Source organism: Cervus canadensis, chromosome 13 (genome assembly GCF_019320065.1).
Source record: "Cervus canadensis isolate Bull #8, Minnesota chromosome 13, ASM1932006v1, whole genome shotgun sequence".
Taxonomy (NCBI): domain Eukaryota; kingdom Metazoa; phylum Chordata; class Mammalia; order Artiodactyla; family Cervidae; genus Cervus; species Cervus canadensis.
The window spans coordinates 12,551,860-12,696,038 of NC_057398.1; the positions used below are offsets into that span (position 1 = coordinate 12,551,860).

Sequence of the window (144,179 nt, forward strand, 5' to 3'; positions counted from 1 at the left end):
CAGTAAACAAGCAAGCAAATAAATGAGCTACTGTGATGGAGACAAGTCTGAAAAAGAACTCCAGAGATGATAAGGCGGAAATGGTGCAGGGAGAGGCTACTTTATGTTGAGCGATTTAGATTCTGATAAGATCACAGCCTGTATCGTTTGTGCTGGTGTTTTGGTTTTCAGATGTCAGTCTTTTCTACTTCACTATGCTGTGGCACAAGTTCTAGAAAAGAGGGGAGAGAAGTAGAAAAAAGCAATGCAAGCAGGATGGATCTGAAAACGACTTCTGTTACAAGGTTGTTCAAATGAAATGATCAGATTATGTTCTCAAACCAGGACACCACTACCTGGATATTTAAAGAAGTCTACATAACCATATACAGGTAAAAGGATTTTTAACACTAGTACCAATGCATCCAAATGATTATTTTCTGGTACTTTGATCCCCTCAGCATATAAAACATTTACTGAAATTATGCTGTACTACTCAAAATTCCCAAAGAGGACAGAAAAATGTGAACAAGCGTTGGATAAATCAATTCAGAGCTCAGTGCTATAACCACCAAATTTACTTCTTTGAAGGGACTGATATGCATTCAGATGAATGATTTCTGATAATCTGATATTTAAAAATGAGTCATCTTACTTTGTAGTCACTCTTCATATTCTTCTATAACCACTGCTAGGAAATTTGGGGTAATTCCCTGGCTGCCCAGTGGTTAGGATTTGATGTTTTCACTGCTGAGACCAGTATTCAATCCCTGGTCAGGGAACTAAGATCCTGAGGCAAGAAAAAATTGGAGACCTTTGCTTTTATATTTTATTTGTGTCATACTAAATGGTTTTGTTCAATCTAGAAAGAGTTCTTATGGCTTTAATTTATATATATAAATTTGTTTTATATAGATACAAATTTTTATATATATTAAATTTGCCATTTCTACTCCAAGGAGAATTATATAGGTTAAGTCTTGTCAAATACATAGGACATATATATAGATAGATATATAATCTGAGAGATATTGGCGTAATTACACAAAGGTCTGTTTTTGCCTATAGAAATAAATTTAACTTAACCAATTTTCCATAAATCCTATAAACAAGACATGTAGGGTTAGAATCATTTTCATTATTACTATATACCACTTATTCTCTTAAAATTGAAGTGACCCACTATAATGACCATTTAATCTTGTAATTATGAATCTTATTACTTTGTAATTGGGTTTCCCAAGTGGTGCAGCAGTAAAGAATCTACCTGCTAATGCAGGAGACACAAGAGATGTGGATTTGATCCCTGGGTCAGGAAGACTGCCTGGATTAGGAAGGAAATGGCAACATGCCCCAGTATTCTTGCCTAGAAAATTCCATGGACAGAGGAGCCTGGTGGGCTGCAGTCAGTGGGGTCACAGAGTCGGACACAACTGAGTAACTAAGTGCACATGTGCATGTGCGTGCGTGCACACACACACACACACACACACTATGTTATTGTTAATTTAATTAATGTTACTGTAGTCCTACAGCTTATTTTTAGAAATATTACCACCCTAAAAGGAAATATGAGAAAAAATTGTACACATTTTTAAAAAGGGTAAGGAAACCGATTCATACTTCCTGATTCCAAAAACCAAAAAAACATTTGGTTTCAGTGAAGCCTTGGCCAACTTTTCAGTTAGTAGATGTGTAGAATTGAACTGTACACATCTCATTGCCTTAGTTAACTTCTTCATGAAAACTATAGGAGAATTACAAGCTATCCATTGATAACGTATTGTTGAAGTGGGCATGGCTGACTAATGACAGCTACTCACTAATTTGCTTAGCTGGCTTTGGGCTGTTCTTCTGCCTTCAGGTAACCGACACACCTAAATATTCTACTAGAAGCTCATTTTGTATTGTCCTAACAAGCCTCTCTGAATCGGAAGTAAACTAAATGAGGATCTTTGTCATCCGGGGAATGTGTCACTCATGCTTGCTATATCTGGCTACTCCCTATTATATCCTCCCTTTTTTCTTTTCCCCTCACCTGGCCTTCTGGCAATTCAATTAAATTTCACTGGGCAGGGCTTCCCTGGTGGTCCGGGATTCCCAGGTGGTACAGTGGTAAAGAATACATCTGCCAATGCAGGAGACATCGGTTCAATCACCAGGCCGGGAAGATTCCACGTGCCGCAGGGCAGCTAAGCCCGCGCTCCAACTACTGAAGCAGGAGTACCCTAGAGCCCTGCTCCCCAATAAGAGAAGCCACCAAAATGAGCAGCCCAAGTACTGCAACCAACTGTAGCCCCCACTTGTCCCAACTAGAGGAAGCCCACACACAGCAACGAAGTCCCAGTGCAGCCAAAAATAAGTAAATAAGCATTTTTTTTTACTTTCATTTGGCAAGTGTTGTCCCTACTCCTTGCCAGTTATTGTGCAAGGCACAGCAGTGATCACAAGTTTTTGCCTTTGGGGCACACGTGGTTTAGAGACAAAGATCAATAAATAAAAGAGCAACTTCAAAACTTTAAGTGTAAAATTATAGGTGTGATATAGCATACATTAGGGTTCCTTAATCCAGTTTTGCAGGGTCATGGAAGACTTCCCCAGATAAAGTCTAAACTGAAACCTGAAAGTAAGTAGAATTTAGTCAGGATTGCTATTGTCCTGAAGCTCCGATACTTTGCTGAAGCTGAAACTCCAATCCTTTGGCCACCTGATGCAAAGAACTGACTCATTGGAAAAGACCCTGATGCTGGGAAAGGTTGAAGGTGGGAGGAGAAGGGGACGACAGAGGATGAGATGGTTGGATGGCATCACCGACTCAATAGACATGAGTTTGAGCAAGCTCCAAGAGTTGGTGATGGACAGGGAAGTCTGGCGTGCTGCAGTCCACGGGGTCACAAAGAGTCGGACACAACTGAGAGACTGAACTGACTGCCATTGTCCTCCATGGTGCTAAACCTGAAGGTAACTAGTTTTCATTCTTAATCTTACTTGGCCTATCAGTAACCTTGCTTCCCTATCTTTGTAAAGCTTTCTTCACTTCACTTTTACATCCTGTTCTCCTGGCTTTCCTGCTATCTTATCTTACTGAGTCATCTTTGTTCCTTAGAAGCTCTGAGGAACATTGGTGCTCCAAGGCTCAGTCCTCAGACTTTTCTCTCTTCACTAAATTTCTTGATTATATATCCAGTTTCATCTGAATCCAGACTTGTACCTCAAACAGTATATTTAAATGCTACACGAAGACTCCTGAGAGTCCCTTGGACAGCAAGGAAATCAAAGCAGGCAATCCTAAAGGAAATCAACCCTGAATACTTCTTTGGAAGGACTGATGCTGAAGCTCCAATATTTTGGCCACCTGATGCGAAGGGACGACTCATTGAAAAAGACCCTGTTGTTGGGAAGAATTGAAGGCAAAAGGAGAAAGGGGCGGTGGAAGATGAGATGGTTAGACAGCATCACTGACTCAGTGGAGATGAATTTGAGCAAACTCTGGGAGATAGTGGAGGAACTGGGGAGCCTGGCGTGCTGCAGTCCTTGGGGTAGCAAAGAGTCAGGCAGGACTTAGCAACTAAACAACAACAGGACATCCTGAACTTACCATATTAAAAACAGACATCTCACTAGCACTCCCCAAATCTGTTCTTTATGTAATCTTCCCCTGTGTCACTTAATGGTAACACTACACTTGTGTGTGTGTGTGTGTGTGCGCTACCCCATTGACTGTAGCCTGGCAGGCTCCTCTATCTATGGAATTTTCCAGGCAAGAATACTGGAGTGGGTTGTCATTTCCTTCTCCAGGGGATCTTTCTGATCCAGGGGTCAAAAGTTAAGTAACTTAAGTAATCTGGGACCATAACCTTGATGCAATCTTTAATCCCTTTCTCTTTCAACCTCACTTAAATCTGTTAACAAATCAAATGGATTTTTCCTTAAACATACATCCACAATGGAGTCATTTATTACCAACATCATTACAGCAATCCTAGGCAAAGCTACCTTCATTGCTCATCTGCATTATTTTAATAACTTCTTAATTTGCCTGCTTTTGTCCTGGGCCCCCTTCAGCCTATTATTTTAAAAGAAAGCAGATCACATTTTATGCCTTCATTTAAGACCTGCTGCCTTTCCTGTGGTTTCCCATTTAATCAAGGGGCCTTTGCCATATGGTCCTTATCTCTTTATTTATTTCCACCTCAGCTCTCTCTTTTGCTCTCTCTCACTCTGCTCCAGCTATGGAATTTCTTGATAAGACCTAATGGTTGATTTGGATGTTGGATGGTTGAAGGAGAGAAGGAATTAAGGATAAGACTTTAATTTGTGGGTTGGGTCTCTAAGGATATAGTGTTGCATTCAGTAAGGAAGGGAAGGGACATGGATGGAAGGCTGGCTTTTGAGTTGATGGGAAGAGAGAGAATGAGCCCTTTTGGAAAATGCTGAATATTAGTTGTCCTGAGACACCTATCAGTTCAGTTCAGTTCAGTTGCTTAGTAGTGTTCTACTCTTTGCAACACAATGAACTGCAGCACACCAGGCCTCCCTGTCCATCACCGACTCCCAGAGCTTACCCAAACTCATGTCCATTGAGTCAGTGATGCCATCCAACCATCTCATCCTCTGTCATCCCCTTCTCCTCCGGCCCTCAATCTTTCCCAGCATCAGGGGCTTTTCCAATGAGTCAGCTCTTCACATCAGGTGGCCAAAATATTGGAGTTTCAGCTTCAGCATCAGTCCTTCCAATGAATATTCAGGACTGATCTCCTTTAGGATGGACTGGTTGGATCTCCTTGCAGTCCAAGGGACTCTCAAGAGTCTTCTCCAACACCACAGTTCAAAAGCATCATTCTTCGGCACTCAGCTTTCTTTATAGTCCAACTCTCACATCCATACATGACTACTAGAAAAAACCATAGCTTTGACTAGACAGACTTTTGTTGGCAAAGTAATGTCACTGCTTTTTAATATGCTGCTTAGGTTGGTCATAACTTTCCTTCCAAGGAGCAAGAGTCTTTTAATTTCATGGCTGCAGTCACCACCTGCAGTGATTTTGGAGACACCTGTGGATTTTGGAGATACCTATGGAGATACAATAATAATTTTACGTAAGAGTTGAGCTCAGAAGAGAGATCTGTGTCATACATTTCTATTTTGAGGTCATTACTATGTAGTAATTGGGGCCATGAAACCTGCTGAGATGACTGGGGAGCAGGCCTAGCAATGGAATGGTTATGAATCCACTATAAGCCGAGGGATAGGCAATGCTTGAGGCACTTTCAAATACAACAAAGGGGAGAAACTAAATATACAATAAAAGAAAACTAGGAGAGTGAGAGGCGTCATTTAGGATACAGAATATCCTACCAAACATAGCTTTAAAGGTAGGGATTTATTTACCAAGACAACTTATTATCTGGAAGTAGGCAGTTCAGTGGCTCATGAAGCCTCCAGAATCCATACTCACTCTGCCTACTCTCCACTCTATTGGCTTTTGTCCTCAGGTATTTTTTATTTTTCTTTAAACAAATACTCTATACTGAAACTGGAGGGAAGGAGGCAGGACACAACCTTCAAAAGAATGACATAGCCATTGGACACGACATAAACAGGTTAGGCCCAACTAGATCCAAGATGGCAGAAGATTCCACTTCTAGTAGACCTCGAGCATCAGTATATGCTCATTGTAATGCATTAGCTAAATGACACACCCACAGGTGCCATAACTGGTCCAAGACTGACCATAAATGGTCCAAAAGTGGGTAATGGTTCAGTTCCTGGAAATCTCCACCCCTTCCCCAAAACAGCTGGAATACTCCTCTCACTCACTAGCCTATGAAATTATCCACCCCTATAAAAATTGACAACCCCTCATACCCTGAGGCCTCTTGCCTTCTGAGATGGCCCACATTCCGTGGAGTGTGTTTCTCCGTGGAGTGTGTTTCTCTCTAAATAAATTCACTTCTTACCTATCACTTTGTCTCTCATTGAATTCTTTCTGTGATGAGACATCAAGAACCTGAGCTTAATTAAGTCCTGAGATCAGATGTCTGATCTCAGTTAAAAGACTGTCAAGTCCCAATCTGTTTTTAGGCTGAGTTCAGGTCCCAATCTGAGTTACACAATTTCAGTACCAGTCCCGTTGTTTCATAAAAAATAACTTACTTAAGCCTCAGTTTATTTCTCTTAGGCAGTTCCATTCCCAATTTACAGATGGGAAAAGATCAGCACAGAGAGATTAAGTATCTTACCCAGTTTATAAAATAGCATCTTGGGGAGCTGTAATTTGACTGGCAGACTCCAGAGTTCATGCTCTCAATCACTGTTACACTGCCTCTCCTTTTTACCTAAGATGGCTATCACAGCTTTAGACATCACTTCAACTCCTTCAAGGGCTGAGAGGGCTTACCAATAGCCCTCTACCAGAGTTCTTATACCTTGTGAGCTATAATTAAGTCATCTGTACTCCTCTAAATCAATCACTGGTAGTAGAAAATGGGATAACTGCTTGAATACAGTATCAGCAGATATTTGAGAAAAAGTTCAGGTCCTGTCGAAAAAGAAGAGGTAGGTGTTGAGGGGACACTATCATTATGGAAAACTAGGGAAGACTGTGCTTTAAAAAGAAGGGAATATTCAAACATGTTTGATTTTATGTTTTTGGTTGCCCTGAGTCTGCGTTGCTGTGGACTTTCTCCAGTTGCCACAGTCAGGGACAATGCTTTGTTGTGCGTGGGCTGCTCACTGTCTCATCTCTCGTTTCAGAGCACAGGCTCTAGAGCCCAGGTTTAGCTTAGTTGCTCCAAGGCACGTAGAATCTTCTGGGACCAGGGATCAAAGCTGTGTCCCCTGCATTGGCAGGCAGAGTCTTATCCACCACACCATCAGGGAAGTCCAGAATATTCAAAAATTATGTTATGATGAAATGTTATGATGAGGTTAGGTAAGGCTTTAAAAGTGTTAATTGGATTAAGTGAGAAGGACCTTTCATTGGTGATCTTTGCAAAAGAATTAGGTGTAGACCAGATTGGAGTTTATGAATGATGAGACTATAAAGAAGATAAAACTATTCTTTGAAGTGGAGCCTAAAAGGGAAAGGGGCAGTAGATATTTTGGCTAAGAAGTTCAGAGGAATTTTTTTATTTTGATGAGGTGAGAAATTGACTTGAGTATACCTAAAAGGTGATAGGAAGGAACAGAGAAGGAAGCAGGAGAAATGAGCTTCTTGCAAAGGAGACTGGGATCTAAAGTATAGGTGGCAGAAGTTAAATGTCAAGTAGTTACTCTGCCATTGACATGAAGGAAAAAAGGAATAAATATGTAGGCTTAAGAAAATTTGTAGGGACCACCACTCCCTGGTGGTCCAGTGGCTAAGACTGAGCTCCTAATGCAGGGGCCCAGGCTCAATCCTGAGTCAGGGAACTAGATTTCACATGCCACAACTAAAGGTCCCAAATGCTGCAATGAAGATCGAAGATCCTGAAACTAAGATCCAGCTCAGCCAAATGAATAAATACTTTTTTAAAAACAAAGAAAATTTGTAAATATAACATTAGGACTTTGGAGTGGCTCCTATTTAATGACTATGCTTGCATCCAAGTGGTAGTTTTTAAGGTTGCAGGAGTTTTCCTAGACTTAGTGCAGAAGTAAGTAAATAAATACTGTGGAAGCCTATTAAGACTGCTCATGGAAAACACCCACAGGCAAATTCCATGGCAGGCCAGTATTTAGAACTCTGTTCCTGGAGGGTCCAGGTTGCATCTCTAATCAAGGAACTAAGAGCTGGAAAGCCACTCAGCCAGAAAACAAACCAAAACAAAAAAATGCCCACAGCACTGATAAAAGACTGATTCCAGTAGAATGTAACATCTCAGATTTCACTTGCCTTATCAAAGATAAGTCTTTCAATTCAATTCAATTCAGTCACTCAGTTGTGTCAGACTCTTTCGACCCCATGAATCACAGCACGCCAGGCCTCCCTGTCCATCACCAACTCCCGGAGTTTACTCAAACTCATGCCCATTGAGTCGGTGATGCCATCCAACCATCTCATCTTCCGTCGTCCCCTTCTCCTCCTGCCCCCAGTCCCTCCCAGCATCAGGGTCTTCTCCAATGAGTCAACTCTTTGCATGAGGTGACCAAAGTATTGGAGTTTCAGCTTCAGCATCAGTCCGTCCAGTGAACACCCAGGACTGATCTCCTTTAGGATGAACTGGTTGGATCTCCTTGCAGTCCAAGGGACTCTCAAGAGTCTTCTCCAACACCACAGTTCAAAAACATCAATTTTTCAGCGCTCAGCTTTCTTCACAGTCCAACTCTCACATCCATACATGACCACTGGAAAAACCATAGCCTTGACTAGATGGACCTTTGTTGGCAAAGTAATGTCTCTGCTTTTTAATATGCTTTCTAGGTTGGTCATAAACTTTCCTTCCAAGGAGTAAGCGTCTTTTAATTTCATGGCTGCAGTCACCATCCGTAGTGATTTTGGAGCCCCCAAAAATAAAGTCTGACACTGTTTCCACTGTCTCCCCATCTATTTCCCATGAGAGATAAGTCTTTAGACATGTTCATTTAGAACTTAATATTAAAGATAAGTGCTTTGTCATTTTCAGTTTTTTGTATTGTGTTGTGTGTTCCTGATTAGATTTTAATCCCCTCAAATGTAGTATTTCTTTTTTTCAGTTCCTAATACTAGACTATGTAACTAGTGAATGGCCAATAAGGATCACTGATGAGTGATGGTAATAATGATGGTTTTAGAGTAAAAATATGGCAAATTTTATAACCCTTCTTTATAATGCAGGAACGAATGCATTATTCATATATGTGCATTTATTCATATATATATAGTACATATATACATATATATATATGTGTGTGTATGTGTGTATATATATATATATAGGCCTTACTGCATAGCTTGTGAGATCTTAGTTCCCTGACCAGGGATCGAACCCGTGCCCTCTGCAGTGGAAGTGCCAAGTCCTAACCATGGGACTGACAGGGAATATCCTGACCTTCATATTTTTTAACAACCCTTCTGGATTTCCCTGGTGGCTTAGCTGGTAAAGCATCAGCCTGAAATGCGGGAGACCTGGGTTCGATCCCTGAGTTGGGAAGATCCCCTGGAGAAGGGAATGGCTACCCACTCCAGTATCCTGGCCTGGAGAATTCCATGGACTGTATGGTCCAAGGGGTCGAAAAGAGTCGGACACTCACTGAGTGACTTTTACTTTCACGGGATTGCCCACATAAAGGGTTAGTATTTTACAAATCAATTTTACATGTGCAGTAAATAACTGCCTGCTGGCCAGTAGCCGTAACTCCTGTGACTGAATGAGATTTGCATTCTAGATAAAATCGTGCAGTGTCAGAACTGGAAAAGGTATTCCAAAAGTGATAGGTCACCTGGGTGCAGCACATCTCTGAATCACTTAAGGATGCCCATCTGAATCATCAATGACCAAAAGTCAAATTATGACCAAAGATAAACAAAAATCTTTAAACAAGTCGGGTAAGTGGGAGTGAAGGATGGATGAAACACACAAGTAAAATTCCTCCCTGTGTAAAACTAATACTTCATTAAATGTCATTGGGCAGTTCACTGATGTCAGCCCTTTCGTTTTTGAATTTAATTTTAGTCTAACAATTGGAGAAGACACTTATTGGTCTGTTCTGCTGCCAAGTATGCCACTTTCAACTCTAAAACTGTAGGAAGCACAGCATTCATTCATTCACTTATTCATTCATGTTTTGATTCAACACCAATTTGAATTGGTGTTCAAATTTGAACACCAATTTTTCATCAGGAACCAGGAATTCAGACAAATGTGGCCATAAAACTTTGTCTTCAAGCAATTCACAAGTCAGTCCAGCACCTCACAGTCTAGTTATGAATGATTTTAACTGGACAGTAGCCATTTAATTAATAATTTCTTTTTAAATGATCCATTGCTCTGAACTTGTTTAATTAGCAAAATTCTCAGAAACTTCTGTTCTTTTCATTACTGAAATGAAGATAAAAGAAGAAAAAGCGAAAGTGGAATGTGGATCTTAAAAAAGGGTGTGTTGCTCTTTCAATGTCTTTCAGTTTGCATTCCATTTCTGAAAAAGAATACACTGGGGATGATACACATGAATTATTTTAGACACAAGGCAAATCTCTTACACATAAGATGCCTAATGAACAGTTTAAATATGCAAGCAAAGAAAATATTAGATGACTGGTCTTGGCAGACCTCAAGATAAAAAGCAACTGCACATGGTCTTAACACTCTAGTCTATTAATGGAAATGTTTTCTAAAGTACGTTAAATATAAAGGAGTATTTCAATGAATTTGTTCATCTAAACAAAATACATTTAGTTTTATGTCTTATATTCTAAGTGAACTCATTAATGAGTGGTTTTGTTTTTTTGTGCTTCCAAAATTCAAATAGCCATTCACATTTTCTGTGCTTACTGGTAGCCAAAGCTAATTAGCTATGCATTAACAATTAGTTAGGTGAGGTGATAATGTTCCTCCTATTCCTGTTAATTATTTACCTAAAAGTACAACTGCCTTACAACTTTTTTAGCTTATAATCCTCATTCATTTGTTTTAAAAATATTACTAAGCATAAAATATATGCAAGACAGTATGCTAACATTGGAAATAAGATATGCTTTATATTCAACAAGCTTGTATTTTAACGGAGGCCACAAGTCATGCAACCACATTGCCACAAAATCAAATAGAAAATGCTAGAAGTCATGACAGAGATTTAGTGTATGATATGAATTGAGAGGAGATGAGATCTGTACTGAAATGGAGCAAGAAAGAGAGAAGGCTTTGAAGAAGATGTCTGTGAATTTGATGTTGAATGGAGGCGGATGAAAGGATATTCCAACCTGATAAAAGAGCATGGTGGGAAAAGATGAAATGTTCCAGGATGACAAGAGCATAATATATGATAGAAGGTTTGGAAGACAGGCATGAGACAAAGAATTGATTATCTGAATACTAAGTAATAGAATTTTGAGTCTAGACAATAGAAAATAAATTACAAGGGAAGAAGAACAAAAATCCCTCGAAATTCAATCAAAGAAAACAAGTAGGGTTTAATGCCAAAAACGCTTCATTTTTCCACTTTGCAAATAGACTTTAAAGATACACAGTTTCTCTTATCACCCACTCTCCCCTTGCCTTTTTATCCTACAAAGCAGTAGACAACTACATGGTGGCCATCACTAATCACCCAAAGGATGCTGCTGAAGGTGTGGTTGGGAGGGGTTATCATAAATCTCCTTTTTCTTGCACGGAATACATTCATACTAAAATTATTCTAAATCATTGCAATAACTACATGACAGAACACATCTCTATGATTCAGTATATGAGTCACAGCAACTCATTTCATGATCAGTGTGTTTTTCATTGAAAATAATAGAAAATTTTCATCAGTTGAGGGTATTCCACAAAATGGTACATCTATACAATGGTCTATTATGTAGCCATGGAAAATAATGATTGAGAACTATACAAATTGGTTTGAGGGATTTCCTCAAGGTAAGTAGCAAATACTAATAATAACTAACTGCTGAGTGCTTAGTATACAGCAGCATTTTCTGTATATTATCTTATTTAAAATCTTTAACCAAATCCTGTTATTATCTCATTTTAAGTTTGGAATCACAGTGAGTTTAAGAAATTTGCCCAAGATCACACCCAGAGTAAATGGCAGAACTGGGATTAGAACACAGGCAGTCTGCCCTTATAGATTCAAACCTTTTAACTACTATCCACTTAATGACATTATTTGTAACTAGATCTAGATCTTCCTGATAGATTGTCCAAATTTATTTTTCATCTTATCCTCTGAGCCACCTCTTCTTGGTAGACCTAAGTAAAGCCTCAAATGCTGGAATCATTTTTCTGTGATTTCTTGTCCCAAATGTTTGCCCTACATATTTTTAATGTTTTGTTAGCTTTCTCATGCCATTTGTCATTTAAAAGTGTTTTGGCCATGATTTTTTGTTGTTCTTGATGAATGAGTTGGTTCAATTTCCTACTCCATTATTCCTAAAAGTGCAAATTCCTCCCAAAATGTTTGTTGTTCCTTTTTTATTCAGTAGACTGCCTCTGATTCCTCCAAAGTTGAAGAAAGGATGGATGTAAAGCAGAAGGAAGAGATAGGAAAAATCTTACTCAACTGACACCAATATAATCTACTATTAGTTTCTTCTGTCTGATGCCAGAGTTACAATGGTCTTTTTTCCTCTTGAGCACTCTAGTAGACTTATAATGTTGCACCTGCCTTTGATTCAGATTTCACTCTTCAGCTAATAATGCACGGCTGTTCTTCACCCAAAGAATCACTTTAGAAATATTTTTCAAATATTCCTCAAGGAGGAATTAGGGATTAATTGGTCCCTATTGCTTGAAATCTTAGTCCAAATGGAGGCATACAAGTCCCAATTTAATAATGCCTTTGAAAGGCACAAAGCAGGGCCTGGTGGTTAAGAATCTGCCTGCCAATGCAGAAGACACGTGTTTGATCCCTGAGCAAAGAAGATTTCATATGCCATGGGGCAATAAACCCATGCACCACAACTACTGAAGCCTGTACCCTTCAGCATGGAGAAGTCCATGCACCACAATTGGAGAGAAAGTCCTCGCACAGTGATGAAGAGCAGGGCAGTCCAAAATCAATTCATTTTAAAAAAGATTTTCATAGGGGCTTCCCTGGTGGTACAGTGGTTAAGAATCCATCTACCAATGCAGGGCACACAGGTTCGATCCCTGCTCTTGGAAGATCCCACATGCCTGGAGTACCAAAGACTGGGCGCTACAACTACTGAGCCAGCACTCTAGAGCCTGAGGACTACAACTACTGAGCCCTCACACCCAGAGTCCATGCTCTGCTATAGGAGAAGCCAGCAATGAGAAGCCCCTGCCCTGCAACAAAGCATAGCCCAGCTCACCACACCTAGAGAAAGCCCACGCGCAGCCACAAAGATCCAGCACAGCCAAAAAATAAAAATAAATAGATAGACCTTTAAAAAAAATTTATATATAAAAAAGGTTGTGACCCTTTAAAAAAAAAAGGCACGAAGCATAAAGTGAAATAACATTTGTCAATTACAAAGCTACACTAATGGCTGATTGAAAATTCTTATGAAATTGACATGCATTTTTACTTTAAAATTTAGTAAGAGAATTAAGAAATAAAGAACTAAATTTTAGAAGAACTAAAATTAAGAAACAGAGTAAACTAAGAAAATGTGTGTTGTGCCGTTGATTTAGAAATAGCATATGTTTTGAAATTCCTTCAGACTTTTTCTTAAGCTGAAAGTGAATTTTTTGCCTGGAATCTAGTTTGTTGCACAACTAGTAAATTACATCAAGTAATCTTCGTCTTCCGTGTGTTCTCACAATCACAGTGCCCTCTCTAATTTTTCTCATCTTTATTCCCATGAACTCACTAGTTTGATTCCTCATGAGCACATTCTGCATGAACAGAACAACTTCTTGGTTGATTTTCCAGTTCTAGTATTATCCTCTTTCAATTGTCCATGAACTGAACACTGCTTCCAAGACTAATCGTAGAGCATACTGTTTTAATCACATCATTCTTTAATCCAAAACAAATACCAAGGCCTCCTGTTTTGTTTTTTGGAGGCATCACACAGCTTGTGGGATTTTGTTTCCTGACCAGGGACTGAACCAGACTCTTGGCAGTGAGGACGCACAGTCCTAACCGCTGGCCCACCAGGGAATTCCTAAGGCCCCCTATTATTAGTTTTCTCTTCTGGGAGAGGTAATTAAGAATAAAGCCACTAATTCTGGACTAGGCATTTGCTAAATACCTGAGAAATACATGATACAGACCAACAAAATGTATTCCACTCTGTTTATTTATTTTTGGTTGTACTGGGGCTTCAATGCTGTGGAGGGCTTTCTCTCTAGTTGCACTTCAGGGGCTTCTGATTGTGGTGGCTTCTCTTGTTGCAGAGCACACGCTCTAGGGCATGCGGGCTTCAGTAGTTGCAGCACGTGGGCTCAGCAGTTGTGGCACATGGACTTAGTTGCCCAGCAGCATGTGGAATCTTCCCAGAGGAAGGATCAAACCCATGTCCTCTGCACCGGCAGGTGGATTCTCAACCACTGGACCATCAGCGAAGTTCTCTACTGTGTTTTTAGCTCTAATCTTGGATCCAAGCCCCAGTTTCAAGCTACCCTAATGTAGTCTAGTCCCATTTAACCTAGACTATCTCACGTCTACACAGTATTTCTCTTGGCCTCTACTCTCTTCCTTCCTAGTTTTTCAAAAACAAACAAGAATCATGACTCTTTTAATAGGAACCTACTCCCTGACTGCCTGCAATTCCGTGAGAATTTCATGAGACAGAAGTGCAAAAGAAAGACTTGGACAAAAGACCCTCAACTCACTTCTCTTTCTAATTCCCTTACTACCTACTCTTCAAAACTCCAGACTTAGAGGTTCATGTTTCCCTGAGCTCTCCCTTAAGTTCAGAGCATTTAAACTACAAATTCATAACTCTCATTGTACTTAAAGCAGACCATATTAATCTCAGCATCATTTGCTTGTATATGTAATTGAATAGAAGAAATACAAGTGGAGTACAGAAGAAATTTAAAAGTCTTCCTCTAAATATCTAGGGAAAGATTTGATTGATTGTTTCATCATTCTCTCATTCATTCATTCAATAAATGCCTGGGCTGGAGCATAAATATTACCTTTCAGTTTAGCAGAATTGTCTTCCCAGTAGGTATAGAGACTAGTAGGAATAAAGGGAACATTGGGTAAGTATCTCAAAAGGGGGGCAGGGGTACCAAAGAAAAGCATCTTCAAACAATAAAGATTAAAGTTGACTGTTTAATTCATTAATTTATTCATACAGTCAATATTTTTATTGCTTTTATTGAATGTCATTTGATATGAGGATTGAATAGTGAACAAGTTAACGCATCTGCCCACGTGAGATTAACAACCCAGCCAAGGCTGACACTCAGATGACAAGAAAGACCATGTGGAAGAACAGCAGAGTAGAAACAAGAAAGCAAAAGGAGACAGTATTTTAGAATAATGTGACATTTAGTTGAATTTTAAAGAATGAATAGATTTGGAATAGTTGGGAGTAGGGGGAAAGTTTACTGGGTAGTGTCAGGTAAACGTATCATTGAAGTATCGTAGTCCAATAAATAAACTGGAAATTTACACTGTAACTCTAGTAAGAATTTTTTAAAAAATATTTTTGGCCACATTGCATGTGGGATCCTAAGTCCCTGGCCAGGGATCTAACCCACGCCTCCTGTCTGCACAGTCTTTCTTACCCACTGGAGAGCCAGGGAAGTCCCTAGGAAGATTTTTATTACAGATTTTTTTTTTTTTTTAACCTCCAATAAGAGTTAGGAAAGAAAAATCTCTCAAATGCCTCTCCAGTGGCCCCAAATGATCTGAAACAAAATAGAAACTCAGAGAAGCAATTAAGAGAAGGAGTGGGATATACTAACAATAAAATTAATGATAAAATTAACAAAAATTTTTCCTATTTAAATTATGATTTGGGACATCTTTGATTATTGTGGTGGTATCTTAAAGATCTCAAAAAGAAAAATCCCAATCCAATTCAGTTAATATAATAAACAAGTTTTCTTCCACCCACACAACCTTGTAGATAAACTAATCCTTGCATTTGCAGAGATTTGAAAGGTTACAAAAACAAACAAACAAAAAAACCAAAAAACAAAGACCCAGAGAAGTTAAGTAAACAGTTACACAGGAGTTGGTGGCAGGGGCAAAAGAGATATGATTCAGTGATATGATCTACCATGCCAGACTGAAAAAATCAAAATATTGCGAGAAGGAAAGATTATGTAGAGCTTCATTGATATCATTTTCTTTCCACAATCACTATGTTATGCTGAGCTTTAAATTTTCCTTCATTACTTATAATGTAAGAACTACTAGAGCATGTCAGTAGCAATAAATCTTTGAGACTGTTAAAAGCACACAATTTTATTAAGTAAGTAGTTTTTTAAAATGCTGTCTCTGAAGATTTGGAATTTTCCACTTTTTAAGTTCTTACCATGTTCAAAGAAGAATGGAAAAACACAAATTCATTAAAAATGCCTTCACAGAAATGATACATTCTCACTCAAAATGTATGAAGTTGGGCCTCCTTCATGTGAAGTTAATTTTTGTTCATTATAATTCAACAAAGATTTATTGAGCACTCACTGTGGGTAGAGATTGTACCAAATGCTAAGGAAAAAATAGTAAGAACAAACATAAAATAAACCTACGTCTTGTTCTTGTGGCAAAAACAGTCTTGTGATTAATGTGTCTCAGAAACAGTATGATTACAAAGCTATTTATTTCAAGTATCAGTCAGTCAGTTCAGTCTCTCAGTCATGTCCAGCTCTTTGTGACCCCATGAATCACAGCACGCCAGGCCTCCCTGTCCATCACCAACTCCCAGAGTTCATCCAAACCCATGTCCATTGAGTCGGTGATGCCATCCAACCATCTCATCCTCTGTCGTCCCCTTCTCCTCCTGCCCTCAATCCCTCCCAGCATCAGGGTCTTTTCCAATGTGTCAGCTTTCACATCAGGTGGCCAAAGTATTGGAGTTTCAGCTTCAGCATCAGTCCTTCCAATGAACACCCAGGACTGATCTCCTTTAGGATGGACTGGTTGGATGTCTTTGCAGTCCAAGGGACTCTCAAGAGTCTTCTCCAACACCACAGTTCAAAAGCACCAATTCTTTGGTGCTCAGCTTTCTTTATAGCCCAACTCTCACATCCATACATGACCACTGGAAAAAACCATAGTCTTGACGAGACGGACCTTTGTTGGCAAAATAATGTCTCTGCTTTTTAATATGCTGTCAAGGTTAGTCATAACTTTCCTTCCAAGGAGTAAGCGTCTTTTAATTTCAAGTATAAGTCTATGTAAGGATTCCTTGGTAGCTCAGATGGTAAAGAGTCTGCCTGCAGTGTGGGAGATCTGGGTTCAATCCCTGGGCTGGGAAGATCCCCTGGAGAAGGAAATGGCAACCCACTTCAGTATTACTGCCTGGGAAATCCCATGGACAGAGGAACCTGGCAGGCTACAGTCCATGGAGTCACAAAGAGTCTATGTAAGTCTATGTAACCTTTCAATGTTTCAGTAGTTTCTATTGAAATTAAGGAAATAAGTTTACTAATCACTGTCGACTAAAAAAAGATGTACAACTTGAGAGTTGTGAGTTAAGTTTTATTTGGGGCAAAATGAGGACTGCAGCCCAGGAGGCAGCATCTCAGCTAGCTCTGAGAGACTGCTCCAAAGTGGCAGTGGGGGAAAGTCAATATATAAGGTTTTGGTGAAGGGGGAGTTCAATACCATAAAGCACTCATTTGATAAAGCACAAATTTTACTCATCAGCCATGAGGATCTGATGTCACCGTGAAGGGATTTAGTGCTTCTCTAGAGGAGATGCAAGGATTGAGATCATAAAATCTGTTCTTAAAAACACCCAACTACCTAAAGACCTGTCCCATCAGATTCCCTGGAGCACCCAGTGCCTACTGCACCCTGAACTCCTTCAGGGGTTGCTGAAAGTCAGCCGCTGTAGCAGCTTGGGCTTCAATCTCCCTAGAGGCAGATGGCAAATGCCTTTTTTGTTGGCAATGTTCTTGGTAAGTGCCAATTTGTAGTTGACATCACAAACAAATTTGTTCTATATCCTTACCCTCAAGATACTGACTTTAATTTTGGACAATCTGATGGCTCTAAATAATATAGCTTTGGGTTTGTAATTTGCATATATTAGTTAACTAAAGAGCTGCATGTATTTATTGGTCATTTGTATTTCTTCTGTGAAATGTATTTGTCTCTATGTTTATTGAATTGCTGGTCTTTTTTCTTTCTTGAGCTTTAAGAACTCTATATATATTAAGGACATCAACCTTTTGTTATCATTTATATTCTTGTGTATGACACAAAAGCCTGGAAGGCTTGATATTGACTGTTGCTTAGTGAGTCCACTCTTGCCTATATGCTAGTCTAAGCTGCTCTCACCTTTGTACGTGCAAATCAGATTCATGTTCTCCCCTAAAGTTCTTGTCCTGAATTTGCCACCTGCCATTAAGGAGCATTCATCATATTCTAGAAGTCCGAGTAATATTTCAAAGTGATTATGACATTATTGAATCCACAGCACGTAGTGTCTGACACCCTGTGGTTATTCAATGCCTTAGATTAATGAATGAAAGAATGGCACCACTGTTCAGGGTCTGCCTGGAGCTACTTTACCATTTTTTCATATAACAGACGTATGCTTAATATTCACTTATAACACGCAATTCAGAAACTAGAAAGAAATTTAAAAATGGATTCAAGGCCTTAAATAACACATTAAAAATTATTCTTAGAGTCATAAGAATAAGAGTCGGATAGAATCATATGTTTGCTTATCTCCTACTTCCTCCTGCAAAGAGTCCAAGTGGGGTTCTCAGGGGGGGAGAGAAGCTAACATAATGTGTACAATGTAAATATGAATTTAAAAAATCAGAATCCTAAATATGAATCAAACTAGTGTGTCAAAATCAGGAACTCAACTATGTAGGTCATAAGTTCATACACATTTGCTGCTTCAGATGTGATTTTAAAGGTACTGGCAAACAAAGACGAAAGGAATATAGCATAAATTTCAGATCTTTCAATGTAACAGTGCTTTAGACAATCTTTTCCTAGAACTGAATTCTAAATAAATTTCCCAAGTGTCATTACTGGAAGCAATAAACAGTGTCCTAGAAAATGTCCTCCACACAACCTTTCCCCAATGAAGCCGAGAGTTGTGTGGAGGACCTTCTTGCATAGGTAGCAGGTTCAAGTCAGGAGATTTGGGAGAATCTGGGAGAAGCTGATCCTCTCCGTCAACTTCTGTCCAGGGGATGGGGAGGGGTAAGAGGAATTCCAAAAAGAGGAATGGGTAGGTTCAAGTTGAAGAAGATCAAATTCCAAAACCAATTCTACAGATGGAAGATAGAGGACACACAAGCCCATGTCTGACAGTAGAAAAACAAAACAAAGCTAAGTGCAAGTGAGGACAGGATCAGTGCTGTGTGGAAATCTGAGGTCAAGGAGATGATACATGAGTTCCTGTTAACAGGTCACCAGGGCGGCAACTTTGTTGCCTCGGGGTTTCTTTTGAAGTCTCTATTTCATGCATTGGTCTACCCAGGGCTTTAGCATGATTCATCCCATTCTCCACTCTTCAGGACTAAGCTGATGAGGTCAATCAGTATTTGAGAAAAGAAGACAAATATTGTTAATGACTGACTTCCTATTATGCACCAGGCATTTTGGATACATTATGACATTTAACACTCAAGGGAGATTCCCTGGTGGTCCAAAGGTTAAGACTCTGTGCTTCCAGGCAGGGGTTGAAGGATCTGTCCCTAGTTGGGGAAATAAGATCCCCCGTGTTGGGTGACGTGGTCAAAACAAAACAAAACTACTGTCAAAACATTCCCATAAAGTATAATCTTCATTTTGCAAAAAGGCAAAGAATAATAAATTTATAGCTGTTTAGTTAAGATTACTGTGAAGAATTCAAATGAACAATAAGGAAGGGATAAGTTACTTTTCTGAAGTGACCGGCTTGTGTAAAACCAAGTTTTATCATGTTGAACAAGTACAACAAGGTTGATTTTGCATCAATCCATTCTTAATGGCAATCTACCCCTGATCATGTGCTCAGGGTTTTATAACTGAACTTCTCTTTCGGACCAGAATCTGCCTTGTACTAAGAAATATTACCCCCGTACCTCCTCACCTTAAGCCTGAAGCTCTCCCTTACCTTCTGAATCACCAGGTCCCCTTCTCAGAGTGTTTTCTTTCTGAGCACTTTACTTTTGTGTTTTTTTTTCTGGCCACAGCATGGCTTGTGGGATCTTAGTTCTCTGCGGAAGGATTGAACCCAGGCCCCCTGCAGTGGAAGCCAGAGGTTTAACCACTAAACCGCCAGGGAATTCCCAAAGCTTTACTTCTTGCTTTTTTATTTTCTTGCACTAATGAATTGCCTGGCAACCAAGATTTTCAAGCACAGAATCCCTTAGAGTTTCTGCTCATTATTCATTCCCCATCCCTTAGGACCTGGGGTTTGAAACTGTACTGTTGTTTTTGTGAAAAGCTATGCCTGATACCCTACACTTTAGGCATCAAGTCTTGCCTTAAAATTGAAGTTTTTATTAATGTGTCTAGGAGAAGCCCAGTGTCTCCCTGCTCCATAGCTAACATATGCCACAATAAAACTCACTCCAAAGTTCACACACAATGAAAAATGCTATTTTTAAAATTAGCTTTCTTACTACCATCTAAGAAATTTAAGGAAGATGAAAGTATTTTCTTAGATGCTGAAAACTTTAAGAAGTTAGATTAATGAGCATTTGATAAATATTATGCGGTAAAGCTGAAAAACTATATTATTTTATAATCTGTCGTAATTCTTTTTAATGCAAAATTAAGCCCAATTGGAAAAATATCCATACTCAGCTTAACTATTCATTATCATGATATATTCTTCAGTAATGACCTACTAAGTATTTCAGTATACACTGCGCGGGCGCAGGAGGGCCGAGAGGGGCTACTCCACGTCCAAGGTCAGGAGGGGCGGCAGTGAGGAGATACCCCTCGTCCAAAGTAAGAGAAACTCAAGTAAGACGGTAGGTGTTGGGAAGGGGCATCAGAGGGCAGACACACTGAAACCATAATCACAGAAAATTAGCCAGTCTGCTCACAGGACCACAGTTGTGTCTAACTCAATGAAACTAAGCCATGCCGTGTGGGGCCACCCAAGACGGACGGGTCATGGTGGAGAGGTCTGACAGAATGTGGTCCACTGGAGAAGGGAATGCAAACCACTTCAGTACTCTTGCCTTGAGAACCCCACAAACAGTATGAAAAGGCAAAATGATAGGATACTGAAAGAAGAACTCCCCAGGTTGGTAGGTGCCCAATATGCGACTGGAGACCAGTGGAGAAATAACTCCAGAAAGAATGAAGGGATGGAGCCAAAGCAAAAACAATACCCAGTTGTGGATGTGACTGGTGATAGAAGCAAGGTCTGATGCTGTAAAGAGCAATATTGCATAGGAACCTGGAGTGTTAGGTCCATGAATCAAGGCAAATTGGAAGTGGTCAAACAGGAGATGGCAAGAGTGAACGTCAACATTCTAGGAATCAGTAAACTAAAATGGACTGGAGTGGGTGAATTTAACTCAGATGACCATTATATCTACTACTGCGGGCAGGAATCCCTTAGAAGAAATGGAGTAGCCATCATGGTCAACAAAAGAGTCTGAAAGGCAGATTGCTTGGATGCAATCTCAAAAATGACAGAATGATCTCTGTTCGTTTCCAAGGCAAACCATTCAATATCACGGTAATCCAAGCCTATGCCCCAACCAGTAATGCTGAAGAAGCTGAAGTCGAAGGGTTCTATGTAGACCTACAAGACCTTTTAGAACTAACACCCAAAAAAGGTGTCCTTTTCATTATAGGGGACTGGAATGCAAATGTAGAAAGTCAAGAAACACCTGGAGTAACAGGCAAGTTTGGCCTTGGAGTATGGAATAAAGCAGGGCAAAGGCTAATAGAGTTTTGCCAAGAGAACACACTGGTCATAGCAAACACGCTCTTCCAACAACACAAGAGAAGACTCTACACATGGACATCACCAGATGGTCAACACCAAAATCAGATTGATTATATTCTTTGCAGCCAAAGATGGAGAAGCTCTATACAGTCAGCAAACACAAGACCGGGAGCTGACTGTGGCTCAGATCATGAACTCCTTATTGCCAAATTCAGACTTAAATTGAAGAAAGTAGGGAAAACCACTAGACCATTCAGGTATGACCTAAATCAAATCCCTTATGACTTACAGTGGAAGTTAGAAATAGATTTAAGGGACTAGATCTGATAGACAGAGAGCCTGATGAACTATGGACGGAGGTTTGTGACATTGTACAGGAGACAGGGATCAAGATCATCCCCGCGGAAAAGAAATACAAAAACGCAAAATGGTTGTCTGAGGAGGCCTTACAAATAGCTGTGAAAGAAGAGAAGTGAAAAGCAAAGGAGAAAAGGAAAGATATTCCCATTTGAATGCAGAGTTCCAAAGAATAGCAAGGAGAGATAAGAAAGCCTTCCTCGGCAATCAATGCAAAGAAATAGAGGAAAACAACAGAATGGGAAAGATTAGAGATCTCTTCAAGAAAATTAGAGATATCTAAGGAACATTTCACACAAAGATGGGTTCGATAAAGGACAGAAATGGTATGGACCTAACAGAAGCAGAAGATACTAAGAAGAGGTGGCAAGGTTACACAGAAGAACTGTACATAAATATCTTCACGACCCAGATAATCACAATGGTGTGATCACTCACCTAGAGCCAGACATCCTGGAATGTGAAGTCAAGTGGGCCTTAGGAAGCATCACTATGAACAAAGCTAGTGGAGGTGATGGAATTCCAGTTGAGCTATTTCAAATCCTGAAAGATGATGCTGTGAAAGTGCTGCACTCAATATGCCAGCAAATTTGGAAAACTCAGCAGTGGCCACAGGACTGGAAAAGGTCAGTTTTCATTCCAATCCCTAAGAACGGCAATCCCAAAGAATGCTGAAACTACCGCACAATTGCACTCGTCTCACATGCTAGTAAAGTAATACTCAAAATTCTCCAAGCCAGGCTTCAGCAATACGTGAACTGTGAACTTCCAGATGTTCAAGCTGGTTTTAGAAAAGGCAGATGAACCAGACATCAAATTGCCAACATCCACTGGATGATCAAAAAAGCAAGAGATCCAGAAAAACATTTATTTCTGCTTTATTGACTATGCCAAAGCCTTCGACTGTGTGGATCACAGTAAACTGTGAAAAATTCTGAAAGAGATGGGAATACCAGACCACCTGACCTGCCTCTTGAGAAACCTGTATGCAGGTTAGGAAGCAACAGTTAGAACTGGACATGGAACAACAGACTGGTTCCAAATAGGAAAAGGAATACGTCAAGGCTGTATATTGTCACCCTGCTTATTTAACTTATGTGCAGAGTACATCATGAGAAATGCTGGGCTGGAAGAAGCACAAGCTGGAGTTAAGATTGCCAGGAAAAATATCTATAACCTCAGATATGCAGATGACACCACCCTTATGGCAGAAAGTGAAGATGAACTAAAAAGCCTCTTGATGAAAGTGAAAGAGGAGCATGAAAAAGTTGGCTCAAAGCTTAACATTCAGAAAACTAAGATCATGGCATCTGGTCCCATCACTTCATGGCAAATAGATGGGGAGACAGTGGAGACAGTTGCTGACTTTATTTTCCTGGGCTCCAAAATCACTGCAGATGGTGACTGCAACCATGAAATTAAAAGACACTTACTCCTTGGAAGGAAAGTTATGACCAACCTAGACAGCATATTAAAAAGCAGAGACATTATTTTGCCAACAAAGGTCCATCTGTTCAAGGCTATGGTTTTTCCAGTGGTCGTGTATGGATGTGAGAGTTGGACTGTGAAGAAAGCTGAGCACCAAAACATTGATGCTTTTGAACTGTGGTGTTGGAGAAGACTCTTGAGAGTCCCTTGGACTGCAAGGAGATCCAACCAGTCCATCCTAAAGGAGATCAGTCCTGGGTGTTCACTGGACGGACTGATGCTGAAGCTGAAACTCCAATACTTTGGTCACCTCATGCAAAGAGCTGACTCATTGGAGAAGACCCTGATGCTGGGAGGGATTGAGGGCAGGAGGAGAAGGGGATGGCAGAGGATGAGATGGTTGGATGGCATCACCGACTCAATGGACATGGTTTTGAGTAAACTCCGGGAGTTTGTGATGGACAGGAGGCCTGGCGTGCTGTGATTCATGGGGTCGCAAAGAGTCGGACACAACTGAGCAACTGAACTGAACTGAACTAGCACCTAAAGAAACAAATATGTAAGATATTTTCTTTGATTCCTTCTATCAGTTTTTTCCTTTCTGTTTTATCATTTCTGTTGAATTATATTTTTGTATAAATTTTATCTTGAGAACAACTACAATTGAAGGAAAATTCCACTGGTTTACTGCGTTGCGTCCTCTTTAAGGAAAGACTAAATCACAGGAAACTTGGTGCTTATCAGTTGAGTCAGCTAAATCTTAAAGATCACCTTTCCAAATAATTCTATAATTGTGCCTATTTAAATGGTTCTGTCCTCTAGACTTTGTTTGAAAATAAAGAGAGAACTTAGAGAAAGCTTGCCATAAGTTTCAATTCATTCAAAATGTTCATAAAAAGCTGTTAGATTCTTGAAGATGGCAGTAACTGATCTGAAAAACAGCTCTTCTTCATAAAGGGCTCAAAACTTTGAGTCTCTGTTACTCATAATCATCGATTTTTAAATAAAAAAATTACAATATTGATTTGCCATAGAGACCAAAACATACACTTTAAGTAGTAATATAACGTTCGAGGTTATCAGGTGAGTGACATCTCTCCTCAAATCTTCAAGAAGCTTCTGTCATATTCCTTATCAATTTTGTATTAAATTATGTTATTGGCTAATGTGAAATGCCTAATACCCACCCCATGTTCCTTCCTCATTCTTTGTCTAGGGAGGATTAACTTCTATTTATCTCAGGGCAACTAATGTTCCCAGAAAATAAGCATCCATGTTTCATTTGTTTTAGTGCATAACAACAATTTTGTTATCATTTTCAAATTTAAGGAAGACCCTGGACTTACATACCTTAGTTGACATTTAGCCCTCTGAAAAGGAATGACATGATGATTTGTAAAAGTGCTCCTAAACGCTCATTTAACCAGCCTATTTCTAAAGTCCTACAAAATGCTTACTGGTGAGAAAATTTTAAACTGTAAAACCACCTAACAGCTAATTAACACACACACTCACTCGCTTTTTTTGTGTGTGCTAGAATAATGCCTGAATAAGTGAAGTGCAGAGTCATTCATTTGCATTTATCTTAATAATAATGCTTGAGTCCTCAATCCTCAAACTAAAGAGGTGATGTGTATATATATGTGTATATATATACATCTCAAGATTTACAAACCCATATAATAACACCACCTTATTATATTCATGTGGCATTTCACATTATTCTGTCATTATCACAATAAGCCTCGTGAGAAAAGTCTTGTAATCTCATGTATTATCTGCATCTTACAATTGAGGAAGCTAAGACTCATACAGCTTTATAAATTTGCCTAACGCCACAGAGCTAGTGTCAGAAGTAGGACTCACTCCTGGTCTTCCATCCAGAGGTTGGTACTAGTCAATTCATAAAGACTGCTTCATGTTCCCTACCTCTGACAAGTTCTCAGATACCATCCTAGAATCCACCTGTGATACAGAACTTGAGCAGATTACCAAGAATATGTTTTTAAATGAGTGAGATAGAAGTTGCATTGAAGAGTAAAGAAAACAAGCTTTAGAGTCTCTAACACTTGATTTGCACTCTGTCTCCTAAACTTACTAGCTCTGGGACCTTGGACAAATCCTTCATCTTTTCTGTATCATAGAAATTTTACAGGATTATTGTGAATAATATAAAACAAAGTACCTGGCTCATCACAAGCACTTACTAAATGACAATTATAAAAAGAATGAAACGCCCCAGTAGAGGTCCAAATTTTGGCTCACCATCAAGAATCACCTGTAGAGCTTTGGGAAAACATGCATCTTTGGGCCCCAACGCAAACGTGTAGAATCTGAATCTTCATAGATAGAGCCTGAGAATTTGTCTCTTTTTTTCTTCTATTTTTTGGCACACAGGTTTAGTTGCTCTGCAGAATGTGGAATCATCCCTGACCAGCGGTCTAACCCACGTTTCCTGCAGTGGCAAGCAGATTCTTCACCACGGAGCCACCGAGGAAGCCCTGAGAATTTGGAAAACTTTGATTAGTTCATAAAATATAAACATTTATTTTTATTTAGCATTCATTAAATGATATTGGAATTTAAGGAAAATGTGTCCAATGCCCTCTATAAGACAGAAATCAGGCCAACCATTTGATAGCAATTTATCACAGCAACAAAAGAGAAAAAAATTTTTTTTCGAGTTAAAGAAAACTGACACTTGAAGAGTTTATGAATAATGGAGCCAGAATTAGAACTTAAGTCTGTCTAAATGTTTTCACTCTACGTATTATGTTTCTACATATTTGTGTTTGCTACAACTATGACATATGTTGTCACTGAAGTTGCTCTCAAAGTTAATGTGATTATGGTGATGACGTGCTTCTGGACCATAAAATTGTTGATGCTGATTAATGCCACATGAGGGGAGTAGAGTGGAAATACACAGCATTGTGTAAATTGTTAGATTTTCTTTTTAAGACCAATGGTTGTTTACTTATTTCTCAAGACTGACCTTCTGAATATAGATCATTTAACTGAAGTGAATCATTTCTTCTGATGATATTTAGTATAGATGTACTTCTCAAGTAGAAAATTCTACAATTTCAACTTTTTCAATAATTTCCTATCTTCTCTGTAGAAAAAAACTCATTTGCACAATCACAAAAATATGTAGTTGTACATTTACATACAATTCACATTGCAGAGTATTCACTATTTTTGTCGAAAGTTTAATGAGACATTTGTGATGTTAAGCTTCAGTATAATAGTTTAATGTCTACATGGATAGAACTCAGTCATTTATCATCCATTCAATTATTCACTCAATCATTAGACAGATGATACAAATTGTGTTAAGAATACAAAGGTGAATAAAACCACTGAGGTCCTTCTTATGAAGCTTACAGTCCAATTGGAGAGATGGTTCTCACTCAATAAAACAAACAAGTGTAAAAATGTAACTGTCATGGTACCATGAAGGAAAGGTGTACAGGGCCATGAGGAGTGTGATAGTTAATTTTATGCAGCAGCTTAACTGGGTCACAGAATGCCCAGATGTCCTATTAAACATAATTATTGGCATGTCTATGCAGGTGTTTCTGGAAGACAGTAACACTTGAGTTGGTTGCTGGAATAAGCAGATGTGCCTCTCCAAAGTGGGTGGGCATCATTCAGTCCACTGAGGGCCTGAACAGAACCAAAGGGGGAGGACACTTGGGTTCAGTGCCCCTTTGCCTAAGTGAGCTGGAATTGATCTTCTGTTCACACTACTGCAGGTTCTCAACTCACCACCAGCTTTCTTGGGTCTCCAGCAGATCACAGGATTTCTAGTCTCCATAATCAAGCAAGATAATACCTTAAAATAAAACTCTCTATATATCCTATTGGTTCTGTTTCTCTGGAGAACCCTGACTAACATAAGGAGTTATAATTGGAAGACTTGTAAAGTAACATTGTCTGAGGGATGAGTAAAATTTACTAGGTAAAGAGAAGTAGAAATAAAATGTAAAGCAAAGGGAAGGGTGTGTATAATGCTCAGTTCTAAGAACTAAAAAAGGTGAGCATGAGTAAGAGAGAGGACAATGGAGTGGGAGGTAGGTGATACCAGGTTACGCAGAGCCTCGTCGGGTGTGTGAATTTTTTTCCTGTAGCCTAAGATCTACAAACATCGAAGGATTTACATAAGGGGATAGTTTGTCGAGTTTTTGTCTGAAAAAGATCTTTCTGGCCTCAGGGAAAACATACAAGAAGAAAACAGAAAGAAGATGTAAGGGACACGGGATGACGGCTTGAGCCAGGATAGTAGGGGTGGATACGAAAAAAAAAAATTACACAAATACAAAAGATATTTAGGAAGTAAAATCATGAAAGTAGGCTTTTATAACTAGATGGATCATGCTGTGATTCACTAAAAATGGGAAACTGACAGATTTAGCGAGGTAGGTAAAAAGAGTGTAGAGAAGACTACATGAGTACCATTTTGGACATGCCAAGTTTGAGGTATCATTGTAATATTCAAGTGAGAAAAGTAGGCCTTTAGGTATTCAGAGGAGAAGTCTGAGCCAGAGATATAAATATTTGAGGTATCTTCATATAATGGAGCATAGGGGATGGGGAAAGAAGGGAGAAAAGGGGCCTACGATCTAGTTTGGAGGAAGAACAAAATAGGACAGGTGAGGACAAACCTATAAAGATGAGTGATGAAAAATCATCAAAGATGAAGGAGAAAAACAATGAAAGTGTTTCCAAAAGTTAGGAATAGGACAGTTTAAAAGAGAAAAAATCAATAGCGACTTGTGCTGAGGGATTTAGTATCATGAGATCTGAAAAATGTCCAAACGTGTTATATTATTTTACTCCATCTTCCATAATATGTGCCTCTCCCCTTTTATTATTTGAACTATGTACATACATACATTTAATTTCCAAAATATTCTATGGCTAACCAGACATGTGAAACTTTTGTAAACAAGGGAACTTTTTGGATCCTGAGAATTAATAACTGAAATAGAAAGCTGTGCTTCCAGATTACACTTCTCAAATTAGATAATGAATTGGTGTCACCAAGTGCTAATAACACACACACATAATCTTAAAATCACTGAACTGTAAAATGTGGAGTGGAATGAAAAGTATCTTGGAAAGAAATTTCAAAGTTTCTCAGAGCCAGGTATATTTATTGTCTAGAAGTTAAACAAGAGATGTATACTCCTAGTTAGATCATAAAACAAAACCTATCTATACAATATGCAAAATGCATATCTTAAAAAGCTAACAAAGACTTAGAACAGGAAATAACATGGCAAGCAAATGCAAAGAAAAAGAGTACTGATCAAAATATTAATACCAAGCAAAACTGAATTAGGACAAAATGCATTAAATGAAGGGGAAAAAAGAAAAAAACTTTATTATAGTAGAGGTCAAGTAAAAATGAAGATCCATTTGTCTTGAATCTTTTGTTGTTGTTCAGTTGCTAAGTCATGTCTGATTCTTTGTGACCTCATGGACTGCAGCATGCCAGGCTTCCCTGTCCTTCACTCTCTCCCAGAGCTTGCTCAAACTCATATTCATTGAGTCGATTATGCCATCTAGCCATCTCATCCTCTGTCGTCCCCTTCTCCTCCTGCGCTCTATCTTTCCCAGCATCAGGGTCTTTTCCAATGAGTCGGCTCTTCACATTAGGGAACCAAAGTATTGGAGCTTCACTTCAGCATCAGCCCTTCCAGTGAATATTCAGGATTAATTTCCTTTAGGATTGACTGGTTGGATCTCCTTGCAGTCCAAGGGGCTCTCAAGAGTCTTTTCCAGACCACAATTTGAAAGCATCAATTATTTGGTACTAAGCCTTTTTGATGGTCCAGCTCTCACATCCATACATGACTACTGAAGAAACCAACAGTTATCCAATCTGCAATCAATAGGTTAAGAATATATATGGTGTATCTATATATATGTGTATATATATAAGATATATATATCTTATATATGTATAAGAATATATATGTACTATCCAACATAATTAAATAGCAAAAATATATATAAAATATGACTTTTTCAAGTGGTAATGGAGTTTTTATAAAAATGGACAAACATCCAAGAGAAATGAAAACATATGCCCATAACTAGATTCACATAAGAATGTTTTATAGCAAACTTAATAATAATCTCTCTAAACTGGAAATATCCATGTGTGTATCAACAGAACATATAAAGAAATTGGCATATTCCTACAATGGAAAACAATAATAATAATAAAAAGGAAGGAATTATTGATACATGAAGCAACATGAGTTAATCTCAAAAAAAGCTCAGAGAAAAAAAGTCATATACAGAAGAGCACATATTGTTTAATTCCATTCAGATAACAGACAAACAAAACTATGGTGGGAAAATATCAGAACCATGGATGCTTCTAAGGGTGGAAGTTTGGAGATTGATTAGAAAAGGATATGAAGGAATGTTCTAAGGTGATGGTAATATTCTCTATCTTAATGTGGCCTACATTATACCAGTGTACCAATTTGTTAAATTTTGACTAATATACACTTATTATTTTTGTACTTCATTATTTGTAAATTTTAACTGAAAAGGAAAAAAGCTCTAAGCAAGTAATAAATTCTAGTTAATGATATGCATGCTGAAGTATTTAAAGAAAATGTAATCAATTTATAATTTACATTGAAACATGAAAAAATAAAATGGATGGATGTGTGGATAGATTTAGAGATGGATAAATATGGAAAAGTAAGTATAATAAAATGGTAGAATCTAGATGGTAGTTTCTTGGTAAAAAAATAATCAACATGATAAAGTCAGGAAATAATAACCAGATAAGAGTAGGGGAAAACCCATTAAATATTAGATAAGCCCATTATCTACTTTTATAAATAAACAAAAACTAATTAACTACTAGCTAGCATAGCTAATCAAAGGAAAAATCCACCAAACAACAAAAATGTTAATGGGAAGAAGAAAACAACACTTATATACTAGAAACTGCAATGTTAAAAATTAAAATATTTTTCTCCTTTCTATTCAAAAACATTTGAATATCTGAATTTTAAAAATTGTATTCAGGGAGACTTCCCTGGTGGTCCGGTGACTAAGACTCCACTTTCCCAATACAGGGGGCCATTCCCAATGGGTTTGATCCCTGGTCAGGGTACTAGATCACACATGCCACAACTAAGATCTAGTGCAGCCAAGTAACTAAATATTTTTTAAATTGTTTTCAAGAAATAGAAATGCCATATTTGAAATTAAAAAAAACAGAAATCCACACTGACTTAAATAGAAAAAAAATGAAGAGGTCAAATGCCAACGTCTTAAAATGATACCAAAACTACATGACTTCACAGATAAATTATATCAGTTACTCAAATAAATCATTTCAATAATGTCTTTCCAGACCCTACAGAGAAAAGGTTGGCTTCCTGTTTCTCAGGGACTAGGGCCTTTGGTTTTGTCAGTCCACACTGGAGTCCATGTCAGTGACGGAGAATCCCCTATTCATCAAACAAGCCACTTCTACAATAGAAACCATCGGAGGCAGACACTTTCCCAGACCTCTTTGCAGCTAGAGCTGGGCACAAAACTTGGGGTGTGCCAGGCAGGGCCTGTGAGTCAGCCAGCTGCTCGAGGACTAGAGCTTCTGTCAAATAAATTCTAACAACAGGCAGCAGAATTGGTTTCAGCCACCTCTGCTTTCCAGAAACAACAGTGACAGTAGATTCAGCAACACCACCAGGAGGCCTATGTTCATCATATGGGACCATTCAAGACAGAAAAAGTCTAACAAAATTCACCAAGAAACGAAGTTGGAAGAGCTATAGTTTAGTTAAAATAACAGGAGGTTGGCAGTCAGCCCAATTTTATTTGGTGTATATGTTTTCCCTTGTGGCTTCCTTTGTGGCTCAGCTGGTAAAGAACCCACCTGCAACGCAGAGGAACTGGGTTTCATCCCTCGGCTGGGAAGATCCCCTGGAGAAGGGAAAGGCTGCCCACTCCAGTATTCTGGCCTAGAGAATTCCATGGACTGTACAGTCCATGGGGTCGCAAAGAATCGGACACGACTAAATGGCTTTCACTTCACTCAAGTCACAGTGTCTGGTGCCCAAGAGTAGCAGAAGTGCTGTCTTCTCTGTATCAGCCCGGGGACTGCCTGTGAGGTGTTGATCTGGCAATGTAACTTCCTAGTCTAATTCTCAATATTTTAGAGATTTTATGAGCCTCCCAATCTCTTTCATGATTTATTTTACTACTACTAGTTAATACGTTTCCCTTCATTTCAGTTGAGAACCCCAACTATACACAATAGACACAATGAAACTTTGGCAAGAGCAGCTGACAGAGATACTCTTTTAAATGTATAGATCCATCTCACGTGTAAGCATTGATGCTAATGCAAAAATAATTTAATAGAATCCGGCAGCTTATTAAAAGAATAATTCACCATGACTCAGAGGGGTTTTCCCAAAGGAGATTTTTTTTATTATTAGGAAATCTACTGTGATAATTAATGCAATTAAAAGGTCAAAGGAAATAAGCCATTTAATCATCACTGATGATGCCAAAAAGACATGTGATAAAATTAAGCATCCATTACTGATTCAAAATAAAATTTCATAAAACTGGAAGAATAGATTTTTTTTAACATAACAAAATATAAGTTTTTTCAAACTCAAATTACATCATACCTAGTAGGGAAAGTATATTCATACTCTCACTAAGATCAGGAACAAAATAACCATACCCACTACCTTAATTCTTGGCATAATTTTTGAAGAACTAGATAAAGTAATTAGAAAATGTCAGAGTCCTTAAAAACAGAAGAACAAAAGAGAAAATGTCACTTATTTCAGATGGTGTATGACTGTATATGTGTGAATCCTATCAATTGTAAATTAAAATATAATTAAGCTGGCTAGACACAAATTAACATACAAATATCAATTTCAGCAGCTTTCCTAAAATGACTTTCCTTACGGTTACTTAGGAAAATAAAGAAAGAAAAGATGCAAGTTATAATAGCAACAACAACAACAACAAAAACAGGAATAAGCTTAAACGTGTAAGAATTATGTGATGAAAACTTCAGCTAAAGATACATTTAATAAAGTTGAATAGAGACGCAACCATTATTAAGAAGGTTTGCTGTTATAGTTGCATTTATTTCCCTTTAAGCTATTTTATGAATGCCATGTAATCTCAATAGAAATACAAATGTTTTTTGAGGGAACAAGAAAAATCTACAACAAAATTCATATAGAAAAATAAAAATAGAAAAGCAGGTAAAGAAATAATGAAGGCCTAGTTCTTTCATACATTTAAATCTGTAATTACAGTGATTAAAGTAGTATGACATTAGCAAATAAAATGTTCAGTACAATAGAGGCATTCATAAAGAAACCCAAACAGATAGAAGAATTTGTATATAATAGGACAGCATTTTGCAATAGTGGAAAAGGGCAAGCTGTTCACCATATGAACAATTTGGCTGTTTTGGCAAATGTTTAGCTATTTGAAAAAAAAACAAAACCATCAGTATTCCTACCCAGTTCTGTAGATCATGATAAACTCCAAATATATCAAATATGTGATGTCAATACTATGATAAAGTAAAAATTTCATATAAAAACATGAGAGAGTCTTAGTGGGGAGGCCTTTCTTCATATTCAAACCATAGAAGCCATAAAAGAGTTTGACAAATGTGAATGCGTTAAAGTGAAACATTTCTAAACAATGACAACAATATATACACAATTATAAATATATGTATATTATATATGGGTGTACATGTATGTATGTGTAAATGCCAGTAACTATGCCAGATAAAAATAAAGTTTGAGAGTGAGTCTGGCAGAATCTGCGAAAGCTTGAGCTACTCAAGTGTCTACCCACTGGGTAGGCAGAAAGGAATAATCATTCTGCATCATTCCCAGTATCTTCCCACAGGGGAACATGAACCATCACACTACCCATAAGAAAATCACCAAAAGCTTGGCCTTTCTGTACACGGGGTGCTGAATCAAATCCTGGAGACAGTTTTGGGTGAAGTAGAAAAGCCTTATTGATTTGCCAGGCAAAGGGAGACACACCAGGCTTTTTCCAGAAAAACTATGTGTCTCTCCACCCAGAAACCCTAAGGAAGGTTTTTATAACAGTGGGTCAAAGTGGGGTCTATAACAAGATTAGGGTGTTTGCACTTTCTCAAGTTCTTCTCAGGTGTCTCCTGATCTTGATGAGCTTCCCTGTTTCTTTTAGTCTTGCTTGCATCAGGTCATTTCTCAGCTGTTCCTCCCTTGATTAGCAACTGTTCAAATCTGCCCTTTGGACCTCAGGGAAGGTCATAATGGCTAGAGTCTTGCCTATAAGAAATGGGGTACAGAAGGCCTCTGTGATTTGGAGCCCCTCAGGGCTCACTCGATTTCATTAGTAAGAGCACAAAGAGAGCAGAGACCCATTTAAAAACCTCAACCTCCAGTCCTGACTGACCTGCAGCTCCAGGTTCAGTTCAGTTGCTCAGTCCTGCCTCTTTGCAACCCCATGGACTGCAGCACGCCAGGCTTCCCTGTCCATCACCAACTCCCAGAGCTTGCTCAAACTAATGTCCATCCAGTTTGTGATACCATCCAACCATGTCATCCTCTATTGTCCCCTTCTCCTCCTGTCTTCAATCTTTCCCAGCATCAGGGACTTTTCCAATGACTCAATTCTTCATATCAGGTGGCCAAAGTATTGGAGTTTCAGCTTCAGCATCAGTCATTCTAATGAATATTCAGGACTGATTTCCTTTAGGATTGCTTTCCTTTAAGATTGACTGGTTTGATCTCCTTGCAGTCCAAGGGACCCTCAAGAGTCTTCTCCAACACCACAGTTCAAAAGCATCAATTCATTGGCTCTCAACTTTCTTTATGGTCCAACTCTCACATCCATACATGACCACTGGAAAAACCATAACTTTGACTAGACAGAACTCGGTTGGTAAAGTGATGTCTCTGCTTTTGAATATGCTGTCTAGGTTGGTCATAGCTTTTCTTCCAAGGAGCAAGCATCTTTTAATTTCATGACTGCAGTCACCATCTGCAGTGATTTTGGAACCCAAGAAAATAAAGTCTGTCACTGTTTCCACTGTTTCCACATCTATTTGCCATGAAGTAATAGGACTGGATGCCATGATCTTTGTTTTTTGAATGTTGAGTTTTAACCCAGCTTTTTCATTCTCCTCTTCCACTTTCATCAAGAGACTCTTCAGTTCCTCATCACTTTCTGCCATAAGGGTGATTTCATCTGCATGTTTGTGGTTATTGATATTTCTCCCAGCAATCTTGAGTCCAGCTTGTGCTTCATCCAGCCTGACATTTTGCATGATGTAATCTGCACTTAAATAAGCAGGGTGACAATATACAGACTTAATGTACTCCTTTCCCAATTTGGAACCAGTCCGTTGTTCTGTGTCCAGTTCTAACTGTTGCTTCCTGACCTGCATACAGATTCCTCAGGAGGTAGGTAAAGTGGTCTGGTATTCCCATCTCTTTAAGAATTTTCCAATTTGTTGTGATCCACACAGTCAAAGGCTTTGGCACAGTCAATGAAGCAGAAGTAGATGTTTTTTCTGGAACTTTCTTGCTTTTTCTATGATCCAACATATGTTGGCAATTTGATCTCTGGTTCCTCTGCCTTTCTAAATTCTGCTTGAACATTTGGAAGTTCTTGGTTCAGATACTGTTGAAGCCTTGCTTGGAGAATTTTGAGCATTACTTTGCTAGCATGTGAGATGAGTGCAATTGTGCAGTAGTTTGAATGTTCTTTGGCATTGCCTTTCTTTGGGATTGGAATGAAAACTGCCCTTTTCCAGTCCTGTGGCCACTGCTGAGTTTTCCAAATTTGCTGGCATATTGAATGCAGCACTTTCACAGCATTATCTTTCAGGATTTGAAATAGCTCAAATGGAATTCCCTCTCCTCCACTTTTTGTTCGTAGTGATGCTTCCTAAGGCCCACTTGACTTCACATTCCAGGATGTCTAGCTCTAAATGAGTGATCACACCACTGTGGTTATCTGGGACATGAAGATCATTTTTGTAGAGTTCTACTGTGTATTCTTGCCACTTCTTCTTAGTAGCTTCTGCTTCTGCTAGGTCCATACTGTGTACAAATGAAGAGTCATAGCTCAGGGTCCTCAGGAAACTGCCTCTGAGTGAGAGACTTTCAAAGGAAGCTTACCAAAATATGTTCTGGGGACAACATCCTTAGAGTGGTTCCAAGGAAGTAGTATTGGGCAGAAGAGAGTCACTGAACTTCACGGATCTCAGTAGTGTGGTTCACCACCACACCTCCCAGAAGCTGAGGAAATGAGTCCCTCAGCCCTGCAGAGGGATCCAGGCAGTGCCCACGTCACCCACCACAGAGAGCAGGAGTGTTTCCAAACAGCGTTGGCTCAGGGCAGAGATGAACAAATGCTGAAGTTATTTTCCAAATATGTAAATTTTGTTATTCCAGTCTTTTGAATGGTCTCAGGTTTGCATTTTATGCACTGCTATATCCCCCATACATACCTAGATATACACCTAAAAGAATTCCTTAGTTCAACAGATGGCCAGATAATAGTATTGGATCAATGAAGGAATAAATAAGGCAATTAAATTTTGATTTCCTTAAAATATAAATAATTCTTTCAATCAATTGACTAATATCTATCAATATTTTTAGTGTATACATCCTTTGGCTTTATGATTGCATATCTAGAATTTTTTCTGCAGTTATAGTCACATAGCTGAATAACATGTATGTGATAGAAAATTATATCTTGCACTGTTATTTAAAATATTAAGACTGCCATGGCTGTGTGCTTAGTTTTTTCCAACTCTTTTCGACCCTTTGGACTGTAGCCCGCCAGGCTCCTCTGTCCTTGGGGTTTTCCAGGTAAGAATACTGGAGCAGGTTGCCTTTTCCTTCTTCAGGGGAACTTCCCAACCCAGGAATTGAACCCACGTCTCCTGTATCTCCTGCATTGCAGGTGGATTCTTAACCTGCTGAGCCATTGGGGAAGCCCATTTAAAGACTGGAAACAATATAAAGTCTATAAATATGGAACTGACTAAGAGTGAATGACAGATCGATACAACTGAACACCATGCTGTTTAAAAGGAGGTGATAGAATGCACTGAAAAGAAATTATCTCCAAGGCATGTTTAGAGGTGAGAAAAGTGTGATGCTAAACTGAGTATAGGGAACTCCCTTGTGGTCCAGAGGTGAAGAATCCACCTTGCAAAGCCAGGGGTGTGAATTTGATCCTTGGTCAGGGAACTAAGTCTCACGTCCCATGGGACAGCTAAGTCTGTGCTCTGCAACTGCTGAGCCCACAGTCCAGAGCCCAAGTGTCACAACTAGAGAGCCTGCCTGCAATTCCTTACAAAGCCAAAAAAATAAATAGTAAAGAGTGGCTATAAAGTTCTTATGTTTGATAAAAATGAAAAATATCTATACATAAAAATAAAAGTCAAGGCTCTGCTGAATATTAAAAAAAAAAATGTCTTTTAAAAAAATTTGTTTATTTTTGACCGTGCTGGGTCTTCGCTGCTGCACCTGGGCTTTCTCTAGTTGCGGCAAGCGGGGACTCCTCTGTTGCAGTGCGCAGGCTTCTCATTGCACTGACGTGTCCTGTTGCAGAGTATCAGCTCTAGGGTGCACCAGCTCCAGTAGGAGCAGCTGGTGGGCTAGTAGGCGTGGCTCATGGAATTCTCCTGGACTAGGGATCAAACCAGCATCTCCTGCATTGCAAAGCATATTCATAACCACTGGGCCAGCAGAAAAGCCCTATTTGTCATGTTTTTAACATCATCTATTAAAAGGGTTTGAGTTTGAGTAAACTCCAGGAGTTGATGATGGACAGGGAGGCCTGGCGTGCTGCAGTCCATGGGGTCGCAAGGAGTCGGACACGACTGAGCACTGAACTGAACTGAACTGATTAAAAGGGTTTCTGACGTTCCTACTTCGAAATCCTATTTGTTTTTTAAATATATATATATATTTTTTGTCATACATTGATATGAATCAGCCATAGATTTACACGTATTCCCCATCCCGATCATGGTATGAAAGTGAAAGTCGCTCAGTCGTGTTTGACTCTGCGAGCCCATGGAATTCTCCAGGCCAGAATACTGGAGTGGGTAGCCTATCCCTTCTCCACCGGATCTTCCTGACCCAGGAATCGAACCAGGGTCTCCTGCATTGCAGGCGGATTCTTTACCAACTGAGCCACCATTCTTTTTTAAAAAATTTTTGGCCATGCCCAGGGGCATGTGGGATCTTAGTTCCTCAACCAAGGATCCAAGCCACACCCCATATATAGGACGATGAAATCTTAACCACCAACCCACCAAGAAGTCCCTCTTCCTTTTTTCTTTTCTTTCTTTCTTTCTTTCTTTTTTTTTTTTTTTTTTTTTTTTTGAGGAGTAAAAAGGAGTAGCTTTATTCGTTTGCCAGTAGGATTTGATGAGGAATTTTATAACACTATTTCCCAAGGGTGGGGTTGCTGACAAGATGCGGGTGTGTGCAGGGTGTCAGGTGGTCAGGTCTCCTAATCTTTATGACTTTCTCTGAGCTCTTTAATTTTGCCTCAGGTGGATTCTCGACTGCCCCTCCATTGATTAGCAATTGTTCAAAGCTGCCCTTAAGAACTCAGGAAAGGTCATTGAGGCTGGAGTCTTGCCTACAAGAAATAAGAGGGAAAAAAGTCTTCTGTGCCCCAACTTGGTTTCACTTCCCCCTTTCTTGGATCCTCCTTACTATCAGAGTAGTTATATCATACTTACTTAAAGTCTACATGTGTAATAGTCATCACTGGTTTTAGGCATTCTTTAAATTTATCTCTCTTCTAAATTTCAACTTTCTCGGTCTAGCTCTTTTGGAACTCCACAGACTGTAGCCCACCAGGCTCCTCTGTCCATGGGATTTCCCAGGCAAGAATACTGGAGTGGGTTGCCATTTCCTTCTCCAGGGAATTTTCCCAGCCCAGGGATGGAACCTGAGTCTCCTGCTTGGCAGGCAGATTCTTTACCTCTGAGCCACCAGTGAAACCCAATTTCAACTTTACAAATCAATAATTAGACATCTCGGTATTTCACATTATAGAAAAGCTGCAGAGTTTTTCTTAATTTACATACATTTTCAAATGCTATTTGAAAACTTTGTAATTTGATTATTTACTTCTACAGAGACAGCATCATAGGCATTTTTAAAGCTGAAATAAACTTTGGAAAGCACCTTAGATTTGAAGAAACTTGGGTCCATGGAGATTAAAAGCATTACGGAAGATTCAGCACTACTTAATAGCAGAGACTGCAGAATACCACACATCTGATGGCAGCCAGGTATTCTCTCTTAGTAAAAACAATCTTTTATTATTAGATTTTGTCTGTCATGATTTTCAGATCATGTGAGACAGCTAAAAATAAATTGTGACTTGTTGAGAAGACAAATATAAACCATCTAGTATAAGTTTATTTTCAAAGATAGTACAACCAAAGTAATCATTTATCATGTAGTTTATACATAGGCTAACTAGGGTGATTTTTCCAGTGTGGACCTGTGTAATATAAACCTCCTGAAACCAAGAAAACTTTTCTAGTAGGACTTTATTAAATAAATCCTTAGTTAAATTTCCTCAACTTCCTTTCTTAAAAGAATTTATATTTCTGTTTAAATAGGATGTCTGAAAAATATATCTTTAAAGACTTCTCTAAAAAAGATCTGCCAGGACTCAAGGTCTATTTTATAGTCAACAACAAGAATCACAGTTTGACCACACTGGAGAAGAGCGCACACACTGTTATCAGGTTGCCCTGGTTCCAATCCCTGTTCTGCCCCTTAATATTATGTGTGACCTTGTACTGTCCCTGCACCTCAGAGCCCTCATCTGTAAAAGATGCATGATAACAACACCAATCTCTATGAATTGTTTTGCATCTTGGAACTTAAATGAATTTTACTCTAAAGAAGCTTGGGCTTCCCAGGTGGCTCAGTGGTAGAGAATCTGCCTGCCAGTGCAGGAGGCATGGGTTTGATCCCTGGGTTGGGAAAATCCCCTGGAGAAGGAAATGGCAACCCACTCCAATATTCTTGCCTGGAAAATCCCATGGACAGAGGAGCCTGGTGGGCCATAATCCATGAGGCTGAAGAAGAGTTGGACATGACTTAGCGACTAAACAACCACAACATAAAGAAGCTTATAATAGGACCAGATCATGTGTGTGTGCTCAGTCACTCAGTTGTGTCCAACTCTTGGTGACACTATGGACTGTAGCCTTCAAGGCTCCTCTGTCCACGGGATTTCCCAGGCAAGGCTGGAGTGGGCTTCCATTTCCTTCTCCAGGAGACCTTCCCAATCCAGTGAGTTTCCTGAGTCTCCTGCATGAGCAGGTGGATTACCCCTGGGCCAGCTGGGAAGCCCAATAAGTTAAACTGAAAACCTATGTAAAAGTTAACTGTTATTACGCAGAGATGCAGCCGTGCTCTTGAAATTCTGCAGTAATAGGAGACATCTCTAGTGGTCGATATTTTTCCCCCTTCCGTTTTCCTTCTTTCTTAAATAAAGATGTACTGAACACCTACTTGGTTCAATAAACTTACCACACTTGGAACAACTGTGTCTCTGTGTGAGGATAAATAAATTTTGTAGTCTTTGTCATCTCAACATATTTGGGTTTTTTTTTTAATTGGAGGATAATTGCTTTACAATACTGTGTTAGTTTCTGCTGTCCAACATGAATCAGCTATATGTATGCATATACCCCCTCCCTCTTGGACCTCTCCCCCACCGCTGCCCCATCTGGTCCCTCTAGGTCATCACAGGGCACTGGACTGAGCTCCCTGTGTTATATAGTAGCTTCCCACTAGCTCTCTACTTTACACATAGAGCAACTCACACACACACACACACACACACACACACACACACACTTGTATATATGTCAATGCTACTCTCTCAATTTTCCAACATATGTGTATTTTTTACTTCTACTGAATGCCCTTAGTAGGTCACGGACTGAATTGATTTTTCTAGTACCCATGATAAAATTGCTCAGCACCATCTTGATTTCTTTTCTCAGCCACCTTTGTAGTTTTATGAAATGGCATGCTTGGATTGGATGCTTAGTTCCTGAATAAGGAATAAAAAAAAAAAGTGACCACTACATTTCTCACTCCTCAGTCTTAAATCATTTTTGAACTTATTATTCAAACTAATTTCTACAGCACAGAAATTAAAATATTAACATTGTTAAAGAAATCAGAAAAATTCATATGCATTGTGTTTTGTTTTGTTTTCAAGTAGTCTTACCCCAAAGTTGATTTACTGTGAAGATAACATTTTTAAGCTCCTGGCACCAGCTTTTTCTGAGGTCTTAGATGCCCCAGTCTTGTAGAACTTGCTTGTTGTGTACTCAAAAACCAATTAAGATTAGTGTCTGCATGAGAAATCAACATTCTTACCACTAGTTAAGAAAAGAAACTTGATATTTACCCATATTTTATATTACCAATAGGGAGCATTATACACACTTGGGTGTTTAATACAGAGAGAGATTTCCTTTGGGAAGCTTGATGTGATCTTCAAATCAATATGATATGAATTTTCTCAAATCCCTGGGAGACCCTAAATAAAAAAAGCAGTTGAACCCACCACATAGTCCCATGAAGGCAGAAAGATACTGAACATTTAAGAATGTTAGAACACAGGTGGGATCCTAATTCCCTGACCAGGGATTGAACCCATGCCCCTTGCAGTGGAAACACAGTCTTAAACCACTGTACCACCAGGGAATTCCTGAAAATATTTAGTATCAGATGTCTGTGTTTCAACAATTTAAAACAAGTTGAAAAAAAAAAAGTCAAGATTTCAGTGCTTTCACAATGCTTGGTTATTTATTCTTTCCATTATAGCATCTATTGAATATTTGAGGTGAGGCATAATATAGAGTGTAATTTAATCTTCACCAACAGCTGTTACCTATATATATATAGGATCCCACATGTCAGGCAGCACAGCCAGAAAACAAACAAACAAAATTATTGGCCTAGAGAAGAGTGATGACTCCATGGTAGCAATGTTTAAAGTATTATATTTTTCTATTAAACAGTACTAAAGAATGAGTGACCCATCTTAGCTTTTTTCATCTTCTTGCTACATATCTTATTGTAAAGCTCAAAAATGTTGTATTAAAACCACCACATATGGTGTGTTTCAATGGTTCACTTATTCATAACACAGTTTCACCAAAGAAAAAAGATATGTTATATTCTGCATTAACAGACCCTCTTTGACCAACATATACTTTTCAATCACTGAACCTGTTTAATGCTTTCATATAACTTAATTCAATTTGTAAACACATTCATTTCTTCCTTACTAGCTTATCTTCTGCTTTCCTCTCAATAATAAAGGCAAGGCCCTTATTTTTGGTAATCAGTGATTACAGTTAAAACCTGTACTGCCGATAGATGACTGAGTGAACATTGTTCCAAGGAAACAGAAGAATGAAAGTCATGGACAGTATGTCATTTGCCAAATACATATTTGAATAATTACCTTGAGCCAGAGACTTACAATTACCCTCATTGGCATGTTTACTCATAAAAGCAGGCCATTGATTTGCTTGCTTCAAAATCAAGCTCTGAATTTGATTCAATTATGAAGCTTTGCATCTCCTACCCACAGAAGGCACCTAGTATTTTGTGAAAATACATTCAGCAGTAAAAAAAAAAAAAAAAAAAGAACAAATATTTCATTCAGTGACTATAAAATAGATGATTTATCTTAATGTATTTAGGATTGCGTGTTACGTGCTAAGTCACTTCAGTGGTGTCTGACTCTTTGTGACCCTATGGACTGTAGCCTGCCAAGCTCTCCTGTCCATGGAATTCTCAAGCAAGAATACTGGAGTGGGTTGCCATGCCCTCCTCCAGGTCAAAGATAACATTTGGAAACAAACAACAAATAGCCTAGTGAATAACACATCCATTAAATCACTTCAAATTTTTGTTTTGTTTTTCCAATTTTTTTTTAATAAAAAATTAGTAAGGAAGTTAGGAGTGGGTACCTTCTTTAAATAGATTTTTTTTTCCATTTGCTTCTAAAATAAATTACATGTACCACTTATAAGTAAAAACAGCTGATTTACTTAAATGCCAAGTGAGTAAGGTTTTACTTAAATGCCAAGTGAAGAATGTAAATTTAAAAACAGTATTTGCAACTATTCAAATAATACCAAAATGGAATCAGTTTAAACCACAAAAAGGAGATGTGTTTTGGAGTTGAATGTCATATCAGCACTGTGATCATCTTTGTGGCAGATGAACATCTTAACAACAGCCAGCAATCTGAAAATAGTTCAAATAAAATTAGATGAAAATGAACATGCATCACCCTTATGGCAGAAAGCAAAGAACTAAAGAGCCTCTTGATGAAAGTGAAAGAGGAGAGCGAAAAAGTTGGCTTAAAACTCAACATTCAGAAAACTAAGATCATGGCATCTGGTCCCATCACTTCATGGCAAATAGATGGGGAAACAGTGGAAACAGTGGCTGACTTTATTTTTCAGGGCTCCAAAATCACTGCAGATGTTTGATTGCAGCCATGAAATTAAAAGACGCTTACTCCTTAAAGGAAAGTTATGAACAATCTAGATAGCATATTAAAAAGCAGAGACATTACTTTGCCAAAGGTCCGTCTAGTCAAGGCTATGGTTTTTCCAGTAGTCACGTATGAATGTGAGAGTTGGACTATAAAAGAAAGGTGAGTGCCGAAGAATTGATGCTTTTGAACTGTGGTGTTGGAGAAGACTCTTGAGTCTTGGACTCCGGGAGATCCTGGACTACAAGGAGATCCAACCAGTCCATCCTAAAGGAGATCAATCCGGGGTGTTCATTGGAAGGACTGATGTTGAAGCTGAAACTCCAATACCTTGGCCACCTGATGAGAAGAGCTGACACATTGGAAAAGACCCTGATGCTGGGAAAGATTGAAGGCAGGAGGAGAAGGGAATGACAGAGGATGAAATGGTTGGATGGCATCACCAACTCAATGGACATGAGTTTGGGTGAACTCCGGGAGTTGGTGATGGAAAGGGAGGCCTGGTGTGCTGCAGTTCATAGGGTAGCAAAGAGTCAGACACGACTGAGTGACTGAACTGAACTGAAGTTTATTAAAAAAAAACAGGAATATAAAAATGGACATATGTTGAGTCCAACTGTTGCCAGTGATTTTGAGGTTCCTTCTTTGTCATGAAAGAATTCAGAGATGAAGCAGAGAGGTTTAAGAAATTAAACTATGAAAAGTTAGTTATTCAGTCATGTCTGACTCTTTCTTTGCTACTCAAACCCTTATCACTCAAAATGTGTGCTTTCATCTTGAAGGTTCTTGTTTTCCATTGTTTGCCTATGGACTTCTGCAGTTTATAAGATAGGTGATTTTAGCCCGCTAGGCTCCTCTGTCCATGGGGATTCTCCAGGCAAGAATACTGGAGGGGGTTGCCATGTCCTTCCCCAGGGGGTCTTCCTGATCCAGGGATTGAAGCTGCATCATTAATTTGTAGACCTGTACAAAGGGTCAGAGCAGTTCCTGGCAGGAGAGGCCTCCAGCAGTGTCAGCCATAACTATTGCATTAAAAAAAAAGAAGAAAAAGCTTTAAAAATGTTGATACCATTGATTTGGAAATTCAAACTTTAGGAAAGGACTATAAGATGAAATGAAGATCATCTAATTATTAAAGCTTATTTTGAAACCCAGCAAGACCCTGTGGGACTCCTGGGCATAGAAGTCTTTCTGTGTCCCCCATTTCTTGCGTAAAGTAAAGGCCAGCCTCCATGACCTTCTTCTCTGAGTTTCAACAGATGCTAGTCAGGGAAGGGAGGGGATACACAGATAAGGGAAGAACAGCCTAGAAGCAATAGTGCAGCCTTGGGGCAGGGTCAGCCTCATGGTATATACATGACAATATCTTTGAGCTATTTACAGAACTAAAACAAATAGAAGATGTTACCATTCTTCATTCCAGAGAAGACCACCAGAGGTCAGGTTAAAGGAACTAGAGAAGCTCATCAGCAGATCACCTGAGGCCAGGTTAAGGAGTACAGGCCCTACACATACCTGATCCTTATCAGCAATCTCCCCCTTGAACCCTTGCTATAGAACATCTCACCAAATCTTCCTGGCTTAGTGAAGTGAGTGAAGTGAAATCCGTGTCCAACTCTTTGCGACCCCATGGACTGTAGCCTACCAGGCTCCTCTGTCCATGGGGTTCTCCAGGCAAGAATACTGCAGTTCGTTGCCATTTCCTTCTCCAGGGGATCTTCCCAACCCAGGGATCAAACCCAGGTCTCCCACATTGCAGGCAGACGCTTTACCCTCTGAACCACCAGGAAGCCCATCCTGGCTTAGGTCACACAATTTTGTGACACAGGAATCTGCTGTGTCCTCCCTTGTTAAGCAAAGCAATACAGCTGTTCTTTTCTACTTCACCCCAACTTCTGTCTCTAAGATTTGACGCGGTATCAAGTGCATAGAGGCTGAGTTGTCAGCATGAACTTCACAGAAGATGTCATTGTTGTTTAGTCACTAAGTCATGTCTGACTCTTTGTGACCCCATGGACTATAGCCCACCAGCCTCTTCTGGCCATGGAATTCTCCAGGCAAGAATACTGGCGTGGGTTGCCATTTCCTTCTCCAGGGGATCTACCCAACCCAGTGATCGAACCCTCATCTCATGCATTGGCAGGCATGTTCTTTACCACTGTGCCACCATGGAAGCCACAGAAGACAGTTCCACTCATTTATTCAATAAATATTTATTGAATTATGTAGCACTTGAGATACTGACAAATGCTAATAAAGGATAAATCTGGTTGGATTGTGAGCCTGTTAACTCCGATGGTGAATATTAAAGGAAAATAGCTTTATGCTGATGCTGAAGTTCCGATACTTTGGCCACCTGATGCAAAGAGCCAACTCATTGGAAAACACCCTGATGCTGGGAAAGATTGAAGGCAAAAGGAGAAGGGGGTAGCAGAAGATGAGATGTTAGCATCACTAACCAAATGGACATGAATTTGAGCAAACTCTGGGAGATAGTGGAGGACAGAGGAAACTGGTATGCTGCAGTTCATGGGGTCATAAAGAGTTGGACTGTTAACCAAGCCCAGGCTCGCTCTGCTTACCACATGACAGGCCAATGAACCTGAGAGACTAGGTGTTGGGGCAAGGAAAACAACTTTATTCAGAAAGCCAGATGATTAGTCCACCATCTTGGCTTACTAGGATCATTCTGATGTGAAACTCTTGTAACTGCTTCCATAACCTTCCAGTGAATCTCCTTGATAGTGAAGCCCTTTTTATAACAGCATCACAGTACAAAAGTATCTATAAATGACAAAAGACTTAAAAGTCATGGTTAGACATCTGATTAATTGATAAAGACACTTTGACAATACTTATTCCTTAAAGTAACCAGAGATCTCAAAAGCAAATATAAGTCACTTCAAGACAAAGGAACTCATGTAGTCTGTTATCAGAAATGCATTCCAATAAAACTTTTCTCTGAACAACAACAACAAAAAAACCAAATCCAAGTCTTAGGAAATCCTGATTGTTGGAAATGCTCTCAAACGGTATGGCAGGAATAAAACAGTCAGAAATGATTCATCAAGGCAGTCTTAACTTCTGCCAAAGGGGTTGCTATAGACAAAGGGTGTCTATAGCAAGGATGTCTTGGAGTAAGCACATCCAGTGGGAAATCCACTTGGTTTTTATCTTTAAGACTCAGGTTCCCTCCCTTGGCTCTTAATAGGTTAAGGACCATATAGTTACAATCTTACCCAGATGTCGCCTAAGTTTTTACTGGATGATTGGTAACTATTTTCCCTACCCTTTTAGTTCTTTGGTCTTCCCCTGTGGTTCAGCTGGTAAAGAATCTGCCTGTAATGCAGGAGACCTGGGTTCGATCACTGGATTAGGAAGATCCTCTGCAGAAGGGAAAGGCCCTCCCAGGTATAAAAACCTCTCTGTGGTGACCCAAGGACGAACGAGCAGATAAAACTAAGGAGGGTCTTGGAGTGCAGGAACAGAAGAACCAAATCCTTATTATCTTTCCCTCCCCCACATTATAACTATTAACTGATTTCAAGTTCTCCTGAACAGTATAACCTGTTTCCCCTCCTACCCAATAGGGAGGAGATATTTGCATTCCTCTTCCCCTCCTGCAACATATGACCCTCATTCAGTCAGCAAATGACCCACAAGACCCCTATCCCACTCCTGTACCCTGGGTATAAAAGTGGACTGAGGACCCCTGTTCAACATCGGATCTCCCTTGCGCTGGCCCGCTGTTCTAACAGTGTCTCCCACTCTAATAAACTTTATTTCCCTTTCATTCTGTCTCATGTCTTTTCCAGCCCGCGCCCAGACCACGACACTCTCCATGCTCCCTATTTCTTGTTTACGGGAAAAAAGGCTTCAGCCTACTTGATCTTTCCTAAGTTCTAAAGGGGGCTTCCCTGGTGGCTCAGATGGTAAAGAATCTGCCTGCAATGCAGCAGTTCTGTGTGTGTGCTAAGTCACTTAAGTCATGTGCGACTCTTTGCGACCCTTTAGACTATAGCCCACCAGGCTCCTCTGTCCATGGGATTCTCCAGGCAAGATTACTGAAGTGGGTTGCCATGCCCTCCTGAAGGTGATCTTTCTGACCCAGGAATCGAACGCATCTCTTATGTCTCCTGCATTGGCAGGCAGGTTCTTTATCACTAGGGCCACCTGGAAAGACTGCAATGCAGGAGACCCGGGTTCAGTTTCTGGCTCGGGAAGATCCCCTGGAGAAGGAAATGGCAACCCACTCAAGTATTCTTGCCTGGAGAATCCCACGGACAGAGGAGCCTGGCAGGCTACAGTCCATGGGGTCACAAAGGGTCAGACATGACTGAGCGACTAACAAAAAGCAGATTCAATTAGTTCCTAACTAGGGAAGAAAGGTCAAAGCTATGGGAACGGAGGTCAAAGCTATAGTCAAAGCTATGGTTTTTTTCAGTAGTTGTGTATAGATGTGAGAGTTGGACCATTAAGCAGGCTGAGCGTCAAAGAATTGATATTTTTGAACTGTGGTGTTGGAGAAGACTCTTGAGGGTCCCTTGGACTGCAAGGAGATCCAACCAGTCAATCCTAAAGGAAATCAGTCCTGAGTATTCATTGGAAGTACTGATGCTGAAGCTGAAACTCTAATACTTTGGCCACCTGATGCGAAGAACTGACTCACTTGAAAAGACCCTGATGCTAGGAAAGATTGAAGGCAGGAGGAGAAGGGGATGACAGAGGATGAAATGGTTGGATGACACCACTGACTTGAAGGACAAGAGTTTGAGTAAACTTCGGGAGTTGGTGATGGACAGGCAAGCCTGGTGTGCTGCACTCCATGGGGTAGCAAAGAGCTGGGGTAGCAAAGAGTTGGACACAACTGAGTGACTGAACTGAACTGAAGAGAAGGGAGGAAATGCAGAAACAAAAGAGGAGCAGGCAAGAAACAATAGTGCAGTGGTAAAGGAGGTCTTGGTTTCTCCTCAAGGGATATGCATGTTTTTGAGATCTTTGTCAGGAACAAAGGTCCCACCCCCAATAAAGAATGGCAACTTCAGGCTGAGTACAAGATTCCTGGGGCACCACCAAGCTGTTGCCTCACCACCAACCAATCAGAAGAAAGTCACATGCCCTGCGGATATCACCCCAAATTTTGCCTTTAAAAGCTTTTACCCCAAATGATTAGAGAGTTGAAGGTTTTTGAGCATGAGCTGCCTGTTCTCCTTGCTTGGTCCCTGCAGTAAACCTTTCTCTGCTCCCAACTCCAATGTTGCCATTTGTTTAGTCTCCCTTTGCATTGAGCATAAGCACTTGGGTATGGCATCACTTCAAAAAAACGGAAAAGAGGACTTATATGAATACAGTGTCTGGATATGAGAGGAATGAGAGAAGGAATAAATTCTTCAGATTTTATTAATAACAAGGGAATAACAAGCTATTAATAACAAGGCAATTATTGTCCTTAGGGTACAAAGAATTTTTAGTTAGGAAATGAGCATCTGTCATTTTTCAGATACTGCAGCATTCAGCCTTGAAGATTTTTGCCAATGATTATGAATAGTCATCAAAAAAAATGCATTGCCTTTAGCAAAATAGCCTTGTGGCTCATATGGTGGAGGTTGTTTTCATCCACCACTAAAATTAACGTGAAGCATGTGTGAGAAGAGTATAATTAATATGTGAACAAGTGAAAAAGAAACAGCTAAAAGCAAAAGCCCTTTTATGGACTGAGGTTCTTTTAAATTTTTTTTAATTAATAAACTTGATTTTTTAGAGCAGTGTAAGGTCATGGAAAAATTAAGCAGCAAGTACAGAGTTCCCATACACTCATGTCCCCACACATGGACAATCTGCCCCATTCAAAAAGTGGGAAAGGGACCTGAAGAGACAGTTCTCCAAAGAAGGCATACAGATGGTTAACAAGCACAGGAAAAGATGCTCAACATCACTCATTATTAGAGAAATGCAAATCAACACTACAATGAGATACCATCTCACACCAATCAGAATGGCCATCATCAAAAAGTCTACAAACAACAAATGCTGGAGAGTGTGTGTAGAAAGGGGAACACTCTTGCATTGCTGGTGGGAATGTAAAGTGATAGAGCCACTATGAAAGACGGTACGGAGATTCCCTAAAAAGCCAGGAATAAAACCACCATATGACCCAGCAATCCCAGTCCTAGTCATATACCCTGAGGAAACCAAAGTTGAAAAAGACACATGTATCCCAATGTTCATTGCAGCACTATTTACAATAGCTAGAACACGGAAGCAACCTAGATGTCCACGGATAGATGAATTGATAAAGAAGCTGTGGTACATATACACAATGGAATATTACTCAGCCATAAAAAGGAACACATCCATTCTAATGAGGTGGATGAACCTAGGGCCTATTATACAGAGTGAAGTAAGTCAGAAAGGGAAATATAAATATCATATACTGACACATATATATATGGAATCTAAAAAGACGATACTGATGAATTTATTTTCAGGGCAGCAATGGAGAAACAGACATAGAGAACAGACCTATGGACATGGGGGGAGGGGGGAAGGAGAAGAGGAGATGTATAGAGAGAGTAACATAGAAATTTGTGCGTGTGTTAGTCGTCCAGTCGTGTCTGACTCTTTGTGACCCCATGGACTGTAGCCCACCAGGCTCCTCTGTCCATGGAATTCTCTAAGCAAGAATACTGGAGTGGGTTGCCATTTCCTTCTCCAACATAGAAATTTACAATCCTGCGGCATATAGCTACAGTCACTAAGACAGTGCAGTATGCCATACTGCAGTAAAATAGCCAATGGGAATTTGCTGCATGAATCAGGGAACTCAAACAGGGGCTCTGTGGCAGGTTGAAGGGTGGGCTGGGGAGGGAGACGGGAGGGATATCTGGGGGGGAGGGGACATGGGTGTACCTATGGCTGATTCTTGTTGGTGTGTGACAGAAAACCACAAAATTCCATAAAGCAATTATCCTTCAATCAGAAATTTTTAAAAAATAAACTTTATTTTTTAGAGCAGTTTAAGGTTATGGCAAAATTAAGCAGGAAGTATGGAGTTCCCATATACCCACGTCCCCTCACATGGACAATCTGCCTCATTGCCAGCATCCTCCACCAGAGTGGCCTGTTTGTTGCAGATGATGAACATAAACTGACGCATCACTATCACCCAAAGTGGCTTTTCTTCTCATCCTCTTTACAGGGTCTTTCAGAAAGCAGAAGTTTTTAATGTTAGGGACATCTACATCATCAATCACTTCAGATTTCAAGGATCATGAAAGGCTACTGTATCTAAAAAGTCATTGTGATAACATAGGCCACATAGATTTTCTCCTACATCATCTTTTATATCTTTTTTAGTTTTGCATTTCACATTTAACTCTATTTTGAGACAATTTTTGTGAAGAAAACTGTCTAGGTTTTTTTTTTTTCTTGCATATGGATGTTCACTTGCCCCAGTATCATTTGTCGAACAGACTGTATTTCTCTATGATATTGCTTTTGCTCCTTTGCCAAAGATCAATCGACTCTGTGGGGTCTATTCTGGGCTCTGTTCTATTGACCTACTTGTTCTTTTGCCGTTCTGCACTGTCTTAGTGACTGCAGCTATATGCTAAGTCTTGAAGTCATTAGTATCAGTCTTACAATCTTCTTCTTCTTCTTCAATATTTAACTAAATAACCTTGGTCTTTTCCATTTCAAAGTCTTTAGAATCAGCTTTCCTATATCCACAAGATAAATTTCTGAGATTTTGATTGAAAGTGCATTGAATCTATCAAGTTGGGAAGAACTGACAGCTTGACAATAATGCATCTTTCTATCTATGAACATGGAATTTCTCCGATTATTTAGTTCTTTGATTTTTTTTGTCATCAGAGTTTTGTACTTTTCTTTACAAAGATTTTGTACATATCTTGTTACTTTGCATACTTAAATAAATTCCACTTCATTATGGTGTATAATTTTTATACATTGTTGGATTTCTTGTTGCTGTTGTTTAGTCACTAAGTCATGTCTGACTCCTTGCAATCCCATGGACTGAAGCACACAAAGTCTCCCTGTCCTTCACTGTCCCTCAGAGTTTTCTCAAACTCATGTCCATTGAGTTGATTTTGCCATCCAATCATCTCATCCTCTGTCACCCCCTTTTCCTCCTATCTTCAATCTTTCCCAGCATCAGGGTCTTTTCAAATGAGTTGGCTCTTCGCATCAGGTGGCCAAAGTATTGGAGCTTCATCTTCAGCATAAATCCTTCTAATGACTATTCAGAACTTATTTCCTTTAGAATTGACTAATCTCATCTCCTTGCAGTCCAAGGGACTCTCAAGAGTCTTCTTGAATACCACAGTTCAAAAGCATCAGTTCTTCAGCACTCAGCTTTCTTTATGTTCCAACTCTCACATTCACATATGACTACTGGAAAAATCATAGCTTTGACTATTTGGACCTTTGTTAGAGAAGTGATGTCTCTGCTTTTTAATATGCTGTCAAGTTTTGTCATAGCTTTCCTTCCAAAGAACAAGCGTCTTTTAATTTCACGCTGCAGTCACTGTCCACAGTGATTTTGGAGCCCAAGAAAATAAAATCTGCCATTGCTTCCACTTTTTCCCTGTCTATTTGCCATGAAATGATGGGAGTGGATGCCATGATCTTCATTTTTTTGAATGTTGAGTTTTAAACCAGCTTTTTCATTCTCCTTTTTCATTCTCATCAAGAAGCTCTTTAGTTTCTCTACACTTTCTGCCACTAAAGTGGTGTCGTCTGCATATCTGAGGCTGTTGATATTTCTCCTGGCAATCTTGATTACAGCCTGTGATTCATCCAGTTTGGCACTTCCCATGATATACTCTGCATATAAGTTAAACAGGGTGACAATATACAGCCTTGTCTTATTCCTTTCCCAATTTTGAACCAGTCATTCCCTGTAAGGTTATAACTATTGTTTCTTGACCTGCATATAGATTTCTCGGGAGACTGATAAGATGGTCTGGTATTCCCATCTCTTAAAGGATTTTCCACAGTTTATTTTGACCCAAACAATCAAAGGCTTTCACATAGTCAATGAAGCATAAGTAGATGTTTTCCTGGAATTCCTTTGATTTCTCTATGACTGAATGAATGTTGGCAATTTGGTCTCTGGTTCCTCTGCCTTTTCTAAACCCAGTTTGTACATTTGGAAGTTTTCCGTTTAAGTACTGCTGAAGTCTAGCTTGAAGGATGTTGGACTTTTTTGCTAATAATTTGTTGCAAAATTTTGCACCAATACTTATGAGAGACATTAGTTTGTAGTTATCTTTTCTTGTAATGTCTTTGTGTGGTTTTGGTAATAGGTTAACGCTAACTTCATGGTTAAGTTACGAATTATGCTCTCATCTTCTGTTTTGTGGAAGAGACTGTCTAGGTTTAGAATAATTTCTTCTTTAAATGTTTAGTTGAAATTAGTAATGAATCCATCTGGGCCTGGTGCTTTTTATTTTAGAAGGTTATTAATTATTAATTCAACCTCTTTAGTAGAATTCATATTGTCTAATTCTACTTGCTTGAATTTTAGTCAAAGTGTCTTTCAAAAATTGGTCCATTTCATCTAGGTTGTCAAATTTGTTGTCACAGAGTTGTTATTTAGCCTATAATTAGCCTTTTTATTTCCATTATAATGTGCCCACTCTCATTTCTGTTATTAGTAATTTGTTTCATTCTACCCTCACCACTCCCACCCCCTGCATTTTTCAGTTTTGTTTCCTCAGGTGGAAACTAAGATTACTGATTTTAGATCCTTCTTCTTTTTGAATATATACATTTAATGCTATCAACTTCCCTTCAAGCAATACTTTGGCTGAATCCTATGAAGTTTAAGTTGTATTTTTATTTTCACTTAGTTTAAAATTAAGTTTAAAAATTAAACTTAGTTTAAAATTTTTGCCTTTGACTGTTTGTATCACAACAAACTGTGGAAAATTCTTAAAGAGATGGGAATACCAGACCACCTGACCTGCCTCTTGAGAAACCTGTATGCAGGTCAAAAAGCAACAATCAGAACTGGACATGGAACAACAGACTGGTTCCAAACAGGAAAAGAGTACATCAAGGCTGCATTTTGTCACCCTGCTTATTTAACTTATATGCAGAGTACATCATGCGAAATACCAGGCTGGATGAAGCACAAGCTGGAATCAAGATTGCTGGGAGAAATATCAGTAACCTCAAACACGCAGATTACACCACCCTTATGGCAGAAAGCAAAGAAGAACTAAAGAGCCTCTTGATGAAAGTGAAAAAGGAGAGTGAAAAAGTTGGCTTAAAACTCAACATTCAGAAAATAAAGATCATGGCATCTGGTCCCATCACTTCATGGCAAATAGATGGGGAAACAATGGAAACAGTGACAGACTTTATTTTCTTGGGCTCCAAAAAAGCAGCCATGAAATTAAAAGACACTTGCTCCTTGGAAGAAAACCTATGACCAACCTAGACAGTATATTAAAAAGCAGAGACTTTACTTGCCAACAAAAGTCCGTCTAGTCCATCTAGTCAAAGCTGTGGTTTTTCCAGTAGTCATGTGTGGATGTGAGTTGGACTATAAAGAAAGCTGAGTGCCAAAGAATTGATGCTTTTGAACTGTGGTGTTGGAGAAGACTCTTGAGAGTCCCTTGGACTGCAAGGAGATCCAACCAGTCCATCCTAAAGGAAATCAGTCCTGAACATTCATTGGAAAGACTGATGCTGAAACTGAAACTCCCACCTGATGTGAAGAACTGACTGATTTGAAAAGACTCTGATGCTGGGAAAGATTGAAGGCAGGAGGAGAAGGGGACAACAGAGGATGAGGTGGTTGGATGGCATCACTGACTCAATGGACATGAGTTTGAGTAATCTCCGGGAGTTGGTGATGGACAGGGAAGCCTGGCGTGCTGTGGTCCTTGGGGTTGCAGAGTCAGACATGACTGAGTGACTAAACTGGACTAAAAATTTTAAATGTCTCTTGTTATTTCTAATTTGACCCATGTGTTATTTAGAAGCATGTTTGGTAATCTCCAAATATTTTGTAATTTTCTGGTTATCTTTCTGGTTATTGATTTTTAGTTTAATTCCACTGTGGTCTGATACATTGTATGATTTTTATCATTCTCAATTTGTTAAGGTGTTCTTTTTTATGGCCCAGAATGTGGTTTATTTTTGTGTATTTTCTGTGTGACCTTGAGAAGAATCTGTTTTCTTATGTTTTTTAAATAGTCTATAGATGTCAGTTATATCCAGTTGATTGATGGTACTATTGAATTCAACTATGTTCTTACTGATTTTATGCCTGCTGGATCTGTTTTTGATAGAGAAATTAGAGTGACTTCATCTATTTCTCCTTGCAGTTCTATTTCTATCAGTTTTTGCCTCATGTATTTTGAGGTTGTGTTGTTAGACACATACACTTTAAAGACTGCTATGTCCTCTTGGAGAATTGACCCCTTTGTATTATTTAATGTACCTCTTTGTACATGGGATTCTCTTGTGGCTCAGAGGGTAAAGAGTCAGCCCACAATGCAGGAGATGTGAGTTAGATCCCTGTGTCAGGAAGATCCCCTGGACAAGAAAATGGCAACCCACTCCAGTATTCTTGCCTGGAAAATCCCATGGGTGGAGGAGTCTGGCAGGCTACAGTCCATAGGGCCACAAAGAGTTGGACACAACTGAGCGACTTCATATATATATATATTTGTCCATGATAAGTTTCCTTGCTCTGAAGCCTGTTCTATCTGAAATTCATATGGCTACTACTGCCTTCTTTTCTTTGGAGCTAGCATGGTATATCTTTCTCCATCCTTTTACTTTATTCTGTGTGTGTCTTTATATTTAAGGCAGTTTCTTGTAGAAACCATATAGGTGGTCTTCTTCTTTGGTTTGTTCTGATAATCTCTGTTTTTTAGTTGATATATTTGTACCATTGTTGCTTAAAGTGACTACTGATAGAGTTGGATTAATATCTACCATATTAACTTTTTTCTACTTTTTTCCCTTGTATTCTGTTCCTATTTTTGTCTTCCATTCTTTTTCTTTCTGATAATTGTGCTTTTAATTGGGGATTTTATATGACTCTATTTCCTCTTCTTTCTTAACGTATCAATTATGCTTAAAAATATCATAGTGGTCATCATATACATTTACAATTAAACCAACTCTATTTTCAAATAACATTATACCACTTCATGCTTCATAACAAAATATTCCTAATTCCTCCCTCTTCCTTTGGTGTAATTTACCTACTATACATAAGCTGTAATTGACCTCCTATACATAAGCTATAATCCTTAAATACACATTTACCTTTATTATGTTGAACAAACTGCTACTTGTTAGATCAATTAAAAATAAGAAAAATAAAAGTTTTTATTTTACCCTTACTAAGTCTTCACTAATGCTCTTTGTTTTTCTGTAGATCTGAGATTCTAACTTTCATCATTTCCCTTCTCTCTGAAGAATTTCTTGTGTAAGGCAGATCTACTGGCCACAAATTCCCTCAAATTTTGTCTGAGAAAATTTGTACTTTCACTTTTGAGGGTTAGTTTCCTAGTATACAGAACTTTATGTCAGTGATTTTTGTTGTTGCTGTTTTTTCAACATTTTATTTCATTTTCTTCCTGCTTATATGGCTTCTGAGGGAAAGTAGGATATAATTCTTGTCTTTGTTCTGTATATATGGTAAGGTGTTTTTTTTTTTCTCTAGGTTCTTTCAAGATTTTTTCCTTTATATTTTCTTTTCTGCAGTTCTAATATAATAGTATGGTTGCATTGGCACATCCTTACTTGATGTTCTCTGAGCTTCCTGGATCTGTGATTAATTTAGGGAATTTCTCAGTTAATATTGCTTCAAATATTCCTTCTATTCCTTTCTCTCTTTTCCTACTCTATTCCCATTACATCTATGTGACACCTTTTGCAGTTCTCCAACAATTCTTGGCTATTCTTTATGTTTGTTTTTTTTTAACACTATTTTTTCTCTTTGCATATTTTTCTTTTTCAATTTTGGAAGTGTCTGCTTCCTTACCCTCAAGATCAAAGATTCTTTCCTCAGACGTGTCCAGCCTACTAAGAAGTTCATCAAAGTCATTCTTCATTCCTATTACAATGTTATTGACCTCTAGCATTTTTTTTTTAAATTCTTTCTTGGAATTTCCATCACTCTGCTTATATTACCCATCTGTTCTTGTACATTAACTATTATTCCATCATCACCCATGATCTTATATATTTCCACCATCCATGCTGTATCTCTGAGTCTGGTTTCAATGTTTGCTCTGCCTCTTCCAACTGTTTTTTGTCTCTCATCATGACTTGTCATTTTTTTTTTTTTTTTGAAAGCTGGGCAAGGTGTACTGGGTGAAAAGAGCTCTGATAAATAGGCCTTTAGCAATGTGGTGGGAGGGGTGGAGTGGGGGAGTCTTCTGGAGTCCTATGATCAGGCCTCTGTGTTTCACTCAGCCTATGCCTCTGAGCTGTGTCACAAGCACTCCTCCATTCCCCACTGCCACAGATTAAGTGGGACATGGCTAGAGGGTGCTAGAGTTTGAGTACATCCCTTTCCCCAGGTCATTTAGGCTCTGATAAAATTCCCAGAGTTTAGGCTCTGGTAATAAAATTTCTTTTGAGCCTAATTTAAAAGAATGACACTCTGGCATATTTCAAAATGGTTATTTTTCCCCTGCTTCTCTGCCAGTCCGCCAAGGGGATTTTTTTCTTTTCCGGATAATTCACTGCAGGAACTTGGCAGAGTTCCAGGAAGTAAAACTCATGAAAGTAAATAGACCCCCCAGCCCACCCCCCAGAACCTGTAACCCTTAAGATTTATTCAAGATATGTGTGTGTGCGCTTTACTCTTCAGGCTTCCCTGGTGGCTCAGATGGTGAAGTATCTGCCTGCAGTGTCGGAGACCTAGGTTCGATCCCTGGGTCGGGACAATCGCCTTGAGAAGGGCATGGCAACCCACTCCAGTATCATTGTCTCCATGGAGAATCCCCATGGACAGAGGAGCCTGGCAGTTTACAGTCCACGGGGTTGCAGAGCCGGACACAGTGAGCGACTAAGCACAATCCATTACTCTTGGGTTTCCCTACACAGGCACTGGTTTTCAAGGAGGTGTTTGCCTGTGGGTTTCTGTTCTGGTAAACTGCGCTTCTCTGTATGGCCAATCTCTCCAATTTTGTTGCTGTTGCTGTTTAGTTGCTAAGTCTTATAGATGCATTTGCAACCTCATGGACTGTAGCCCTCCAGGCTCCTCTGTCCATGGGATTTCCCAGAAAAGACTACTGGAGTGGGCTTCCATTTCCTTCTCCAGGGGATCTTCCTGACCCAGGGATTGCACCCGTGTTTCCTGCATTGCTGGCGAATTCCTTACCGCTGAGCCACATGGACGCCCCCTCCAATTTTGAGGGCAGCTTTTTATCCTGTCACCTCACTTCTTTGGAGGATCTAATAGCATTTTGAGTTGTCACTTTGTTCAGATTTTTGTTAGGATAGAGTGACAACTTCCAAGTTCATTTCAACTCGGTTTAATCCGTCACTGTTAGTGTGGTCTCATTACACTGGCCCCAGCACACACTGCTCCTTATCCCCTTTTAGGATTCCTAGCTCTAACACAAAGACCATGTTCAATCTACCTTGACTCACCTTAGTAGTTATGATATACAACCATAAAAATGAAGAAAAAGAAAAATCTATCCGGGAACTAAGCTGAGAAAAAGGAGATACTTTTTTAAAATAAAACTTAGCACTAAATATTGTTTGGTATTTCTTCATCAGTTTATTTGAGAAGGATTTTTTTTTTAATTAAAAAAATTGTTTGTCCTTGTCAACTGAAAAAAAAAAAAACCCCAAAAAACCTTGTACAACCTAAAAGTTGAGAATTATGTTTTCTTTGGTGTTAAGCCCAGGATACCATCTCTCAGATAACTCTGAAGGACTTTTCTGAAGAGGTAAAGGAGTCAGGATATACAAGTGTTTTTGCAAAACAAAAACTCCAAAACCCAGGAAGTGGAAGATCAAGATTCCTGCTAATCAAAAGAAACCAGATATCTCAAGCTAGTGAATTTAGTGCTGTCCACACATGGGAAAATGCAAGACCCTGGGATTATTGACATTATTTCTTTGGTAGGGCCACTATCCCATTGTTCTGCACGCTGTGTCCCCTCAGGGCGCAGAGTCACTGCAGTGGAAGCCTGTCTACCTCCCCTCGGGAGCCACTGTTCTGTACCATCAGGCTGGGGTGGGGGCAGGGAGCCATGTCTGAGGGTTTTACATCCCTTGTTTACTGAAATGAGAGGTGACATTCTTTGTCCACATGTTCTTGTTTTTCTAGTTGAAACTCCTATCTTGTGTAATCAGGAATATGTAAATAACCAGGATTTACTAAAAGTATGGGTTTCCCAGGTGGCACTAGTGGTAAACAACCCACCTGCCAATGCAGGAGACATAAGAGATGTGGGTTCGATCCCTGGGTCGGGGAGATCTCCTGGAGGAGGGCACAGCAACCCACTCCAGTCTTCTTGCCTGGAGAATCCCATGGACAGAGGAGCCTGGAGGGCTACAGTCCATAGGGTTGTAAAGAGTCAGATATGACTGAAGCAACTTAGCATGCATGCACACACCAAAAGACTAATGTAGAGGTCTTTTATGGGTAGTTTTATGAGTACATCTGTTTCTGCCCTTCAAAAAACAGATGTACACTGTGGCAAAAACTTGTTAAAAATGTATCTTCAGGCAAGATGCAAGATAGTAAAGCTCTCTTTCTAGTCAGCCTGTCATGAATAAAAAAGACAAGGGCAATCTGCACTATCTTTGAGTGAATTAGAATAGGCTAAAGGTGAAGACAGGGAGATAGAAAAAAGTTCCATGTCTAAGATAGTAGATATGACCATCCTTCCATGTCTGAATAGTGCATGTGTGTGTGTGTGTGTGTGTGTGCAAAGTCACTTCAGTTGTATCCTAGTCTTTGCGATCCTATGGAATGTAGCCCGCCAGGCTCCTCTGACCATGGGATTCTCCAGGCAAGAAGACTGGAGTGGGCTGCCGTGCCCTCCTCCAGGGGATTTTCCCAACCCAGTGATCGAACCCACATCTCTTATGTCTCCTGCACTGGCAGGCGCGTTCTTTACCACTAGTGCCACCTGGGAAGCCCCTGAATGGTAGAACCCTGCTCAAAGCAGTTAGAAATATCTTCTTTGAAAATGTTAGTGCCTTTGGAATTTGGGGTATTAATAGTCTTCAATGTTCATTTTCTTTTAGCTCATATGAATGGCTTATTACTTCAACTAACACATATTTCATTCCTTTTTTAGTATATTCATGAAGGTTAAATCTCAAATGAACACTGCATATGGAGACTTTTAAGAATGTTGTAACATCAGACACAAAATCTACCAAGTGATCTTTAAAACAATCAGGAGAGAAAAAGAAGTTGATAAAAACTGAAGCAGCAGAAGGGGGCAGTAAAACGCAGCAGAATGCTCTGGAAGATTTTTTTTAATATGCTTTCTTATTTTCAGTTAACAGAGAATTCTCCAACAAATTTCAGAGACTAATGCATTTTATATAACAGATACATGTATTTGTCTAAAATGAACACAGAAACACTAAACACAGACACAGGTGAGAAACATAAGTCTCACATGATTATAATCTTATTTTTTATGCTGTGACATATCATGGCATAATAATCATAGTACTTTTCCACATAGGACAGGATTTAGCCATTTTGATTTGGTTTGGGACATTTAATATTCCCCCATGACCAGCATTCCTAAATGCACTACCCATTCTATTTTACTGTCCCAGACTTACCAAAGTTAATAAATCATAAACAGTTTTTCCTCAAGTCCATAACTGGACTTCCTTTCTAAACTGCACCCATCCTTAAAGTGTCATTTTCTCCTTGAACTATTTTCTGACCGCACAGGTACATGCAATTCTCTCTACTCTATTGTGCTATAGAAGTTACAGATTAAACCAAGTAGTTTAACCGAATAGGTATTTTTTAATTGAATTTCCACTATGAAATGGAGTTCAATTTCTTTAAGTTCTAAGTAGTCTAAATCTGATTATTCTCAACACCCTGTTTTGTTCTCACTTTGAATTTAGTCTCCCTGCAAACAATAGAACACACTTTTACACGCAGCAGGTATACAATTAAGATCAGATGAGGACAATGATGATGATGACTTCAAAATGAATTCAGGATTACAATATAAAGCCAACAGAGTCAGAGTATGAATTCTTCCTTGGCATCTAACCAAACTCAAATTGGTAATCCTAAATATCCACTTAAAATTTGAGTAGACACATCCTACCACTTAAAATGAAACAGAAAACTGGAATTATTAAAAGATTGTGTATATCTATGCTCTTAGTTGAAATTTCACGTAAGACTCAGTACAATAAATGGGAGTGTCACAAATGGAATGATTAAATATGACTAGAGGAGAAAGGCTTCCTGGGTGAGATAGAATTTTAGTCATTTGTCTCACGTAGAATCACATTAAGCAAAATGTTGAAAAAAAAGTTGATTGTCTTCTTTTAAAGGCTTCTAGGATGCTGCGACTTTTTTCTTTTCTCTTTTTTTGTTGGGGGGGGGGGAGGGTGGCATTTCACCTTCACACACCCCTCCAGACCACAAGACAGAATCAAACAAAAGCAAAAGATGATGAAATTGAAAATTGTCAATATCACCCTTCCTTTACATCCATTCCATCCAAATTCCTCATCAAATTACCTTCCAAAATGAGACTAGAAAACTGGCCCTAATAAACCCAGACAACCGAAAAGTAAATGTAATGTTGTACTTTAATCTTTGTCACAATTCATCATCCTAGAGAAGTAGGCAGAAAACACACACACAAAGCAAGCTTTAAAAATCTACTTCCTTCAACTGGCATCTCCTGTGAAGTGGTGACCAAAACAGTGAAAATCATGCTGCAGAGAAAGAAATGCATTAGAGCAGATCTTTTGGACGGTGAGCATCCTTAAACATCCCGGTCATCTCCGCTTCTGCTGTTCACGGGAGGAGAGGGAAGCTTACAGCGGTGACCCCTCAATCTCAGATTGACCATTTACAGGAAGAGTGCTCAGGGTCAGTTTTGAGGGGAGGAATTTACCTTTATTTCCTCTCCCCAGGAAGCAACGTCCGGGTGGTGGCTTGAACAGTATTTTTTATGTTGAAAACAACTTCGCTACAAAAAGAACCCTACAGGTACGTACACTGACGACAGCTATTACAGTTCATTCGGTCGGTTAAAAAAATTTTTTTTTAAAATTAAAGCTTTGTATGTGCGTACATCTACACGAGGTTAAGAGTAGTCACCGAAATCCGTACACATCTGAAATACACGACATGAGTAGAACATGTCAGCGTTTCTTGGCCCGATTCTCCCCAGTCTCTCCAGACTGGGACTTCCTCGGCCCCCAAAAGCCGAGGGACCAGACGTGGGGGGTGGGGCCGGGGGCGCGCGAGGGGATTCCCTGCTCTCCGGAACCTCCCAGGCCCCTGATCGATTCCCGGAGAGGAAGCCCGGAGGCCGCCCTCCCCACCCCCGCCCCCACCCAGAAGATCTACCTCGGACCCCCTCTCGGAAGCCTCGGTCCAAACCGCGACAGAAGGAAAGGAGTCTGGCGCGAAGCCCGGCGCCAGCGGCGGAGAAACCGGCCGAGAGGCGCTGGAAGGTCGGAACTGGGAGGGGGCGATCCGCTTTGCACCCACCTTAGGGAAGCCAAGCGCGACTCCCCAAGTTTCCGATTTTCTAGTTTGCGTAGCTAAAAAAAAGAAAAGAAATCCTACCCCCACCCGGGTCTTACGCAATTGTTTAAGTAGAAAGAGGGGGAAAATTTTTGGAAGGGGGGAAGGAAAGGCGGAAAGAAACAGTCATGCCATCACGTGGGCTATTTCACGCATAAAAGGAAGGTCCTCTCCGTTAGCTTCCAGTTGTCAAAGGACTCGCAGCGAGCGTCAGAGGACGCCCCGGAACTCCGCACAGCGCCTCCTCCGGCCCCGCAGCCGCGATCCGCGCACCTCTACGCCTCCGCCGGCCCCGCGCCCCGCCCGCAGCCGAGATGCTCGCCCGAGCCCTGCTGCTCTGCGCCGCCGCGGCGCTCTGCGGTGCAGGTGAGTAGTACCTGGCGCCCGCGCCCGGGACCCGCGGCTCCGTCCACCCGGGCTGAGTTTCTGCTCAGACTTCTCCCGGGAATTCCAGGTATTCTAAATACTCCCAGAATTCAGAGGCCGAGTCCGGACCACTCGAGTCCAAACAAACTGGACGGATAGCCCCGCTTTGCCCTCAGCTCTGATCTTCATGGGCCCGTTATTGAACCCATATTTACTCATCTGCTAAATAGGAACTGGGATACTAATTTGCAGGTTGTCATTATAAGACAAGAAGATCTGATCAATATATGTGAGATGCTTTTGTGTACCACCTGTTATTGAATGAAAATAATTGTATTATACAACTTCCCTAGTTAGTGCTTTCCCGTCCCAGGGAAGCCCAGATTGTTTTTTAAGATAAACAGAATAGCTTAAAAGCAAGCTGTTCTTACTTTGCAAATTTCTCTATAGTTTGTTTTTGTCGTTGTTTTTTTTTTAATGTAAATTAAGTCATGCCACCTTAATACTGTAAATCATTCAATGATCTCCCCTGACACGTGGACTAAAACCCAAGTTCCCATAAAAACCACAGGATCTGCCTTCACCTTTTCTGAATTTAGCTTCCACCTCTGCCTCTCCGGTTGTCAGGCATGCCTCAAGGCCTTTGCACTTGTTTTCCTCTCAACTTAGAATGTCCTTCCTCCAGATCTTTCTCCAGCTTTATGACAGAGAAGAAAGAAGAAAAAAAAAAAAACCCAAGTTTGATTAAAACACTAGATCTATTCACTTTAGTTTTGAAAGTCCTACTTTGAGCCTCTTCTAAAGGCTAATTTGAGCATCTTTAAAGTTCCTAAGAAAAATTTAGCAACATGATTTCCCTGATGGAATATTCTGTTACCTTTATTTAGAAAAGGAAGTTGGTATTCCTACATTATAACCATTCTGTGAGGCAAGTCAAAAAAAAAGTTTTCCCATGACTACCTGTATATTTCTTGAATTTTTTATTGTGAAGTTGACTCATAGTAAGTAAAGCAATTAAATGCTTAAGTCAAGATTGACACTGAAGAATTATTTATTCACTGTCTTTATTGTTTTTGTAGCAAATCCTTGCTGTTCCCATCCATGCCAGAATCGAGGTGTATGTATGAGTGTAGGATTTGACCAATATAAATGTGACTGTACCCGAACAGGATTCTATGGTGAAAACTGTACCACACGTAAGTTTGTTGTTGAGTGCCCTCATTTGGAATGGGATATATACAGTTATCATTTTACAGAATTGTGTCATAATGTGTCCCGTTAATTTCTTTTTCCTCTCATTGCAGCTGAATTTCTGACGAGAATAAAATTACTCCTGAAACCCACTCCCAACACAGTGCACTACATACTTACCCACTTCAAGGGAGTCTGGAACATTGTCAATAATATCTCCTTCCTGCGAAATATGATTATGAGATATGTGTTGACCTGTAAGTACAAATCACTTTCTAGGGTTCTCAGCTGCCTCAAAGAAAAATGTACTTTACAAATTTTAGATTTTTAAACTTAATTCAAAATGTGTTTAAATATACCATTTTAGTTTGCCTACTATCTTAATGGCCAAAAATATTGATATCTGAATCCCTTGAAGTTTCTAAAGTTCTGTCCCACAGGCAGAATACTATTTAAAATACTGCATACCTCTGCTGACCTTCATTGTTCTTGACAGTTTGTGAAGGAAGCGTGGTCCAGTTGTTTATTGAGTGGCCATGGGGCACAGAATTGCACCCATTAAAATAAATGAATAATTTGGAATGGGGTCAGCAAGAAAATAACCTTTATTTCTAAAGTGAGTGTCAGGCCCAGACATTTTGCTCATGGGCCTCTTGAACAATAAGTGGATGGTTATTTGAACAAAATCAAAATGGCTAGACCAAAACATCTCCTGTAAAGAATACATGCTTTATCAAAGACACCTTTTAATGCATCATTCTTTCCTCTTTTTTGAGCACCAGTAGCAGGCTTTAAAGTATGATTGCTTTAAAATAGAATATCTTTGTATTAATTAAATTAAATTTATTCTAGTGCCACTTTGTACATTATACAATAAAAATGAGCATTAATTTGCCTTGTGGATGGAAACAAATAACATTTTTTTTCCTCTAAAATTTCAGCGAGATCACATTTGATTGACAGTCCGCCAACTTATAATGTGCACTACAGCTATAAAAGCTGGGAAGCCTTTTCTAACCTGTCCTATTACACCAGAGCTCTTCCTCCTGTGCCCGATGACTGCCCAACACCCATGGGTGTGAAAGGTGAGTGAGAGGAGACAGAGTTGTATTAACTGTAACTGGGGTTGGATTGATACCTAGAAAATTTGGCCCCAAACTATGATTATTTGTTAATAAAACCATTTTTTCCCTTCTTATGGATATCTCTGGATATTTTTTGAAATTGTGAGTCCATGTAAACTATTCCATGGAAGCAAATAGGCATTTTGGTATGAAAAAGTGAAAATGTTAGTCACTCAATTGAGTCCAACTCTGTGACTCCATGGACTGTGGCCAGCCAGGCTTCTATGTCCATGGAATTCTCCAGGCAAGAGTACCGCCATTCTTTTCTCCAGGGGAATCTTCCTAACCTAGGCATCAAATCCAGGTCTTCTGCATTGCAGGCAGATTCTTTACCATCTGAGCCACCAGGGAAGCCCAGACATTTTGGTATAATGTCATATGTTCTCAAATTCTTTCATTAAAACTGAATTAATACTAGTTAAAGATTATTCAGTAAGAGGTTGTTCCCCTGTATCTTAGAACTTCCATTAATATTACGATCCTGTTCAAAGCTGTATTTTTCCTGTAAGTGAAGAAGACCCTGATAAATTGACAGTTCACTCTCTGCTTCCTTAAAGAAATAGATGGGTTCTTATTTTGGCTTTCTAATTTTTTATAGGGAGGAAAGAGCTCCCTGATTCAAAAGAAGTTGTGAAAAAAGTACTTCTAAGAAGAAAGTTCATTCCTGATCCCCAAGGCACAAATATGATGTTTGCATTCTTTGCCCAGCACTTCACCCATCAGTTTTTCAAGACAGATTTTGAACGAGGACCAGCTTTCACTAAGGGAAAGAACCATGGGGTAAGACAGAGTTAAATGAGAATTTGTAGCAAATCAAGTTCTATGTGTAAAAACCTTAATGGAGTTTCCATTTTATCTCACTGATTGAATAAAAAAATACACACACACATACTTACATACATATATACAGATTATTATTTGTAGTTTGACTCATATTTTTAGTTTAAAATATTGGATCTGCAAAAAAAGTTGTCTTCAAAAAAATTTGTTACCTTGATTATGCTGCCTTAAATATTACAAGGTAAGATTTTTGCAGCATTATTATTTCTTGGGTTTCAGTGACATAGCTTCAATTAATAAGTATTTTATATCAAAACATTTTCTGCTGCTTTTTAAAAGAAATATCATATAATTAGAGTGAAAATTTCTGATACAGGCTCCATATGAGACACTAATAGGAGACATTTAGGTTTATATGCTATGAGGTTATTTTTAGTGGATAAACAAGTTAATTTATTATTTTGTGGCTGTGAAAAAAAATGTGTTACTGAAAAATTTTAAAGCAAACTAAATCATCACATTATTTAATAATAAATACATCCTAGGCATTTTACGTAAGAACAACTTCAGTAGCAAATAAAAAATTTTCCATAATCTTCTAGGTGGACTTAAGTCACATTTATGGTGAATCTTTAGAGAGACAGCATAAGCTACGCCTTTTCAAGGATGGAAAAATGAAATATCAGGTTTGTTCCATTTAAATATTAAGAATTCCTTATGACTTACCACCTACCTATGTTCCAAATCTCTAATGATGAAAATTTGTTTCTTACCTCTTCTTACTGTTATTTTTTAGATGATTAATGGAGAGATGTATCCTCCCACAGTCAAAGATACTCAGGTCGAAATGATCTACCCACCTCATGTTCCTGAACACTTGAAGTTTGCTGTGGGCCAGGAGGTCTTTGGTCTGGTGCCTGGTCTGATGATGTATGCCACCATTTGGCTGCGGGAACACAACAGAGTGTGTGATGTGCTTAAACAAGAGCATCCAGAATGGGGCGATGAGCAGTTGTTCCAGACAAGCAGGCTAATCCTGATAGGTAAGCAAGAAGAGCAAATCACTTAAAGAAAACCCTCTTCCTCAAAGAAAACGAACTTGTTTCCTTTGCTTGGGAGGAATGTAATTCTGGGGGAGTGTCATGTGTGTACAATCACCTGCTCCATATTCATTCAGTCCTTCAGCTGGATTGGTCAGACATCTACCTTTCGATGGTGGAAAAGAAAATCTAGATAGGAATGCCAAATGACCAGTTGCATTTCAGTTGCTTGAACATTTGTGAGCAGAAAGAATTCATGTTTTCAATTTTTTATTTTGTGCCCGTAGGAGAAACTATTAAGATTGTGATTGAAGACTACGTACAGCACTTGAGTGGCTATCACTTCAAACTGAAGTTTGACCCAGAGCTGCTTTTCAACCAACAGTTCCAGTACCAAAACCGTATTGCTGCTGAGTTTAACACGCTCTACCACTGGCATCCCCTTCTGCCTGACGTCTTTCGGATTGATGGCCAGGAGTACAACTATCAGCAGTTTATCTATAACAATTCTATCTTACTGGAACATGGTGTCACTCAGTTTGTTGAATCTTTCACCAGGCAAAATGCTGGCAGGGTAAGCATTATTAGTGAAAAACAAAACAAAGGACTAGTCGGTAACTAGAATGTCTGCTGCAGGAAAGATTTTTCTTAAACTTACTGAAAGATTAGTTATTGCTAGTAATCTTTCCTTGAAATAAGGATATGTAATATATATATTTAATATTATATGATCTTGATTATAATATAATGTTACCATTATAATCTAGATATAGAAATTATCTATAAATATTCCAAACTTACAGTTTAGGTCTCGACTGGTAGCATCAGTTTACCTACTTGGCACTCAAGGGATGTTTTTCAAATAGAAATCTTGGGAATTCCCTGGTGGTGCAGTGGTTAGAATTTCTTGCTCTCACTGCTGAGGGGCTGGGTTCAGTCCCTGGTCAGGGAACTAAAATCGCACAGGCCACTTGGCATGGCCAAAAAAAGAAAAGAAAAAAAAAAAATCTTACATATGCCTAAAATTCAGTTAATTGTGTTCTACAATTTAATTCATATTCCACAGGTTGCTGGCGGTAGGAATCTTCCAGTCGCAGTAGAGAAAGTATCAAAGGCTTCAATTGACCAGAGCAGACAGATGAAATACCAGTCTTTTAATGAGTATCGCAAACGTTTTCTGCTGAAGCCCTATGAATCATTTGAGGAACTTACAGGTGAGAAACAGTTTCTAAACTTCTTCAAAGAGTCAAGGGGCAAATGGAAACAGAGAAGTTGAAAGCCAATTGAGCGAAGGGGTAAAACTCTTCATTTTGTCAAAAGGTTGACATTGGTTGTATCTTTGTCCTCGTCACCCTCACAGGAGAGAAGGAAATGGCTGCAGAGTTAGAAGCGCTCTACGGAGACATAGATGCCATGGAGCTGTATCCCGCCCTTCTGGTAGAGAAGCCTCGTCCAGACGCCATCTTTGGGGAGACCATGGTAGAAGCTGGAGCACCATTCTCCCTGAAAGGACTTATGGGTAATCCTATATGTTCTCCTGAGTACTGGAAGCCTAGCACTTTTGGTGGAGAAGTAGGTTTTAAAATCATCAACACTGCCTCAATTCAGTCTCTCATCTGCAGTAACGTGAAAGGCTGTCCTTTTACCTCATTCAGTGTTCAAGACGCGCACCTCACCAAAACAGTCACCATTAATGCAAGCTCTTCCCACTCTGGACTAGATGATATCAACCCCACAGTCCTCCTAAAGGAACGTTCAACTGAACTGTAGAAGCCTAGTGATCGTATTTATTTATTTATATGAACTGTTTCTTTTAACTTAATTATTTAATATTTATATGAAACTCCTTGTGTTACTTAACATCTTCTGTTAAGGAGAAAAGGGGGTCATACTTGTGAAGATTTTCATGTTGATTTTAAAGATGTCAAAGTTTCTTCAAGTTAAAGGGGAAAGCAGTTTTCATTCTTCTGTACAATCCAATGGGAGATGAGTATGACATCTTTTTACTTGAATTTCAGCTTATAATAAGAACAAAAGCTAAGTTTGAACACTTAAATGCTGTTGCAAGATGACAAAATGCTGCACATTTTGACACTATCAATATTTCCAGGGTGTCTCCTATGATGCATGAGAAACAGCTGTCTACTCACTGGTCCTTTAATGGTCTTCTTTTAGCCATTTTCAGATCAGTTTACTTCATCTATTTTGTTTTCCTGGTTTTAAGGTCTGAGTGTGTGTTTTTTGGACTCTGCCTCTACTTTCTTACCTGAACTTATGCAAGTTTTCAGGAAAACCTCAGCTCAGAACTACTACAAAAGGCCTTTACAAAAAGGTATACATTCATTTTAAGTGAAAGGCAGAGAACTCTACAAATAAACTATAACCTAATAAAGAGCCCAATACCTTAGAGCCCTAGGGAGTTCTTGACACCAAAAAGTATTCCTATTCTGATTAATGTCTTTCCTCATTTAAAAGCAAATCATTGCCGAATAGTTCCCAGGAAGACAATGTTTCTTTTCCACATCTCATTGTCAGTTGACATTTTCTGGTACTGTATATTAATTTAATTTATTGAGGGCTATTATGTCTTCTTAGGATGACTATTATAAACTGGGTTTAAGGCTGCATGGTGGGTTTTTTGGCATTATGTCAGAATCAATGTATCTTTTAGGATTACCTCTCTGAATTATTACTATAAGATAAATGTTTGGATTAAGATTTGTGAAAACATGTTAGGAACCCAACTCTGGTATATTGAGACGTAAAGCTGGAATTCGTCTTTAAGGTTTACCTATTCACCAGCCACAGAGAACGCTGTCTCATTACCCTGGATGTGCCATAACACTGACAGTGTATACATTTTTGAAGGACTTGCAGATGTTTCATTAATTCATTCACCCCTAACTTTCTGGAGAAACATTCTTTACAAAGCACTGTGGGTCTTAATATTTTTAAATCATGCACTGAAAATCAGTATTTATGTAAATAATTGAAAAAGTATGCCTGTTAGGCAGAGGGAGAAAAATGAAATTTCATTAAAGAGAAATAACTCAGGGGAACTTTCAAGATTTTATGTTTAAATGATTTATGGTTAAGAAAGAGTCAATAGTAGAAGAGCTTGTATTAAAAAACTGTTACCTTCGTTGATTTTTTAAAAAAACTGATTTGTTAATATCTGAATGACTGAATCTGGGAATTTGGAATATGTGAGTGTTTTGGTGCCTCAGACTATGTATGATTAAATTAATTTATGTAAACTGTAAGTGTTGAAACAAATAGCTGTTTATTTTTGTATTATTTAAAAATTGAAAACCTCTTCTAAAATAAATTTTGACTGTTTCTGTATATCTTTGTCATATGATGATTTCTCTAATGCATGGTTCTCCTGTCTCTTCCAAACCGGACTGGTTCTTAGTGAAATGGTTCTGCCCTTCATCATATAGAGGTCTTAAGGTCACTATTTATAATCTCTCATACATGGAAACACTGTATTAGAAAATGGGGGCTTTGTCCTATAGAAGAGAGATAGAAACAAACTTATTTTCATTGCCTAATCTTAGAAGTAGGAAAAAAAGTACACAGAAGGCAAAGAATAAGGCAAAGCTGCTAAGGAGGTATGGAATTTAAAAGGAAGTTGAAAAGAGAGATTAAGTTCAGTTGGGTAAATCATTGATGCCAGGTTCACTGGCTCTGTCCTTCCCTACTCTTGACATCTTGATAGTTTCAATGTCCACATGGACTACATGTTTAACATCCTGCCTGGGGTCTCTTGTCTTCCATTCTAGTGTTGCCTTCTTCCATATTTCCTATGATCACACAAACCTTGATCTCATCATTAATTACTGTACCATTTCCAATTTCTTCATTTCAATCATCTTTTACTACCAACACTTGCAGCTCACATATTTTAGTACTCATGCTCTAACATCTAACTTCAGCTTCACTGAACCTATTGATTCACCAAACCTTATCACTATCTTTCACCTCCTATTTCCTCATTTCCTTCCTTGTGCATCTAACTCAGATTCCATTGTCCATCTTTAGACTCATTCCCTCATTTCTTGGTCTACTCTCCATTGTATGTAACTGACACAGCTTAATTTCAGCCATAAACAGATTATTTGACTTCTCAGTAGCATTCAACACAAATGTCTGTAGCGTCTTTACTGAAAGATTTTTTTATTGGCTTCATGGTTGGATACTCTCCTCATCTTTCTCCCCTTCCATAAAGAGTTACTATTGGGTGGTTTATTTTTAAAGCTCTTCATACATTGTGTGTGGTGTGTGTGTGTGCTCAGTCACTCAGTTGTGTCTGATTCTCTGCAACCCCATGAACAGTAGCCCTCCAGGCTCCTCTGTCCATGGGATTTCCCAGGCAACAATATTGGAGTGGGTTGCCATTTCCTCTTCCAAGGGATCTTCCTGACCAGGGATTGAACCTGCATTTCCTGCATTGGCTAGTGGATTCTTTACCTCTGAGCCACCTGGGAAACCCTTATCATCACTATAACATTAAAGTGTCCTGATACCTTTTTTCTCTTCTTTACCTATACTCTTCCAGGTTAATCCCATCCAAGTTTGTAAGCTGATACTAATTAATCACTCTCAGATTTGTTTCTAGAACCAACCTCTGTCAATTAACAACTCAAATTCATATATTTAGTGGTATATTTTATATCTCTGCCCTTTCAGCACCACATACTCCAAATAATAATCATTCAATATTAAAGACACCACTATTGCCTAGTTTTTAAGCAAAAGCATCTCTTTCCTTTACACTCATAGCCAGTCCAGCAGCAATTCTGCTGACTATATTCCCACACACAAATCTTAAATCTGTCACTTTTCATCCAACTCCATCGCAATCAACCTAATTGATGTAGTAATCTCTTAATTGGTGTTCTCTATTCTTGCCACATTCCAAAAATCACTGTCGTAGCAATGAGAGTGATTATTTTCAGACATAAATCATATTGTGCCACTTCCCTTGTTTGAAATCTTCTCAATTCAGTTCAGTTCAGTCACTCGGTCGTGTCCAGTTCTTTGTGACCCCATGGACTGCAGCACGCCAGGCTTCCCTGTGCATCACCAACTCTTGGAGCTTACTCAAACTCATGTCCATTGAGTCAGTGATGCTATCCAACCATCTCATCCTCCGTCATCCCCTTCTCCCGCCTTCAATCTTTTCCAGCATCAGGGTCTTTTTTAATGAGTCAGTTCTTCGCATCAGGTGGCCAAAGTATTGGAGCTTCAGCTTCAGCATCAGCATTTGTCCTTCCAATGAATATTCTGGACTGATTTCCTTTAGGATAGACTGGTTGAATCTCCTTGCAGTCCAAGGGACTCTCAAGAATCTTCTCCAACACCACAGTTCAAAAGCATCAATTCTTCGGTGCTCAGCTTTCTTTATAGTCCAGCTCTCACATCCATACATGACTACTGGAAAAACTATAACTTTGACTAGACGGACCTTTGTTGGCAAAGTGATGTCTCTGATTTATAATATTCTGTCTAAGTTGATCATAGCTTTTCTTCCAAGGAAATCTTCTGGTGATTTCCTATTCCACAATGGATAAATCTAAACTCCTTAACCTGTCCTATGAGACTTAGTGATCTATCCCTGCCTATATCAGTCACGTCTACTACCCTCCCTCCACGTCTACTACCCCCCACACTTGTTCACTTTGGAAAATAGTTTGGGAGTTCCTTCTACAACAAAAAATTCATTTATAATATGTATTAGCTTTATATTTAAGCTGTTAACAAATTACCACAAACTTACTAGCTGAAAACAACACAAATTCATTACCTATAGTTTCAGAGGTCAGAAGTAAGAATAGATCTTATGAGTTAAAATCAAACTGTGAGCAGCACTGTGTTTCTTCTGGAAGCTCTAGGGAAGAAGCTATTCTTCACCTTTTCCAGCTTCTAGAAGCCACTTGCAATTCCTTGGCTCATGTCTTTTCATCTTCAAAGCCAGCAGGGTAGCATCTTCAAATATCTGTGACTCTGACCTTTTTGCCTCTTTCTCATTAAGGCCCTTATGATTGTTTTGAGCCCATGAAGATAATCAAGGAAGTTATCCTCAATATATATGTACATATACAAAGTCCCTTTCACCACATAAGGCAACATATTCACAGATTCTAAGGATTGGGCCTGGACATCTTTGGAGGGCCATTATTTTTCCTACCATATGATATAATCTAGCCAATGATCTCTTGGGTATTTACACTAGAAAAATAAAACTTATATTCATGCAAAAATCTGTTCAACACAAAAATAGCCAAAAAGTTGGAAATTATCCAAGTGTCCTTTAATAGGTTAATGGTTAAATAAAATGGGGCAAACTGTGGTGTATCTGTACCATGGAGTACTACACAAAACAAACAAATGAAACTATTGATACACATAATAAATTGGATGAAACTCAAGGGAATTATACTGAGTGTAAAAAGAACCAGTCTTTAAAAGTTACCTATGGTATGAGTCTATTTATATAACATTTTTTAACTAACAAAAGTATAGGGATGGAGAATTTATTAGTTGGTACCGGATTAGGGATGGTGGGATGGGTAGCTATAGCTATAAAGGGGTAGCATGAAAGCTTTGTTCTGGGATAAATGAAACTCTCATAAATTATTGATGACAGTGTAAAAGATTATAGACATTTTGGAAGCCACTCTGGCAGTTTATATAAAGTTAAACATATCCTTCAGTTCAGTTCAGTCACTCAGTCATGTCCAACTCTTTGCGACCCCATGAACTGCAGCACGCCGGGCCTCCCTGTCCATCACCAACTCCTGGAGTCCACCCAAATCCATGTCCATTGAGTCAGTGATGCTATCCAACCATCTTATTGTCTGTCGTCCCCTTCTCCTCCCGCCCTCACTCTTTCCCAGCATCAGGGTCTTTTCCAATGACTCAGCTCTCTGCATCAGGTGGCCAAAGTATTGGAATTTCAGCTTCAACATCAGTCCTACAAATGAACACCCAGGACTAATCTCATTTAGGATGGACTTGGATCTCCTTGCAGTCCAAGGGACTCTCAAGAGTCTTCTCCAGCACCACAGTTCAAAAGCATCAATTCTTTGGCGTGATCCAGCAATTCTACTTCCAGCTACTTACCTAAGAAAATGAATATATGTGTACATAGAGACTTAAGACTGTCCATGGCCACTCTTCCAAAAAATTGCAGAGGGTGGGAAAGCTCCCAAACTCATTTTACAAGGCCACCACCACCCTGATACCAAAATAAGAAAAGGTTACTACACACAAAATAATTACAGACCAATATCATTCTTGAACATATTTGTAAAAATTCTCAGCAAAATTCTAGCAGACAGAATCAAATAACACATTAAAAGAATCATACACTAAAATCAAGTGGAGTTTATCCCAGGGATGCAAGAATTCTTCAATATATGCAAATCAATCAATGTGATACACCAAATTAACAAAATTAAAGATTAAAAACCATATGATCATCTCCATATATGCAGAGAAAGCTTTTGACAAAATTCAACACCCATTTATGTTAAAAAATCTCTCCAGAAAATGGGCATATAAGGAACCTACTTCAACATATTAAAGCCCATATATGACAAACCCACAGCAAACATTATTCTCAATGGTGAAAAACTAAAAACATTTAAGATCAGAAACAAGACAAGGGTGCCCACTCTCACCATTATTATTCAATATAGTTTTGGAAGTCCTAGCCATGACAATCAGAGAAGAAAAAGAAATACAAGGAATCCAGATTTGAAAAGAAGTAAAACTCTCACTGTTTGTAGATGACATGACACTATACATAAAAAACCCTTAAGATGCCACCAGAAAATTACTAGAACTAATCAATGAATTAGTAAAGTTGCAGGATACAAAATTAATACACAGAAATCCCTTGCATTCCTATACATGACCAATGAAAAATCAGAAAGAGAAATTAAGGAAACAATTCCATTCAACATTGTAACAAAAAGAATAAAGTACCTAGGAATAAATCTACCTAAACAGACAAAAGATCTGTATGCAGAAAACTATGGATGCATGCATGTTAAGTCACTTCAGTCATGTGCGACTCTTTGCCACTATAGACTGTAGCCTGCCAGGCTCCTCTGTCCATGGGATGCTCCAAGCAAGAATACTGGAATGGGTTCCCATTTCCTTCTCTAGGGGATCTTCCTGACCCAGGAATTGAACCCTGGCCTCCTGCATTGCAGACACATTCTTTACTGACTGAGCTATGAGGGAGGCCCTAAAGACAGTATGGTACTGGCACAAAAACAGAAATATAGACCAATGGAACAATATAGAAAGCCTGAGATAAACCCACACACCTATAGGCACCTTATCTTGGGCAAAGAAGGCAAGAATATACAACCCTTTCAATAACTGGTGGTGGGAAAACTGGACAGTTACATATAGAAGGATGAAATCAGAATACTTCCTAACACCATACACAAAAATAAACTCAAAATGGATTAAAGACAAATGTAAGGCCAGAAACTAAAAAAACTCAAAAAAAAGAGGCAGAACACTCTTTGACATAAATTGCAGCACAATCCTCTTTGACCCACTTCCTAGATTAATGAAAATAAAAACAAAAATAAACAATTGGGACCTAATTAAAAGTAAAGTTTTTTCACAGCACAGCAAACTATAAACAAGATGAAAAGATAAAGCTTAGAATGGAGAAAATAATTGCAAATGAAGCAATGATAAAGGATTAACCTCCAACATATATTAGCAGCTCATACAGCTCAATATCAGAAAAACAAACAACCCAATCAAAAAATGGGCAGAAGACCTGAAAAGACACTTCTCCAAAGAAGACGTACAGTTGGCCAATATACACATGAAAAGATGCTCAACATCTCTCATTATTAGAGAAATGCAAATCAAAGCTATGATAAGGTATCACCTCATACCAGTCAGAATGTCCATCATCATAATATCTACAAGCAATAAATTCTGGAGAGGATGTGGAGAAAAGAGAACCCTCTTGCACTGTTGGTGGAAATGTAAGTTGATCCAGTCACTATGGAAAACAGTATGGAGATTCTTTTAAAAAAAACTAGGAACAAATCTACCAGATGACCCAACAATCCCACTACACCCTGAGACAAGCACAATTCAAAAACACACCTGGAGAGGAGGAGCTAAGATGGCAGAGGAATAGGACAGGGAGACCACTTTCTCCCCTACAAATTCATCGAAAGAACATTTGAACACTGAGCAAACTTCACAAAACAACTTCTGATCACTAGCAAAGGATATCAGGCGCCCAGAAAAGCAGCCCATCGTCTTCGAAAGGAGGTAGGACAAAATATAAAAGATGAAAAAAGAGACAGAAGAACTAGGGACAGAGACCCATCCCGGGAAGGGAGCCATAATAGAGGAAGTTTCCAGACACCAGGAAACCCTCTCACTGGCGGGTGTGGGGGAAGTTTTCAAATCTCGGAGGGCAACCTGACTGGGAGGAAAAATAAATAAAACCCACAGATTACATGCCTAAAAGCAACTCCCAGTGGAAAAGTACCCCAGACGCCCGCATCTGCCACCAGCAAGTAGGGGCGGAATGGAGAGGAGCTGGCGGCATTGCTTAGGGTAAAGACCGGGCCTGAGTGCCCTAAGGGCAATCGGAGGGAGCCACCGTGAGATAGCAACTTAAACTGTGGGATAGCGAGAGAGAAAGAGAGAATTAACCGGCCGAACACACTGCCTGCCGTTCGCAGAACAAAGGGACTGAGCAACTCCAGAGAAGAGCTAGCCGGCAGCGGACAGGCCCATCCCCCGCTGGAGGCAGGAGGCAGGGGGTAGGGGAAAGGGGCAAACTCGGCCCCAAAGATGGCACCCCATACCACACTGCAAACAGGTTCCCAGTTTCTAACCAAAGACTTCTTGAGATTCTGGATGGTTGACATCCCCCGGGAGGGTCGTGGCTAGAGACCAGCTCCCCAAAACAGTCACAAGGCGCACCGGACCGGCGCGGTGGAAACCGAGGCTGGGCCCGCGGAGGGGAGAAGGCGCACCGCACCTGGGGAGAGTGCGCCCGGCAAGCTCCTGGCTGCCTGAGCTGCTCGGGCCAGGGAAAGCACAAAACGCAGGCCCAACCGAGTCCGCGCTTTTGTGGAGAACCTGAAAACTGGAACCGCGCGCAACGCAGGGCCCGCTCCCTGTAGAGCAGCCTGGAGCCTAAGCAGTGTAGACGGGGAAAGTACACACCCATGAGCGGGGCAAACCCAGTGTGGCCGGGACACTGCGAGTGCTCCCCACACACGCAGTGACATTTGTCTGCAGCGCCCCTCCCTCCCCGCAGCTCGACTGGACAAGAGAACCTGAAGAAGAGTCCACCTCCACCCGCCTGTGTCAGGGTGGAAATTAGACACTGAAGAGACCAGCAAACAGAAGCCAAATAAACAAAGGGAATCGCTTCAGGAGGGACCGGTGCAACAGATTAAAATCCCTGTAGGTAATACCGACTACACCAGAAGGGGCCTATAGATATCGAGAAGTGTAGCTGGAACAAGGAGCTATCTGAAACTGAACCGAACCCACACTGCTCGCAACAGCTCCAGAGAAATTCCTAGATATATTTTGACTCTTTGTTTTTTTTTAATTAAAAAAAAAATTTTTTTTCTTTTCTTTAAAAAAATTTTTCTCTTTTATTTTCTTTTAAAATTCCCTATTACTCCTCTATTACTCTTTAACTTTCACTTTCATATATTTTTACTATTTTTTAAATTAAAAAATTTTTTTCTTTATTCTTTTTTTTCTCTTATTTTCTTCTAAAGTCCTCTATTACTCCTCTATTACTGCTTAACATTCATTTTCCTTTCACTATAACCTTGCAATAAAAAAAGAGGCCCTATTTTTAAACCAAACTTCATATATATTTCCTAAATTTTTTGTGTATTTGTTTTTAATATTGTATTTTTAAGAATCTAACCTCTACTCCAGATTTTTAATCTTTGTTTTTCAGTATTTTATACCAATTTTGGACATTTAAGAATCCAATGTTCACTGCCCATTTTTACTCAGGAATGTGTTGATTACTCTCTCCCACTTTTGACTCTCCGTTTTCTCCCTCAGATCACCTCTATTTCCTCCCTCCCCCTTCTCTTCTCAATCCAATCCTGTGAATCTCTGTGGGTGTTCTGGGCTACGGAGAACACTTAGGGAGCAGAGAACTGGGTAGATCTGTCTCTCTCCTCTTGAGTCCGCCTTGTTCTCCTCCTGGTCATCTGTATCTCCCTCCTCCCTCTCCTCTTCTTCATGTAACTCTGTGAACCTCTCTGGGTGTCCCTCACAGTGGAGAATCTTTTCACCATTAACCAAGAAGTTTTATTATCAGTGCTGTATAGTTGGAGAAGTCTGGGGGCTACTGAAAGAATAAGACTGAAATCCAGAGGCAGGATACTTAAGCCCCAAACCTGAGAACACCATAAAACTCCTGACTACAGGGAACATTAAGTAATAAGAGATCATCCAAAAGCCTCCATACCTACACTGAAACCAACCACCACCCAAGAGCCAATAAGTTCCAGAGCAAGACATACCACGCAAATTCTCCAGCAATGCAGGAACATAGCCCTGAGAGTCAACATACAGGCTGCCCAAAGTCACACCTAACACATAGACCCATCTCATAACTCACTACTGGACACTCCATTACACTCCAGAGAGAAGAAATCCAGTTCCACGCACCAGAACTCCGATGCAAGCTTCCCTAACCAGGAAACCTTGACAAGCCAATCGTCCAACCCCACCCACTGGGAAAAACCTCCACAATAAAAAGGAACCACAGACCACCAGAATACAGAAAGGCCACCCCAGACAGAACAATCTAAACAAGATGAAAAGGCAGAGAAATACCCAGCAGGTAAAGGAACATGAAAAATGCCCACCAAGTCAAACGAAAGAGGAGGAGATAGGGAATCTACTTGAAAAAGAATTTAGAATAATGATAATAAAAATGATCCAAAATCTTGAAAACAAAATGGAGTTACAGATAAATAGAGACAAAGATTGAGAAGATGCAAGAAATGTTTAATAATAATGCTTAATAATTATTCATTATTGCATGAATAATGCAATAAATGAGATAAAAAACACTCTGGAGGGAACCAACAGTAGAATAACAGAGACAGAAGATAGGATAAGTTAGGTAGAAGATAAAATGGTGGAAATAAATGAAACAGAGAGGAAAACAGAAAAAAGAATCAAAAGAAATGAGGACAACCTCAGGGACCACTGGGACAATGTGAAACGCCCCAACATTTGAATCATGGGAGTCCCAGAAGAAGAAGACAAAAAGAAAGGCCATGAGAAAATACTACATGAGGAAAATACATGAGGAGATAATAGCTGAAAACTTCCCTAAAATGAGGAAGGAAAAGTCACACAGGTCCAAGAAACCCAGAGAGTCCTAAACAGGATAAACCCAAGGCAAAACACCCCAAGACACATATTAATCAAATTAACAAAGATCAAACACAAAGAACAAATATTAAAAGCAGCAAGGGAGAAACAACAGATAACACACAAAGGGATTCCCATAAGGATAACAGCTGATCTATCAATAGGAACCCTTCAGGCCAGAAGGAAATGGCAGGACATACTTAAAGTAATGAAAGAGAATAACCTACAACCTAGAATACTGTACCCAGCAAGGATCTCATTCAGATATGAAGGAAAATTCAAAAGCTTTACAGACAAGCAAAAGCCGAGAGAATTCAGCACCACCAAGCCAGCTCTTCAACAAATGCTAAAGGATCTTCTCTAGACAGGAAACAAAGAAAGGTTGTATAAACGTGAACCCAAAACAGCAAAGTAAATGGCAACGGGATCATAGTTCAGTCGCTCAGTCGTGTCCGACTCTTTGCGACCTCATGAATTGCAGCACACCAGGCCTCCCTGTCCATCACAAACTCCCAGAGTTCACTCAAACCATGCCCATCGAGTCAGTGATGCCATCCAACCATCTCATCCTCTGTCGTCACCTTCTCCTCCTGCCCCCAATCCCTCCCAGCATCAGGATCTTTCCCAATGAGTCAACTCTTCGCATCAGGTGGCCAAAGTATTGGAGTTTCAGCTTCAGTATCAGTCCTTCCAATGAACTCCCAGGACCTATCTCCTTCAGGATGGACTGGTTGCATCTCCCTGCAGTCCAAGGGACTCTCAAGAGTCTTCTCCAACACCTCAGTTCAAAAGCATCAATTTTTCAGCACTCAGCTTTCTTCACAGTCCAACTCTCACATCCATACATGACCACTGGAAAAACCATAGCCTTGACCAGACAGACCTTTGTTGGCAAAGTAATGTCTCTGCTTTTTAACATGCTGTCTAGTTTGATCATAACTTTCCTTCCAAGGAGTAAGTGTGTTTTAATTTCATGGCTGCAGTCACCATCTGCAGTGATTTTGGAGTCCAAAAAAAAAAGTCTGACACTGTTTCCACTGTCTCCCCATCTATTTCCCATGAGGTGATGGGACGAGATGCCATGATCTTAGTTTTCTGAATGTTAAACTTTAAGCCAACTTTTTCACTCTCCTCTTTCACTTTCATCAAGAGGCTTTTTAGTTCCTCTTCACTTTCTGCCATAAGGGTGGTGTCATCTGCATATCTGAGGTTATTGATATTTCTCCCAGCAATCTTGATTCCAGCTTGTGCTTCATCCAGACCAGCGTTTCTCATGATGTACTCTGCTTATAAGTTAAATAAGCAGGGTGACAATATACAGCCTTGACATACTCCTTTTCCGATTTGGAACCAGTCTGTGTCCCATGTCTAGTTCTAACTGTTGCTTCCTGACCTGCATACAGGTTTCTCAAGAGGCAGGTCAGGTGGTCTGGTATGCCCATCTCTTTCAGAATTTTCCACAGTTTATTGTGACCCACACAGTCAAAGGCTTTGGCATAATCAATAAAGCAGAAATAGATGTTTTTCTGGAACTCTCTGGCTTTTTCAATGATCCAGTGGATATTGGCAATTTGAGCTCTGGTTCCTCTGCCTTTTCTAAAACCAACTTGAACGTCTGGAAGCTCATGGTTCACGTATTGCTGAAGCCTGGCTTGGAGAATGTTGAGCATTACTTTACTGGCGTGTGAGATGAGTGCAATTGTGTGGTAGTTTGAGCATTCTTTGGGATTGCCTTTCTTAGGGATTGGAATGAAAACGGACCTTTTCCAGTCCTGTGGCCACTGTTGAGTTTTCCAAATTTGCTGGCATATTGAGTGCAGCACTTTCACAGCATCATCTTTCAGGATTTGAAATAGCTCAACTGGAATTCCATCACATCCACCAGCTTTGTTCATAGTGATGCTTTCTAAGGCCCACTTGACTTCACATTCCAGGATGTCTGGCTCTAGGTGAGTGATCACACCATCGCAATTATCTGGGTCGTGAAGATCTTTTTTGTACAGTTCCTCTGTGTATTCTTGCCACATACTATCAATAATTACCTTAAATATAAATGGGTTGAATGCCCCAACCAAAAGACAAAGACTGGCTGAATGGATACAAAAACAAGACCCCTATATATGCTGTCTATAAGAGACCCACCTCAAAACAAGGGACACATACAGACTGAAAGTGAAGGGCTGGAAAAAAATATTTCACGTGAACTGAGACCAAAAGAAAGCAGGAGTCATGATACTCATATCAGATAAAATAGACTTTAAAATAAAGGCTGTGAAAAGAGACAAAGAAGGACACTACATAATGATCAAAGGATCAATCCAAGAAGATAAAACAATTATAAATATGTATGAACTCAATGTAGGAGCACCACAATATGTAAGGCAAATGCTAATGAGTATGAAAGGTGAAATTAACAGTAACACAATAATAGTGGGAGACTTTAATACCCCACTCACAACTATGGATAGATCAACTAAACAGAAAATTAACAAGGAAACACACTTTAAATGACACAATGGACCAGCTAGACCTAATTGATATCTATAGGACATTTCACCCCAAAACAATCAATTTCACCTTTTTCTCAAGCGCACACAGAACCTTCTCCAGAATAGATCACATCCTGGGCCATAAATCTAGCCTTGGGAAACTCAAAAAAATTGAGATCATTCCAGTCATCTTTTCTGACCACAGTGCAATAAGATTAGATCTCAATTACAGGAAAAAAATTGTTAAAAATTCAAACATATGGAGGCTAAATAACACGCTTCTGAATAACCAACAAATCACAGAAGAAATCAAAAGAGAAATCAAAATATGCATAGAAATGAATGAAAATGAAAACACAACAACCCAAAACCTATGGGACACTGAAAAAGCAGTGCTAAGGGAAAGGTTCATAGCATTACAGGCTTACATCAAGAAACAAGAAAAAAGTCAAATAAATAACCTAATTCTACACCTAAAGCAACTACAGAAGGAATAAATGAAGAACCCTAGGGTTAGTAGAAGGAAAGAAATCTTAAAAATTAGGGCAGAAATAAATGCAAAAGAAACAAAAGAGACCATAGCAAAAATCAACAAAGCTAAAAGTTGGTTTTTTGAAAAGGTAAATAAAATTGACAGACCATTAGCCAGATTCATCAAGAAATAAAGGGAGAAGAACCAAATCAACAAAATTAGAAACAAAAATGGAGAGATCACAACAGACAACTCTGAAATACAAAGGATCATAAGAGACTACTATCAGCAGCTCTATGCCAATAAAATGGACAACTTGGAAGAAATGGACAAATTCTTAGAAAAGTACAACTTTCCAAAACTGAACCAGGAAGAAATAGAAGATCTTAACAGACCCATCACAAGCACAGAAATTGAAACTGTAATCAGAAATCTTCCAGCAAACAAAAGCCCAGGACCAGATGGCTTCACAGCTGAATTCTACCAAAAATTTAGAGAAGAGCTAACACCTATCTTACTCAAACTCTTCCAGAAAATTGCAGAAGAAGGCAAACTTCTAAACTCATTCTATGAGGCCACCATCACCCTAATACCAAAACCAGACAAGGATGCCACAAAAAAAGAAAACTACAGGCCAATATCACTGATGAACATAGATGCAAAAATCCTTAACAAAATTCTAGCAAACAGAATCCAACAACATATTAAAAAAATCATACACCACGACCAAGTGGGCTTTATCCCAGGAATGCAAGGATTCTTTAATATCTGCAAATCAATCAATGTAATACACCACATTAACAAATTGAAAGATAAAAACCATATGATTATCTCAATAGATGCGAGAAAGCCTTTGACAAAATTCAACACTCATTTATGATTAAAACTCTCCAAAAAGCAGGAATAGAAGGAACATACCTCAACATAATAAAAGCTATATATGACAAACCCACAGCAAGCATCACCCTCAATGGTGAAAAATTGAAAGCATTTCCCCTAAAATCAGGAACAAGACAAGGGTGCCCACTCTCACCACTACTATTCAACATAGTTTTGGAAGTTTTGGCCACAGCAATCAGAGCAGAAAAAGAAGTAAAAGGAATCCAGATAGGAAAAGAAGAAGTGAAACTCTCGCTGTTTGCAGATGACATGATCCTCTACATAGAAAACCCTAAAGACTCTTCCAGAAAATTACTAGAACTAATCAATGAATATAGTAAAGTTGCAGGATATAAAATTAGCACACAAAAATCCCTTGCATTTCTATACACTAACAATGAGAAAACAGAAAGAGAAATTAAGGAAACAATACCATTCACTATTGCAACAAAAAGAATAAAATACTTAGGAGTATATCTACCTAAAGAAACAAAAGACCTATACATAGAAAACTATAAAACACTGATGAAAGAAATCAAAGAGGACACAAACAGATGGAGAAACATACCATGCTCATGGATTGGAAGAATCAATATTGTCAAAATGAATATACTACCCAAAGCAATCTATAGATTCACTGCAACCCCTATCAAGCTACCAACGGTATTTTTCACAGAACTAGATCAAATAATTTCACAGTTTGTATGGAAATACAAAAAACCTCGAATAGCCGAAGCAATCTTGAGAAAGAAGAATGGAACTGGAGGAATCAACCTGCCTGACTTCAGGCTCTACTACAAAGCCACAGTCATCAAGACAGTATGGTACTGGCACAAAGACAGAAATATAGATCAATGAAACAAAATAGAAAGCCCAGAGATAAATCCCTGTACCTATGGACACCTTATCTTCGACAAAGGAGGCAAGGATATACAGTGGAAAAAAGACAACCTCTTTAACAAATGGTGCTGGGAAAACTGGTCAACCACTTGTAAAAGAATGAAATTATAACACTTTCTAACACCATACACAAAAATAAACTCAAAATGGATTAAAGATCTAAATGTAAGACCAGAAACTATAAAACTCCTAGAGGAGAACATAGGCAAAACACTCTCTGACATAAATCGCAGCAGGATCCTCTATGACTCACCTCCCAGAATATTGGAAATAAAAGCAAAAATAAACAAATGGGACCTAATGAAACTTAAAAGCTTTTGCACAACAAAGGAAACTATAAGCAAGGTGGAAAGACAGCCTTTAGAATGGGAGAAAACAATAGCAAATGGAGCAATAGACAAAGGATTAATCTCAAAAATATACAAGCAACTCCTGAAGCTCAATTCCAGAAAAATAAATGACCCAATCAAAAAATGGGACAAAGAACTAAACAGACATTTCTCCAAAGAAGACATACAGATGGCTAACAAGCACATGAAAAGATGCTCAACATCACTCATTATCAGAGAAATGAAAATCAAAACCACAATGAGGTACCATTACATGTCAGTCAGGATGGCTGCTATCCAAAAGTCTACAAGCAATCAATGCTGGGGAGGGTGTGGAGAAAAGAGAACCCTCTTACACTTTTGGTGGGAATGCAACCTAGTACAGCCGCTATGGAAAACAGTGTGGAGATTTCTTAAAAAACTGGAAATAGAACTGCCATATGACCCAGCAATCCCACTCCTGGGCATACACACTGAGGAAACCAGATCTGAAAGAGACAAGTGCACCCCAGTGTTCATCACAGCACTGTTTATAATAGCCAGGACATGGAAGCAACCTAGATACCCATCAGTAGACAAAATGGATAAGGAAGCTGTGGTACATATACACCATGGAATATTACTCAGCCATTAAAAAGAATTCATTTGAATTAGTTCTAATGAGATGGATGAAACTGGAGCCCATTATACAGAGTGAAGTAAGCCAGAAAGATAAAGACCAATACAGTATACTAACACATATATATGGAATTTAGAAAGATGGTAACAATAAACCTATATGCAAAAGAGACACAGATGTACAGAACAGACTTTTGGACTCTGTGGGAGAAGGCGAGGGTGGGATGTTTTGAGAGAACAGCATCGAAACATGTATATTATCAAGGGTGAAACAGATCACCAGCCCAGGTTGGATGCATGAGACAAGTGCTCAGGGCTGGTGCACTGGGAAGACCCAGAGGGATGGGGTGGGGAGGGAGGCAGAAGAGGGGTTCAGGATGGGGAATACATGTAAATCCATGGCTGATTCATGTCAATGTATGGCAAGAACCACTACAATGTTATAAAGTAATTAGCCTCCAACTAATAAAAATAAATGGAAAAAAAATACACCTGCACCCCAATATTTGTTGCAGCACCATTTACAATAGCCAGTACATGGAAGCAACCCAAGTGTTCATCAACAGATGAATGTATAAGAATTTGTGGTACATATATACGAATGAATATTACTCAGCCATGAAAAGGAGCAAATGTTAATGAGTTGAACTGAGGTGGATGAACCTGAAGCCTATTATACAGAGTGACAGAAGTCAACAGAGATAAACAAATATCATATATTAATTCATATATATATGGAACCTTGAAAAATGGTACTGATTAATCTATTTATAGGGAAGGGATGGAGATGCAGACATAGAGAAGGGACTTGTGGACACAGTGGGAGAAGAAGGTGGGATGAGTTGAGAAAGTAGCATTAACATATATGCACTGCCATTGGGTAAAATAGATAGCTAGTGGGAAGCTGCTATATAACGCAGGGGGCCCAGTCTGGTGCTCTGTGACAACCTAGAGGAGTTGTATGGGGAGAGGGGGTGGGAGGAAGGCTCAAGAAGGAGGATATATATATATATATATACATATATATATATATATGCACACACGCACACACATAGTTATGCCTGATTTGTTTTGTTGTACAGCAGAAACCAACACAACTTTGTAAAGCAATTATCATCCAGTTAGACAAATTTTAAATAAAGAAACAGAACAGATAACATAAATAAGTACTTAAGATATAATTTACAGCATGATGGCCATAGTTGCCATGCTGTATGATATATATGAAAGCTGTTAAGAAATGAATCCTAAGAATTCTCTTCAGGAAGTACCAGAGTCTGTTCTTCTGCACTGCAGTGGCAAAGAGTAAGTTCCAAATGGAAAATTGGCCATGGTTTTGATTTTGATAGGGAAATTATAATGAAGAAGAGAGCAGACCTTTGACTGACTTCTGACACTGCCTGGACTACATACCTGCCTGCAAACACACCAATTGTTACCAGAAAGTCAAGAGGCACTTTAGATAAGAGAGCAAGTGGGTATTGGATTTTCTTGAGCCCTTAGAGGCCTGGCCAGTCCCCTGGGGTCCAGAAAATCTGGTGACTTTCATCCAGAAAATCCAGATGAAACAAATAGCTTTGTAAATGTTAAAGAAAAATCAGAGCTGTATTTTTGCATGCAAACTGATGATATCAGTTTGGGATTATAATCGGGAGCCCCAAAACTGAAATTTGAAGTCTCATCCATGGAGTGAATGCACAGTTGGGACCTCTTCCCAACTGGGGCTCCAGATTGCTGTTAACAAGAGACTTCTCACTGCTGTTTAAGTCTGGATGTTGTTCAAATTTGGTGACGTATGTGCCACTACTTTTCTTCTATTTCTCTTCTTTTAATGACTGTATACTGAAATTAAGTCAATCAATCCTTTATTAAATATTGATATTGTTCAAAACAAAACAAAAAACTTTGTCAATCAAGAGACTTACCAGTGCTCAAACAACTGCCTTTTATTTTTCTCTTAGAGATATGAAGAAATAGCTAACAAGGAATGTCAGTGAAGTGAAAATCTCATATATCTGAATGCAGTTACTATAATATCTTTCAATTTTCTTCTTATCAGGAGAATACTGATACTTTCTCTCCCTTTCTCGTTTTTATTAGGTTCCAATATTTAAATGTAACTGTGTTGTAGCCATTTGACTTCTCTCACACAATTTACTTCAGTTCAGTCGCTAGTCGCGTCCAACTCTTCATGACCCCATGAACTGCAGCACACCAGGCCTCCCTGTCCATCACCAACTCCTAGAGTCCACCCAAACCTATGTCCATTGAGTCAGTGATGCCATCCAACCATCTCATCCTCTGTCATCCCCTTCTCTGCCTGCCCTCAATCTTTACCATCACCAGGGTCTTTTCCAATGAGTCAGCTCTTCACATCAGGTGGCCAAAGTATTGGAGTTTCAGCTTCAGCATCAGTCCTTCCAATGAACACCCAGGACTGATCTCCTTTAGGATGAACTGGTTGGATTTCCTTGCAGTCCAAGGGACTCTCAAGAATCTTCTCCAACACCTCAGTTCAAAAGCATTAATTCTTCAGTGCTCAGCTTTCTTTATAGTCCAAATCTCACATCCATACATGACCACTGGAAAAGCCATAGCTTTGACTAGACAGACCTTTGTTGGCAAAGTAATGTCTCTGCTTTTTAATATGCTGTCTAGGTTGGTCATAACTTTCCTTTCAAGGAGTAAGCCTCTTTTAATTTCATGGCTACAATCACCGTCTGCAGTGATTGTGGAGCCCAGAAAAGTAAAGTCAGCAACTGTTTCCACTGTTTCCCCATCTATTTGCCATGAAGTAATGGGACCGGATGCCAAGATCTTAGTTTTCTGAATGCTGAGTTTTAAGCCAACTTTTTCACTCTCCTCTTTCACCTTCATCAAGAGGCTCTTTAGTTCTTCTTCACTTTCTGCTATAAGGGTGGTGTCACCTGCATATCTGAGGTTATTGATATTTCTCCCGGCAATCTTGATTCCAGCTTGTGCTTCATCCAGCCCAACGTTTCTCATGATGTACTCTGCATATACGTTAAATAAGCAGGGTGACAATATGCAGCCTTGACGTACTCCTTTTCCTATTTGGAACTAGTCTGTTGTTCCATGTCCAGTTCTAACTGTTGCTTCCTGACCTGCATACAGGTTTCTCAAGAGGCAGGTCAGGTGGTCTGGTATTCCCATCTCTTTCAGAATTTTCCACAGTTTATTGTGACCCACACAGTCAAAGGCTTTGGCATAATCAATAAAGCAGAAATAGATGTTTTTCTGGAACTCTCTTGCTTTTTCGATGATCCAATAGATGTTGGCAATTTGATGTCTGGTTCCTCTGCCTTTTTTAAAACCAGCTTGGACATCTGGAAGTTCACAGTTCATGTATTGCTGAAACCTCGCTTGGAGAATTTTGAGCATTACTTTATTAGCATGTAAGATGAGTGCAATTGTGAGGCAGTCTGAGCATTCTTTGGCATTGCCTTTCTTAGGGATTGGAATGAAAACTGACCTTTTCCAGACCTGTGGCCACTGCTGAGTTTTCCATATTTGCTGACATATTGAGTGCAGCACTTTCACAGCATCATCTTTCAGGATTTGAAATAGCTCAACTGGAATTCCATCACCTCCACTAGCTCTGTTCATAGTGATGCTTCCTGAGGCCCACTTGACTTCACATTCCAGGATGTCTGGCTCTTGGTGAATGTGAGTAATCACACCTTCATGATTATCTGGATCGTGAAGATCTTTTTTGTACACTTCTGTGTATTCTTGCCACCTCTTCTTAATATCTTTGCTTCTGCTAGGTCCCTACCACTTCTGTCTTTTATTGAGGCCATCTTTGCATGAAATGTTCCCTTAGTATCTCTAAATTTCTTGAAGAGATCTCTAGTCTTTCCCATTCAGTTGTTTTCCTCTATTTCTTTGCATTGATCACTGAGGAAGGCTTTCTTATCTCTCCTTGCTATTCTTTGGAACTCTGCATTCAAATCGGAATATCTTTCCTTTTCTGCTTTGCCTTTCGCTTCTCTTCTTTTCACAGCTATTTGTAAGGCCTCTTTGGACAGCATTTTGCTTTTTTGCATTTCTTTTTCTTGGGGATGGTCTTGCTCCCTGCCTCTTGTACAATGGCATGAACCTCCGCCCATAGTTCATCAGGCTCTCTGTCTATCAGATCTAGTCCCTTAAATCTATTTCTAACTTCCACTGTATAGTCATAAGGGAATTGATTTAGGTCATACCTGAATGGTCTAGTTGTTTTCCCCACTTTCTTCAATTTAAGTCCGAATTTGGCAATAAGGAGTTCATGATCTGAGCCACAGTCAGCTCCTGGTCTTGTTTTTGCCGACTGTATAGAGCTTCTCCATCTTTGGCTGCAAAGGATATAATCAATCTGATTTCAGTGTGACCATCTGGTGATGTCCATGTGTAGAGTCTTCTCTTGTGTTGTTGGAAGAGGGTATTTGTTATGATCAGTGCGTTCTCTTGGCAGAACTCTGTTAGCCTTTGCCTTGCTTCATTCTGTACTCCAAGACCAAATTTGCCTGTTACTCCAGGTGTTTCTTGACTTCCTACTTTTGCATTCCAGTCCTTATAATGAAAAGGACATCTTTTTTGGGTGTTCTAGAAACAAAAGAATAAATTGAAACACACATGCACACATGATTAAGTCCTTAGAATCTGCCTTCGTCTGTAAGGCTCAGCTCCATTACTCAAGGTAGGATGCTACCTAATTTTTCTATTCCTCCTGCTAAAAACATGTGGACTAATCTTTATATTCTTAGAGGTACAACACACTGTGATTATGTGATTTTGATTGAATTTGTTGATTTTCCACTTATGTAGACTATTTTTCTATGTGAATGAGAGCTCCTAGCCACTCTATTCGGATACAGAGTTTACCATGTGAGAGCTTAAGTAAAGATTTGGAATGGGCCATTTTACTCCTTATAAACGAAAATGTTCCTGGCATATCATAACCAATTACTGCATATAGAATTAAATACATATCACTTTCATGAAAGTAGCTTATTTAATAATCACAATAAAGAATAATGAAAAATAAAAGCAAATCAATGACAAATGAAAATAATTGTAATAAACTTCATGTGCTAAAGCTAGCATACTTTAGTCACAAGAAAGCATTTGAAGATATCAGTGAAAGGCAAGTTTTTTTCTCTAAGTTTTTTCTTTTTTCTTTTTTCAACTGCACTGCACAGCTTGTGGGATTTTAGTTCCCTGACGAGGGATCAAACCTGGGCCCTCAAGAGTGAGAGCAAAGAGTCCTAACCACTGGATCACCAGGGAATTCCTGAAAGGCAGTTTCTTCTTGATTAGGGCACTTGCTGATAATCTGGTAATTAGGAAGATGAACAAAATAGAAAAGTAAATAAACACACATCTCAAAATGGAAATCTAAGGGAAATGTGGTTGTTACATATTTTACATTATGTGAATGATCATTTAAGTAATCAAGAAACTGCTACTTATCATTTTAAAAATGGGTCCCTTTTTTTCCCTTTACTTTCCTTCATTCCACTGATATGGATATAGATAGGGAATTGCCTGGCAATGCTGTGGTTAGGACGTCTGCTCTCACTGCTAAGGGCACAGGTCTGATCTCCTGGTCAGAGAAATAAGATCTCACAAACTGTGTGGTGTGACCAAAAGAATATTGATAGATAGATAGACAGCCTTAACAAATGTTATAACTTGCCTAATAATTGTATTTTAACAACTTTATATCACAGACTGAGGATATTCAGAGCTGCTTTTTTCCATAGTTGAAGTTTAAAAAATGATTTAAAAATTACAATTGTCTCCCAACTTGACCTCCAATTTCAATGTATTACTGAGGACTCAAGCTTTTGCAGAGCTTAGCCACAGTCTGGGTTTGAAGTAGAGGGAAGCAGTTTAAGACGAATAGTAAACAGTTTGGAAAATCATTGTTTTTTAATTTTTAATCCAGACAAAAAGCACTGCTTCTGCGGACCCTTACTAAATACCGTTGGCATTCAAAAGTAATCAGATTACTCTCACTATAATAATTAATTTAAAGGCCTTATATTAAGTAGAATGTATTACTATTTCAGCATTCTATGTTATGTTACTCCGAAAAATAAATGGCCAAATTGCCTGTAAGATTAACCCACGAAGGAACTTCAGAAAATAGATTGCTTTTTGAGAAAATAACACAAGAGATTATCTTCAGTTTACTTCCCAACTTCCTTCCTAAATGACTCATCACTGAAACCAAACAGAAGTTTGAGATTTGGTCATGTGTCTCAGCCTCTACTGTTTTAACTTCTCTTGCTTCTATGTCTTCGTTCAAGTGGACTCTGTCCAGATAGCACGCACTTGCTGTTTCATGTTCCTGATTGTTCCTAATAGATGATGTGAAGCATCATGGTGTGACTTCCCTGGTTATTACTCAATATCTGTTTAAGATGGCAACATTCACAAAAGGCAGGGTGGGGTATGTTTTACATGCTCTTGAAAAAGTGGAAAACATTAAAATCTGAAAGAAGCAAAAAAAATGGCCAATAGATAAACAATCTTTCCTCAAACAAAACAATATTTAGAAATGATGCAAATGAAGAATGTTCCTTTCACCTACATCCTAAAATGTACCATGTATGTTTTTTGTAACATTATCGTGGTATATATGTGTGTGTGTGTGTGTGTGTGTGTATCTTAGACTCAACATCACTGTTGAGAAATATTTTAAATATTGAGTTATCTGAAATGCTCTTTAAAGTCAGAAGATGCCTCCTTCAGAGAGAAAAAGAATAAAAGCATTTGAATAGAAACAATGTAATTGTATTAAAAACTCCAACTTTGAAGAGGCTAACATCAAATAGATTGATGTACACTCCTTTTTCTCATATTAATTCTCTTTATTCATCTAAGAAATTACATATATTATAAATATTCTTAATAAGGTAAAGTCACATAAATAGGTTCATTTAGAATATGACTTCTACTGTATGTTTAGAAATCTATAGCATCACTTGAAACAAACTTATGTTCTTGGGAATTATAAAACAATTGTGAAATTCTAAGCTAAACTACTTAATTTAGGTGTTACAAGTCAAGAATAGGACTTTTCACATTCTTGAGGCTATTAGCACAGTGGTGGACTGGCTAGATGCTTGCAGACAGAATGGACTTGGGAGCTGGGCAAATATGGGTTCTGTTCCTTTCTAGCAGTGTGGTTAATAAGAGCCCTATATTCCTCATCATCCAAAGGTAAAATGGGAATAGTAATACCTACTGCATTCCTGGGGCTTCCCTGTGGCTCAGATGGTAAAGAGTCTACCTGCAATGCAGGAGACCTGGGCTGCATCCCTGGGTTGGGAAGATCCCCTGGAGAAGGAAATGGCAACCCACTCCAGTATTCTTGCCTGGAGAATTCCATGGACAGGGGAGCATAGAGGACTACAGTCCACAGGGTCACCAAGGGTCAGACACGACTGAGTGACTAACACACACACTGTATTCCTAGCTCAGGATTGACATATGATTCAAGGAAGCAAGTTTTATTTTTCTATTTCAAACTATAACTCAAGGCAAATGACTTTGCAGGTTTTCATTTCTCTGAGTGAGTGACTGAAAGTCGCTCAGTTGTGTCCAACTCTTTGTGACCCCATGGACTATACAGTCCATGGAATTCTCTAGGCCAGGATACTAAAGTGGGTAGCCTTTCCCTTCTCCAGGGGATCTTCCCACCCCAGGGATTGAAACCAGGTCTCCCACATTGCAGGCAGATTCTTTACCAGCTGAGCCACCAGGGAAGCCCTAGAATACTAGAGTGGGTAGTCTATCCCTTCTCCAGGGGATCTTCCCGACTCAGGAATCAAACTGGGGTCTCCTGCATTGCAGGTGGATTCTTTACCAACTGAGCTATCAGGGAACCATATAATAAATATGTTGATAATAATACTGCATTGAAAAAAATAACAGAAAGTGGAAATAACTTGATGTTCTAAAATTGGCTTTCTGTGACATCAAGAACTAAGAATCTCTCTGGACTTCATTTACTTCAGTTATACTATAAGAAGTTTTAGAGAGGGCTACACAATTCCTCTTCTTTTATATGACTACTAAATTAACTTAATATCCGCACATTCTGTGGTAACTCAATATAGTTCTTTGTTTCTCAATTGGTTTACAGCTCAGCAAACGTCTACCCTGTTATGCCATGATACAAAACATTAATTAGGGCATTAAAAAAATAAAACATTAGCTGTGTTAGGCAGAATCATGTCCCCCTACTGAAAGCTGTCCAGGTTCTAACTCCTGGAATTTGTCATGTATTATATAACAACATGGAATAAAAACTGCAGAAAAAATTATTTTGCTAATCATCTGATCTTAAACTAAAGAGTTCATCCTGGATTACCCAATGTAATCATAAGAGTAACTCAAAAGGGTTCCTAAATATGAAAGAGGAAGACAGAAGGCTCGTTGACAGGGCGATGCAATGTAAGAAAGCCTTGACTGGCTATTAGTAGTTTTGAACATGGAAGCAGCCAGGGAAGCAAGAATGTGAGCAGCCTCTAGGAGGTGGAAAAGGGCAAGAAAACATGTTCTCCCTTAGAGCTTCCACAAAGGAATGCACACCTCGATTTTAGCCAATGTGGCCAGTTTAGGAGTTCTGAACTTCGGAACTAAAAGACAATGAATTTGTATTGTTAAGTTTAGGGAGGCTGTTACAGCAGCAATAGGAGACTAATACAGTAGCTAATGTGAGCAAGAGAAGAGCACATTGGGGGTGATGAGACCAACCTCTCATAATGGCAAGTATGTGTAAATCACTCAACACAGATACATGCAACAAATCATATAGTGTCTTCTGAGCTCTTTCTCCTTCTACTGCATGATAATGCTTCAGTCCTTCTCAGACCTGCTTCCAGCATTCCCAATAGACTGGCAGGTGTATGCTTTTTGCTTCAATGCCCTTATGACTTGGGTTTCCCTGGTGGCTCAGATGGTAAAGAATCTGCCTGCAATGTGGGAGACCTAGGTTTGATCTCTGGGTTGGGAAGATCCCCTGGAGAAGAGAATGGCAACCCACTCCAGTGTTCTTACCAGGAGCATTAATTCCATGGGCAGAGGAGCCTGGTGGGCTACAGTCATGGGGTCACAGAGAGTTGGACGTAACTGTGCGACTAACACTCACTTTTTTCCCTTGTGACTTATTTCTCTTAGGTCTTGTCTTATGCATTTACCTTAAGTGTAGTCTTTTAAGCCCTAAAGTCATCACAGCATTTCTTCAGAGATTTTCCTTTTTTGAATTTTCTCTGAAAATACTAGCTATAGGGTGATTCATTATCTTTCTTACCTGTGTGCTCACACTCTGCACGATCTCTGTTGGGCCCACTTTAGTCTATATTGTGTGGATTAGAGGGATATTTAAAAGGAGAATGTGTAGTTTTTTCCTGGAATTAAAACTGAAAATGAAAATCTCCACTTGCAAAATAAGTGGGACATCACCAGAATTCTTTCTTTACCCAACACAATGTCAGTTCAGAATAAGGAAAAAACAAAACTGGTCAGCTACTTCATGCCCAATATCCTACAGCTTTAATAAGATCTAGAAGGAGGAGACAAGTCAAATTGGGAGTTATCATGGTATGGTGAAAAGAAAAAATACTAGTTTTGGAGTCAGCAAAACTTGTATGTTCGACAATTATGTTCCTCTTCAGTTCTTCCTTATCATTTTTTCTCTTTTAGTAAGTCTTTATTACAGAATTGTGACATTCATTTTCTCATTCTTATCATGAAGCTCACTACTGGGAAATACCTTTATTGGTTTTTGATTGAATGAATATACCTAATTTAGCACAGAAAGGAACTTTTGAGTGAGAAAACTGTCACTCTGATAGGATACAGAAAACTACTGCTTAGTAGATGGATACTTTTGCTATCATAGATTATTTTGAGAATCTTATAAAAGCTAAACACCTAAAACAAAAAATAACACAATAACACAGTAATTATCATAAAACTTCAGATAGTTCTTAAGCTTTTGAACATGATCCAAATTAAAAACCTACAGCAGTGGATTCTCCTGCAGTAAAATAAAAGGGAATTAGTAACAACTTGGAAAAGACTGAAGAGAATTACATAACAAAAGAGGCTAGTAATGTCATAGAAAGAACTTTCAATTGAGAATCAAGTAACTAAGAGATCCAGTTTTACCAAGAATTTATTTAATCAAGTTCTTTAAAACATTTTGACAGAAAACATCAAAGAGGACTTGCCTGGCATTCCGCTAGTTAAGACTGCTTCCAATGCAGGGGGTGTGGGTTCCATGGCGATCAGAGAACTAAGATACTACATGCCACATGGCCAAAAATTTAGAAGTTAAATTAGATTTTTAAAAATCAGTAGAAGGGTTAATCGTAACACTCTTTAGGTCTCTTTTCATCTTGTTTCTAACATTCTCTTGATCTGTTTCTACTTTATAAAATTAGGGTGCTAGTGATATGGTTAAATGTTTGTGTCCCTCCAGATTTCACATGTTGAACTTCTAACTCAAGTATGGATGAATTTACTTCTCAGGAAGTAATTAAGTTTAAATGAGATTATAACGTGGAGGTCCTGGATAACAAAAGGCCTTACTGTATAGATCAGGGAACAATATTCAGTATCCTATGATAAATCACTGTGGAAAAGAATATTAAAAAGAGAATATAAATATATGTATAACCGAATCCCTTTGTTGTACAGCAGAAATTAACACAACTTTGTAAGTCAACTATACCTCAACAAAAAAAGAAGTCAGGGCCCTGATCTGATAGTATGACTGTCCTTGTAAGAAAAGACACTACGTTTGGTACAGTCAGATAATAGAACATTATTCAGCACTAAAGTGAAATGAGCTGTCAAGCATGAAAAGACATGGAGTAACCTTAAGTGCATATTACTAAGCAAAAATGAATCTTCTCTAAGCCAGGAAGAGACCTTTCATCAGAAATCAAATTTTCCAGCACCTTGATCTTGGATTTTTCAACCTTCAGAACTGTAAGAAATATTTATGTTGTTTAAACCACCTAGACTGTAGAATTTTCTTATTATTACTTTTTGGCTGCATCAGGTCTTAGTTGTGGCGTGCAGATCTTCCTTGGGTCATGCAGGGTCTTTCCGTGCAGTTCACATGCAGCTTAGTTGCCTTCACCTCCCCACCCGCCCCCAGCTTGCAGGATCTTAGTCCCAAGACCAGGAATTGAACCTCCATCCCCTGCATTGCAAGGCAGAGTCTTAACCTCTGGACTACCAGGGAAATCCCTATGGAATTTTATTATGGCAGCCCAAGCAGACATACACAACTGAATAATCACCAAGGTTCTAGTATCATTTCTATTTCCATAATGTCATATATCTCTAATTAGTCCAACTTGGGAGGCCAATATAAGAAACAACTATAGATGGCATTTTATTTCTGTTATGAGATAACACATATAAAATCAAGCTTTTTCTTAAACACAGTCTTGAACTATACCAACAATTTTTTTGTTATAAAATGGTTTCAACTATTACTATGTTTTCAACTATCTTTATTTTTTTTAATTTTAGGTATAGAACTTTTATTGAAAATTTCCAATCCAAAAACAAAAATTGTCCAGCTTCCACAATAAATCAATAAGCCTGCAGGATATCCATATGCCTTAGACAATCACTGTATCACTCAAAATAAAACATTACTGTTCCATTGTCCCAATGAAAATGAGAAAAAATATAGCTTCACACACAAAATGATAAAATCGCTAACTATAAATCATATTCATAAGAATAAATGTAAATATAAAAGTCATGTCCAATGTTCCTGACTCAAGTGTTATAACCATGTCCAAAAGTGATTAAAGAAAAACTGACGGACTTCTATGTGATTCAGTTGCTAAGATTCTGTGCTCCCAATGCAGGGAACTCAGGTTTGATCCCTGGTCAGGGAACTAGGATCCAGCACAGTCAAATAAATAAGTAAATACTTTTTAAAAAAACTTTGTTAAAAAAGTAAAAGTAGAAAATACTTTACTAAAAGTGAAAAAGGACACATAGTTTTAAGAAACTTTAAGTCTGTCAGAGGAATCAACTGTTAACTGTGCCCACACATACAATTTTATTCATAAATATTCCTATAATTTGATTTTTGTTTAAAAAGATTGTGTGACTTTTTTGTCCCATTATAGAAGTTTTATTGTATATTGTGTCATATAGATCTACACGTATTTTATATGGAACTTTTATAGTCATTGATTTAAACCTAACATATTCTCAAAGATAATTTGTTATTGACTATAATAATTAGGAATGATGAAATTTTCCCCAAAATAATTAACAAGTGAAAACTAAATAAAGCAAGTCTAAAGAAGAAACCAAGGAAAGAAAAATAGGGGACTTCCCTGGTAATCCAGTGGCTAAGACTCCATGCTGTCAATGCAGGGGACCAGATTTGATCCCTGGTCAGGGAATCAGATCCCACATGCCATAATGAAGATGGAAGATCCCATGCGGCCCAACTAAGACCCAGTGTAGCCAAATAAACATTTTTTTTTAAAGGAAAGAAAAAAAGAAAATAAAACAAAAGTTGAGTTACTTCTACCCTTTGGTTAAGATCATGGCATCTGGTACCATCACGTCATGGCAAATAGAAGTGGAACAGTGATAGATTTTATGAAAATCTGTTCAGACAGTGACTGAAGCCATGAAATTAAAAGATACTTGCTCCTTGGAAGGAAAGTTATGATAAACATAGCACATTAAAAAACAGAAATGTCACTTTGCCAACAAAGGTCCATCTAGGCAAAGCTGTGGTTTTCCCAGTAGTCATGTATGGATGTGAGAGTTAGACCATAAAAAAGGCTGAACACCAAAGAATTGATGTTTTCAATCTGTGGTGGTGGAGAAGACCCTTGAGAGTCCCTTGGACTGCAAGAGATTCAACCAGTCCATCCTAAAGGAAATCAACCCTGACTATTCATTCATGACCCAGATAACCATGATAGTGTGATCACTCATCTAGATCCAGACATCCTGGAATGTGAAATCAAGTGGGCCTTAGGAAGCATCCCTACGAACAAAACTAGTGGAGGTGATGGAATTCCAGTTGAGCTATTTCAAATCCTAAAAGATGATGCTGTGAAAATGCTGCACTCAATATGTCAACAAATTGGAAAACTCAGCAGTGGCCACAGGATTGAAAAAGGTCAGTTTTCATTCCAATCCCAAAGAAAGGCAATGCCAAAGAATGTTCAAACTACTGAACAATTGCACTCATCTCACATGCTAGCAAAGTAATGCTCAAAATTCTCCAAGCCAGGCTTCAACAGTATGTGAACTGTGAACTTCCAGATATTCAAGCTGGATTTAGAAAAGGCAGAAGAACCAGAGATCAAGTTGGCAGCATATGTTGGATCATCAAAAAAGAAAGAGAGCTCCAGAAAAACATCTGCTCTATTGACTATGTCAAAACCTTTAACTGTGTGGATCACAGCAAACTGTGGAAAATTCTTCAAGACATGAGAATACCAGACCACCCGATCTGCCTCCTGAGAAATCTGTATGCAGATCAGGAAGCAACAGTGAGAACTGTACATGGAACAAGAGACTGGTTCCAAATCAGGAAAGGAGTACATCAAGGCTGTATATTGTCACCCTGCTTGTTTAACTTATATGCAGAGTACATCATGCAAAATGCCAGGCTAGATGAAGCACAAGCTGGAATCAAGATTGCTGGGAGAAATATCAATAACCTCAGATACGCATATGACACCACCCTTATGGAGGAAAGCAAAGAAGAACTAAAGAGGCTCTTGATGAAAGTGAAAGAGGAGAGTGAAAAACTTGGCTTAAAACTCAACATTCAGAACACTGAGATCATGGCATCTGGTCTCATCAGTTCAGTTCAGTTCAGTTGTTCAGTCGTGTCTGACTCTGTTTCCCCATGAATCGCAGCATGCCAGGCTTCCCTGTTCATCACCAACTCCTGGAGTTTACTCAAACTCATGTCCATCAAATCGGTGATGCCATCCAGCCATCTCATCCTCTGTCGTCCCCTTTGCCTCCTGCCACCAATCCCTCCCAGCATCAGGGTCTTTTCAAATGAGTCAACTCTTCACATGAAGTGGCCAAAGTATTGGAGCTTCTGCTTCAGCATCAGTCCTTCCAATGAACACCCAGGACTGATCTCCTTCATGGCAAATAGATGGGGAAACAAGTGGAAACAGTGACAGACTTTATTTTTGGGGGCTCCAAAATCACTGCAGATGGTAATTGCAGCCATAAAATTAAAAGATGCTTGCTCCTTGGAAAAAAAGTTATGACCAACCTAGACAGCACATTAAAAAGCAGAGATGTTACTTTGTCAACAAAGGTCCATCTAATCAAAGCTATGGTTCTTCCAGTAGTCATGTATGGATGTGAGAGTTGGACCATAAATAAAGCTGAGCACTGAAGAGCTGATGCTTTTGAACTGTGGTGTTGGAAAAGACTCTTGAGAGTCTCTTGGACTGCAAGGAGATCCAAACAGTCCATCCTAAAGGAAATCAGTCCTGAACATTCATTAGAAGGACTGATGCTGAAACTGAAACTCCAACACTTTGGCAACCTGATGTGAAGAATGACTCATTGAAAAAGACCCTGATGCTGAGAAAGATTGAAGGTGGGAGGAGAAGGGGACGACAGAGGATGAGATGGTTGGATGGCATCACCCACTTGATGGACATGAGTTTGTATAAGCTCCGGGAGTTGGTGATAGACAGGGAAGCCTGGCATGCTGCAGTCCATGGGGTCACAAAGAATCAGACATGACTGAGCAACTGAACTGAAGTGATTCATTGGAGGGATTGATGCTAAAGCTGAAGTTTCAATACTTAAGTCACTTGATGCAAAGAGCCAACTCATTGGAAAAGACCCTGGTGCTGGGAAAGATTGAGGGCAGTAGGAGAAGGAGGTGACAGAGGATGAGATGATTGGATGGCATCATCAACTCAGTGGACATGAGTCTGAGCAACTTCCAAGAGATAGTGAATGACAGGGAAGGTTGGCATGCTGTTATCCATTGGGTCACAAAGAGTCTCGGACATGACTTAGCAACTGAACCACAATAACTACTCTTTGACAGGATTTTTTCAGGATGCTTTCTATTAAATGGTTTGAGGGTTTGGGTGTCATTGTTGGATTTTTAATTTGTTATATATGTATATTTGTATGTTTTATTGAATTATAATTGATTTACTATTTATTTTATTTCATTTATTTTTGGCTGCAGTAGGTCTTTGTTGCTTCACCTGGGTGTTCTGTAGTTGAGGCGAGTGGGAGCTACTCTTCACTAGGGTGGTGAGGCAACTCATTGTGGTGGCTTCTCTTGTTGCAGGGCCCAGGCTCTACGGCATTGGCTCAGTAGGGTGGCACACAGGCTTAGTTGCTCCATGGATTGTGGGGTCTTCCCAGACCAGGGATCAAACCCACGTCCCCTGCTTTAGTAGGTGGATTATTAACCATTGTACCATCAGGGAAGCCCTAGTTAATTTGCTATTATGTGATTTTGAGCAACCTAATTTGTGATGGCCCAGAGAATAATTGACAAAAGGCAAAGACATTGTCCAAAGATGATGGTTGTCTAGAAGTTCTGAGTGAAAATTACCCACATAACATTAAAATGTATTTCTGTTAAAGCAATTCTCTCCAGACTAGAGTCATATGGCTCAGGTAAATAGACAGATCTTCAAAAACAAACATTTCTAAATTAGGAGCAGGTTAATGTCTTTCTCAATTAAATGGGAAAGGACTCAAACCAGAATGGGATTCTGAATTGTAATGGACTTTCTGTAACATACAAATCTTTAAGAAATAAATATGCCTGTGATGTTTGGAACAAGATACCAATGCTTTACTCTTATAAAGCAGCAAGTAACATAACAACAACAAAGTAATACAGAGTTTTGTGAGTCAAATTTGTATTTTCTCTGTATTAGTCAGGCATCTCCAGAGAGACAGAAATAGTAGGAGATTTATCTTTATCTCCTAAATGCCAGTTAACTTTAAGATGCTATCAATCAGAAAATACTCATTTCTGGTATGTAAAGTACAAACATGAAATATGTGTCTAAGAATCTATATAAGGGAGGTCCTATGATGGCCCTCTGGATTGGAAATCTAAACAATCTAAACATTAAACAGAACAGCTTCCTCAAATATCTGGGAATTTCAGAATGACTGACATTTCTGAAGCTGTTCAAATTTTGAAAAAATGTTTGCCAGTAGATTCACATAAGATGACAAGTTCAGTTCAGCGCAGTCACTCAGTCATGTCCAACTGCACGCCAGGCCTCCCTGTTCATCACCAACTCCCGGAGCCTACCCAAACTCATGTCCATTGAGTCGGTGATGCCATCCAGCCATCTCATCCTCTGTCATCCCCTTCTCCTGCCTTCAATCTTTCCCAGCATCAGGGTCTTTTCATACTAGTCAGCTCTTTGCATCAGGTGGTCAAAGTACTGGAGTTTTACGAACTTCAACATCAGTCCTTCCAATGAACATTCAGGACTGATTTCCTTTAGAATGGACTGGTTGGATCTCCTTGCAGTCCAAGAGACTCTCAAGAGTCTTTTTCAACACCACAGCTCAAGAGCATCAATTCTTTGTTGCTCAACTTTCTTTATAGTCCAACTCTCACATCCATACATGACTCTTGGAAAAACCATAGCCTTGACTATATGGACCTTTGCTGGCGAAGTAATGTCTCTGCTTTTTAATATGCTGTCTAGGTTGTTCATAACTTTCCTTCCAAGGAGCAAGCATCTTTTAATTTCATGGCTGCAATCACCATCTGCAGTGATTTTGGAGCCCCCAAAAATAAAGTCAGCCACTGTTTCCACTTGTTTCCCCATCTATTTGCCATGAAGTGATAGGACCAGATGCCATGATCTTAGTTTTCTGCATGTTGAGTTTTAAGCCAACTTTTTCACAGAGTACCAAGAATAACTGAAACACCCTCCTGAGTCCCCTCCAATCATTGAGCAATGGAATAGCAGATCTGGTAGGAACCAGAAAAACAGAGGCAATCCGTTGCAAGGTAATAGACAGTTTAGAGGTAGGGATAACAGACAGGGGTGCCCAAGTGACAACTGACCCAATCAGTGGCATGAATGACCCTGGGATAACAATTGCCTGCAGCACAGACCAGAATGTTACTACCCCCATCAATATGGATATTATGGTTACAACCAACAGCCTCCCTATGGCTACGACTGATAGAAGTGTTGGCCGCTTGTAGTAAAACCATCTACTTTGTTACCATGACAAAAGTTTATATTGTACCTTCTGTTGGTCACAGTTTTACATTCTGACTGTAGCGAGGGAATTATCAATTATTTTTGGAACATGAGAGTTTTTAAAAATTAGATCTTACTGGAGAGATGTAATGGTTGCTGGAAATAAATACTCTCCTAAAAACATTTAAAAAAAAATCTATGAAACACTGTTATGAAATTCACACTTATTGTTTGACATGCACTACCTGCATAAATTAGTTCAGGAAGAAGAGAATGAGGGCCTAGGAATCTTGTAAGATATGACAAAGGCTGAAAGAAACTTGTTACCTAATTGATGCCTCTAAATTACTGAAGAGAATGTGTTAACAAAAGGGTGTTCTCTGTTTGTAGTTTAGAAAGAGGTGACCCAGTGAACAAAAATGTGCCTGCAGCACTGTTGACACAGTTTTATAATAAAACAGAACTCTGTTCCATGGAGTAATTATATTCCCATAGCACCAGATTATTATAAGTAAATCTCCTGAATCTGTGAATCTATTAAGAAACTCAAGTTCACATCATATCATGGAGAAAAATACAGTTACAATATGGAGGTAGTACCAGCAGACTATCCAGTCTGTAACTTATAGAAGCTAAAGATTATTTTTTAAGATTATGTGTATATTATATATAAAAACCAGCCTGCATTTGCATGATAGACTAGAAATAAGGGGAACTGAAAGAATTCATGTTTCAGATGGTCTCCCCAGGATGTTTCTTTAAAGCAGTTAATTCAATCTACTTAAACCACATGGGTTCCCAGATCCTCTTATGGAGAATTCTAGTGAATACCAAGTGAATATTAAAGGACTATGGGACGAGGAGCCAAGATGGCGGAGGAGTAGGACGGGGAGACCACTTTCTCTCCTACAAATTCATCAAAAGAATATCTGAACGCAGAGCAAACTTCACAAAACAACTTCTGATCGCTAGCTGAGGTCATCAGGCGCCCAGAAAAGCAGCCCATTGTCTTCGAAAGGAGGTAGGACAAAATATAAAAGATAAAAAGTGAGACAAAAGAGCTAAGGACGGAGATCCGTCCCGGGAAGGGAGTCTTTAGAGGACCTTTCCAGACACCGGGAAACCCTTGCACTGGCGGGCCTGGGGGAAGTGTTTGAATCTCGGAGGGCAACCTGACTGGGAGGGAAACAATAAATAAAACCCACAGATTACGTGCCTAAAAGCAACCCTCAGCAGAAAAGTACCCCAGACACCCGCATCCGCCACCAGCAAGTGGGGGCGGCACGGAGAGGAGCGGGCGGCATTGCTTGGGGTAGGGTCCGGGCCTGAGTGCCCTGAGGATAATCGGAGGGAGCTTTTGTGAGTTGCCAACTTGACCTGTGGGAGAGCAAAACAGAGAGAGAAAATTAACCGGCCCGAACACGCTGCCGGCCGTTCGCAGAACAAAGGGAAGGAGAAAGTCCAGAGAAGAGCTCGCAGACTGCGGACCGGCCCAGACCCGCCAGAGGCGGGAGCAGGTCGCGGCGAGACACAGGGCGCAGGCACCTGACCGGCGCGGGCGGGGACTGGGGCTGGGGATGCAGAGGGCAGAGGGCGCACGCACCGGACTGGCGGCGGCGGAAACCGAGATTGGGACCGTGGAAGGGAGTGGGCGCGCCGCACCTGGGGAGAGTGCGCCTGTCAAGCCCCTGGCTGCCTGGACCGCTCTGACCGGGAAGGCACAAGAGCGGACGCAGCCTTTTGTTCCGCACTTTTGTGGAACACCTGAGGGCTGGAGCTGCGCACAGCGCGGGGCGCCCTCCATATGGAGCAGCCGGGAGCCTGAGCAGCGCAGACGGAGAAAGCAGCGCCAGCCCCTCCCTGCGGCGCCAGCCCCTCCCTGCAGCACAGGCCCCTCCCCACAGCACCGGCCCCTCTCCGCAGCGCAACAGAACTAGCTACCTGAATAAGAGCCCACCTCCGCCCGCCTGTGTCAAGGCGGAAATGAGGCTCTGAAGAAACCGGCAAACAGAAGCCAAATAAACTAAGGGAACCGCTTCAGAAGGGACTGGTGCAACAGATTAAAATCCCTGTAGAAAACACAATTACACTGGAAGGGGCCTGTAGATATCGAGAAGTGTAAGCTTGAACAAGGAGATATCTGAAACTGAGCCGAACCCACACTGACTGCAACAGCTCCAGAGAAATTCCTAGATATATTTTTACTTTTTTTTTTTTTTTTAAGTAGGAAAAAAAAAATTTTTTTTATTTTTTATTTTTTCTCTTTTATTTTCCTTTAAAATTCCCTATTACTCCCCCATTACTCCTTAACTTTCATTTTCATAGATTTTTACGATTTTTTTAATTAGGGAAAATTCTTTTTTTTTTTCTTTTTTTTTCTCCTTTTTCTCTTCTATTTTCTATTTTTCTTTTTCTCTTATTTCTTTTAAAGTCCTCTAATACTCCTCTACCACGCCTTAATTTTCATTTTCATTACACTATAACCTTACCAAAAAAAAAAAAGAAGAGAAGCCCTATTTTTAAACTGAACTTCATATATATTTTAAAAATTTTTTGTGTGTGTTTTGGTTTTTGTTTTTAATATAGTATTTTTAAGAGTCTAACCTCTACTCTAGATTTTTAATTTTTGTTTTTCAGTATATGATATAAATTGTGAACATTTAAGAATCCAATATTCAGTTCCCATTTTTATTCAGGAGTGTGTTGATTATTCTCTCCCAATCTTGACTCTCTGTTTTCTACCTCAGAACACCTCTATTTCCTCCTTTCCTCTTCTCTTCCCAGTCCAATTCTGTGAATCTTGGTGGGTGTCTGGGCTACAGAGAACACTCTGGGAACAGACAACTGCGTAGATCTGTCTCTCTCCTCTTGAGTCCCCCTTTTTCTCCTCCTGCTCATCACTATCTCCCTCCTCCCTCTCCTCTTCTTCATGTAACTCTGTGAACCTCTCTGGGTGTCCCTAATGGGGAGAATCTTTTCAGCATTAACCTAGAAGTTTTATCATCAGTGCTGTATAGTTGGAGAAGTCCTGAGACTACAGGAAGAATAAAACTGAAATCCAGAGGCAGGAGACTTAAGCCCAAAACCAGAGAACACCAGAAAACTCCTGACTACATGGAACTTTAAGTAATAAGTGACCGTCCAAAAGCCTCCATACCTACACTGAAACCAACCACCACCCAAGAGCCAATAAGTTTTAGAGCAAGACATACCACACAAATTCTCCAGCAACGCAGGAACACAGCCCTAAACGTCAACATACAGGCTGCCCAAGGTGACACCTAACACATAGACCCATCTCAAAACTCATTACTGAGCACTCCATTGCTCTCCAGAGAGAAGAAATCAAGTTCCACGCACCAGAACACTGACGCAAACTTCCCTAACCAGGAAACCTTGACAAGCCAATCATCTAACCCCACCCACTGGGTTAATCCTCCACAATAAAAAGGAACCACAGACCTCCAGAATACAGAAAGCCCACTCCAGACACAGCAATCTAAACAAGATGAAAAGGCAGAGAAATACCCAACAGATAAAGGAACATGAAAAATGCCCACCAAGTCAAACAAAAGAGGAGGAGATAGGGAATCTACCTGAAAAAGAATTTAGAATAATGATAATAAAAATGATCCAAAATCTTGAAAACAAAATGGAGTTACAGATAAATAGCCTGGAGACAAAGATTGAAAAGATGCAAGAAATGTTTAATAAAGACCTAGAAGAAATAAAAAAGAGTCAAAAATGAATAATGCAATGAATGAGATCAAAAACACTCTGGAGGGAACCAAGAGTAGAATAACGGAGGCAGAAGATAGGATAAGTGAGGTAGAAGATAAAATGGTGGAAATAAATGAAACAGAGAGAAAAAAAGAAAAAAGAATAAAAAGAAATGAGGACAACCTCAGGGACCTCTGGGACAATGTGAAACACCCCAACATTCAAATCATAGGAGTCCCAGAAGAAGAAGACAAAAAGAAAGGCCATGAGAAAATACTCGAGGAGATAATAGCTGAAAACTTCCCTAAAATGGGGAAGGAAATAGCCACCCAAGTCCAAGAAACCCAGAGAGGCCCAAACAGGATAAACCCAAGGTGAAATACCCCAAGACACATATTAATCAAATTAACAAAGATCAAACACAAAGAACAAATATTAAAAGCAGCAAGGGAGAAACAACAAATAACACACAAAGGGATTCCCATAAGGATAACAGCTGATCTATCAATAGAAACCCTCCAGGCCAGAAGGGAATGGCAGGACATACTGAAAGTAATGAAAGAGAATAAACTACAACCTAGATTACTGTACCCAGCAAGGATCTCATTCAGATATGAAGGAGAATTCAAAAGCTTTACAGACAAGCAAAAGCTGAGAGAATTCAGCACCACCAAACCAGCTCTTCAACAAATGCTAAAGGATCTTCTCTAGACAGGAAACACAGAAAGGTTGTATAAATGTGAACCCAAAACAACAAAGTAAATGGCAACGGGACCACACCTATCAATAATTACCTTAAATGTAAATGGGTTGAATGCCCCAACCAAAAGACAAAGATTGGCTGAATGGATACAAAAACAAGACCCCTATATATGCTGTCTACAAGAGACCCACCTCAAAACAAGAGACACATACAGACTAAAAGTGAAGGGCTGGAAAAAAATATTTCACGCAAACGGAGACCAAAAGAAAGCAGGAGTCGCAATACTCATATCAGATAAAATAGACTTTCAAATAAAGGATGTGAAAAGAGACAAAGAAGGACACTACATAATGATCAAAGGATTAATCCAAGAAGAAGATATAACAATTATAAATATATATGCACCCAACATAGGAGCTCCGCAATATGTATGGCAAACGCTAACAAGTATGAAAGAGGAAATTAATAGTAACACAATAATAGCGGGAGACTTTAATACCCCACTCACAACTATGGATAGATCAACTAAACAGAAAATTAACAAGGAAACACAAACCTTAAATGACACAATGGACCAGCTAGACCTAATTGATATCTATAGGACATTTCACCCCAAAACAATCAACTTCACCTTTTTCTCAAGTGCACACAGAACCTTCTCCAGAATAGATCACATCCTGGGCCATAAATCTGGTCTTGGAAAATTCAAAAAAATTGAAATCATTCCAGTCATCTTTTCTGACCACAGTGCAGTAAGATTAGATCTCAATTACAGGAAAAAAATTGTTAAAAATTCAAACATATGGAGGCTAAATAACACGCTTCTGAATAACCAACAAATCATAGAAGAAATCAAAAAAGAAATCAAAATATGCATAGAAATGAATGAAAATGAAAACACAACAACCCAAAACCTATGGACACTGTAAAAGCAGTGCTAAGGGGAAGGTTCATAGCATTACAGGCTTACATCAAGAAACAAGAAAAAAACCAAATAAATAACCTAACTCTACACCTAAAGCAATTAGGGAAGGAAGAAATGAAGAACCCCAGGGTTAGTAGAAGGAAAGAAATCTTAAAAATTAGGGCAGAAATAAATGCAAAAGAAACTAAAGAGACCATAGCAAAAATCAACAAAGCTAGAAGCTGGTTTTTTGAAAAATAAACAAATTGACAAACCATTAGCAAGACTCATTAAGAAACAAAGAGAGAAGAACCAAATTAACAAAATTAGAAATGAAAATGGAGAGATCACCAACAGACAACACTGAAATACAAAGGATCATAAGAGACTACTACCAGCAGCTCTATGCCAATAAAAGGGACAACTTGGAAGAAATGGACAAATTCTTAGAAAAGTATAACTTTCCAAAACTGAACCAGGAAGAAATAGAAGATCTTAACAGACCCATCACAAGCAAGGAAATTGAAACTGTAATCAGAAATCTTCCAGGCCAAACACAAAGCCCAGGACCAGGATGGCTTCACAGTCTGATTCTACCAAAATTTAGAGAAGAGCTAAAACCTATCTTCTCAAACTCTGTCCAGAACAATTGCAGAGGAAGGTTAAACTTCCAAACTTCATTTCGTATGAGGCCACCATCAACCCTAATTCCAACAGACAAAGCAGATGCACAAAAAAAGAAAACTACAGGCCAAATCACTGATGAACATAGATGCAAAAATCCTTAACAAATTCTAGCAAACAGAATCCAACAACATATTAAAAAAATCATACACCATGACCGAGTGGGCTTTGTCCCAGGAATGCAAGGATTCTTTAATATCTGCAAATCAATCAATGTAATACACCACATTAACAAATTGAAAGATAAAAACCATATGATTATCTCAATAGATGCAGAGAAGCCTTTGACAAAATTCAACACTCATTTATGATTAAAACTCTCCAAAAAGCAGGAATAGAAGGAACATACCTCAACATAATAAAAGCTATATATGACAAACCCACAGCAAGCATCACCCTCAATGGTGAAAAATTGAAAGCATTTCCCCCTGAAATCAGGAACAAGACAAGGGTGCCCACTCTCACCACTACTGTTCAACATAGTGTTGGAAGTTTTGGCCACAGCAATCAGAGCAGAAATAAGAAAAAAAAGGAATCCAGATAGAAGAAGAAGTGAAACTCTTCGCTGGTTTGCAGGATGACATGATCCTCTACATAGAAAACCCTAAAGACTCTACCAGAAAATTACTAGAAATAATCAATGAATATAGTAAAGTTGCAGGATATAAAATTAACACACAAAAATCCCTTGCATTCCTATATACTAACAATGAAAAAACAGAAAGAGAAATTAAGGAAACAATACCATTCACCATTGCAACAAAAAGAATAAAATACTTAGGAGTACATCTACCTAAAGAAACAAAAGACCTATACATAGAAAACTATAAAACACTGATGAAAGAAATCAAAGAGGACACAAACAGATGGAGAAACATACCGTGTTCATGGATTGGAAGAATCAATATTGTCAAAATGGCTATTCTACCCAAAGCAATCTATAGATTCACTGCAATCCCTATCAAGCTACCAAAGGTATTTTTTACAGAACTAGAACAAATAATTTCACAGTTTGTATAGAAATACAAAAAACCTCGAATAGCCAAAGTAATCTTGAGAAAGAAGAATGGAACTGGAGGAATCAACCTGCCTGACTTCAGGCTCTACTACAAAGCCACAGTCATCAAGACAGTATGGTACTGGCACAAAGACAGAAATATAGATCAATGGAACAGAATAGAAAGCCCAGAGATAAATCCACGAACTTATGGACACCTTATCTTTGACAAAGGAGGCAAGGATATACAATGGAAAAAAGACAACCTCTTTAACAAGTGGTGTTGGGAAAGCTGGTCAACCACTTGTAAAAGAATGAAACTAGAACACTTTCTAACACCATACACAAAAATAAACTCAAAATGGATTAAAGATCTAAATGTAAGACCAGAAACTATAAAAACTCCTAGAGGAGAACATAGGCAAAACACTCTCCGACATGAATCACAGCAGGATCCTCTATAACCCACCTGCCAGAATATTGGAAATAAAAGCAAAAATAAACAAATGGAGACCCTAATGAAACTTAAAAGCTTTTGCAAAGGAAACTATAAGTAGGTGAAAAGACAGCCCTCAGATTGGGAGAAAATAATAGCAAATGAAGCAACAGACAAAGGATTAATCTCAAAAATATACAAGCAACTCCTGAAGCTCAATTCCAGAAAAATAAATGACCCAATCAAAAAATGGGCCAAAGAACTAAACAGACATTTCTCCAAAGAAGACATACAGATGGCTAACAAACACATGAAAAGATGCTCAACATCACTCATTATCAGAGAAATGCAAATCAAAACCACAATGAGGTACCATTACACGCCAGTCAGGATGGCTGCTATCCAAAAGTCTACAAGCAATAAATGCTGGAGAGGGTGTGGAGAAAAGGGAACCCTCTTACACTGTTGGTGGGAATGCAACCTAGTACAGCCGCTATGGAAAACAGTGTGGAGATTTCTTAAAAAACTGGAAATAGAACTGCCATATGACCCAGCAATCCCACTTCTGGGCATACACACTGAGGAAACCAGATCTGAAAGAGACACGTGCACCCCAATGTTCATCGCAGCACTGTTTATAATAGCCAGGACATGGAAGCAACCTAGATGCCCATCAGCAGATGAATGGATAAGGAAGCTGTGGTACATATACACCATGGAATATTACTCAGCCATTAAAAAGAATTCATTTGAATCAGTTCTAATGAGATGGATGAAACTGGAGCCCATTATACAGAGTGAAGTAAGCCAGAAAGATAAAGAACATTACAGCATACTAACACATATATATGGAATTTAGAAAGATGGTAAACGATAACCCTATATGCAAAACAGAAAAAGAGACACAGAAATACAGAACAGACTTTTGAACTCTGTGGGAGAAGGTGAGGGTGGGATGTTTCAAAAGAACAGCATGTATACTATCTATGGTGAAACAGATCACCAGCCCAGGTGGGATGCATGAGACAAGTGCTCGGGCCTGGTGCACTGGGAAGACCCAGAGGAATCGGGTGGAGAGGGAGGTGGGAGGGGGGATCGGGATGGGGAATACGTGTAAATCTATGGCTGATTCATATCAATGTATGACAAAACCCACTGAAAAAATAAATAAATAAATAAAGGGGAAAAAAAAATAAAGGACTGTGGAGACAGAAACAGAAACAAACTTCAGGATTGAATGGAGGGAGGTGTATATGTCATCAAAAGCTCAGCGTCTCGATACACCAGTGCCAGATTCAGAGACAGAGCTTTGGCTGAAGTGGAAAAGGATAGCTTTATTACTTTGCCAGGCAAAGGAGGATGTAGCAGGTTAATGCTCTCAAAACTGTGTATCCCTTCTTTGAGAGAATAATGAGAAATTTTATGGTTCAAAGAGGGCATGATCAGCTTGTGGATACACTTCTTATTGGTTAGTGGTAAGGCTAAAGGAGTCAGCGTTATCAACCTTCAGGTTCCAACCAGTCTGAGATCTATCTGCTTGTGGGCAGCATACCCAGGGATTGAATCCCACCTGGAGGGAGTTTCCGCATCTGCAAAACAGCTCAAAGATATTATTGTGTGTATTGATGAGGGATCAGGACCCTGCCCCAAGACTGCACTACTGTTTCTCTTGACTGTTTACTTCTTTCTTGTCTTGCTTCCCTCTCTTTCCTAACTAAGAGCTGCTTGAATCTGCCCACTGAAATTCAAGGAATGTCATGGAGACTGAATGAAGGCTATTTTCTATAATCAAAGAAAAGGGGGACACAGAAAGTCTTTGAACCCACAGAAAGTCTTTGTACCCAGAAGGCCCACAGGGCCTTGCTCAGTATCATAGATGAGCAAGATTACTGCATGTTTCAAGAGGAGAAAAACAGTCTTAAAATCTGCACCAATTATGGATACTGATTACAAACATTAGAATCCTCATGGAGAACTAGAATACAAATCTGCTTCATTATTACTTTCACGAGGCTTTTTAGGGGATTGGAGGGGGCAGAGGAAGTGAGGGTGGGTGGTTTTGGTAATGGGTAGGAGTGGGAATGTTTATAAAAAGCAACATAAGTAAAATGAGGCTATTTTTGGCTATGCTGTGTGGTTTGCAGAATCTTAGCTCCCTGACCAGGGACTGGCCTATGGCAGTGAAAGTGCTGAGTACTAACCATGGAACAGCCAGGGAACTCCCATGAGATCTTAAGCAACTTCCTCCAAATGATTCTGATTAATCTTGCCAGTGTTTTCTTGACATTCAAGTAATCTTTATCAAAATCAGGAAGTGGGTCAGGAAAACCTAGGGTAGACAAGACAATCAGTTGGTACATAAGCAGTTGAAAGACTTCTTCTGTAAATCAGTAGGGGACTTGTAAGATTTCTTAGACTTAAAGGGTTGCTTGTCATATGGCAGAGCCTCTCATCACTTTCTCATCTTCCTTTACCCTAAATTTACTGATATAATTAGGCATGCACACAAATTAAGAGGTTGAATATTAAAGAATAGTCAGTATAGTAGGAAACTGAAGATTTTAACATTACATAAAATGTCTACAACATGCATACTATGCATTGTAAGTCGCTCCAGCTGTGTTTGACTTTTTGTGACCCCATAGACTGTAGCCCATCAGGCCCCTCTGTCCATGGGGTTCTCCAGGTAAGAATACCAGAATGGGTTGCCATGCCCTCCTCCAGGGAATCTTCCTGACCCAGTGATCAAATCTGCATCTCTTATTGTAAATCAGTTTCCTATATTTCAATTTAAAAAGTTCATGTACTACAGCTTTCTCTATATTCCAATTGCAAATTACTTTCCACTCATCAAGCAAGGACTCTGGAATCTGAGAAAGTAGTCTCTTAAACACATGTAGCAGATAAGCAGATTACAGAAGCTTAAGATTTTATGATTGTAAAGAATTTTAGTAATTAGATAGTCTAGTCCTTTCATTGCAAAATATAAACATGAAGTTATAATCCAGAAAGAGAATGAGAGTTTTTTTTCAAAATATATAAGCTTTTCTTGTCCTACTAATTCCTCCAGGCCAAGAATTGTTCATATCTTTTCTGTAGACTGGTGGTTTCCAGATGTCTACAACATAGATGAAGCAGAGGAGAGATATAGTTGATTAAATACAACATGATGATCCATTGTTAAAAATATGACTCCTCCTGGGTTGATTCTAAGAGCTGCCATTTATGCATAACCAGTTCTAGATTCAGTGGGGGCAGGATGGGATGTTTCTTTGAATAAAGTAGCAAATTTTAGGGATGTAATCTACAAGTTCCCTAGTCCATAATATCCTTGTACAATCCTTAATCAGACATTTCAGGGTTTGATAATGGCTCAGAGTCTTGCACTTCCCCACAACTCTTGCCTACCTTTTAAATGATTATAGGGATCATGTAGCTAATCTATTTAACAGTCTATAATTTTCAGCACTTGTCGGTTTCAGGCACCACCCACCCCTTTCCAAGGCAACCTCTATCACCTTTTAGCTTGGTACTCGTGCTCATGCTAAGTCACTGAGTTGTGTCCAACTTTTTGCAACCCCGTGGACTGTAGCCTTCCAGGCTCCTCTGTCCATGGGATCTTCCAGGCAAGAATACTGGAGTGTGTTGCCATTTCCTCCTCCAGTGGATCTTCTTGACCCAGCGATTGAACCCGAGTCTCCTGCTTCTCTTTCATTGGTGGGTAGATTCCTTACCACTGAGCCACCCTGGGAAGCTCATAATATTTAACTTCTTTCCACTCACTTCTGTACCAACAGGTATCTCCTACCTTAACACACCTCTTGTGGACCTAATTCCTTATCCCTCTACCTTATTTCAGTCAATCACTGTTCTTTCGTGCTTTCATTCTTCCCTATGATATACTTTAACCATCCAGAGACAACTATTCTTAATATTTTGGTATATAAGGACATTACAGTATTATCTTCTTATTTATTTATCTGGCTGTCCCAGGTCTTAGTTGCAGCATGTGGGATATTCCAGCTTCATCCATTGAGTCATACGGGATCTTTAGCTGTGGCATGCAACCTCGTAGTTGTGGCCCGTGGGATCTAGTTCCTTGACCAGGGATTGAACCCAGGCTCCCTGCACTGGGAGGGAGGAGTCTTAGCCCCTGGACCACCTGGGGTGTCCCAATATTAACTTAACTTACAGAAATTATGCTTTTTATTGGAGTCAAAACTATGAACTCCTTATTGCCTGTGATTTTAAATCTTGTTGAAAGCTTCCTCATGCAAAGGCCTACAATCTTTTCTACTGATAGTATAGCTTTGTGTTTCACAATTAGGTCTTCAATGTGTGAGAAGCTCATATTTGTAAAAGTAGAGTAGAAGTGAGGACTCCTTGACGGGTTGGTAACAGAAGCAGCAGAGAAGATAGGAGGCACATATTAGGTAGCTTTGCTATCACTCACCCACCCTCTATAGGGAAGCTCTACTCACTCATCCCCTGCTTAGTAAAACCTGTATCTTAATTAATATGTTCAGAGGAGAAACTCTGACATTCTTAAAGCAAAAGACATGCTAAGAAAATGAACCAATCATCAAATAAAGAAGTTACACATAACTAAACATATGATGCTATCAGTAAAAAATTCAATATGTGTAGAAACCTAGAACAATCTTCTGGAAAGTAGAATAAAAAGTATGTGAAGGAAATGGGAAAGAAAAGGTAAAAGGATTAGAGAAACCCAGGAGGGCCAACTTCAGATAAACAGGAGGTTTTGAAACGTAAAACAATAAAAATATAGGGACTTCTGTTTAAATTATAAATAAAATGTCCTATGGTGGAGAGAGGTTAGTGAGTCCCAGACTAGAAAATGAAAACAGATCTGAACCATAATGTTATGAAATTTTGGAACACTTAATGATGAAGAAGAGAACTAAAAGGATGAAAAGAAGTTACTATTTTAAAAAGTGTTAGTCGCTCAGTCATGTCTGACTTTTTGTGACCACATGGACCGCAGCCCATCAGGCTCCTCTGTCCATGGGATTTCCCTGGCAAGAATACTGGAGTGGGTTGCCATTTCCTTCTCCAGAGGATCTTCCCAACCCAGGGATTGAACTCATGTCTCCATCATTGGCAGGTTGGTTCCTTACCACTGAGCCACCAAGGAAGTTTTCATTAAAAACTCTCAAATGAAAGTCTCTGGTTGGCCTGGCTGGGAACACATGTTCATCCTTGGCTCAATCACTACAGCCGGAGGAATGAATGAGTCACTCTGACAGGCCAGGTACAGATCAGGTGCCCATCCTGGCCCTGTGGAGAAGGTACCTTAATGGGTAGCCTGAGCAGGAAAGGGAGAGGAAACCAGACAGATAAATATAGAAACATCTACTCTATATATCAAGGGCTTCCCTGGTGGCTCAGACAGTAAAGAATCTGCTTGCCAAAGCAGGAGACTGGTCTGGGAAGATCCCCTGGAGAAGGAAGTGGCAACCCACTCCAATATTCTTGCCTGGAAAATCCCATGGACAAACGAGCCTGGTGGGCTCCTACTGTCCATGGGGTCACAAAAGAGTTGGACACGACTTAGCAACTAAACAATTCTATATGTCCTACAAAATCTTTGACAGTCTGAAGATTGCCTACTTCGATAGCCTTATTTCCTTCCACTATTTAAGTCAGATTATGCTTCAGAAGGATAGCAGAGCAGTTCAGAGAGTGAGCTTTGAGATTAGCAGAACTACATTTGCAAAAGAAATGTGCAATTTACAAATTATATTTTTTTGGGTAATTTTTGCAACCTATCTAAGCCTTAGTCTCTTCATTTGTTAAATATGGTAAATAATGAAACCAAAGGACATGATACCAGAAAAACATTTGGCATAGGTCTCCCAGGGAACAGGTGTGAAATTTTCGGGGGTCAGTAAAAAATACCCATTAGCGATTTCCTGTCTCATACAGGACAAAAGCCTGCTTCTCGGGTCTTTAAACTATACCACTGTCTTTCCTGGTTCTTCAGCTTCTAGATGGCATGTCATGGGGCTTCTCAGCCTCTATAATTGCTTGAACCAATATCTTAGAACAAACTATAATTCTGTTCTTTTTCTTAAGAGAATCCTGGCTAATACAGCTGTTAATTAGAGTCCATGCCTTATTCAGTTTTCACCGGATTTTTATACCCTCATTTACATGTGTGTGTGTGGGTATACTTCCATACAATTTTAATACCATACACAAATTCATGTAACCACCATCAAAATCTATATACAGAACTACTCATACAACTCCATAACAAAAAAGCAAACAATTTGATTAAAAACTGACAAACAAGTTGAAGAGACATATTCTCAAAGAAGAAATACAGACGGCCAGTATATATACAAGGACATGAAAGGGTGCTCAACATCATTAATTATGAAGGAAATGTAAATGGAATAACAAATATTGGCAAGGATGTAGAGAAAAAGGAAAGCTTATATTCAATACATTGTTGGTGGGAATGGAAATCTGTATATGTATATGTATAAATTTCCATAGCCACTATGGAAAACAGTATGGACATTCCTCAAAAAACTGAAAATAGAATACTGTATATCCAGAAATACATATATGTGTGTATATATATCATACAAATACTGTATAATCCAGAAATTCCACTGCTGGGTATTTATTGGAAAAAAATTAAAACACTAGCTCAAAAAGATATCTGCACCTCCATGTTCATTAAGCATTATTTACAATAGCCAAGACATGCAAATAACCTAAGGGTTCATCAGTGAATGAATGACGAAAAGACATATAATAAATATATATATGTATGCTATTCAATCATTTAAAAAGGAAATCCTGCCACTTCTAACAATGTGGATGAACCTTGAAAGCATTATGCTAAGTGAATAAGTTAAAGACAAAAATCATATACAAGTTCACTTATAAGTAAAATCTAATAAAAACCACTGACCTCATACATAGAAAGAACAGACTAATCGTTGCCAGAGGCAGGGGGTGGTGTGTGAAATGGGTAAAAGTGGTCAAAAGGTACAAACTTCCAGTTATAAAATAAGTAAGTCCTGAGGATGTAATGTGTGGCATGATGACTATAGTTAATAACACTGTATTGTAAATTTAAAGTTGCTAACAGAGTAGATCTTAAAATTTTTCATCACAAGAAAAAAAATTGTAACCATGTGTGGTGGGAAAAAAAGAGATACAGAAATGTTTCACCAGCATATAGTAACTCCACAAGCTCTTCTTATATAGTCATACCTTCCCACTTCTGTCCTTGTCTGCTTATCTATTCTCTACCTTTATAGTTTTGTTATTTTGAGAATTCAACATCAGTGAAACCATGTACCACGTAACCTTTGAAACTGGCTGTTTTCACTAAGCATGAGGCTCTTGAGACACATCCAAGTTGTTGCATGTATCCCCAGTTCCTTCCTTTTTATTGCTGACCAGTATTCCATTGTATAGATTCCATTGTACCTATTTGCTTAATCATTCACCTATTGAAAGGCATTTCAATTGTTTCCTCTCAAATTTATTTTTAAAGAAGTAAACATTTTCAAACCGTGGCTCTTTCACTTCTATGAATAACTTTAAATCTTCCCAACCCAGGGACTGAACCCAGGTCTCCTGGGCAGATTCTTTACCGTTGGATTCTTTACTGTCTGAGCCAAGGGGGAAGCCCTTAAATCTGCCTCAGGGGTGATTAATTCACTGGTTAAGTGTTTCTGAACAAGAGGAATGCAGTCATCACATGGGATGTCTATTTGAATAAATATGGCTTTATGAGGGTGACTTTTAAAATTCTTTAAGCACTAATCAGTTGATCATCATTCTTCAGTTGCTCAGTTGTGTCCCATGTGACCCCAAGAACTATAGGCAGCCAGGCTCTGCTGTCCATGGGATTTCCAAGGCAAGAATACTGGAGTGGGTTGCCATTTCCTTCTCCAGGGAATCTTCTCGACTCAGGGATCGAACCTGCGTCTCCTGCATTGGCAGGCAAACTCACTGACACTGAGACACCAGGGAAGACCTAGTCAGTTGATAGCTTAATCCTAAACAGTGTCAAGTCTCAGGAGACCGTAGTGGGAGGGGACCAGAGATGGTCAGCATGAGGCAAAGAGGGCTGGCCCTGTTGGAATATTACGTTGGAGTAAGGAGGGGGGCTGATGGAGAAAATGGTGTGCAAAAAGAGAAAGAGTGGTTTTGCAACAGGAAAGATGACAACATGGGTGTCACTTACACTTCCCATTTCCCTCAGGTTCCAGTGGCTGGACTACACTGCCACTCACTACAACACCCCTTTGAGCCTGCACTTACATCCGGTAATAGCCATTTCATCATTACTTTTACAAAACCATACGTGGAAATTAAACCCACCCCAAAGGCCATGTTTTTTGTTACCAAAAATTCAGAAGAACGTATTTTCTTTTAAATCAATTACGTGTCTGTACATTTGAAGTTAGTTTTAGCTCATTTGAGGTGATAATTTGCCCTCTTCAGACCTTCTGTTTCTGCTTGCAAAGTAGAATAATCATATCTCATCTTTCTGAAGGTAATGAACAAGTCAAAAAAAATTCTTTGAATTTCTATTTTTACTATTTCATTAAAATAGTGCTGTATCTATCAAAAATATTCTACAGGAAAGAGCTTTTGTTCTTTCAAAAGGAACCAAGAGATTCCAGGTGAACAAAATATATTTAAGATGCAATCTCTGCTCTCAATGGGCTCCCAATTTAACTCAGTGGAGAAAACAAATGTTGAAAGTATAAAGCGTGGAGTTATTGTAGTAATTACAAATAAATATATCATGGCTATTCGACATTTTCTTCTTCTCTTAGTGGTCCATTTCCATTATCATCACCTAGATAAAGTCATCATGCTATTAAGTTAAGCATTTTGCTCTGTGACCATATCCTTCTATTCTTTCAGACTGTTTGTTTGAATAATGCTCTCCCCACTATGGGACACTCCTGGATCCCCTTGGGTTCTCCAGTCCTTTAGCATCTCTGCTGTATTTCTTTTCTTTAGCTCCCTTCTGCCTTTTTTTCTCTCCTTTTCCAGAATAAATGGTCCACCACCTCAATAATTCTCTTGCCAAAACATTAAGCTCATTTGTCCCCATTTTCATTCCCTTTTATTATGGTAAAATCCCTGGAAGCAACTAAATACTCAGTTTCTTCACATTTTGTCCACACTGACTTCATACTTAACTGATATTTTCTCTACACATGTTCCATACTCACAGGAGAGAATGTGGGACTCTTACAAATTCATGATTCCTAAATTAAAATGTGCCTTCAGTATTCCTGGGAATCCCATTGCCTTTGTCCCTGCGCCTGGGTCTACTATAGCCTCCTTCACTCCTGTTTCAGCAAAATGTGCCCCATCTCCATCATTCAAGACATAGCCTCATCCTGGGTTCCCACTCCCTTGTTAGCCCAGCACCACCCACTGTCTGCCTTTCATCTCTTTATCCCCTTCTGTATATTAGTACTTTCCATCAGGGCATCCAGTCCCATCACTTCATGGCAAATAGATGGGGAAACAATGGGAACAGTGACAGACTTTATTTTCTTGGGCTCCAAAATCACTGTAGACAGTGACTGCAGCCATGAGACACTTGCTCCTTGGAAGAAAAGCTATGACCAACCTAGACAGCATATTAATAAGCAGAGACATTACTTTGCAAAGGTTCATCTAGTCAAGGCTATGATTTTTCCAGTAGTCATGTATGGATGTAAGTGTTGGACCATAAAGAAAGCTGAGCACCAAAGAATTGATGCTTTTGAACTATGGTGTTGGAGAAGACTCTTGAGAGTCTCTTGGACAGCAAGGAGATCCAACCAACCAATCCTAAAGGAAAGCAGTCCTGAATATTCATTGGAAGGACTGATGCTGAACCTGAAGCTCCAATACTTTGCCCACCTGATGTGATGAACTGACTTATTTGAAAAGACCCTGATGCTGGGAAAGATTGAGGGCGTGTGGAGAAGGAGACGACAGTGGATAAGATGGTTGGATGGCATCACTGACTCGACAGACATGAATTTGAGCAAGCTCTGGGAGTTGGTGATGGACTGGGAATCCTGGCGTGCTGCAGTCTATGGGGTCACAAAGAGTCGGACACGACTGAGTGACTGAACTGAACTGATCAGCACTTAAACATGCATATCCATCTCAGAACAAACCTCCCTTAATCTCACTTCCTCTTTCCCAGTTACCATCTTCCTCCCTCCTTTCCCATGGGGCCCAGAAACTTGTTTTTTTTTACCATGATGACTATAGTTTTTTGCCTCAAAGCTGTACATTAGTGCCATCCTCCCAACCCATTCCTTTTCTAGTAAAAGACCCTGCCCTCACTACAGAAATGGGCTTATGTCCCAGACTCGACCAACTATGGTCATTATCTGTACTCAGCAATTAGTGATTGGCCCTGAGACCTGCGTAACCAAGGGCCCAAGAAAGTAAACAGAAACCACACTGGGTACTTCAAAGAGAGATGAATTAATCCAGGGAACTCTTAAGTATGAAAAGGTTGGAAAAGCAAACAGGAGCTTAATAATTGCTAGATCTGCAGAAGCAAAAAAAAAAAAAAAAAAAAGGATGAGGGGTAGGGACATAGGAATTTATGGGAGGGGGTCTCTGAGATCTGTTGCTACAAATCGTAGGGGGAGATTCTCCACAGCTCGGGTGTGGTCTTTTGTGGAGGATATTTGTCTGGGCAGATCCCTGGATGGCCTGGGAGCTACAGCCCAGTGGGTGATGTGCAGCAGAACTGTTACGCCAACTACAAGGGGATACATCCTGATATTAAGAGTTACTGGTTCTTCCAAGGAACACAGTGAAGGGGGTGCTGAGAGTTCAGACAGAAGGTGGAATCTGGAGCCATCTTCCCCTGCTGCTGAAGTGACGAGATGCAAATGGAAAAACGGGGAAGAAATTCCTTTACTTTCCTCCTCTTGTCTTCTGATTTTCTTCTCTTGCTTCTCATTGATAGGCCCTAGTGAGAAACCAGCTGGGGCTTCCCTGGTAGTCCAGTGGTTAAGACTCTATGCTCCCAATACAGGGGGTCCAGGTTCAATCCCTGGTCAGGAAACTAGATCCCACATGCTGCAACTAAGAGTTCACAACATTTTTGTAACTACAAAAAAGACCCTGCTAAGGTCTAGCATGGCCAAATAAATTTTTTAAAAGAAAAGAAACCAGCTGACAAAGGAGTCCAAGAAACGCAGTCCCAGACCCAGCATCACAAAGCAGAATATGAAAGGTTAGAGTTGGTAAAAACCTAGCATGTGACTTCAGCTAGATTTGACTTGGAAATCCAGATCAATAGTAGCCTCTTTTTCTCCTCAGCTTCCAGGGCTGTGAGTACTGATCTCAGAGTGCAGGCTGTGCCTAGGAAAGCCTGACCAAAGAATGGCAGAATGAATCAAGCAGGAATAGGTGATTTCCAGCACTCCTCCGCCCAGCTTCTAAGTCTCTGAAACTGTAAGATGTAAAAGTAAAGGAATGGATCTCCATCAGTTTCCTACCATGTGTAGGAGAAGACTGCCCTGTAAGTAAACTTTAGATATTCTTTTAATAAAAAATGTTGTGTTTTGATCATGGCAAGAAGCATGCTTGTTCAGTATAACAGTTTGAAAGTATAACAGCTTTGAAGAGGAGACTAGAGGAGGAAAAATCTGAGCAGAAGACAGAGAAGCTCTTGTCAGGAAGGCAAGAGAGGTCAAAATAACATCTTAGAAGTCAAAACAGGAGAGAGTTTCAAGAGCTGGACAAAAATGTCGAATGTCTAATGAATTACCAGGTGATTGATTAGGCTAACATTACTTGTAGCTGTGAAAATAAAAGTGAACTCACTTAATCGTGTCTGACTCTTTGCAACCCCATGGACTGTAGTCTACCAGGCTCCTCCGTCCACGGGATTTTCCAGGCAAGAGTACCGGAATGGGTTGCCATTTCCTTCTCTAACTTGTAGCTATTGGTCTTGCTAAATTTTGCAATTAACGATTCATTGTTGATGGGCCCCAACAACCCAAAAAACCCTTTTAATAAATTCTTTCTGGATTTCCAATTCAAACTGAGGCAATATTCTTGGTTTATTTACAGTTTGCAGATTTCACTTCTCCTATATGAAAAATCAAAGAATTAAAGAGTGATGGAACTTCCCTAGTGATCCAGTGATTGAGACTCCTTGCTTCCATTGCAGGGGACATGGGTTCCATCCCTGGTTGGAGAACTGTGATTCCACATGGCATGGACCAAAAAAAAAAAAAAAAAAAACAAAGAGTAAGTACCTAAAAGATGCTATCACCTAGAGAATACATAAAAACCAAGAACAGGGCTGCTGCTTTTCTGAAGGAATTTACAGGCCAATCAGGGATACCTTTATTCAAATTGAGGAGCTCTGCAACTTCAGTCAACTTCAGAGGAAAGTAACACACTTTATTCTATAAAGCAGACATATTGGGAATTACTGTGTTATTTGTATATTTATTTGGTCATGCCAGGTTTTATTTGCAGCCCATGGGATCTTTGATCTTCATTACAGCATGTGGGATCTTTAGGCATTCAAACTCTTAGTTGTAGCATGTGAGATCTAGTTCCCTGACCAGGGATTGAACCTGGGCCCCCTGCATTGCGATCATGGAGTCTTAGCCACTGGACCACCAGAAGAATCCTGGAAATCATTCTTTCAAAAGATTAAAAAAATACTCGTGAGGTCATTTTAAATTTCACACCTTCTGCATTACTTTGCTAGGGTTGCCATAACATAATACCACACACTGGGTGACTTAAACACAAAAAATGCATTTTCTCACAGTTCTGGAGGCTAGAATTCTAAAATCAAAGTGTCTGCAGGTTTGGTTTCTCCTGAGGCCTCTTTCCTTGGCTTGCAGGTGGCTGCCTTCTCCCAGCATCCTCACCTGACCTTTCCTCTGTGCATCTGTGTTCTAATCTCCTCTTCTTATAAGGATATCAGGCATACTAGATTAGAGTCCACCCTAATGACCTCATGTTACCTTAGCTAGCTCCTTAAAGGCCCTAGCTCTAAATACAGTCACATTCGGAGGTACTGGGGGTTAGGGTTTCAACATATAAATTTATTGGGATACAATTCAGGCCATAACACTGTGAAAACCAATTCTACATAATGCAGTGATTTATACAGTCAGTATGATCCATGCATGCTAAGTCGCTCAGTTGTGTCCAACTCTTTGTGACCCTATGGACTGTAACCCACCAGGCTCTTCTGTCCACGGGATTCTCCAGGCAAGAATACTGGAGTGGGTTGTCATGCCCTCCTACAGGGTATCTTCCCAACCCAGGGATTGAACCTGCGTTTCTTATGTCTCCTGCATTGGCAGGTGAGTTCTTTACCACTGGCGCCACCTAGGAAGCCTAGGATGATTCATAAAAGCACTAGGTATTATTCTGCATGGATAGTTTTCTAATTCAGCAAAAAAAACTTCTTTTTTCACATCACTTCACACCAAAGCATTAAGAAAATTGCCTAGAAGGAAATATCTACCTAATAAATTTGAGCACTTATTACAGTGTTCCTTTCCCTTTCAGTCAAGTGACCTGAATCTTCAGGTCCTGAGTTAATTCCTCTAATTTTCATGGCAACAGTTGGGTGTGATATCTGCTGTTCTCATTCCAATCCAGATCCTACAAAGAAGAGCCCCGGGAGTGTATACACTGTTTACTTTGCACAGCCTTGCTTGGCAACAGGATTTGGAGTCTCCCTCATTTTTAAAAGCTCCTTTCCACACCCCTCACAAGGCCCTTTAGGAGAAAACACTTTCCACATATTCTTCTTATGTATCTTAGTAGCTGATTATACCTGTGTGTTTGTTTCCAAAATACTGCCCGTTACAACTTGCATAACTTGGAAACAGGTATATTATGCAAAAGTCTACATTTACATGAAAATTTGTCTCCCTTTTCCTGCAGGCAGCAAGTTGCAATGGCCTGCCCACCAAGCCCTTCATAGTATTTGAGAGGGCAGGGCAATGGCAGAACGCATACCCATACATTATTGCCATGGCGGAAGAACTGGCTGGTCTTAAGGCTCCCCAAGGGAAATTATGTGTCTTCTACTAGAAGGCAGGGAGGGAACCCTATACCTCTTACTCTAAGAAATTCCTTTGGAGAACTGGATGATGCTGTAACCTGCCATGTAGGATGAGACCATGCCTAGAAACAGTGAAAGCCAAACAAACCTGTAAACAAAAAAATTTTTAGTGGCAAATCATGACACTAATTTATATCAAAAGTGAATGACTATGCAGATACTAGCTGCAAATCTAAGAAATCTATCCGCATGTATTCTCAACATAATACATGTAGCATTTTAGAATTTAGACCTAGGAAGAGCAGTCCCAAGAAACTAGGAGACACCGTTTTCTCCGGAGATGTGAACCAAGTGACAGATTTTCCAACCATGATGTCATATCTCATGAGCATACCTGGGAGTGTTTATAGGTTTGCCCAGATATTGATCCTCTCAGCCTCACGTTTGTTGGATCCCAGAGTTAATAGAGCAGGCGCCTCTGTTTTCCATCACATCCCATAAAATAATTACAGTGTTCTGTTTGTACTATTATATAACAGGTAAGAAGCCCTGATGTAACTGACCACATTTTCCACTGTTTTTTCCTTGTAGGTCAGGAAGCTCTGAGACAAGTATGAAGTTTGACTACTAAATTATCATAGAGTTAGGATATTTTTGTTTTATTTCTCCCTTTGTTCTGATTTTCCATTTTACTAATGCCATTTTGCATGTCTTTTGTGCAAATAAAATCCTTATGGGAAAAAAAAAAACAACAAGATAAATCTTCTATTAGTGATACTAGAGGAGTTGAAATACAAAATACAACTATACAAACATTGCCCTGGCTGCTTTACAGGTAAAAGTGAGGATCACCCTAAGAAGAAGTGACCTTTGATGAAAATCCTGCCCTAGACTGCAGTTAAGCACATGTTTTTATATTTATTCTCAGCTGTTTCTTCCACATGTTACTCATTATGTTGTTCAGAAATGTATATTTAATGACTCAGTATTCGATTGATATGTACAGTGCATTATTGAAAACCCCGTTAACATGTGATGATATACAGCAGTAGAGAGGACGGAGTGGGGGGGAGCTTCTAAGATGGAAAAGTTAAAATCCACAACTGAAAGATTCTCCAAATAATTCCTTCAATTCTATTCTACTATATTGTACCTTCAAAGGATCTTTCTACAATTTATTATGGATAGCATTACTGACCAAAGTCTTGATATCAAAGAAATGATTGTTAGAAATGGTTCTACCAAGGTGTAGAGACTAAAATATTCCGTGACTCCATTTCACCTATTGTTAGTTCACATTAACACTGGGACACTATAAATTTTCTTAAGTGCTATGAAGAAGATTAGAATAAATTTAAACTAGAAACATGACCAGCAGTGTAATACATTGTTTATAGCAATTAAACCTCTAAACCTCAACTATTGGTTTTGAATACATAAATTAAGCCTATGTAGTTCACTTAAAAAGGAATAATTCACTAACATTTTTCAATATAAGCTAATGTATAATTCCAAAGATCAACTCGGTAAATCTGGATGATTTAATTTAAAGAAAAAAATGTCTATAAGAGTGGACAGACTACATATTCCTAAGAAAATAGTCCAGAAATACATAGTTTTCTGCCAAATTTCTGTTAAGTCCAGAATAGCAAAGAGCATGAGGTCTGTACTCATTAATGAATGCTTAGAGTTCAGTTATTCAATGCTGTGTATTAAAAGAAAACTCATAGAAGTGCTACAAAGTTGAAATTCAACAACTTTTAATTTTAATTAGGTCATAAATCTAAATAAAAGAATACTGAGTCGCCAAATAAAGGTAGGTGCTAAGTCAGTATTTTAACAAATATATCTCTTTTTTAATATTTATTTTTTGAATTATTGTATTTATTTGGCTGTGCCGGGTCTCAGTTGGGAGATTGATCTTCATTGTGGCATTCAGGATCTTTAGCTGTGGAGAGCAAACTCTTAGTTGAAGTTTGTGGGACTTAGTTCCCTGAGCAGGGATCAAACCTGGACCCCCTGAATTGGGAATGCAGAGTCTTAGGCACTTGGCCATCAGGGAAGTCCCAATAAATAAATATTTTAACCAAAAAGATTCATAAAATTTAATTTGCATTAAGCTCCTTTTCAACTTTTTTTTCCTTTTCAAATTTTGCTTATACTAGTGATGAGAACATAAATCTAGAAATAAGATTTGTAGTCATCACTTTCCTTCCAAATTCCCAAATTAACATTATACCAAACACTAGTGCTGTTTGGGACTTCAGGAAAATTATATAAGTTTTCTAGCCCTTGGTTTTCTAACCTGTATAATGAAAATGATTAATAGTACCTACTTCATATCCCCTCTCCCTGGTGGCTCAGACTATAAAGTGTCTGCCTGCAATGTGGGGGGGCCCCGAGTTTGATCCCTGGGTCGGGAAGATCCCCCGGAGAAGTAAATAGCAAACCCACTCCTACTCTTGCCTGGAAAGTCCGATGGATGAAGGAAACTGGTAGGCTACAGTCCATGGGGTCACAAAGAGTTGGACACGACTGACAGACTTCACTTTCACCTACTTCAAAGGTTGTTTTGAAAATTTAGTAAAATTTCACATATGAGACAATGGCCAAAAGGTGGGGCACAGATTAACTGTCCAATAAGTGTTAGCTGTTAATGTCACTATTGTGATTATTATTATGATAATGATTTTTAAATCATTATTCTGTCACTATCTTTTACATTTAAAACCATCTCATCTTTCAGTTTCTTACAATATTTTCTTAATTCTTCTGCAATTTCAGCCATGAAAACTGAGTAATGTCCAAATGATAATGATGATGACAATGACAATAACCCTGATAATGAGGATAATAAAAATGAAGTCCCAAAAAGCTTGTTATGAACAGGGACTTTCTTGGTGGTAGTGGTTAAGAATCCAACTGCCAGTGCAGGGAACACAGGTTCCATTCCTGGTCCAGGACAATCCCGCATGCCATGGAGCAACTATGTCCACGCTCTAGAGCCCACTCAGCTACTAAAGCCCGCATACCTAAAACCCGTGTTCTGCAACAAGAGAAGCCATTGCAATGAGCAGTCCATGTACCACAATCAAGGCCCAATGCAGCCAAAAATTAATAAACAAAATTTTTTTTTAAGTTTGTTTTGATAGATCATGAAATTTTGGAGAATGTTTATATGGTATTGTTGCCAACAAACTCCAAAATTCTTCCACACAGTCTTTGCCCTGTTAGTCCTTCCCACATGATTTCCACAAAGAATAAACATGCACAGGATCTAAGGAAAATGGCAAAAAAGCTACCATTTTATTATTAAGTGGGCCTGTACTTAAGTTCCAATGCAGAGATCTCTGGTTAGCCAGATTAATAAATGTGACCTGGTGAAAAGGATTACTATAACGTCCTTTCTCACCAGTTTAAGTACAAAACTGGGTCCACACCTCAGGGTCTTTCTGTCCTCAGGTTGATCACTTAGTACAGAGGACTGAAGAGATGGGAATGTTTGTAGATGCTAAGAAGGAAGGAGAGTAGGGTGGCTTAGATCACCTTAGGAGAAGATCCTTTGAAAGTTTCTATGGCTCCTGCTTCATGGGGCAAAAGAAAGAAGAGAGATTCACAATTAGGCACAGGACCTTTCAATACACCATAACCCATCCACAGGTAGATGCGATCCAACAACATCTAAGACTTAGCTCCAATCAGGTTAATGTTCCCTTGGAAGGTTTCCTCGGAAGAAAGCATAAGAGATCCTCCTCAACTCTGTTTCCCAAATAGTGAGTGGTTCAATAACACTTTGAGTCTATAACATACCAAAAACATACCAAGAAGTGATTACTTAAAAATGTTTGAAAAATAATAAATAAATTTTGAATTCTTGACTTTTAAGTACTCTAGAAAACTATGCTTTTAAGAACTAACTAGAAAGACCTAATGTTTCTAAAACTATGATCTTTTCCTGGACACAGAGCTCTGAATAATAGAAATGAATAGATTTTTAAAGGTCTTGTATATTGGCTTAATGGTCAACTAATCAGTGAAATATGGTATTTAATCATCAATTAACATTTTTATATACAAAGATGAAAGATTTTCTTGAAATTCAAAAGAAAGAATAAAAGTTGAATTTTTTGGTGAAGTCAGCATACAATACCTGACAGTAGTTAAAAGACCATGAAGATATTAAACAATCAAGTGGAAGAATGTCTTCCCATGCACTTGGTCTCTTAAAATCTTCTGACCCAACCACCTGAGTAACACATAAGTGACTGTTAGCCATATTTATAATTGGAAATTTTAATCTAATAGTTTTATTTTGAACATGAAATGTATTATAGATGTATTATATATATAGATGTATTATAAATACATCTATAAATATAAATATATAGATAAATATATATATAAATATATAGATGTATTATAAATGTATTCCAGAAGTCTTATAGACTGTAAGGCCTAACCGAAGATTTTCCTTATTTAATCACAGAGAATAAGAAAAGAAGAGAAACTTACTGTCCATTTTTGATTGGTCCTTGTTAAGGTTGAATCACAACAATTTGTGTTTCACAGACTTTTGGAAATACCAGTTACATTTCAATAGTTCATTTTATATATATGTATCATAAAAGGGAAATCAAATTGGCTTAGACTACCTCATTCATTCACTCATTCAAGATATGACCCTCAAGAATATACCTCAAGTTTATGGGGTGGAGAGTTGTTATATAAGGAGGTAATTAGTGCAATGTAAATATAGAAAGAAGGCATTATGGGAGTAGAAAAGAGGGAACAACTCACTCTGCCTGGGGGAAGGAGAAGGAGGTGTGGGAGGGATTCAAGGAAAGATGGAAAGCTGTTTTTAAGTATGACTAAGACAACTAGGTGGACAAGGCAGGGTATGAGGTGTGGCAGAGGTGGAGGAAACGGCCTTTTAGGTGGAGGAAGAATCTGTATACATGCATGAAGGCATGACAAGCTATGGTGTATAGGGGTAGTTGACAATCCTTTTTGTCTGGAAATCATTAGAGAAATGAAAAAAAAAAAATGCAAGGGAAAGAATAGTGGAAGATGAAGCTAGAAAATTAATCAGTAAACAGGTGGTGAAAATAAGCCATGGAAAGGAGTTTTCTGAAGGGGGAATTACTGGCAATTTACTTAAAGAGTGTCTTCTAAAATAGAAAAAGAAGACTAATAAAAAAGGCCATTACAGGAAATTTCCTGCTGGTCTGGTGGTTAGGACCCCCCCACCCCCCACCGCTTCCATTGCAGGGGGCACAGGTTTGATCCCTGGTCCCAGGTTGGGGAATTAAGATCCTGTTATAAAAAAACAGTGTGCAGCTGAAATCTGACAATGGAAACAGAGCAAAGGAAATGTTTAGGAGATAAAAGAAAAGGATAGAAAAACAGATTAGATGTTGAGGATGGAGGAGAAGAAATCAATATGAGTCCCTAGTATGATTTTAATTAACTAATGGTAGAAATACAGGGGAGACCAAATTAATGGAGAAATCTGTGAATTCAGCTTGGTATACACTGAGTTTGAGATGCTTCTGGGACAATAAGATTAAGCTATTCCATTGTCAATGGAGTAAAGGAATCTGCGACCAAGAGAAAGGTTTTGGCAAAGAGATAAAGATTTGTAAGTCATTGACATTCATTTGGCAGTCTAGGCTATGGGATTGGAAAAGACAGCCCAGAGAGAAAATGTAGACAGAAGAAAAGTGAATCACTCTCGTTACATAAAAAGTGAGTCATCGGATCGGATATCAGGTCTGTCTACTGATTATGCGTGGGCAGAGCTGGACTGTCCCCCAAAGCAAGGAATGATCTCTTTAGTGTCCCTCTGGCAAGGGTGGAGAAGTTAAGTTTCCAGATGTTTTTTCCTTTGAATTCTCCCCATCCTTTCTATCCCTTTTAATTTCATGCTTCTTCATGGTCTACTGGTCCTAGTCCCTCTCACACCTAGTCTTTCTACATAAAGCCTCTTCAATCCATCCTACACACTGTTTTCAGTCGGTCTTTATAAATATCACTTCCAATCATCATGCTCTCCCCTCCCATACACATACCTCTTAAAATAGGCCAGTAAATACATTTCACACATTTTGCAAAAAAAGGGCAGTGCTTCATAGTGGAAAGAAAGCGTTGGAACTAGATCAATCTGAACTCAAATCTCAGTTCATCAGATAGAATCATGTAGAACCATATATAACTTTCATTTTTGTAGATTAAAAATGGTTGAATATCAGCAGTTCCTATTGTTCAATTCGGGCTTCCCAGGTTGCACTAGCGGTAAAGAACTTGCCTGCCACTGCAGGAGACATAAGAGATGTGGGTTTGATCTCTGGGTTGGGAAGAGTCCCTGGAGGAGGAAATGGCAACCCACTCCAGTATTCTTGCATGGAGAAGCCCATGGACAGAGGAGCCTGGCAGGCTACAGTCCGAAGGGTTGCAAAGTCAGACACGACTGAAGTGACTTAGCACGCACATACACACATGGTTCACTTTAATAGCTTTGCAAGCCAGGGCTCACTAGCAAGTTAAATTACTCTCTCAGAGCTTAATCCCCATTGTCTCCTGTGTTAACAGAGGCAGTGATCTCCCAAAGATGCATTCCTAGGTCAACTTGCTAAATTTGGGAAGCAATGAAACATGGCTTTAAACCAATCTAAGTATCAATTTCTTCTTCCTTGGGAAGAAAAATTCCTTCTTTTAGGTTGAGGCAGAAATGTTAGGAGAGGAGGAGAGAATTTAGGGCCCTCCCAAAGTAATATGATGGATCCATTTGTTCAAGTCTTCCTGTTCCATGATCTGTTACTAATCACCCTATCCTTTCTTCAGTCCTTTATGAGGGGCAGGTTATTTCTTTGGAAACATAAATGTTACTGATTTGGCTGAGTCATATATTATTCAGACCTGAGAACCATCCTCTTTCTTCAATACATTACAATTTTGCCTATTTCTTAAATCATTTCTTAGTTTGAATTTCATAATTGAACTCTCAGAGGTCAACTTCACTTCCAAGCTCTTGAAGATAGCTCACTATGTTCTCATGTACAATTTATATTAGTGGTTCTTAAAATTTTTTTTAAAACAGGAGTTCTGGAGAAAGAGGGTGAGAGAGTGAGGGTAAGAGAAGAGAGAGAGAGAGAGAATATCATGTAAAACACAAACAAGGAGTGAATGAGATTAGGAGACAAAGCCATGTGACCCACCTCTCTCTTTCTGTGGTTCCATAAAACATCTAGGGTTCCATAAAACACCATGATCCCTGTAGAGACATCTGAAGATAGTTCAGCTTATCTTTTTGATCGAATTTCTACCAGGTTTATGTATATGTGTGTGCATGTCTGCATGTGTATGTGTGTATGTATGTATGTATATGTATATGTGTTCATGAGCATTTTCCATAGACCCAAATCAGGAACTGGTAAACAGAATCCACTGATGAAACAATACTTCACCCAATGGCACCTTAAAAAAATGTTATGATAATCTGGAGAGCTACCAATGATGAAAAAGTTTAACAAATTTAAAGGTTAGAAAACCAGAGTATTATTTAATTTAGAATCTGTACATATTGTTCATTAAACTTTCCAAAATAGTAAGTCTTTCTAACTTACGTTCTGACTACAGCTACTGTTTACTGATCAATGTTAAGTTGTGATACAATTCTTTACTGATGAAGGAATTTATAAATACAGGCTTCCATAGTGGTTCTTCTTATTATTATGTAGTTTACAGGCTTCCTGGGGAACTAGATAAAAGCTATGAATGGTTCTCTGCAAAAAAAAAAAAAAAATTGCATGGCCAAAAATACTCAAAAAAAATTTTTTTATAATTTAAGGAGATAACAAATCCTTTGAAATCCTTTATAAGTTATTAAGAAGTTCTTTCTATAGTGAGGACAGTCCATTGATTAACTAAGCAAGATTTCATGGTAAAAGAGAAAGAAAACAGCTTCTAATTTCACCCTCAAAGATATTGATGCATTAAATGCTGATTTAAAGTTTCAGCTATTGTATCAACAGGATGCTGCTAGGTTATGCTGCATTAACAAACAATCCCCAATCTCAGGGGTTGAGCACAAAAATGTCATATTTCTCACTCACCTGTACAGTGTAGGTTAGTACATATCTTTGGTAATCAGTGTCACTCAGAAACACAGAATGATGGAGCATCACTGTCTAGGCAGTGTTTTCTGATCACTGAGATAGGAAAAGCCAGAGTGATTTACCGCACTCTGACTAACAGAGTTTCTGTGTGGAAATGACAAGTAATCTTTCTACTCAAGTTCCATCAGCCAAAATAAGAGATACTCATGTATAGCTTTAAGAGGTAAAGAAAAGAAGGGTGAGAAGTAGAGACTATTACTATGGTCTTTGTTTCAAGAGTTGATTGTATGTGTTATTTGTTATTTCTGAACTTCTTTGAACATGATGTATTCTACTTCTTTGTAATCAAAGATGCTAAGCTTTTGAACCTTGATATTCTTTATAAGGATTCTCATCAAACATTATTTATAATTATGCATGGGTTCTATTAAAGTATTCTTTAAATTCTTCTTTTGGGCTATATTCTGATTCAAACCTTCCAAAACTGGAAGATTAGTCTCTCAGCTTTGTGGAACTGGCAACATAACAACATGCCACCATAGTGTGGGTAGGGATGGCGTGTTCACTGTCAATTTCTATGAAGTAATTGAGCCGATATAAAACTTATTGTGTTGGGGTGCCTTTCTATCACTCCAGTGGTGTGAAGGCACAGGTAAATATTCAACTATCATCTCTTGCTGAAGCCATTCCTGGCCCTCCAATTCTTCCCACAGGACTCTGTATGCTTTTTTGCACTTGTTTCATTGGCCCATAATTGCCTACATGCCTTTCTGCCCCATTGACTGTAAGCTCATTCATTCATTAAACAAATATTTATTTTTAATCTACTTTACATTTCTGCTCTTCACATAGGGGCTAGTACAGATGGGAGTTCATAAATGAAAACTAATATGTGTGTGTTCAGTCACCTCTAATTCTTTGTGTCCCTATGGACTGTAGCCCGTCAGGCTCCTCTGTCCATGGGATTTTCCAGGCAAGAATACTGAAAATGTCATGCCCTCCTCCAGGGAATTTTCCTGACCCAGGGATCAAACCCATATTTCTTATATCTTCTGCATTGGCAGGTGGATTCTTTACCATTAGCACTATCTGTAAAATTGAATTAATGAATAAATTGAAGAATATTGTTATTAGCAGTAGTGTTATTTTTATAGTTGCAACTACTATTTATTGAAAGGAAGTCAGGATCCTTAACTAATTTATTGAGTGCTTTTACACATTCTGGGTTTTGTGCTAAATGTTTTACATGTGTTATCTTGTGTGTATGAGCATGCTCAGTCACTCACTCATGTCCTGCTCTTTGCAGCCCCAGGGACTATAGCCAGCCAGGCTCCTCCGTCCATGGGATTCTCCAGGCAAGCATACTGGAGTAGGGGTTGCCATTTCCTCCTCTGAGGAATCTTTCCTACCCAGAGACTGAGCCTACATCTCCTGTGTCTCCTGCAGTGGCATGAGGTTATCCTCTTCAATCCTATAATAACTCTAAGAGATAGATATTATTACCCTTATGAGATGACTCCATTCACTGTCTCAGTCACTCTATTTTCAATTGCATCTAATTGGTTTTCACTTCCTTCCTGAGTTTGGGAGTTTGCTATTAGCAACTTTCCATCTCTTACATCTAGTATGCATTGTTACCCTCTTCTAACCTCATAGGTTGAAGTTCTAACCCCTAGAACCTCAGAATGTGAGCTTACTTGGAAATAAGGTTTTTGCAGATGTAATTAGCTAGAACAGATAAAGTTATACCAGTGTAGGTAGGCCCTTACCTGACAGATGCCCTTATAAAAGCAGGAAATTTGAACACAGACACACAAACTGGGGTGATGCCATGTGAAGACTGGGAAATTGGTGACAAAGGAACAGACTGTGCAGTGAAAAATTTGGGGATAACTGTGTTTGTTGTTGTTTGGCCACACCATGCAGCTTGCAGGATCTTACTTCCCTGACCAGCGATTGAACATGGGCCAGGGAAATCCCTAGGGATACTTGTTTTATACTGAAAAGCTTTCATAGAACCATCATTTGTAACAGCTTGCACACAAACTATATGCTAAAGAGCCTACAATTCAAGTGGAAGTATTGGGAAAACTCATAACATCAGTGTGCGTCGGCTGCTTTTTGCCTCTTGTCAAAGTTGTAAGAGAGTCATGAATTCAGGCTAGCTATAAGAGGTGCTTCTGATTCTAAAGAGGTAGTATATTAAAAAAAAAAGAAAGAAAGAAAGAAAGCTGTAGCCCAGCCTTTCTCAAGCATCTGCATTAGATAATGAGAACTTGGTCATGATGAAACTTATCACTGGCAAGAATCAGATTCTGGATGCTACCCTCCTACTCAGGGCCTCTCTTCCAGACAGCTTCAATCTAGGGGTAAGTGACGGGTGTGGCTAGAGCACCAAGGACAGGAAATTAAAGATCAGAATTTCAATCACCATGTGCCTAGATGATAGGCTTCGCTGTGGTTACCTGGAAACATAATAAGCATATCAAGGAAACTTCACTGCTAAAAAGAACTTACAGGCTGGCTCACAAAAAGCCTGTGATTTTTTTTTGATCTCTATAGGAACCTCTGGATTCCCAGATCTGCACCATGAGGAAGCAAGTGTAAACGATGTTTAGCCTCCTAAGGAGAGCATAGTCCTACTCCCCACTTTAGATACAATCACAGGAAACAGAAATCTCCCAGAAAGAAGAATCAGGGGCTAAAAGATACAGTAACCACCTACTTTATAAACTCAAAATGAATTAAAGATATGTAAGGCTTGAAACCATAAAACTCCAAGAAAAAAACATTGACAATACTCCCATTGACATAGATTTTAGCAATATATATGTATGTATGTATGCATATATACATATGTATGTATATATATATATCCCCCCCCCCCCCGCAGGGGGTGGATCTATCTCCTCAGCAAGGGAAACAAAAGCAAAAATAAACAAATGGGACCTAACCAAACTTAGAAGCTTTTATACATCAAAGGAAACCATCAATAAAATGAAAAGGCACCCTACTGAATAAGATAAGACATTTGCAAATGATATGTCTAATAAAGGGATTAATAGCCAAAGTATGCAAATAAGTCATGAAATTCAAAATGAAAAACAAACAAAAACACACATAATTCATTAAGAAAAATGGAACAGAAGACCTGAAAAGATATTTTTCCAAGACGACACAAAGATGACCAGCAGACTTATGGAAAGATGCTCAGCATCACTAATCATCAGAGAAATTCAAATCAAAACCCCACTGAAATAGGGACTTCCCTGGCAGCCTAGTGGTTAAGACTTCACCTTCCAATGCAGGGGGTGCAGGTTTGATCCCTGGTTGGGAAGTTAAGATCCCACAGGCCTCATGGCCAAAAACCAAAACATAAAACAGAAGCAAGACTGTAACAAATTCAATTTTAAAAAGTACTCACAATAAGATAACACCTCATAGCGGTCAGAATGGCTATTGTCAAAAAGACTAGAAATAACAAGTGTTGGTGAACAAGTGGAGAAAAGGAAATCCTTGCACACTGTTGGTGGGAATGTAAACTGGTGTAGCCAGTAAGGAAAACTGTATGGAAGTTTCTTAAAAACACTAAAAATGGAATCACCATATTATCCAGCAATTCTGCTTCTAGAGTGCTTATCCAAAGAACACGATTCAAAAAGATATATGTACCCAGTGTTCATAGAAGCATTATTTTCAACAGCCAAGGTATGGAAGCACCCCATATGGCCATCAGCAGATGAATGGATAAAGATTTGGTAAACATACACAATGAAATATTTACTATTGCTCAGGGTAGGGAGTTTTTATAATTTCTGTTAGTAGGATTTAAAGATTGCTAGACATCGGTGCTTTTGATGAATTTCCAATTTTTTCACTTTCTGAATGGGAGTTTGTATTGACTTACTTGGTTCCCATCCCTTCTTTGTATACTGGTTGGGGCTAAGGTTCGTGGAGAAAGTGTTTCTTTCAGTTTACAGGTTGTTGGATCACAAGACCCACATCCCATCCTAATTAAAAGAACATACATCACTCAGAGATACTGGATAACACCCAACAAACTTGGACTGTAAGCAAGCGCAGCAAACAGATACTATTCGGCGACCGTCTCACTTTCATAGGAGCAAAGGTGTCCTCTTTGTGAAAAAGTGGTACACTCAGATATTTGGGTCACGAAAGTGGTTTTGGCAGAGGTTGCTAGCTGTGCCCTCGATGTCTGTTTTCCACTTTGTCTCCAGTAATAAAAGCTCAGTAGGAAACTTTTATTAGACTACTGAGTTTAAGATTCTCTTTTTAAGCTTCCTTTGTAGCTAGGCATAACTATGTAACTAGGTTCCGGCTAAGGGATGTGAGTAGAATTAACGTGTGTCACTGTTCTTCCTGGTTTTAGAAACAGAGTATGTCCAACTTTCTTCTCCATTTCCTGCTGGTCAAATGTGAAACTGTCATTTAGGAATAGCCACACCAGAGGAAACTGGGTCCTTGGGTGAATTTCATGCGCAAGCTGCACTATTTGCCATGAACCACCTATTAAAGAACTTTAGATGAGACAGAAATTGTTACCTGAAAATTGGACTCCCCTCTTGGTGGGCTGAGCCAAAAGACACAACCTACTCTAAGAGGTGGAGAAGGAAGGGTTTATTACCTGCAGGAAGTAAGGAGAACAGCGAGGCTCTTTCCCAAAGGACTGTCATCCCAAACAGCAAAATCAGGGAAGTTTTAAGCTAAAGGTACATGCATCTTCATGAAGGGGCTAGAGCAGAGGAAAATTTAGTGTAGAATTTCAGTAAAGGTCAACAAAATCCATCCTTTAGTTGATTGATGTCATGAAATTCAAAAAGGGTCAACATCATCATCCCTTAGGTTCCACTTGATCTGATGGTTGAGCACACAAGGGAGGCTTAAATTCTGCAAAACAGCTCGAGAAAGTGCTTCAGGCTAATCTTTGCCGTTGGTACAGAACGGGAGGTTTTGCAAGTGGTCATTATCTTTGCTATTTTTACTTCTCTTGTCTTTTGTTCCTGAATTCTTTTTTTATTTTTTAAAGAAATTTTTATTTATTTATTCATCTGTTTGGCTGCACTGGGTATTAGTTGCAGCATGCGGTATCTAGTTCCCCCACCAGGGACTGAACTCAGTCCCCCTGCATTGGGAGCACAGAGTCCTAGCCACTGGACCACCAGGGAAGTCCCCTGAATTCTTCTGTTCTCTGAAGATGATTAATTACTGAGACCTGTTCAAAGGCAAGCATTCTGGTCAATCTTAGACCACAAAATGATTTAAGTCAAAAATGGCTTCTTTTTTGTCAAGAAAGCCAGGCCTGTTTCTCTTCCTCCTGGAAATGAATTGAACCTGATAAGGTCGCTTTTACCTTAGCCTAATGTTACATCACCGACTCGATGAACATGAGTTTGAGTAAACTCCGGGAGTTGGTGATGGACAGGGAGGCCTGTCGTCCTGTGATTCATGGGGTCGCAAAGAGTCAGACACAACTGAGCAACTGAACTGAACTGAACTGACCTGAATGTTACAGTATTAGAAACAGTCTTCTATTACCCAGTACCCACTCCTAGTAACTTTTCTTCCCCACCACACCATCCATCCTATTCATGGATCCTGCTAACATTATCTTTAAAATTCCCCTTCCTTTCATACTGATTTAGATGTGGCTCGTTTCCATCAATATCCACCACCAAGGTTTCATTCTGCTACTCCTCTTGTGTAAGTCTGTATAATGATATTTAATTCACTGTATCACATTTCTTTTCTTTTCTTTTTCTTTCTTAGCTATGTTCCTCACTAGAGTACCTTTCTCACTTAAGGCAAGTAGGGACTATTTCTTGTTCATTGTGGGTTTACTAGTGACTACTGTCAGGTGAAACAGGAGGGAAGAACGCAGGGCACAGGCTTTAAAAGAAGGACAGCCCTTGGATACAACATAAACTGATTAGAACCAATTAGGTCCAAGATGGCAGATGAGCCAAATTCTACTAGACCGTGAGCCTCATGATATGCTTATTTTAACAGAGTAGCAATTAAATGACACATCTATAGGCGTCCTAACAGTTCCAAGACTGACCATAAAGATCAAGAAGTGGGCAGTGGCCCAATTTCTGGAAATTCCCACCCTTTCCTCAAAATAGCTGGAATACTCTTCCCACTCATTAGCCTATGAAATTAACCACTCCTATAAAACTGTCAACCCCAGACCCTGGGGCTGCTCTTGCCTTCAGAGATGGCCTACACTCTGTCTATGGAGTGTGCTTCTCTCTAAATAAATCTGTTTCTTACCTATCACTTTGACTCTCACTGAATTCTTTCTGCAATGAGATATCAAGAACCCAAACTTCATGAAGTCCTGAGAGCATGTGTGTAATCTTAGTGAAAAGACCATGGGGTTCAAGTCCCAATGTGAGTTATACAGTTTCACAGGGATATACTTAATGAGCACTGAATAAACAGATGTTAAAAGGAAGAAAAGGTTCATTTTTGGACCTAATCTACATTTCTCAGACGACGTTCCTTAGACATTACAACATATTTCCACTGCATTGACTAAGGACTGCAGTATAACAAGATTAAAAGGTATATAGGATATAAGACTGAACCTTAGTTTTGTGTGCAGGCCATGATGATCACTTGTTTTGCAAAAAGGAAACAACGCAATGAATGCAGAAATAAGAACAAAGTGTTGAGGTAAAAGCCTGAGGAACTTCAGAAGACCTGGGTGTGCATTTCAGTGCTATCACTATTAGCAGCGTTAGTCACTCAGTCATGTACGACTCTTTGTGACCCTGTGGACTGTAGCCCACCAGGTAAGAATAGTGGAGTGGGTTGCCATTCCCTGCTCCAGAGGATCTTCCCGACCCAGGAATCGAACACAGGTCTCCTGCATTGCAGGCAGATTCTTTACTGTCTGAGCTACTGGGTAGCCCCAAGTGATAGAAGCTACTAGTATTGTGTAAATCATATATGATTATAGCATCATTGCCTGATAGAAATGAGTGTTCTCTCTGATACAGGCCATAGAGTTTCTCTCTGAGGCCAGCAAGATGAAGAGTAGATCTGAAAAATGTCACACTTTCAGGAAGTTTTCTTTTTGTTTTTAATGTGGGAGAAAATTAGAAAAACTGTTTAGCACTTAGTTTTTGTTTCATATTCTCTTTGTTTATCATTCTAACATATTTGCTTTAGAAATAACATAATGATAGGGCTTCCCTGGTGGCTCAGGGGTAAAGAATCTACCTGCCAATGTGGGGGGAACGGGTTTGACCCCTGATCTAGGAAAATCTCACTTGCTACAGAGCAACTAAGCTTGTTCAGTTCAGTTCAGTTGCTCAGTCATGTCTGACTCTTTGCAACCCCATGGACTGCAGCACACCAGGCCTCCCTGTTCATCAACAACTGCCAGAGTTTACTCAAACTTGTCGGTGATGCCATCCAACCACCTCATCCTATGTGGTCCCCTTCTCCTCCCGCCTTCAATCTTTCCCAGCATCAGGGTCTTTTCAAATGAGTCAGTTCTTCGCATCAGGTGGCCAAAGTACTGGAGTTTCAGCTTCAGCATCAGTCCATCCCGTGAATATTCAGAACTGATTTCCTTTAGGATGGACTGGTTGGATCGCCTTGCAGTCCAAAGCACTCTCAAGAGTCTTCTCCAACACCACAGTTCAAAAGCATCAATTCTTTGGCACTCAGTTTTCTTTATAGTCCAACTCACACATTCATACATGACCACTGGAAAAACCATAGCCTTGACTAGACGGACCTTTGTTGGCAAAGTAATGTCTCTACTTTTTAATATGCTGTCTAGGTTGGTCATAACTTTCCTTCCAAGGAGTAAGTGCCTTTTAATTTCATGGCTGCAATCACCATCTGCACTGATTTTGGAGCCCTGACAAATAAAGTCTCTCACTGTTTCCACTGTTTCCCATCTATTTACCATGAAGCGATGGCACCGGATGCCATGATCTTAGTTTTCTGAATGTTAAACTTTAAGCCAACTTTTTCACTCTCCTCTTTCACTTTCATCAAGAGCCTCTTTAGTTCCTCGCTTTCTGCCATAAGGGTGGTGTCATCTGCATATCTGAGGTTATTGATATTTTTCCTGGCAATCTTAACTCCAGCTTGTGCTTCATCCAGCCCAGTATTTCTCATGATGTACTCTGCATATGACTTAAACAAGCAGGGTGACAATATACAGCCTTGACATACTCCTTTCCTATTTGGAACCAGTCTGTTGTTCCATGTCCAGTTCTAACTGTTGCTTCCTGACCTGCATACAGGTTTCTCAAGAGACAGGTCAGGTGGTCTGGTATTCCCATCTCTTGAACAATTTTCCAGTTTGCTGTGATCCACACAGTCAAACGTTTGGCATAGTCAATAAAGCAGAAGTAGATGTTTTCCTAGAACTCTCTTGCTTTTTTGATAATCCAACAAATGTTGGCAAATTGATGTCTGGTTCCTTTGCCTTTTCAAAAACCAGCTTGAACATCTGTAAGTTCACGGTTCACATACTGCTGAAGCCTGGCTTGGAAAATTTTGAGCATTACTTTACTAGCGTGTGAGATGAGTGCAATTGTGCGGTAGTTTGAACATTCTTTGGTATTGCCTTTCTTTGGGATTGGAATGAAAACTGACCTGTTCTATACTTGTGGCCACTGCTTAGTTTTCCAAATTTGCTGGCATATTGAGTGCAGCACTTTCACAGCATCATCTTTTAGGATTTGAAATAGCTCAACTGGAATCCCATCACCTCCATTAGCTATGTTCATAGTGATGCTCCCTAAGGCCCATTTGACTTTGCATTCCAGGATATCTGGCTCTAGGTGAGAGATCACACCATCGTGATTATCTGGATCATGACGATCTTTTTTGTATAGTTCTTCTGTGTATTCTTGCCACCTCTCCTTAACATCCTTTGCTTCTTTTAGGTCCATACTATTTCTGTCCTTTATTGAGTCCATCTTTGTATGAAATGTTACCTTGGAATCTCTAATTTTCTTGAAGAAATCTCTAGTGTTTCCCATTCTATTGTTATCCTCTATTTCTTTGCATTGATTGCTGAGGAAGGCTTTCTTATCCCTCCTTGCTATTCTTTGGAACTCTGCATTCAAATGGGTTTATCTTTCCTTTTCTCCTTTGCCTTTTGCCTCTCTTCTTTCACAGTTATTTGTAAGGCCTCCTCAGACAGCCATTTTTGTTTTTTGCATTTCTTTTTCTTGGGGATGGTCTTGCTCCCTGCCTCCTATACAATATCACAAACCTCCACCCATAGTTCATCAGGCACTCTGTCTATCAGATCTAATTTTATTGAAATCTATTTCTCACTTCCACTGTATAATCATAAGGGATTTGATTTAGGTCATACCTGAATGGTCTAGTGGTTTTCCCTACTTTCTTTAAGTCTGAATTTGGCGATAAGGAGTTCATGATCTGAGCCACAGTCAGCTCCCAGTCTTATTTTTGCTGACTGTTTAGAGCTTCTCCACCTTTGGCTGCAAAGAATATAATCAGTCTGATTTCGGTGTTGACCATCTGGTGATGTCCATGTGTAGAGTCTTCTCTTGTGTTGTTGGAAGAGGGTGTTTGCTATGACTAGTGCATTCTCTTGGCAAAACTCTTGTTAGCCTTTACCCTGCTTCATTCTGTATTCTTGTATTCCTGTATTCTGTATTCCTATATACTGTAAATTTGCTTGTTACTCCAGGTGTTCTTGACTTCCTACTTTTGCATACCAGTCCCCTATAATGAAAAGGACATCTTTTTTGGGTGTTAAACTAAGCTTGTACACCACAACTATTGAACCCATACTCTAGAACCTGGGTACTGCAACTACTAAGCCCACACACCCTAGAGCCTGTGCTCCACCACAAGCGAAGAGACTGCAATAGGAAGCCCATGCACCAAAAGAAAGAATAGCTCCTCCTCACTGAAACTAGAGAAAATCTCATGCAGCAATGAAGACCCAGAAGAGCCAAAGATAAATAAATAAATTATTTATTTTATTTTATTTATTTATTTATTTATTTTTTAAATTTTAATTTTTATTTATTTATTTTTTTTGTCATACATTGATATGAATCAGCCATAGATTTACACGTATTCCCCATCCCAATCCCCCCTCCCACCTCCCTCTCCACCCGATTCCTCTGGGTCTTCCCAGTGCACCAGGCCCGAGCACTTGTCTCATGCATCCCACCTGGGCTGGTGATCTGTTTCACCATAAATAGTATACATGCTGTTCTTTTGAAATATCCCACCCTCACATTCTCCCACAGAGTTCAAAAGTCTGTTCTGTATTTCTGTGTCTCTTTTTCGTTTTGCATATAGGGTTATCGTTACCATCTTTCTAAATTCCATATATATGTGTTAGTATGCTGTAATGTTCTTTATCTTTCTGGCTTACTTCACTCTGTATAATGGGCTCCAGTTTCATCCATCTCATTAGGACTGATTCAAATGAATTCTTTTTAATGGCTGAGTAATATTCCATGGTGTATATGTACCACAGCTTCCTTATCCATTCATCTGCTGATGGGCATCTAGGTTGCTTCCATGTCCTGGCTATTATAAACAGTGCTGCGATGAACATTGGGGTGCACGTGTCTCTTTCAGATCTGGTTTCCTCAGTGTGTATGCCCAGAAGTGGGATTGCTGGGTCATATGGCAGTTCTATTTCCAGTTTTTTAAGAAATCTCCACACTGTTCTCCATAGCGGCTGTACTAGTTTGCATTCCCACCAACAGTGTAAGAGGGTTCCCTTTTCTCCACACCCTCTCCAGCATTTATTGCTTGTAGACTTTTGGATAGCAGCCATCCTGACTGGCGTGTAATGGTACCTCATTGTGGTTTTGATTTGCATTTCTCTGATAATGAGTGATGTTGAGCATCTTTTCATGTGTTTGTTAGCCATCTGTATGTCTTCTTTGGAGAAATGTCTGTTTAGTTCTTTGTCCCATTTTTTTGATTGGGTCATTTATTTTTCTGGAATTGAGCTGCAGGAGTTGCTTGTATATTTTTGAGATTAATCCTTTGTCTGTTTCTTCATTTGCTATTATTTTCTCCCAATCTGAGGGCTGTCTTTTCACCTTGCTTATAGTTTCCTTTGTTGTGCAAAAGCTTTTAAGTTTCATTAGGTCCCATTTGTTTGTTTTTGCTTTTGTTTCCAATATTCTGGGAGGTGGGTCATAGCAGATCCTGCTGTGATTTATGTCAGAGAGTGTTTGCCTATGTTTTCCTCTAGGACTTTTATAGTTTCTGGTCTTACGTTTAGATCTTTAATCCATTTTGAGTTTATTTTTGTGTATGGTGTTAGAAAGTGTTCTAGTTTCATTCTTTTATAAGTGGTTGACCAGTTTTCCCAGCACCACTTGTTAAAGAGGTTGTCTTTTCTCCATTGTATATTCTTGCCTCCTTTGTCGAAGATAAGGTGTCCACAGGTCGTGGATTTATCTCTGGGCTTTCTATTTTGTTCCATTGATCTATATTTCTGTCTTTGTGCCAGTACCATACTGTCTTGATGACTGTGGCTTTGTAGTAGAGTCTGAAGTCAGGCAGGTTGATTCCTCCAGTTCCATTCTTCTTTCTCAAGATTACTTTGGCTATTCGAGGTTTTTTGTATTTCCATACAAATTGTGAAATTCTTTGGTCTAGTTCTGTGAAAAATACCGTTGGTAGCTTGATAGGGATTGCATTGAATCTATAGATTGCTTTGGGTAGAATAGCCATTTTGACAATATTGATTCTTCCAATCCATGAACACGGTATGTTTCTCCATCTGTTTGTGTCCTCTTTGATTTCTTTCATCAGTGTTTTATAGTTTTCTATGTATAGGTCTTTTGTTTCTTTAGGTAGATATACTCCTAAGTATTTTATTCTTTTTGTTGCAATGGTGAATGGTATTGTTTCCTTAATTTCTCTTTCTGTTTTTTCATTGTTAGTATATAGGAATGCAAGGGATTTCTCTGTGTTAATTTTATATCCTGCAACTTTACTATATTCATTGATTAGCTCTAGTAATTTTCTGGAAGAGTCTTTAGGGTTTTCTATGTAGAGGATCATGTCATCTGCAAACAGTGAGAGTTTCACTTCTTCTTTTCCTATCTGGATTCCTTTTACTTCTTTTTCTGCTCTGATTGCTGTGGCCAAAACTTCCAACACTATGTTGAATAGTAGTGGTGAGAGTGGGCACCCTTGTCTTGTTCCTGATTTCAGGGGAAATGCTTTCAATTTTTCACCATTGAGGGTGATGCTTGCTGTGGGTTTGTCATATATAGCTTTTATTATGTTGAGGTATGTTCCTTCTATTCCTGCTTTTTGGAGAGTTTTAATCATAAATGAGTGTTGAATTTTGTCAAAGGCTTTCTCTGCATCTATTGAGATAATCATATGATTTTTATCTTTCAATTTGTTAATGTGGTGTATTACATTGATTGATTTGCGGATATTAAAGAATCCTTGCATTCCTGGGATAAAGCCCACTTGGTCATGATGTATTTTTTTGTCATACATTGATATGAATCAGCCATAGATTTACACGTATTCCCCATATTTTAAAAGGAATAATATAATGATAAAAAAATCTGAAGGGAGAAATGGAGATCTACTAAACTATTAAATTGTATTATGGACACAGTCATATATTTCCTTTAGATTGATGGGGAAAAAAAACCAAAATTGTTTCTCAGTTTCATTCTCAGATTTCACACTGAATTTATGCTATTCAGTCACTACATTAAAACTAATGAAAAGGTCTACTACTACTAAACTAAAACTACTTCAAGGTCTATATATTTTCTTACTGGCTTCTACAAAAAATGTCATTTAAATAGATACCCTACTTTTATATTAGAAAGAAAAAGTTTGCCTAGAAAATCATAATGAAGAAAAAGA

At 39.2% G+C, this 144,179-nt stretch overlaps 1 protein-coding gene and 1 pseudogene across 1 annotated transcript; both read left to right on the forward strand.

Moving 5' to 3' along the window:
• Window positions 1-61,223: 61,223 nt before the first annotated feature.
• PTGS2 (prostaglandin-endoperoxide synthase 2) lies at window positions 61,224-69,627 on the forward strand. Its single transcript, XM_043485841.1, has 11 exons — window positions 61,224-61,238; window positions 61,961-62,147; window positions 63,227-63,343; window positions 63,452-63,595; window positions 64,280-64,423; window positions 65,061-65,242; window positions 65,845-65,928; window positions 66,039-66,285; window positions 66,570-66,856; window positions 67,349-67,496; window positions 67,643-69,627. Exons 2-11 carry the CDS (start codon window positions 62,096-62,098, stop codon window positions 68,050-68,052), a joined length of 1,815 nt encoding a protein of 604 aa, XP_043341776.1. The 5' UTR covers window positions 61,224-61,238; window positions 61,961-62,095; the 3' UTR covers window positions 68,053-69,627.
• A 30,967-nt stretch (window positions 69,628-100,594) lies between these two features.
• Window positions 100,595-101,636, forward strand: LOC122451691 (annotated as a pseudogene).
• Window positions 101,637-144,179: the final 42,543 nt, after the last annotated feature.

What these genes read in the sequence shown, in the direction of transcription:
- PTGS2 (XM_043485841.1), top strand. Translation starts at nt 62,096, where the DNA reads ATGCTCGCCCGAGCCCTGCTGCTCTGCGCCGCCGCGGCGCTCTGCGGT. An exon ending in AAGCAGGCTAATCCTGATAG is followed by an intron (nt 66,286 to 66,569) that starts GTAAGCAAGAAG and finishes TTGTGCCCGTAG; the next exon opens with GAGAAACTATTAAGATTGTG. An exon ending in ATCATTTGAGGAACTTACAG is followed by an intron (nt 67,497 to 67,642) that starts GTGAGAAACAGT and finishes TCACCCTCACAG; the next exon opens with GAGAGAAGGAAATGGCTGCA.